Source organism: Haliotis cracherodii, unplaced genomic scaffold (assembly GCF_022045235.1).
Source record: "Haliotis cracherodii isolate W230 unplaced genomic scaffold, xgHalCrac1.p SCAF_2, whole genome shotgun sequence".
In the NCBI taxonomy this organism is placed as follows: Eukaryota; Metazoa; Mollusca; class Gastropoda; order Lepetellida; family Haliotidae; genus Haliotis; species Haliotis cracherodii.
This window is the reverse complement of record NW_027266275.1, coordinates 4,828,060-4,949,955: the sequence shown is the minus strand read 5'-3', so window position 1 is coordinate 4,949,955 and position 121,896 is coordinate 4,828,060. Positions and strand designations below refer to the sequence as shown.

At 40.3% G+C, this 121,896-nt stretch overlaps 3 protein-coding genes across 3 annotated transcripts; 1 reads left to right on the top strand and 2 right to left on the bottom strand.

Moving 5' to 3' along the window:
- Positions 1–328: 328 nt before the first annotated feature.
- Positions 329–14,488, bottom strand: LOC139469327 (AP-4 complex accessory subunit Tepsin-like). Its single transcript, XM_071251467.1, has 13 exons — positions 14,399–14,488; positions 12,885–12,957; positions 11,600–11,691; positions 11,066–11,159; positions 9,998–10,065; positions 9,177–9,267; positions 8,622–8,690; positions 8,222–8,251; positions 6,221–6,421; positions 4,902–5,022; positions 3,058–3,253; positions 1,838–1,972; positions 329–1,349 (listed from the first exon to the last, which is right to left on the bottom strand). Exons 1-13 carry the CDS (start codon positions 14,486–14,488, stop codon positions 1,116–1,118), a joined length of 1,494 nt encoding a protein of 497 aa, XP_071107568.1. The 3' UTR covers positions 329–1,115.
- A 1,554-nt stretch (positions 14,489–16,042) lies between these two features.
- On the top strand, positions 16,043–32,052 carry LOC139469569 (transmembrane protein 72-like). Its single transcript, XM_071251766.1, has 6 exons — positions 16,043–16,199; positions 20,510–20,570; positions 22,398–22,469; positions 24,239–24,375; positions 24,993–25,095; positions 26,762–32,052. Exons 1-6 carry the CDS (start codon positions 16,115–16,117, stop codon positions 26,877–26,879), a joined length of 576 nt encoding a protein of 191 aa, XP_071107867.1. The 5' UTR covers positions 16,043–16,114; the 3' UTR covers positions 26,880–32,052.
- A 4,178-nt stretch (positions 32,053–36,230) lies between these two features.
- On the bottom strand, positions 36,231–87,755 carry LOC139469566 (uncharacterized). The gene is made up of 8 exons (XM_071251763.1): positions 84,418–87,755; positions 69,240–69,308; positions 61,315–61,472; positions 51,650–51,804; positions 48,932–49,086; positions 42,827–43,066; positions 42,018–42,192; positions 36,231–40,539 (listed from the first exon to the last, which is right to left on the bottom strand). Exons 1-8 carry the CDS (start codon positions 85,895–85,897, stop codon positions 40,260–40,262), a joined length of 2,712 nt encoding a protein of 903 aa, XP_071107864.1. The 5' UTR covers positions 85,898–87,755; the 3' UTR covers positions 36,231–40,259.
- Between the last annotated feature and the right edge of the window lie 34,141 nt (positions 87,756–121,896).

Below are 121,896 nucleotides of genomic sequence, written 5' to 3'. Positions count from 1 at the left end.
CTTACATGAAAGAACCAGCATGGCCACTTCTACAACTGCGGCAATACCAGGATTGCATTGGATATCAGCCCAGGCAGTATGGAACCATTTATTTGTATTTGTGTTAGACGACCAGTTCGAGGCGTCATTGTGACGGACATGCATCAATGGCTGCGATGTCAATGGTGTCAAGGTCACAGAGCATGGCCACAACTGTGATAGAGACAAGAATAGTGACGAGTCACATTTCATGCTTTGCCCTGCAGATGGTAGAAGTTGTGTCTACAGGCGTCGCGGGGAACGTTATTCACAAAACTGCATCCAGAAAATGGACATATTTGGTGGTGCTAGTGTCATGATGTAGACAGCCATCTCCTACACGTATATTAAAGTCTTAAAGAAATTTAAATACATATAAATATCTTCCAGAAAGTAGCAACAACCATTTCTTTCCTAAATTGCCAAAATGACTTTCTGTTGTTGAAAAAATTACTTCCCTTTCAAAGATAGCAGCCACAAAAAAATGCTAAATTGTGAGGTCTTGAACGTGAGGTGAGGTGAAATGAGGTTTAATGTAGGGCTGGGACAGGTTACTCGGGTCCTCAAGTCAGGTGGGTACTAAGTAGGACCCAGGTACCCGTGAATACACTACTCCGTAAATACACTACAGGTCATGAATATTCACACAAAAATTCAGACCATTCACACATTGCTTCTGACTTTTGAATAAAGATAAAGCTTCAATCAAATTCAGTTATGCATGACCAGATCATTTTATAGCAAACCTAAATACTTTTTGCCAGGGCTCGGGTCAAACAATTCCCTATCGTACACTTTGTACCAATCTCTTGATACCTACAACAGGTATCCGGGTAGGGTGAGGTAATAGGGGGTTTGGTGGGGTACATTTGGACCCGTCCCAGCCCTAGTATAATGTGTGTTCACGATTACTGCACTCACATAGCAACATGCATGCACATGTGTATGACAGATTGTAGTAGTCTGAGATACCACAGACTCGTTACAATGAGTCCTTGACTTATCCCCTTAATGCCTAGTGCCAGGCAGGGTAACATCAGTTGTCTTAGCAAGGGAATTATCTCATCCTGATTCAAATATACAGACATAGATCTATGTCATGATAAGTCATCACTATTATCCAGGAGACCGTCTTGTGATATTTCAAGGTCATCAGTAACCAGCGGAGTTGATAGTAGCTCAAGGTTGTCAGAGTTACCTCCCTCTAATGCTGTTTCGTCTGATTGACATGGAGAGGTTTCACGTCTATCTGTGTCTGTGTTGACGATCAGCTCACCAGGGTCGAGCAGGATACTTGTGTGAGATGTCAGTTTCTCAAGGATACGGATTATCTAAGGAACAAATTGTTCATAGTTAACTGTTTGGTACTATTGTTCTTGTTGAGTGTTGTTAGTTGTTTAAAGCCACACTCACAGGTATTCCAGCGATATTATGACAGTCTGAAAACAATCGAGTCCAGACCAGACAATATAGTGATAAACATCATGAGCATCGATCTACGCAATTGGGAGATGATGACATGCATCAACCAAGTCATTGAGACTTACCACCCGATCCTGTTAGTCGCTTTTTACGGCAAGTATGGGTTGCTGAAGACCTATTCTAACCTGGGATCTTCACAGGTCTATAGTAAAACATCGATAAATACCTCATACATAAGCAACACAATGTAAAGTATTTACTTACTCATTCTCTGATTACTAATTACTTTTTCCTTCGTATGTCTCAAATAGAAGACACAAGGATTTAAGGTTTTGGACCTAAAAGACCCACAAAATTAACTGGACAGTCATTCGATCATGCAACAACCTTGACCTACCTTCCTGGCCTTGGAGTGAGGTGGGCCAGTCCAATGCCCATGGACTGCCAGTAGACTTTGTTCACTAGTCGAGACCAAGTATTCAAGGTTAACCAAGTCAGATCGCAAGTAGGTCTCAAGAAGAAGCATACTTTTCTGGAACGGTAAGAACAGAACTCGTAAAACTTTGTTATCTCAGACTCAATTATCTTGCTACATCACTAAGATGATGCAAGCACAGATACAACAAGGGAAAACAAGGTGATCATTTCGAGACCACAAGTTGTAATACAAACAGTTGAGATAGCAATTTGTTTGGTACCTGTAGTGTTATTTTTGTTGAAATGATCTAGATATGAAGTAATCCCTGTACACCTATACATATCCGATTACCTAAACATTCCATGTATACATGTTGTTACTGTGTCTCCTCCTGCAATAGCAATGTGATGTAACTTTCCTATCCTGGCACAATCCTTATGTCAATAACATTGAATATCAGCACTCAGCCTCCATGGAAACACAGGTAACTCGACTAATACTGCACTGTCCCAAAGAATGTAGGTCAAATTCTATCACTTGGCTGAAACAGGTTTGTCTGAGTCGGACAGAACATTCATCGTGTTCAGTAATCAGTGGAATGTGGATATTCTCCATTTACTCTCTCCTTAATACCTATCATTCTTTTCTGTCAGCTTATTCTTAATATAGTAATATTCACAAGCTGGCGAGTTGTAGTATCTGGTAAAAATAGCCACAATCTTGTAGCATATATCGGAATGTAGTTTACAATTCATACCTAAAAAGTATTTCCAATCAAACTACAGCATGACACCTTCAGACAGACAATATGAACATGAGCAATGAGTTGTCAATAGGTTACAAATTTCCCGAGCTACATACTGTTGACAAGAATCTTCCAGGGTATACAAGGTGTTACACAGAAATACCGAATTGCCTTGAGATACGGTCCAGAAACAAGACTCAATCTTCAAAAGCAAATGACACACCAAAACATTCCTACTGTTTGTACGTTTCATGAAGATATATTAAATTCTGTCATAGCTCTGTTACATAAACACTTGAGGGTAGGTTGAACTTTCACCCCTAGACTGCTTGTCACAACTGTTGACAAGCAGGAAGCAGGAAAATTACGTTCAAACATCGGCAGGGATGTGTCAACAATCACTGGATCTGAAGTTTGAACAAACAACATATTGTGAGTGACAGAGAGCCCCTACCATGATGACAGGTTCCTGGTCAGATGTGAGTCTCTGGATGATTAAGTCAAGCACCTTCTCGGAGTTGAGCCTGGAACATCGTCTTTGGAACACTGCCAACTGGGACTGGGTCAGGAGAAGACAGCTTGGATCATCCACGATGGACGTCACAAGGTTCTCCTCTGTGCTCCAGTCGGCTAAGGTCACGGACTCAAGTCTAAAACAGAGGACAGTGTTTAAGAGAATCTGTTTATAAATAACAATTAACCAACATTTGGAGATAGTTTGGAATAACGAAACATAGAACAGTATTCCAGTTATATCAGCGTGTCAGCTTAATGTGGGAGTGAGGTAGTAATTTTTGCTTAACGCCACATCAGCAATCTTGCAGCTAGTTCCTGGTGGTAATGTGGGAGTCAAGCCAAAAGTGATGCAGGTTTTAGAGTGAGTGAGTGAGTTGGGTTTAACACCGCTTTTAACATTATTCCAGTTATATCACGGTGTGTCAGCTTAATGTGGGAGGAAAGCCCGAAGTGAAGCAGGTCTCACACATTTACCACTTCGGTGAAACCCACGAGCACGGGTATGGTGCTGACAAACCTAGAAACATAATTGGGGTGAACCGGGATTCAAACCCACAATCATAGGTGTCTGGCGTGCCCAAGGGACGCAACTCTGCACAGCGAATCGACGACTGGGCCACCCTTGCCCCCTTGCAGGTTTTAGAAGTTTGCTTTGGTGAAACCTACAAGTACAGATATGTTGCTGACAAACTTAGATACATCATCAGGGCGAACAGGTTCATGATCATAGGTTTCTGGCGTACACAAGGGATGCAACTCTGCACAGCAAATTGCAGCGGCCAAGATGACAGGTCCATGAGCCCCACCCTCTTGCTGTTTGAAATTAGAATGAATGGATGAATGCATCTTGTAGTTATCTATGTAACAGCCACACCATGGGTCATAGGGCAGTGTCAATCAAGGAGCCATGGTGTGAACAATCATCCAAGCTATTGATTCAACATATCTAGTGGTAATTCATCGTAGCATCTTCAAAATTGGCAGCTATTGTGACCATGTAGTTTGGCCAAGCATGAGGTATTGAGGACGTATTGTGTTATGTAATTCCTACAGTGTAATACAGATTGAGTCATGTCACCTGGTGCCAAAAGTCCTCACATAACAAGCAGCGTCAGTGACATGGGGCTGCTTGTGTGAGACATGGCCGACATGACCCTGGCTGATCCACAGACGTCCAGTAGTTCATTACAACACTAATCTTGTTGATCTTCTGTCATCACCTGTGCAGCAACTGGGGATTATCTGTGTGTCACCTGTGCATTACCTGTGCATTACTTAAGTGTCACCTGTGCATCACCTGTGTGTTGCAGGTGTGTCACCTGTGCATAAACTGTGTATCACCTGTGTGTCTCCTGTGTGTCACCTGTGCATCACTTGTGGATTACATGTGCATCACCTGTGTTATAGGTGTGCCACCTTTGAATCATCTGTGAATCACTTGTGTCACCTGTGCATGATCTGATTTACCTGTGAACCACCTGTGCTACCTGTGCATCACTAGTGTGTCACCTGTGTGTTTTTGGTGTGTTACCTGTGTGCCACCTGTCCCTCACCTGTGCATCACTTGTGTGTCACCTGTGCATTGCCTGTGTGTCACCAGTGCATCACCTGTGTGTCGCCTGTGCATCACCAGTGCATCACCTGTGTGTTGATTGTGCATCACCTGTGCATCACCAGTGCATCACCTGTGCATCACCTGTGCATCGCCTGTGCATCACCTGTGCATCACCTGTGTGTCACCTGTGTACGTCTCACCTGAGGATGACAATGTGCACAACTGACCTGTCAGCTAGGTCCGAGCTGCCTCCACTGTCAGAGTGTTTCTTGTGAGAGCCCCGGGATGGTGTGGGTGGGTCGTCATCCCAACCCCCTCCAGCTTTCCCTGGGATATGCTTTGGGGGCGCTGGAGAGATATATTAGTAGTCTTATCTTTCTCTTTTGTTCACACATAATCATGATAGTAATCACATGAACTTAAATTTTGAGTTTGGTTTAATGTTGCCTTGAACAGTATTTCAGTTATGTCATATCATGTAAACTTGTAGGAGGAAAGTCCAAAGTCATACAGGTCTTACACCCTGAGTACCTTGATGAAATCCACGAGCACAGGTATGATCCTGACAAAGCTAGAAACATAATCAGGGGATTCTGGGATTCAAAGCAACAATAACACTGGTAGGTTTCAGGCATACTGGTAGGTTTAAGGGAAGCAACTCTACACAATCTCCATGGTCTCATGAAAGACCATCCTACCACCCTACTAACTACCAGCCACTGATGGATGGATCAGGGTATTGTGGTATTTCAATGAATCAGTCACCACTTTCTAATAAATACTGGGATTTCTGTAGAATTCCTTCAATCGGAGTACTACATTCGCCGTAATAGGCGCTCTGGACACTTAGAAAATTGACAAATTGGGGTGCTTAGTGATACTATAAACTGTGAATTAACTTTGTTGTCAGAGATCAAGTTATTGAGAGGAAAATAAGTACAAATTGTTACTAGGCAAATAGAATTAAGGCTACACTGCTGTTTCTTTTAAAAAAATCTGTAATATACAGTTACACAAGAAAATACAGATTGTCAGGGGTTTTTTTCACTTTAAGTACTGGTAATTATAAAAGGGTGGGGTGAAATGGGGTTTAACGTCGCGTCCAAGATTATTGCACTTATATCGCTACGTGCATGTACGTGTGTGTGTTTGTGTGGCTGCTTGTACTAGTCCGGACTGATGCCGATTTATAGTGCTAGCTCACTGAGATACCATGCCGCAGTTTAACATGAATACCCCACTCAGACACAGTATACTGACTCCGAGCCGACCAGTACTTGTTTTAGCCCCTTAATGCTGAGCGCCAGACAGGGTAACAACAAGTACCATCTTTTAACGTCTTTTGGTATGACGTGGCTGGGGATCGAACCCCGGACCTTCCGCTCTCCGGGCAGACGCTCTACCACTAGAACACGGAGGCGGTCGTATTATAAAGATTACTTTCAGATTGGTCTAGATTATGGTCAGGGAGTGCTGATAGAGTAGGGTGTTTAATACGGCAACCAATGTAACTACAGTACTTTAAGTAAAAAGACAATGAACTTACTTTTCTTAACAGGTGATATGATGGGTAGAGGTACTGTCACATCGGTTGTGATTGGATCCGGGCTGATGATGACTGGAGGCTGGTACTGCCCACTGCTTCCATCCAGGTTGGCAAGCACCACCCTCTGTCGGTCCGATTCCGTCTCCGCCATCTTCTCAGCTATCCTGCTGATGCCATCCATGATTGTGTCTCCCAGGGATTCTAGGCAGAGTTACCCATCATTCTTTGGGACACTGATATGGATGGTTTTGTGTATTGTGTAAAACTACAGTCTTTTTGTTTGTTTGTTGTTTAAGGCCGCACTCAGCTATATGACGGCAGTCTGTAATCCAGCGATTGACATTATGAGCATCAATCCACACAATTGGGATACGCTGACATGCTTCAACCAAGTCAGCAAGCCTGACCACCCGATCCTGTTAGTCACCTCTTACGACAAGCATAGTTGCCTTATATGGCCAGCATGGGTTGTTGAAGACCTACCGGGGTATTCTAAACCGGATATTCACGGGACGTACCTGACAGTAAAATTGTACATCCATGAATTGCATTACAAAAGTATTGTGAGTCAACCACAGCCTTTAATAACCTTGCCTCACATAAAACTAATGAGAAGTATACTCCCCAGGGAGCTGAGAATGCCAATTTGAAGAAAATACTTGGTTTTTGTTTAATGCTGCACTCAGCAATATACCAGCTATATGACAGCAGCCTGTAAAAAATCAGTCCAGAACAGACAAACTAGTGACCGATATTATGAGCAAAGATCCATGATGTCCATGTGTAATGACGAACTCTGAAGCAAGTCATCGAGCCTGACCACCCGATCCCGTTAGTCGTCTAATATAAGCTTAGCTTGCTGGGGACCTATACCTGGTATCCCTGTGAGGACAGTGACTACTTGCCTTTAATATCAAATATACAGATACATCGACCTTTGCCAATGTTTGTTATATCTCCGACAATACTTCTCTGAATCTATTGGATAGTACACTAGAAGATAGGTAAACAGCACATGCATTAATGAATTTAGTCCTTGATTTCTTTATCTTAAAGATGTTAAAAAGTGTTGCTTTATTTTGTTTTTCTCCACCTGTCTTCACCTATTTTTCAGAATTAAATCTTTAACTATTTCATCAAATTAGTCTGATAACCAAAACTGTCAAATCTTTCAATCAAAAACAAATATGTTAAGAAACGAATAACATGCATATGATTTTCAAGAAAGCACTAACTTTCCCAATCATTAACCACTAATTAATGTCTCCAGTGCCATAAAATACTTAAGTCATAATAGTTTGACAGGACCAAACAAATACTTCACCAAACAAAAGCTGACACACCCTGGCCATGCATGATATATGTATATAACATAGGTATGAGATAAACCACAGAGAACAATGAAGAATAAAGTGTGGTTTATTTCACGATAAAACATTGTTCTATCATGACGTCTTTACTGGAGATTCGAACATGGGCTCACAACTTGATGGCGTCGTATATTGTACGTTATTTTTGAGAGGGGAGTGTCTAGTGAGTTGTTCCCGATAGATGTAGCTATTGCAAGATGAATGTGATGGCTGAACAATCACATCAAAAAGCGAGAGAGATATGACCACTGTCATTGGGGGGAAAGGGTACAGGTAATCGTAATAAGGATTGTGAGAATATGCGGGAAATACTTACCTGTGCATAATATGAACTCGACATTGCCGAGGTCAGATTCCATTGTGGCAGTCATCATTATTAAAATATGGGTAAATATTTTTTCAAGCTTTTACATTTCATCATCATCCTTTAAGAGGCTGTACATAATGTTGATATCTCATATAAGAAATAAACGACTCGTGGTTGTTGTTTATCATGGTTTATTCTCCCTGCAGTGTTTTAGTGTACCATAAACAACTCCCACTCTTCGTTTATTTCTGAAATATGACGAAGACAAAAGTTGTAGAACCACAATGATAGAAGAAATGAAGAGGCCCATAGTCTAATCCATACCTGCTGCGTCCCTCAATTTCCATGAAGTAGCTTTGAAAATGATTACATAATACACATCACTTTAATCACTGGAAATAAATTATTTATTATCTACAATATTCAGTTTGTTACTTGTGAATAAACTCTATTTGTTAAAATCAACGTAGGTGAAGACATTTTAAAAATTAGATGCCGTGTAACTTTAACCTTCTCAGTCACTGAACACCCATTTCTCAGTCACTGAACACCCATTTCTCAGTCACTGAACACACATTTCTCAGTCACTGAACACACATTTCTCAGTCACTGAACACACATTTCTCAGCCATTGTTCATAAGTCATATGTATTCTAAGTATCCTGCAAAGTAAACCAGAATTTTGACTTCTTAGAATAAAAGAAAACAATTATCTTAATCTTACTTGGTTGATTCTGTGGGGAGTTCCCAAATCCTTCCATTTTGCCCGAATTTGAAGAAGGGCCAAGTCCCACTGCAACAGAAGAATGAGACATTATCAAGTTTGGTGAAACCTACGAGCACGGGGATGGTGCTGACAAACCTAGAAGCACAATCGGGGCAAACAGGATTCGTAGCCATGACCCTGTTTCTTGCATGCCCAAGGGGCGCAACTCTGCACAGCAGACTGCGGAGCCTTGGACAACTGGGCGACCCATGCCCCTCTTAATGAGAATATGCTTGAATAAAGACATCATAATTCCGAGAGTTTACGTCATATCGTCATCACACCAACCCCAGTGAATAATTTCCATCTATCATTATTTGAAATTAAAGTGACCAAAGAGGATGTACAGGCTCCAATTCTGTCCCTTTACTGATGCTCGTTATTGGTGAATTTTATCAAACTAAATGCATTATGCAACTAAATATTTTGAACATAAACATATCTAAAATTTTCATATTTACACTGACATAACATTTATAGCTTATACCTTAAGAAGCATAAAAAAAATCTTACTCATAGCCTTAGGGGATGGTCTTGCTGGAGTTGTCTCCCCTTTTCTTGAGTTGCTTGATTCCTCAACCTCAAACAAAACTTCACAAAGTTCCTATGGGGGGAAAATGTACAGACATGTAACCATGGTAACTGCTACGAGCTGAAAAAACATCTGGTTCAAAAATACAAAATCAAAAACTTCTATCATAATGATTTTTGTAGACCAATTATTTGACTGGACCAGCAGGTTTGTTTATATTTACAAGTCATATACGGGGATGTGAATGGCTTTTTTCGAAAAAACACTCAAAGTCATCTATGGTTCTGGGGTACTATATGAGTTATGCATATAAACTATGGTTACAATGAAGCCAAAGGGATCACTAATTTTAGTTTTTTATAACCGTAGTTCGTTATAAACATATATACAGCAAATGGGACGAAAAAAATATTAATTATATACGTCAATTCATTATAAGCGTGTTCGTTATAAAAGTAGTTTACTGTATTTTAATGGCAAGTATTCCAAAAGTAACCCTTGATATACGGGCAACAAAAGTCATGAAAAATTCCCATCCCTGTATATGAATCCAATATCATAATTCGGTTTGGATCACAGGGCAGAATATATCCCTAATGTTCAAGCCAACTAAATAGCAAAATGGGGATCAAGTGGCCACAATGGCTGCCACGTATGAACAGAGAGCAGCTGGATCATCAAACACCAGGCTTATTGTATCATTGTACCCAGTGGATTGCATGGATGCTGACCAGAAATACAGACCCCAAGCAAACCTGATTCACTCACTCACTCACTCACTGGGAAGAGGTGGAGTACCAACCTGAGCTACTTTCCTGACCATGATGTAGGGTATGTTGCCATGCAGTGGGTCGGGCGGTCCGCCATACTCTGAAACACGATCACACTAGCAAACTGACAACAGTTAGAGACGGGCCTAACCTTCATAATGAGTTTGGGGGATTGAAATTCTTTTCCATTATCCTTGGATTAAACATGGTAATATACCAATCTCACTATTGATTTATTATGTCACAAATATCCAACACTACAGCCCTAAGACTGAATTTTTCACTAGTTGGTACATTAAATGTTATACAGAAGGTCAAAAGAGTGAAAATATGCAAAGAAAATGTAATATATATAATGTATACTACAGGGCATACCACATATGTACTGAATGTTACATTCTACAATCACACATGGGTCACATTCTGTGAGCAATGCTTAGAGACACGATCTTTGAAAATCATTCATGCAAAGTGTCAGCTATATATGGCATCAAAAATGTATTTTTCTTAGCTCAAACTCACGTCAGTTTAGGTGAGCTAAAACAAGTCATTTTATCATCCTCATCAACAATTATCTGCTTGTTACTGGTGTAGTCAGGTACCCCCTGGTGTAGTCAGGTCCCCCCTGGTGTAGTCAGGTCCCCCCTGGTGTAGTCAGGTCCCCCCTGGTGTAGTCAGGTCCCCCCCTGGTGTAGTCAGGTCCCCCCTGGTGTAGTCAGGTAACCCCTGGTGTAGTCAGGTCCCCCCTGGTGTAGTCAGGTCCCCCCCTGGTGTAGTCAGGTCCCCCCTGGTGTAGTTAGGTACCCCCTGGTGTAGTCAGTTCCCCCCTGGTGTAGTCAGGTCCCCCCTGGTGTAGTCAGGTAACCCCTGGTGTAGTCAGGTCCCCCCCTGGTGTAGTCAGGTCCCCCCCTGGTGTAGTCAGGTCCCCCCTGGTGTAGTCAGGTAACCCCTGGTGTAGTCAGGTAACCCATGGTGTAGTCAGGTCCCCCCTGGTGTAGTCAGGTAACCCCTGGTGTAGTCAGGTAACCCCTGGTGTAGTCAGGTCCCCCCTGGTGTAGTCAGGTCCCCCCTGGTGTAGTCAGGTCCCCCCTGGTACTCACTTGTTGCTGCCCTCACCCCTCGGGCTGTCCTCATCAGACCCGCCTTAAAGTTGGGGTGGCCGTTGTCCACCGTGTACCGCATCACCCTCAGCACCTACAAGAGATTAGTAACCTTCAGCTTGTTTGTTTGTTTGTTTGTTTGTTGTTTTATGCCACACTCAGCAACAGTCCAGCTATATTCCTGGCGGTCTGTAAATAATCGAGTCTGGATCAGACAATCCAGTGACTGACATCATGAGCATTGATCTACACAATTGGGATACAATGACATGCATCAACCAAGTCAGCAGGCCTGTCCACCTGACCCCATTAGTCGCCTCTTACAACAAGCATAGCTGCCTTTTAAAACCAGAATGTGTTGGTGAAGACCTGTTTCATCCCGGATCTTCATTTCATTATTCAAAACTGTGACTAAACAAATTGACTAAGCTGTCACTTGTCAATTCAAATCTAATATTTTCAGACCAATGCAAAGAGGCAACCTTCTGCAGTTGTGGATTATTACTAAGCACAGCACAGTGTACTGAAGATTACCTTCAGTTTCACATGGTAGGAGTTCTTCTCCAGACGGTCCACCAGGTACTCCAGCAGACTCTCGCAGTAGCCGATAGACTCGTGGCTGATCCCTGACATAAACAACAAACATTGTACAACCCTAGTCCATCTCGAACATGTCTTTGCTTGGAGAATCATGTGAGACACTGACACGGACTGATTACTAATATCAAGAAAGATTCTCACATGAAACTGTGTATCATCTTCTTCAATGAATAGTGTGCTTGGCTTTCACTACAATCTCTGTTCTACAACTTAGTTTTTCTGTCTGCCCTGTTTTACAACATATTGTTTTTATGGAAAGTCATTTAACTTCTTCATACTGTCCATTTATGTTACCTGGTTAAATGTTCCAATATGCTAAGACATGAAATCACCAACATGATCACCACCTTTTTTCAAATGTTCAGAAATATAAACAATCAGGTTCTACTGTCTCATGATAATTCCACAAACTTTCAAAGCTCTTGGTGAAACTTCACAGGAGTATATAATCCTTTTCACCATGTGACAATACAAAACATAGAAAGCCATTTGAACTACAGTAAACTACGTTTATAACGCACACGCTTATAACAAACTGACGGATATAACGAACTTACTTTTTTGTCCCGATTATTTGCTGTAGTTATGCTGTATATATGCTTATAACGAACAACGGTTATAACGAACTAAAATTAGTGGTTCTGTTGAGTTTGTTATAACCGTAGTTTACTGTACATTAGATCTTTTACTGTTATACAATCCTCTCTGAGTGAAGATCTGAGACACTCCTAGTTCATGTCGGGTGAACTCCCTAATCAGCTAATCAGCGTCAAGGCTTCTATATTCTCGCTAAGATTGAGTATAACAACTAGACAAGCATGAAAATGAATATAATCAGGGAGCTCTGAGAGCAAAAAATAAAGGTGTGCTATTATACATTCTGTCATTTCTGAGCGCTGTGGCATCTACACCCAATAGGGAGGGGAAATTTGGGCTCTGTGGTGGTCTTCTGTTTCTAATATTAAAATGTCAAAATCGAGGTGGTTAAGAAATTATGCCAAATTATTTTAGAAATCTGACACCTGATAAGCAAAAGAACACTCACATCCTTCGTTTAGGCTTGACGTTTAAAGTCTGAACACGGTTCACCTGACGTGACCTTCTATGAAAGTGCCCTTCGATTTTCACATTGGATTTAAGGATCTGCTGTTATGGTATTGATTTTTTTCCATAATATTCTAACATTAACATTGACTACAAAAAGTTAAATCCTGCACACCACTGATCTCATTGTACAGGTATCCCGGTATCGGCTTGTCATCATCGGAGGTGGCCTTCAGCAGGGTGCTGATCTGAAATGCACAAAAAAGGTTTTATTCCAAATAGATGATATTTACAAGCTAGTGTTATCTACGTGAAAAAGCCCAAACTCTTATATGTCCCTTTCAACTCCGATTAAGATGCTATTTTAAACTGGTGTTTCACAACAGTACTGTGTCGGTGCGAATATTTAACTTCTATAGAATTTTACATCTGATAAATTATGTGTGCTGTGACAGCTGTAGACAGCTGCATGTCTATTTCTGTCAGCTGTCATTGAGACAAAAGTCATAGTGGAAACTGATTTACGAACAGTCTTACTCTCAAATAAATTGTTCTGTTGAATACAAAAATAATATACCAGAGCACTTGTATGTAAAACAACTTCATTTCCATTTATTCAAACCTTATTCACAAAAGATATTCGTTGAGAAACCATGTTCACTGATTCTGGGCTGTTCATTGCAGGTACTCTTCTTTTGCGTTTGGAGATAGTAAAGTGGGACAGGTGTAAAATCCGGACAAAACAATTTCGAAACCGGATAAAACCCAACAATATGTGGCGCGTATATCTCAATATTATCTAACGCTGCTACAACCACTTTATCAAATGTCGTTAGAAATAACAATAGAAAGGGAAAATAGAGAAGATGGTTTGCAGTTTTCACTATTTTCTTGGGTACGACAGAATTGTGTGAAATATTAGTATTATCTCTTGAGTGGTTGCGTTCGAGTTCATCTAGGACTTGTTCATAGCTTCCGCTTGTTCGAGTACCGTGGCTAGAGATTCAATGCAAGTCTGAGAATTCCCGCTGCGGCGTCAGAAATACAGCCGCCGTGTTTGTGTGATATGATCATTCATAATACCCAGAAACTAGGCTTATATACCTGTCTTGTCTTTTATACATGACATTAACTGTGAAGCGTTTGGTTATTCGGGTATTTTATCAGGGGTTTGTCTTTGATTAGGTATCCACACAAGTTTTAGAGGGTATTCAAAAAATATTCACCCACCGGTTTCTTCATATTTGCATGGGTATTAAACTTAAAACCTGTTTTGTAACAATCCCTGAATGTAAATAACCTAAAACTATGTGAATATTAGTATACCCGTCTGCGTTTGCTTGCGTCTCCCCCTCCACGAAGCCATTTTTTTTGTTAATTTGTTTATTTGTTTAATCACCAATCAGCGACAACCGACATGTACACTGACTAGATACGGTTTGCTTTTAATTGACAGTATGTTTGTCGCAGAAGCTGTTCCGAATGAAACTGTCGGTAAGTGAATTTGGCGACCGGCTGATACACAATCATTTTATCTAACAGTTGTAATATACTCAGTCGTTTTATCTAATAGTTGTAATATACGCATTAATTATATTTCAATAGCGTTTATATATATTTTTGTTGCGTATTTGATATGCTAGGATTTGATTTGTCTGCATATTTCAGTTTATTTTAGCCGTGTTTTACGCAAATACGCAGCTTATCTCGAGCTCTGTCAGTATAGTAGAGATTGTCCGAATTTCCCGCGGAGTTCTCAATGTTGTGATCAAGTGGCATGTACATCAAACAGTAAACTATATGCGCGTATGTGCAACCATCAGAAGAATTGGGGCGCGACAAGTTATAGGCGTTTGACCTGTGTTATTATCAGCCCGTTATTAGCCTGGTTTGTACGTCTGACGTTGTCCGAAATACCATAATGCGTTACCGTAACATGATCTCGCGGTGACGTGCACGAGCCCCTATGACGTCTTGGGTTAAAGTAGCGGGGTGTAAATATCAAACCCTGCTTATGGTACAGAATATACTTCAGTACTAAAGATAAGCTGAAATAATCACCCCAACCATGTTTCTTATCTTCTGGGTGTAATTATGCAGGGTAAAGGTTGTGTATAGCCACACCAAACTGTCATCCGCTCTGGGGACACGTGGCCCAGTGGACGGGGTGAGGTCAAATGTGATTTTAAGTCGCGTTCAAGGTTAATGCACTTATATAGCAAGGCCGTAGTTAACTCTTTTTTTGACAGGGGCAAATATTTGTACAAGTATCAAGTTCAAGTTATCTTTCACAAGGAAAAATGTTTTCTTTCTCTGCTGGCAGACGCCCTATCCAGTAGAACACGGAGGTACACTTCAAAGTAAGCGTTATTAGCCGACGTTTTCTCTCGCTTGCTCTTGATGCAAAATAAATTTGATTACAAATACGGAGGGGGACTTATTTCAAATGACACAATTATATTTGCTTTAAGACAACAGATTCTAAAAATCCTGGGTTATTCTTGAGCGGCTCGATAAAACACTATAACATGCAAACGAGAAAAAAAAACAGAAACAAATGGAAACTTAAGGGAAGAGAGTGTTTAGAAAAACTCAAACAACACACGTTGGTACAAGGTTGCCGTGGGTGAAGGGATGCACGATTATCGTCAGATCATACGTTTTCGAACATCATACGTTTGCGGGCGACCATGTTTAGCGCGATTATTTGATCTTACTTGCGCTATAACAAGGGGAGTGGCGTCACACAGACTTTGTAAATACTCAGCTGATGGCCTGTTTGTAAGATAAAGTCGTCTTTTATAAGTGACTAAAATGTTTTACAATAACTGTTGTCCTCAGAAAACCCTTAAGGGGTAACTAGGAACTTCAATTGCCTCGAATAGCCTACATATACAGCTTTTACACACACACCCCTCTATCTCTCTCTCTCTATATATATATACATACACACACTCACACACATATTGCGACCCACATAACGTGTAACATGTGCTTTATTTCTATCGTTTGATTAGTGACGTTCAACTTAACAGAACCCATGCAATTTGACCACATACTTTTCAACTCTGAGCCACTCCTTAATCCTTTCGAATGGATATGAGTATTGCTTGATACAAAAGACTCAATTAAAGATGAGAGAAAACGTTGATATATATACACACAAAAATTATACAAAAAACATACTTTCGTTTGGATATGTCGGCTAAGAAACAAATTAAAGGTAAATAGAAAAGAATGCACGTGTTTCGAATGCATTTATATTTCGCGCCATGTAGAACATTGTCCAATCAGAGAGGCTCCCGGTCAAGCACGATTTCCGGATCACATTGTTGCCCTTGGATGCTACGGTTTTAGGCATGTTCTCCGTGCTGGTTTAGAAATGTTTACAAGTTTACAAACAACATGGGCTTGACTGGCAGGAAGTGTGATTGTTGTTGTGAAGTGTTCCAGTGGTTCTGTCGATTAGTTGGTATCGTTACAGCGCTTGGTAAGTGAAAACACGCCATGCGTGGCAAGGGAGTCTGCTGTTTGTCAACATGATCACGCCACTCCAATGGCAGTGGAGAACGGGCAAAATGCCAAACGTGGTATTTACCCTCGTAAATTTTAGAGGAAAAGAATTACATATAAAGTTAATACCCATATATCGTAGTCGACATGTTATTCATATTGAGATTTACTGTGTTATGTTGATCTTATCGGCTTTAACAAAAGCAGTAAAGAAAAGAAATTTTATGAATGAAATTCCAAACTTGTCACGCCACTATTTAATGCACTCGTTTGACCTTTTCATTGTTATGTTTTGTAAAGTATCTTTGCCACAGTATAAATATATCTATATTATAAGTTCAACTGCTCAACAAATATTTGGTACTTAATTTTGTAAGCCTGTTGATTGAAATCAGCTAGATCTATATTGTCCCATAAGTGTGTTGATCGTTTGGCGTATCCTTCACTGTCCTTATTGAACAAGGAAGGATTAATAAAAGTATTGTGAAGTCAAGATTGTTTGCTTCAGAATTAATTCAGAGTGACAATCAAAATGTTTCTGAGTAAGTTATAGTACCTAGTGGACAAACATCAGTCATGAACTGACTGACGAAAGTGACCACTTTGATCAGATGATTAGATCTGTAAACATAATCATGATTAAACATGGCTTGTCTAGTCTAGTCTAGTCTGTTTGTCCTGAGAGTAGAAATCAGGAAGGAATAGGGTTTTAATTTTAAATATGAAATAATATTGATTTTTTTTCACCAAATGATATTTTACATATCACAGTCAATAAGCAGTTGACTGTGAGTACATAGTGTTTGACATTAAGCATGAAAGTCATGGGGTCTTTGTCATAGAAACCAAAGGTTAAAAGTAAAAGATCTAGGGTCCCTTGATTCAAATACCGTAGAAGTTCTGAAGAACCCAAGGACGCCCTTAATTTCGATCACTGGGTGCATTAACCTCATGATAAACAGTGAAGCTTGTCTGATTTATGAAAACAGATTAGCCAGTGACAAATGCGAACTAACACAAAGATTAGCTCCCTAACAACTATTCAGAAATGACCCAACTGCCTATTAACATTGATTTAAATAATGGTAAATTAGATTAACTTAATTAAAAAATAAATTATTTACGTACATGCTTCCCCCTCGTACCTCTCCAGGATAGCTGTTGTAAACAACATGGTCGGAAGTTAGTTCCTTGATTGACTGTTTGTTCATTTGCAATAAAAGTATGCAGAAATGGCAACCTTTATGACTTTGTGAGGGTTAGAACCATTAGTGTCGGTCAGAAGCAGTGTTGAATTAAAGCTTGAAAGTCATGGGTTATTGTCGTATTTTGAAGGCAATAAGTAATTCATTCTTAGATTTTCATACCCCGCCTGTCTGACTACCAAACACCAAAATTGATTGTTGCCTAAACATGCTATTGTTAATCATTTTAATTTAAAGGGAAACAACACTCCAACTTTCAGTCGTCTAGCCAGCACCATTTTAATTAGCCTGAGAAATCACCAGAAGCCAATTAGCGCCAGCGACCCAACAAACTGGGCTTCTGACTCCGCGAGGGGCCAACTGGAAAACCTTGTTGCCAGCGAGGGGGAATCCCCTTGAATCCTCGACTTTGATTGGATGATGGTTACTATAACCTTACACCTTGCAAATTCATCAGCGTGTGTACATATGTATGTACAATTATGTAATTTGGTATTTAGAAAATATGTGTACATCCTATTTTTTTAACAGTGAAATTCAGCTCATATGCTCAACAGCAACAACTCTCATTTTTCGTGCAAATTGCCTAAAATACAACAATTGCTACTCCTTTCTTATCATCATGTTTCATGGTATAACAGCTTGTTGCTATTTCTGGCTTACTTTACGAGAAATTACACACGGTAATGTTTATTTTTGCATAAATAACAATACCTAGCAGAACAGAAAATACAATTTAAATGGTGTCATCATGTTTAGTTGGTTAGTTGGTTTGTTGTTTTACCCCGCACTCAGCAATATTCCAGCTATATGACGGCGGTCTGTAACTAATCGAGTCTGGACCAGACAATCCAGTGGTTAATAGCATGGGCATCAATCCACGCAATTGGGATCGATGACATGATCAACCAAGTCAGCGAGCCTGACCACCTGATCCCGTTAGTCGCCTTTTACAACAAGCATAGTCGCCTTTTAGGGCAAGCATGGGTTGCTGAAGACCTATTCTACCCCGGATGTTCACGGGTCTAATGTTTAGTAATAGTTGGTATGAATTTCACATTTGTATAGATCAAGTTTGTTCTCTGAAGGGATACTATGAATTTTTTTATTGTATGATGTTGACCGATAGTTTCACCCTTTCAAGCCGTGTATGCAAATCAACAACAAAACCCATGTCAATTTGGCTGCCTTTGTTATGATGTACGGCTTCTCATTCTTCGATCCTCTGACAGGTGTCGAAGACTTTCAAACTTGGGAGTGTTGTTTCCCTTTAAAAGGACTGCCACCATCTAGTGCATAGATCGTCTGCCCGGGGAGCAGGAGGTCGGTGGTTAGGTCCCCGACTATGTCATACCAAAAGATATTAAAAGATGGTACTTGTTGTTACCATGCGTGGTGCTTGGCATTAAGGGGTTGGTCGGCTTGAAATTGGTAGATTGTGTCTGAGTGGGGTATTCATGTCAAACTGTGGCATGGTATCTCAGTAGGCTAGCACTATAAAACTGGCATTAGTCACATAAACATAGTGGGGTCACTATATCCAAATACTTCGTGAAAAACATGTCCTGTGCAGTATAATATATCTATTGTTTTGTATTAATACATGGTGCATGGTATTTTGGCAGGGACACAGGTGGCCCATTCGTTTAAGGAGCCGCCTTTCCTGTGTAGAGTTGCGCCCCTTGGGCAGCCAGAAACCTGTGGTCATGGGTCGAATCCTGGTTTGCCCTGAGTATATTTCTAGGTTTGTCACCACCATGCCCATGTTTGTGGGTTTCGACGAAGTGGTAAACGTCTGAAACCTGCATCACTTCAGGCTTGCCTCCCACATTAAGCTGACATGCAGTGCGCCCTTAAACACCAACTCACACACTCACTGTTATAGTGTGATGATTCACAAGATTGCAAGGCAATGAATCAGGCTAAAAGAACAATTTGTTGTTTCTCAGGCATCTGCATGTCACTTGGAAACCAGCTCATTGGGCTTCTTATTCATATTTCAATAGTATATTTCGTTTCTGGCATCATATATTCAGCGTTTCTGACATAAGTTTTCAAACTCTATACAATGCTATGCTTTGTCAACAATTATATTGGGGGCGGTCGGGTAGCCTAGTGGTTTAAGCGTTCGCTCGTCACGCCGAAGACCCGGGTTCGATTCCCGACATGGGTACAATGAGTGAAGCCCATTTCTGGTGTCCCCCGCCGTGATATTGCTGGAATATTGCTAAAAGCGGCGTAAAACCATACTCACTCACTCACTCAACAATTATTATTTATTCACTGCCAAAGTTAATGAGATCTAAATTTGTTGACTTCAGCTTAAAGGAAATAGAGACATGACCTTCCCCATACAGATGTTGTGATAAAATATTTAAAGCATCCCACCTCCCCTCACGAACAGAGGGGCGGTTGACTAGCCTAGTGGTTTAAGCATTCGCTCGTCACGCCGAAGACCCGGGATGGATTCCCAACATGGGTACAATGTGTGAAGCCCATTTCTGGTGTCCCCTGCCGTGATATGCTGAAATACTGCTAAAAGCGGTGTAAAACCATATTCATTCAGGAACTGAAATTAACACTAGCCCAGACAAGTTTTGTAAAACGTATCCTAAGGGCTAGTAGCATTTCAAACATTTTGGGGGGATATTGCTATATGTTACAGCAATAGAAACTCACAGGTTTAGTCCACTAGTCCTTATAATGATAACATATAGTAAAATCCTTAAAAATCCCAAATATCTACTTGTCCTTAGGATACCTTAACTACTGGAAGTTTGGCAAGGACTACAGGACTTGTGCCAATTTCTAACGCTGATGTTATCACTATTCTCTGGCTAGTTATTGGTTGAATTCCATCCATCACTCCCTCATCAGTTCAATAAAAAAAGAGATTATTTAACAGGGTTAGAACTTAATGCTAGCCCGGGGCTAGTCCAAATACTGTGAGCTAGTACATATTTTCCTATTTCCCCATTGTTTTAACCAGGGCTAGTAAAGCTTTTGAGTTAGGTTCTAACCCTGATGTAATTATTTTATATAGCCCTACAACCATAATCACTGCAGCCTCTTCTGTTTGCAGTTCTGTGGGGAGCCGGAGTGGAGGCTGCATTTTATCAACATGTTCTGGGCATTTACATGCTGTGAGTACAATAATATGCCTTACACTGTAATTCCAATTTCCTGTTTCCATGGTAACGGTATTTGCTATCTTTTGAAGGAGATTCATGTAATTCATATAATGTTGAAGTGACTGGAGTGAGGGATTATTGTCTATCATGCTCGTTAGAAATTAATGCTGTAGTCCATTTGTGTAATGTACAAAGGCTTATCTTCATAGAGACATAATATCACGTTAAAGCTTCATGTGATTTTTATGATTTTTATTGGGAAAATCTGAAATCAGCTTTATGAGTAAGAGAGTGAATAATTCATCTGCAAAGATATTTATAATTTAGAGTGATTTTGATGAAATGAACAAAGCACAAGCCAGTTTCAAACAATGCATAATTAATAGATTTTTTAATTCTAGCTGGTTAGAGGGAATCAACACTTTTCATGCTACTGATAAATAGAGAATCTCACCCTCGTGTCTTTTGATATCAAATATTTATCATCCAAAACTGGCTCCCACAGGAGATAGGGCTTGGGTGAGATCAAGTGATATCTGTTGTAGATATCGCTGCAATGAAATTTGCATCACAATGCTTTGCAGACCTTTGTGACATCATTGGTTACCATGATGTCACAATCAAATGATATCACTAATGGCTCTGCTACTGAAGCTGTTAGCAGTACTTTTTACAGTAGGACACTGCTTATAACTGTCTACAAAGTGAAAAAGTTGGAAGAATGATTTTGGATGATAAATAAAATCTCACCCTCATGTCTTTTGAGGGGCGGTCGGGTAGCCTAGTGGTTAAAGCGTTCGCTCGTCACGCCGAAGACCCGGGTTCGATTCCCGACATGGGTACAATGTGTGAAGCCCATTTCTGGTGTCCCCCGCCGTGATATTGCTGGAATATTGCTAAAAGCGGCGTAAAACCAAACTCACTCACTCACTCACTCATGTCTTTTGATTTCAAAGATATCAACACTCGTTCAGATGCATGTTATTTGTATGTTTACATAAGCATTTGGCAGAATGCCAACACTGATGTTTGTCTAAACATTTCAGAAAAAAATATATACATGTTACAGATATCCTTATTCATGTTATTTTTATACTGTATTTGTTGTTAAAATTAGAGCATGAAAAGGATCAGGATATATTTTTTGTTTGTTTGAAGCGTCAGGGCTGTAGTGGTACACAATGGAATATTAGCAGTTTGTTGCTTGTGTATATGTTCTTGCAGTAATTCTGATGTGACAATTAACTCCAGTAGAAAAATGTGTCACTTGATACAGGGACAGTTACAGTTTGTGCAGTCGTTCATGTTCACCACATGGTTGCAAGGTTTGATCCCCATTTTCTGGTGTCCCCCACCATGATATTACTGGAATAATACGAAGGGTGGCGAAAAACCGTACTCGCTTGCGAACGAACGACATGTCGACTCAATAGTTAGGCATGAAACAACCATCTCAACTTTTAAATACATCATATGATATTGTTGACAAGCCATCCGAACTCAACACACTGGGAAAACGAAGTCATGGATGTTTCAAGATTCCGGGTACTGACTACTTTGGAATCCTGGTTAGAATAAGTGCCCAGCAACCTATGCTAGACATGAGCAATCAAGTACATCCGATGGTCAGGCTCGGTGACTTGATTGCTTATCTTGCCCCAACAGCATGGATCATTGCTCACTATGTCGATAACTGGATTGTCTGGTCCACAATCAGTTATATACAGGCTGCTGTCATATAGCTGGAATATTGCTGAGTACTACTTTAAACAACGATAAACAAACCTTGTTGTGGTATGAGGAAGGAGAAGCTATCAGTGTCTACTTGTTGGGTTTCAGAGTGGCTGCGGTAGTTGTCACAGCGTTGGAATTTGTCTTTGTCGTCAACTACTTTGTGGAAATATGTACACGGTAAGAAATCCTGCTATGCATGCAGTGTTAGATATTGGCACTAGTCCTGTAGTCCTTGCCAAACTGCCCAATAGTTGTATCCTACGGACTAGTAGAAATTTTGCCGTTTGAAGGGTTTTGCTATATGTTATCATTATAAGGACTAGTGGACTAAAAATGTTAGTTTCTATCATTGACATGTACATGTTGAAAAAAAGAAGGAATTCTCTTAAAGAAGTAAAAAGTTGTACTTATCATGTAATTTATTTCAACTGTTATGGAAATGGCACCAGTATTCTAGTCATCCAATCATTAAGCATATTGCCTCCAATATAATATGCCTCAAAGCAAAAATGTATTCAGGTGCACAGCAGGGCATCCATTTAGATGTCATGCATGCCCTATGGCATTGGAGTGTGCCCACAAGAAGAACAGTTTTGATCCGTCTTCAAACTCTGTCATTTCACCTAGGCGAGAAATTTTCCTCTTTCCTTTTTTTTCCTTTTTTTTTAATGGATGACAGTAAATATTTGTGCAAAAGTACATATATCACTAGCTTCACATAATAAGCTCTGTGACGACAGATTTTTAAGTGTCCCTTCAGGCACCAGAAACTGATTTTGACCTTGACATCTGCACAAAAATACAAGGAATTTCTAACCCTGTAAAGGGTTTTGGAGGGCTTGAAGTTTTATTTTTTTTCATGTGTAATTAATATACATGCAGGGAAAGAAATACTGGTTAGCACTTTAGCACTTGTCTGAAGCAACCTGCCTTATATTCAAATTTCCCTGTTGTCAGTTGAAGTTTCCTGTCGCTAACAGTGTACCTAGATTATTTCATCTTCCCAAGGCAAGGGCGTTGACTGACACCAAAAGTCCAGTCTCCACCCATGCCGAATAAGGCAGGCTGGAATTCCGGATTTACTTTTGGCTGGGCTACTGAGTCTATGCAAATGACGACCCGTGAATATCCTGGGTAGAATAGGTCTTCAGCAACCCATGCTTGCTGTAAAAGGTGACTATATTTGTCGTAAGAGGCGACTAATGGGATCGGGTGGTCAGACTCACTGACTTGGTTGATGCATGTCATCGTATCCCAATTGTGTGGATCAATGCTCATGATGTCAGTTGCTGGATTGTTTGGTCGAGACTCGATTATTTGCAGACTGCTCAAGAGATTTGATGCATTTGGCAAGGTATGGCCTGTTTTATTGCAATGTAGATCTTGAATATCGATCAGATCATCTTGACCAGGCGCTGTCATTTTGGTTGAACTTTTATAGTCCGTTAACACCCTTGACTTGGAAGATGTTATTTTTGATACATATACCGGAACTGAGAAAAAGTATTCCTCCATCCACTCCAAAGCTGGGGCTGCCTTTGTGGTCTAGTGGAAGAGCATCTGCTACGAGAGCGGAAGGTCTGGGCTTCGATCACTGGCCTCATACGAAAAGACGTTAAATAGAAAGAGTTTACTTGTTTCTACTCTGCCTGGCGCTTGGCATTAAGGGGCTAAAACAAGGACTGGTCGGCTCGCAGTCTGTATACTGTGCCTCAGTATTCATGTTATCTCAGTGGGCTAGCACTATAAAACTGGCATTAGCCTGGGCTAATACAAGCAGTCACACACACATACACCATGTATGTCGCTTTATAAGTGCAATAATCTTGGACCCGACATTAAAACTCATATCACCTCACTTCAAAAGCTGGGCTAGTGAGCATAGGAAGATAATTGTATAGAAGCTTGACCTGTTTGTGCCTGATCACCTGTACGTGTGTGTCCAGCTCCACAGCGGCCAAGTGCTGGAGGTTCTGGGACTGTGTGATGTGGCTGGATGACTGGAAGAAGGGGATTCTCTACATCGCCATCTGTATCCCGTGCTTTATACAGCCACACGAGGTGATCCTAGGAGTCCTTGCAGGTACGAGCGTCAGAAAGGAGATATTAGTTGACATTCCGCTTTGTAAAGTTAACTCAACGCCTTGCAACTCTTTTTGTCTCAAACTTGTTTTTGCCTGTTCTAAATATTATTTGCAACAGTATTTACCAGTAGCCGTGGTAACCGACTTACTGTCACTTCAGAAAACAGACTTTGTTCATGTCATCTTCCCTTTGAAAGCTAAGGGTATGATACATGGTCCCTAAAGAATAGGGCTCTGTATTGGCAAACAAATGGTGTTGCAATATAGGTTTCTGTATTGTGATACATATTGCGGTATATTGGGAGCTAAAGTGTGTGACAGTGATTGTACATTCTATTTTCTACATGCTAAAGTAAATATAGCTCAGCATGGTCAGTCACCGCCATTTTGTAGTCATGGATAACAATGTGAGGGCAGAATCACTTCTGCGTTTTCAACGTTTTGTTATCAGTTTCGAAGGGAAACATATGTAAATGAATTTCTGTGTAGATTTTAGGTTTTTGCTATGTGCTATCATGACTGTACTGATGTTATATTGGTTCACTGTCAGAAAGCATTTAAAACTTAAAGATAATAATCTGAATAATTGCAGGATTTCATTATTTTTCTGTTGCAGGATGTATAATGTTTGTGTCAGCAGTGTTGTATATGCTGAAGACATTTAAGACGCGTCGGGAACGGCGTCTTGAAACTATCACTCAAAAACCATCATACGATAGGTAAGTAGGACATATTGAGATTGTAATGTTTAAGTACTGATTTCAGTGTTAGTTTTGTCTTTTGAGGTATGAACGTAAAAAACGGTATGTGCACTGTAAATCTATGTAGCTGATATATGTGAATAGTGCATTCTTAAATAAATAGGTCAATAATAGTAACTGCACAGACTTCCTATTTAATCATTAATACCAATAAACTATTGACAACATCACCAACCATATCATCCAATCAGGAAACAGTAGATTAGTAGAAGGCAGGCCTTAAGTATTTTTTCTCGGTTTTTGGGAAAAACGCAAAACAATATGCTTGGTTAGCCAATCAAATGCCATAGAGTCACTTGCAATTTATTGTAAGATGCACTAACATAAAGGCAATTTTGACCTTATTGTCAATAAACCCTTACCTGTCGTACTTATTTTCTAGCTAAAGATCTGTCCAGGCAACAGGACTTTGGCAGAACATTTTTGAAATAGGTCATGAGTGGTCAAGTGGTCCATGGTGCCACTTTTTGCAGTGCCGCCTCCATGGTGGAGTGGTGGAGTATCCGCCTGGATAGCGGAAGGTCCGGGGTTCGATCATACCAAAATATGTTAAAAGATGGTACTTGTTGTTACCCTGTCTGGCACTATAAATCGGCATCAGTCCGGGCTAGGACAAGCAGCCACACACACGCACGCATGTCGCTATATAAGTGCAATAATCTTGGACACAGCGATAAACCCCATTTCACCTCACCTCACCTGAGTTAAGTCACTGTCAAAGGTCTTGAAACAGGCCTGTCTCCATTCTTGGGCCTGGACTAGTGGAAGCTGGTAGGAATTCCGTGTTTTTAGATATCCAATCCCCACCTGACCAGTAGACAAGACACAAGTCTGGTAGAAAAAGGCTTCAAATCAGCCTGTTGTTGTTCTTATAGAGGTACAGTCACCCTTCTAGGAACTGTCCCATCTCCATGATCAGGCCTCACATGTTTGTTTGCCACAACCAGGAGCAGATAACTGTAATCACTCCCAGTTAAGATGTGGCCACGATAGCACCACACATTTTACTAGTGTTTCAGTCATTTGCCACCTCTGACAATTACTACCAGTAAAGTTACTATGCAGTTTCTAATGCCACTGATACTACTCACACATAGCAAATGCAGCTAAAAAAACTGAGATCCTTGGAAATTGTATGAATGTCCAGGTTATATTACTTGTAAGTTTGACGATGCCGGGACCCATGAAGATCTGGGTAAGAATAGGTCTTCATTCAGCAACCCATGCTTGCTGTAAAAGGCGACTATGCTTGTCGTAAGAGACGACTAATGGGATCGGGTGGTCAGGCTCACTGTTTTGGTTGATGTATGTCATCGCATCCCAATTGTGTGGATCAATGCTCATGATGTCAGTCGCTGGATTGTTTGGTCGAGACTCGATTATTTGCAGACTGCTCAAGAGATTTTAAGACATTGTATCCCAATTGTGTGGATCGATGTTCAGGATATCAATCACTGGATTGTCTGATCCAGATTTGATTATTTACAGACCGCCATCATATAGCTGGAATATTGCTGAATGCGGAGTTAAGCAACAAACAAACAAACAAAATGATGATGCCGGAGTCAGATTCAGCAAAGTTTCACCACATTTTACAGAATCACGCTATATTTTCTAATTTCAGATTTGAAGATATCCATGAGGACCTACATGATGATTTGGAAGACAGCATTGTAAATCCTAACAGTGACTTTAACCCCATTCCCAGTGTGGGGGACCAGTCTGAGATCCTGGAGATGTGAGGAGCTACCAGACCATCTGTCGGTGTCTTGTCTGGTCCCTCGGGATGACCCGATCCTGCACAGCTGGTCACGTAGCCGATATCTGTTTGGCCGTCTCTGCTTCACCTAGATGTACATTTCCAAGGAAACGTGAAATGGATGGCAGCTTGGAGCAAGTGTTTGACACTGTGATGCTTTTTTATTTTACCTAATGTCAAACTGCTTAATGCTTTCTTCAGAATTAATGAAGCTCTCAGGTCCATTAGACTTTATGATCAGTGAACCTGTTATAAGAAGTAAAGATTTAGAATATCATCAAGGGATATTCACGATATATATCCTGATATATATTTGATTTTTTAACCAAAAATACATTCCAGAAGAGAAAATACAAAAAATAATTTCAGATATGTCAGAAAACAGCTGTCAAGGGATATTTTAATATGTTGTTATTTCTCTGAAGGAATTCAGTATAAAGTTATGGGGAGGTAAAGTCTGCACTGAAAAGAATACACGATTGAATATGACTTCCGTTCTGAACATCTCTTACCCACTGAAATACTTTGTGGGTCAGCATGCCTTTCATGCTTCATCAGGATGGCTACCATGGTTACTGGACCACTTAAATGGACCGGTATCCATGTAGACGGCAAGTCCATCTGGCCACTACTGTTTGGATAGCTATAGGGAGCCTCATGCTGTCTTGTGCCTTACGTTTCACTGTCTATCCTACGCCAGTGAGTGATTTTACTGGAAACACTGGACTGGACTGAGTTCTCATCAGTTGACTGATGGAAAAGGGCAAGTTAGTGAATATTTGCAAAATGTTTTATCCCACATCGAGTCATTGTTTATTCACATATATTCACGTTATTTTCACTGCCACTTTTCCAAATTTATCAAATATTCACACAGTCCACGATTCAATATATTCTATGTACTTGACGGTATGCAACTAGAATCTGTTTATGCATGTTTTGTTTACTGTTTATAGAAACTATACATATCACATGCTGAAAGAACCCTCCATTGGTCCATTACACCGGCATTGTCACCTTATGGTGTTTATTTATGGATGATGCATGTCTGGTTTTATTTTTCTTTAGATATTTTTTTTCTATTTTGCCATTTGATTTACATGTATTCTTCAGCACTTGTTTTCAGCACTTGTTTTGCTTGTGTTATTTCCCTATTTTCACATGGTTACATAGTTTATTGGCTTCAGACATGGTTGGGTAGCCTAAAGGGTAAAGTGTTTGCTAATATTGCTGAGGACAAGGGTTTGATTCCCACATGGGGGTCTGTTTGCAGGATGAGCGGTATTACCGGTATACCGGTAAATTGAGGTTCATTGTTTCCACAATATATATCACACAATATCATATTTTCATGCTCAGTATATCAGGTGATTTCAAATAGCGATTTTCATCATGGTTTTCATATTATACACTTGCGAAATACCATCGCTGCCTCGGAGCATGCATCAGAGACTAAGATGGCTGCGTATTTATTGAAAGAGTAAACATTATGTTATACCAGCATCTTGTTTGCTCTATTTATGACCTTCAATTCATACATTCATGCTTCAGATTGATTCTGAATTCAAAATTTAAGAAATACAATGTATTGTGATACGTATCGCAATGTGGCCTTGTGGTTCGTAAAATATTGTGATACACGTTAACCATCAATACCCATTCCTATGTGCAGCCCGTTCTTGTGTTGATTATATGGCACTATTATGACCTTAGCTTGTCCATCATCGAGTCTAATGTAACATGTTATTAATTCACGTGTCTTTGACATGCTAGTGTATGCCGAAATAGGGATTTTTTACACATATACTGCTCAAAAGAAGTTAAGGAACATAAAATTCGTTCATTTCACTATAGATAAGCTGCCATGGCTTGGTTAACTAACTATAATATTTGAAAGAATTGGGTGTTCTTCAGCTTATTTTGAGTTGTATATTTTAGGGTTGAGAGACAGTTGAATATGAGCTTTAACTGCCAGAGATTATCAATATACACTGTCACCCATTGTGCTTTATATCTACTTTGTGCCTTGAGGCCGGGAGCGGTATACATGAACGACAGATAGTTGTTCGTGTCAGATCATTTTAGTAACATATTACATGTACATTGTGCTGTATGGTGTCTGTGATCCAGTGATCATGTGAGACAATGTTGTACTGTGGCAACTGAATGAGAATAGAATGATGCAATGTTTTTTTCTAGAAATATTGCTTCAAAAGTCTATCTTCATCTGCACAGTTGGTGAGAAAAGTGGAAAAATTTGAAAATAACAGAGCTGTTCACTCCCACTGAAGAAGCTAAAGTATTCCTGATGGTAAGTCCTATAAAGTAGGTATTTCATTGTAAGAAACCACAGTATTTTCATACAGAGAAATGTTCTAAGGTACCCCAGATTTTGGATGTTGAAATAGTGGGAGGGTGTAAAGGGGAGACCACCCTACTAGTCCATGCTGACCCTGCACACTCAAGTCAGACTGATGTGCTTTGCACTTAGTTGGCCAGGTTTCAAAGTCGGATTGACCACGAGGCCAAGGTGTCTAGGCTAAACATACCTATGTTACACACCAGGGTTAAACACGACCATACAAAATGTCATACAAAATCAGAATTGGTTTGTTTTTTTCTTTTTGTTACTATTTCTATGAGGTTATGATAGGAATGTTTGTATCGGTGACTCTCCGCAGTGTGCAAGTAGAGTTATCTCCCTTTGACCAATTAACATTTACCAAGCTCCTTCCCAGCGCATGACACCTGCGCTACACTCTCAGTAACATCGCTGCCACCAGTGTAGGCACAGCCATTACAAGAATCTTCAGATTTGTCCTCTAACTCTAAATGTAGTAATGTTTTTACCTTTGTTTATGTCTTTGGGAATGACGTCATAGCAAATTTGGAAAAGGTTTACGACTGACCATATGGTGACAGCAATAGTATAGAAAGCTCCGAGAACGGGCTATCACTATGAGGAGCTTGAACATTTACATTACCGTTTGTAAGATGTTAAGAATATTTTAAAATGAATGTGGGAGTTATCCTTTTGTGGCTTCAACAGTGGAAAGATAGTTGAAAACATGCTTGTAAACCTGTATGAACAGATGAGCTCAACAAAACCTATGTCTAAATGCAATGTTTTCTTTTGGGATTTGTCCAAAGATCAGTTGTAAAGTATGCCATGTGAAAAGATCATCAGTACACCATGGTTATATTTGTTGGAACAGATATAGTACACAGCCTTAGTGTGCAACCAACATAAGCCTATATCAAGGTATTGGAGTTATGATCACCGTAGCGAAACCCTTTGTACAACGACACATTGGTTACGAAACAACCTTAGCGTTCCGACCATCGTTAACCTTTGTTTAAGTTTGGGGGTTACAATCACCGTAGCAAAACCCTTTGTAGAACACACTGGTCAAACACCTACATTATCCATCACCTGCTGTGTTTGGAGCAGTAAACTGGATAAGATGCTAAGATATGTATGCTTCTAAAAAAGATTAAAAACACCAATTTCTTTCATAATGCCGTAGATAATCTATAGATTATCTAGTACATGTAGTAGTGTGAAGAATTGGGTGTTCTTTTACTATTTTTGGAGTAGTATGTTTTCATAGTTAGTGTATAAACATTTGTCGTGAGTGAAGTGTATCTGTATATTTCGATTGCATATTCGTAGCATCTGTGGTGTACATTTTTATGTAGGAAACGAGTCTATTTATGATTGTTTCAGTTCTCGTTCCTTCTTTGTGGAGAGTTGTTTTAAGCCAGCAGTGTCACCATGATACCTGTATATTTGTATTGTATTTGCAGCATTAAGCTTCTAGGCATTGTAATTAATATATCTACAATTCAACGTCTCTGCATGTAGTTTCTCCACCAGTGTATATTAACCCTAACACCTGTGTCTTGCCGCTTCAGCTGTCCTCCATATGCATTAGAGTTAACTTGTTTAATGATGAAGAGGAGACAAAACACATTATTACAATACTTGAGGCCCTTACTTCCCCATGGCCCCCCATTGCTGAATGTCATCACACCAGCTTTACTTCCAATGCTCGATGCTTGTCAGACTGATGAGGCCACACATCTTTTATTGTTCGTTTCATGGGCCCGCCGCACCTACTGAAAAGCAGTTGGAAAAGAAATGAATAAAACATCAAATATTTTACTTTTATTATGTCTCCCGCCAGTAGTATAGACCAGAGATCTGGGAATATTTTTTGGCCAATCAGACATTTGCGTTTTGGTCACGCTGGAAGTTCATGCATGAATAAGAAGAATAAACTCAAGTATCACTTTCATAACATATATAGTGGTACCTTGCTATTGTGCTCTTAGTGCTTCAATAAAATTTACTTACATTTTTAATCAAGTCAAGTTTTAAACTGACACACTGTCACCAATATCAGCTGATCACCGCTATCACGTAACATCGGAAATACCAGTCAACAAATCCAAACTGAAGAACGCAATATAATCACATTATCATAAAAACATGTTCCATGTATATCTGGACTTGTGTTTGTAATATATTTTATTAATTTTATTCAAAATTTCTTTCAATATTGTTTACATTAATTTTGGAGAAATCATAGTATAGACCCCCTTACAAAATATAAAATGTAATATATAAATTTGATGTCTACATCCCTATCAGTTGTTCAAGGAGCCTGCTGCTGTTTTAACCCCACGGCAGATAGACGTTCAGATAAATATATAAATAAATGATTGACAGCTATTTATTTTTACTTTTATTTCGACCAACCTTGTGTGGAAAACCTGGAATAAATCTGGGAAACATAAAATGAAAAAAGTGTGGCCTTACTATTTATTTAATAACTTGTCCAGGATAGAGAGATAGTCCTGTAATGAAAGTTAAACGAGCTTTACAAATCATAGGTCTGGAATGAACTTTACAGAGGTAGCAATAAGGATGTAGTGGTTTTTGCTTGTTTGGGATACTAATGTGCACCCCTGTGGATTCTGACTCGCTATTCTGGAATGTTGATCCTTGTAATTTGTTTCTTTCTTTTCAATGCAGGAAACTATTATTTGAATATTTTGACTCCGCTAATCAGCCATGTGATGCAAGGCTATTAGTTAGTAGTTCAACGAGAACAATATCGCCAATAACTAGCAATAATTTACTCTCTCCTCCTTCCCCCCCCCCCCCCCAATGTATGTGGTATATGTTATTATTGCTTGCTTCATGTTCATGGGATGCCTTTGAGAATTACACTCACAGTTAGGTAAAATGTGTGAAGCTCATTTCTGGTCCCCCATTCTTTAATATCCCCAGAATTTCGGGGTAGGATAGGTTTTCAGCAACCCATGCTTGCCGTAAAAGGCGACTATGCTTGTCGTAAAAGGCGTGTAATGGGATCGGGTGGTCAGGCTCGCTGACTTGATTGATGCATGTCATCGATCCCAATTGCATGGATTGATGCTCATGATGTCAATCACTGGATTGTCTGGTCCAGACTCGATTATTTACAGACCGCCGTCATATAGCTGGAATATTGCTGAGTGAGGCATTAAACAACAAACCAACCAACCAATATGCCCAGACTAAAAATTAGTCCCAGAAATATACTTATCATTCTTATAAATATATATCTACAAAAAAAACCAAAAAAATCCAAATGGAGCCCAGAGCAATGCTTTGTTTCAGTTTATTTAAGCTGAGGCATTCTAGACTTGAGTTTCTTAATTTTTCTTCTTGAGTCTGGGAGACAAGAATATCCTCAAAGGGCAGCGTAAGTGCTGACTCCTTCACGGTAGCCCTGTGGCCCAGCATGTCTGATACATACTGTCGTGTGTATAGAATAGTCTGGAAGAAAGCATGTGAGACTTCATGTTCTCAGCACAGCGACGTCCGTGACACTCCATCTCGGCGTTATATTTCTGACTTTTCTGTACCGGTTATGTTTTTCAAATTAATTTCGAAACCTTTTCTGTAGGACACTCCACCTTGCTTGTTTTTGATGCCTTAGGGAATCCAGGAGGGCCCAGTAGACCATGCAGAGTGGTAATCTCAACCTGCCAGAACCTGCTGGTCGTGGGTTTGAATCCCACATTCCAGACCCTTGGTCTGACCGCACCAACTGATTATTTACAGGCAGTCATCATAGAGCTTAAATATTGCTGGGCACACTATTAAACAACAAACACAGATTTTGCAGATATATAACATTAATACTCTTTGAAGTTGCACCCACTCACTGACTGACTTAATACCTCCAACTTCACACTACTGTTAGGTTCAATCTCATAATCTCATCCCACAGTTTGTTACTTTCATGATTAAGTAAATAAGGACTATGTTCGACCGACAAATTCCGATTCTCTCCTCTTCTACCCCCAACCCAAAGAGAGTGTTTGATTTTGACGGAGTGCTTCCAACTACATGATGAGCCCCAGGAGATCCAGTAGCATTGACTCAAGTATTTAACCTTTATAACATAGATGGGAATAATATATAACCTTTATAGCATAGACAGATAGGGAATAACAACTTAATATCTTGTGTCACCTTACAGAATATTTTATGGTCTTAGGAATTTCTTTCACCATCATTGGTCTCCGTGGAATAAAGGCTGATCTTTCTTGCGTGTGGGAAGTGGTCATCATAGCAGGCAATGGTCCCAGTGTCAAACTGTAATTGTGTGGGATTTGTCATGAAAACGTGATTTTGTAAGGGGAAGAAAAGACATACCAGAGCTAAAACATGTAATATCTTGGGAGTAATAATTTTTGTCAGCTTTGGCCTTCCATTTCCCCATAATACATGACTAGTTCCTCAGTGAGTTGTTCTGTCTCCAGGTGTGTGTTGTAGTTCTCAGACGGTGTTTAGAATAGTCATCACACAAGTAGAATCTCGCCCACAGCTTATAGGCTGCAGTTGGTTGCTTGCTGTTTGTTATGATTAACGATTCTTCAAGGATCAGAATAGTATGTTATTTTAGTGGAGTGAATGGATTTCATGCTTGTTTATATGTAGACTGAGAAATATTTTATTATGCTCTTTGAATCTCGTTTGGTAAGTTTTGCTTTCTACACTTTCACCCACCCAGCGTGAGATTTGTCCTGTTTTCCTTTTGGAAATGTGCACACTTGATTACACAATTAGCATGATCATGATAATGTTGATCATGAAGACTTTTATGGATAACAGTTTCTTTCTTTGTCACTCTTCATATGAAATATGTGCTTTTGTTACAGTGATGGTTTAGTGCCTTGTTAACCGTAAAAGCTTGATTAATTACCCAGGTGATTATCAGAGGACATTTATTACTGGAGAAGGAATGGGTAACAAATGGGGTTGTATTAATTCACAAGCTGACTGAACAGAAAGGGGGATGGCCATGTTAACAAGCCAAGCAAGCTATCTCAGTACATGTACTGGTCCAGTGACAAGCCAGACCAAAATCCATTTTGCCCCTGATCAATCTACTCAATAGCGTCTGTGATTAACAATTGATGGACAATGATGGCTTGAGCCATTGTTAAGATTTGTATTTCCGCGCTAAGTCCTGGTTTTGTTAGGTCTTTAGTAGGGGAGGATGTTCATTTTGGAATTAATCAAGCATTTACAGTATCGATACTCTAACTGGATGGCCTTATTGTTGAAACATCTTTGTACTGCCTCATCTTACTTATCTCGTCTCTCAAACACAAAATGAACACATTTATCTTTTGGTTCTGATTTCACTTTTGAGCCTCATCGATCTACTCGAAATATATTTTTCTCAACGTGAAATATAAGTATTTTTCTTCCAGCAGTACAAAGAGATCATGTTAGCCAATACCATTATTTGTAATGCTTAATGTAATTTTTCCTGTACTCAATATTATTTTAGGTGTATGTGCTATGAAATTAGGTGGAAATGTGCCTTGATGCCAAGGATTTTAGTCTATTCAAGTGCTTGAAGTTGGGTTTTATATGTTGATGTGAATAAACTACTTTCTGTACATCAAATGACTTTCAGAGTTCTGCTTTCAAAATCCTGCATGGGATGCCAGAATCAATTCTGGGTGAACATCAGTGAACTGGTATTCAGTATGCCAATGGTCTGATTTCACCCTGCAACCCCCCTCTCCCCCAACCACTGTTGGAATACTCATGACGGGTGTGTTCAGTTGCATTTGTTTTTTAAATGTCCGTGTTGTGAAGTGTCATAGTGGTCCTATGCAGGTCTGCCTGTTTTGCTGTGCAGAGTAGCCTCCCTTGGGCATGCCAGAAACCTATGATTGTGGGTTCGAATCCTGGTTAGCCCCAGATATGTTTCTAGGTTTGTCAGCACCATACCCGTGCTCGTGGGTTTCACCGAAGTGTTAAATGTCTGACTCTGGCTTTCCTCCAACATAAAGATGATACGCTGTGATATAAATGGAATACTGTTACAAGCGGCATAAAACCCAAATCACTCACTGCCTGCTTGGGCGTATCCGACACTTTCAGAAACATGAATACCATACAATACAGGAAGACTTACTCATATCGAAGAGATATTAGATTGGTTTGATGCACATACTGGCATGTTGTGTGAACCGACGCTCATGAATGCGCGTCATAGATCCTTGACTCGAGATGCACCCTTTGTCTTGTGCAGGTTTAGCGTGTGAAGTTTAGAAATCACATGCAGCATATCCTGATAACACTTAACTGATTGTTAGTTTTGATATTAATGGAAACATCTCTTCTTAACGTACATACTTCTGTGTTTCTATGGTTCGCGTTTCTTTGGCTAGCCTTGCCTCCAAATGTCAGACTACATAATGACATTGGTACTTTTTATGTCAGGTTTAGGAAATGGAGACCCAACTTCATGTATGTGCGATCGCTTTTAACTCTATTCTGTGGTGTTTGTAGATGTCTGATTGTTTGTCAACATCAATATTCTCATGGTCGATTCTGCACCTGTGTTAATACCTACAGTAGCCATTCCACAAGGCGACATCCACAGGCCAACGGACACACAGGTACAAGGTGTTATGGCAGCTGTGCTCGAGATGCACATGCAGAGACGTTTCCATTAATGTTTGATGAATCCCACTTTCACTTTTTAAGCCTTGTACAAGTCACAGAATGAATCTATTGAGAACCAAAGATGCGTTTATAAGAATCATAAATAGCTCTTCTACATATTTCCAGTGTGATGTTTCTTTTTTCAAAGAGTGTATATATTGGTGTGTCAAGAGTATGTTTCTTTTGAGTTACAATAAAAGAAAATTCTTGTGTATTACCATGATTACACCCATCCATATTTTCCAGGATCTGTTCCATCAAAGCTAAGTGTCACCTTTGGCTGAAGAAAATTGAAAACTCAACTCGGGATTTAGTTTCACTGCTCCATAATTTATTGGAATTTTTAAGAAATGGACACAAAATATACAAATACATCTAAATGCAAGGAGTATTGGTAGGCTAAAGACTCAGATTAGAGGGAGTGTGAAGCTGAGTTCACGTTTCAATGAGACATAGCTATCTATCCAGATGTTGTTCAGTACTAAAATACAGATATTGCTCTGGTTCTTAAATCACTAATAAAATGTATCAAGTCTAAACATTGTTCTAAAATTGTCCTTCACTCAAGATTGTGTGTCAAAATCCTACATGATAACTCATGATAACATTTCAAATCACAAGTTCCTGAGCTTAAAAAATCATACATTGATCACCACAAAATGCTGCCCCAAACAGGAATTCCCCTGGGAACACATTCCCCCTGTACAGCACCTGCACAGCACCTGCACAGCCATCCTACATCAGCTGCCTGCATTTCATTACCAACTTTGTTTGGTCGCCAATATACAATATAAGACTTAGAAATATTGTCATGTATAAAAACATTCATCCTAATTTATTTGCATTAAAAGTCACAAAATTTGAAAAATACGAGTCACTATTTTTTGTAGTTGCAAATCTAGCACATGATGTGGGTTTGGTCCAGCTGTCGACATGACACGGAAATCCACGCTGGCCCTTGTTCTAGCACTTTTGATTTTTCAACTATGCCCTATGTGACAATGTCTAAACCAGCCCTACCTACCTACCTGCCTACATAGTTCAGCAGCATGTACTATTGCCATCTAGATGTCAGTATATTAAACTATACAAATTCATGCATTTTTGTTGTCAAGCAAATAAGGATAGACAAGCCACAAATGTCTTGGTTCAGCCACAACAAAACCATGAGAACAGCTCTTGCACATGCAGGAAACAAGGACATAACTGTGCAGAGGGGATAGGAATTCGCATAAAATATACCAAAATATGCTCTCTGTAAATCTCTTTAGCCTCTCAATAGTTTCCAAAACACTATCTATAAACCTCTGTAGAAATTAATCAGTTAAAAAGCAGTCATAATTCGGCACATTGAGCGCCAAAAAATAAAAGGGATCAAGACTGCTCTGAAAGATTTCATTGAATGGGACTGTCACACTGCAGACTAACAGCAACACAAGGTAGCAGACACGGACACATGACACTGGTGTAGTTTCCCTTGCCATTTCTACACAGAATGTACAGCTGGGCTCCTATGACTGTCCTGGAGAACTGAGATTCATAGTGGTTCAAGGCAACAACTGAAAGATGCATCACCAGGAATTGGATACCCTTGATGATAAATTGCAAAACCACCATCTTTAACAAGACGTATGCCATCTTACACTGCAGATCACGGTCAAGCTGTCTCAAAATATGGCAGGTAAAATGAAAATAGTCCCAGCTTTTACTAAATAGGGAATTAAGACATTTAGAAACAAATGAATATCAAAATATATATTGAACGTGTTATCAATAGAATATAATTTGAAATGAAGCATTGAGTCCCTCTGAGGTGCAAGGAATAGAATTCTACAGACTAGCGCCACAAAGGAAACAGTACATGACCTTGACCTGTTACTTTAAGCTTGATCCGATCTGTCCCACATACCATTAATTGAAATAAATAACACGAGTAGTCAGTTTAACATTTCATTAGTCAAGAATACCAGTCTGAATGTGCCGTCAAATAACCAAACTACCATTCACATTCATTCTCTAACAGCAAACACAACACCACTCATTCCACTCGAGTAAAAATTGGCAGTGATCGAATCATCTTTACTTCATAATATCTATCATGACTTGTAGAAATGAATGTCTAAAATGTATGCAATGTTAATACACTACTCAAATAATGTTAAGGACCATCTGATTCATTCATATTGCTAAAATTAATCTGTCATGGCACGAATAAACTATAGTAATATGAAAGAATCAGGTGGTCCTATACCTTTTTGAGTAGTATATCTTCAAGAAAATCATTGACTGACTATTCACGATTTGTTTGAAATACATCGAATGTTAACCAATTTAGTCTTGACGGCATATTCGACCAGCAGCAAGTACGGCAGCCAGCTAACTGTGGAGTGACCTGTCCAGGAAACCCAAAACAGATCTGTCACGTAGCTACAAGAACAGTAGTCAGAAGCAAACAAGAGCTAAGAATGCACACAAGATAACCACTAGAAGCTACGGCACCCATTAGACTCAGACTCTATACAAATTGTGAACACAGGAGACACATCCTTATATCTGTACACTGCTGGCAATCAATCACATTGTGACCAGAGTCTACTGGCAACCATGTTTTTGTTGTTTTGTCCCTGTGCTTCAGTATGAAGATTCTTCAACCACTACTTATTCACCCTGAACATGGGAGTAAGAACACGTTACTAAAATATATACTCTTTTTTGAATATCTTACGAAATATAAATATTACAGGATTAAAAACAAGAATTGTTTAAAATTTTACATGTTTTTACAGCTGTCAACTCTGGTTGGTATTCAATGTACAAATGGTATAATTTTCTTTATTTCATAGGCAATATACACACCACAGTCACAACACATTTCTAAAATCCTGACCAATATCATGTCAAGCAAAGAAGCTACAGTAGAGGTTAGTCAATCGACTCATGAGTCGAACAATCAGTTCCTGACTTATTTTCTTCCATTTATTGCATTCCTTAAACCAGCTCTGCAGACCACCATCTTGCTCATTTCCTTTCCTCCACAAAGGTTTGGTCCACAGGTCCACGGGAGTTATCTCCCTTCCATCAACCGGCACAACAACATCTCTCTACTCACGCTACTGTACATTTATGGGAAATCACCAGCAATTTGTTGGTGAGCCATTTCCAAAACATAGATAAAAATGCAAGATCTAAACGTCCCACAGTGTCTATCAAAGACAGAAGAATTTCATGTTGGGCTTCACGGCCTTAAGTTGGAGTATTGCAGATTGTAGTCCCTCCTGTACGAAGCAGAACGAGCTCACAGCAAAGAGAACCCAGGAGGATAGCAAGTCACAAATGGAGCTAAAACAACCAGAGACCAAGCATGTGTATTCAGGCAGGGTTTACATGCTTGGTCCTTATTGGGAATTAAAATACTGATAAAAAACGTGAACATTGCACTCTAAATGGACTGACTAAAAAGCATGATGTTTTATATACATGTTATGATGGTTGAGATCAATCTTTGGTAATGTTAAGTACCTATACTTCCACCCAAAGAATGCATATATATATATATATTATATATTTGGTGATTTGTCCCTGATATTAAGTAATAATTTCTCCGAATTGGATTTTGATGCGTGTAAATCAAATGAGTTTCTGTCAGGCATGTCTCGATTATTGATATGCAGAGGAAATGAAAAATGGCAAGACCATGTAAATAATTGTGAACAATGAAAATAAACATGGGTGCTATTTTGACCGATAAGCTATGAAATGATCTCAGTATGTTATGGCGATGGGTTCTCTTGCCGTAGCTACGTCTCGTCTGCTGGCCGACTCAGACTCTTTCTTGGTCCCAAACCACTCGTTAAGTTCAGCGTGCACCAACCTCCTTAGCATCATCCCCATCAACTAGCACAGCATTCCAGCACTGGGATACATCCTACAGTCAGACGCTAGTCTAGTCCTACTCACAAAACAAGGCTGGCTCAGGATGCACAGAGAAATTGCTCACTTGCTTCTAAACTTAAATGGTTAATCAGCACCTTTAGAACGCTGAAAAATAAATTATCTAGAGCAAAATGCTGCTTAATTTTCAACCAACAGACTCACACAGTGTCTGTCGCTGATGTTGTCTGTCTTTGCGGCAGTGCTTTTGGAATACAACGTTGAAGCCCCAGATCCCACCCTAAATACACAATGACATCGGAGATGAGGGAGGTATGTCTATGTACAAATGAGCACATCCCCTGTAACTTTGTGATGAATTTCTCTGTACATGTGACAAGAATTGACGAGAATTGATATGTTCTAGATCTATACAATGACTTGATGAGACGCCTGCAGGTATGTCCCCTATCTCTGCTTTCCAGTAGAGGGCGCACTGCTGCTGCTACTGCTGTTGTTGTTTGCGTTGTTGCTGTTTGTGTTGTTGCTGCGACCGTTTTGTGTAGTGCCAACTGGCATCTCGTACTCCACGAACAGTGAAAAGTGATCTGATGGGATGTGAGGATGAGGACATCCAATAACTTTGTTCTGACGAAACCATTCTTCATCGAGTGGCCCTAGCATGCCGAGCATGTTCATGTGATCTTTTGAATAGAAGATGTAGTCGATGATGCCTTTGAAGTCATACCTGAAACAAACATGAATACATGAATCTTTACCTGAGTTTATAATAATTTCAGTAATAATTTCTCTATTACACATTGTTTCTTAATCCTTTCGAGGTTCCTTAAAGGAAGATGCACTGATTATGACCGCCGTCTTAGAAAACTGCAGTTGTCAAATGACATCAATCAGCTATGATGTTGTTTTTAGTGTGACATCATTCCGACCTTACATTATATAAGATTTGAATGACATCAACAATGCAAACAAGACACTGGTATGCGGGAAGGGATATTTGCACTAGTGCACATACAGAGTTTATGTATTTGGTCATTCCTAACCCTATGGGTAATAAAGTCATCTATTCCTTCTTCCTTAATACTTAAGTTCACGTTAATGTCATTTTACTACTTTACGCTTTTCATTTAAAACTAAAGACTTATCTCTTTAGATGTGTCTATGACCCTGTGTGAGGCGCTATGAGCGACTACGTAGACGGAAATGGCGCTGAAGAAATGGACTTTATTATTATTATTATTTGATGAAAAAGTCAGGTTTCAAGCAATGCTGTTCATATATGGAACACAAAGCATGCCTTCACACCCTTCTGCAGGGTGAGGACCAAACCAGTGGTCTTTCAACACCATTTGTGACAAGGTTATAGATCATGACATTTCCAGGAGCTGTCATTCAGTAAATTAAAAAAATCAGGACATATTTCACAAGACTCCTTAACCCAAACACATAAGTTCCGATCTTGTATGGAATCTGCTTGTTCCAACAGTAATTTCCTGTCACCTGACTACCGACACACACAAGAAACAGGTCTGGGTGTTTGTTGGAGAAGCCCTACTACAGTGTTTCAGTACACACGTAGCGGTATCAACATCTACAAGTGCTACAGCCCTGCATGCTTCCAGGGTATCCAGCAGTGTGAGGGATGGTGATACAGCAGATATATCTCACCTAGTTCTCTGCCTTACCTACGACCAACACAACAAACACAGCACAACCAAAGGACTGAGCATGAGATTGAGATTTCTTGCAAATTCTATCAGAACTATAATTTTCATGACACTGGTTGTATAAAAAAAATCTCAACTTTATTCTTGTTGTAAATTCACTAATTTAGTAAATAATTCATTAGTTAATTAACATCAAGAGTTTTCAACAGTGAATTTTACAGTTATTGTTATTATACAGCAATACCACAAAAAGAGCCTAAAACATGTTATGGAAATATTTAACCAATAAATATGCAAGCCATGATGGGGACTGAAAACAGGTCTTGTAAAACAAGCAGGGGTCCACATAACCTGCCATAATAACTAACCTGTATAGTGACAGTATAAGGACACCCTAAAATTGTACAAGTCCTCAGGACATCTTTATCATTAGAGAAACTGACTCGGGCTTGTGCCAAGTTGCATCTCTGCATGTGACCAGGCCACCCAATGTTTGCCGGCAACAACAGTTTATTTAGAAGTGGATAAGAAGTCTTACGTGTAATTTGTGTAGGGCATGACATCCATGTAGGCACGAGAGAGTCGGAAGTTGTGACTGAAGGACTCTTTCTCAATGGTTGTGTTGATTTTCTGAAGGCAGGAATCGTAACCTATTTCCTTGAAGTCTTCGTGGTTAGCTGCCACCTTCCCGGAGGTCAAGTACTCCACAACACCTGCAACAAACATCACACACATGCATCCGGGTTCCACAAACATGCAAGACAATGGCGTCCTTTTGCTTCCTTAGTTCAATTACCATAGGACCATAGGACCAAACCTCATTTGAAGGGCCGCCTCCGTGGTCTAGTGGTAGAGCGTCCGCCCGGAGAGCGGAAGGTCCGGGGATTGATCCCCGGCCGCGTCATACCAAAAGATGTTAAAAGATGGTACTTGTTGTTACCCTGTCTGGCGCTCGGCATTAAGGGGCTAAAACAAGGACTAGTCAGTATACTGTGTCTGAGTGGGGTATTCATGTTAAACTGTGGCATGGTATCTCAGTGAGCTTGCACTATAAATTGGTATCAGTTCGGACTAGTACAAGCAGCCACGCAAACACGTGCATGCACGTTGCTATATAAGTGCAATAATCTTGGACGCGACGTTAAACCCAACTTCACCTTTACGACGAATGGTAGTCCATGGATCTGAAGATCTGAAAATGAAAGGTTCTCCGAACCTGGACAATCTGACATTTGTACCAGTGAGTGAGTGCGACACGTAGCCACATTCCAGCCCTATCAGGGATGAGAACACTCGAAAAGTGACAGCCAACATTACAAGATATCCGCAGCAGGGTGTGGTGCTTACCTGAGTCTGGTAGTGAGTTGAGATCACCACAGAGAATAAGAGGGATGTTGTTGCAGTCGATGGATGAGGACGATGAACCCGGGCGGAATTGATGTTGGGCCTCCTCGATAACCTGACGGAGCTCCGACATAAGCATCATGGTCTGGATGAGCTTGACGTCGCTGAACTCGGGGTCCCAGTGGATGTGGGCCGTGGCCACCAAGATCGGCTGCTTCACCTGGTGCTCTGGTGGGTAGGGACCTGGGGAGAGACAACATGGGAATTAGTTACAGACCAAACACTGATCATTTTGCAACTTACAATGTGTGTGTCTGTTGTGAAATGCTGCACTCAGCAATATTCAAGCTACATGACAGCTACCTGTAATTAAACTAGTCTTGTCCAGATAATCAAGTGTCAGCAACGATCCCAGCTGTCATAGACTTAAGATACGCAATCAATCACTGAGCCTGACTATTGTCTGGTGGCCTCATCATAAGTTGCTAGAGACCTTTTCTAACCAAGAATGGATTTTACACATTGCAGCAGGGTAGGAACTGAACATGGGGAGGTGTGGAGGTTGCTATTGTCACCGCAAAATCCTGCACTCATAACAGGTAACAAGTTCATACGTTCATTCATTTCATACATGTGAACTTGGTAGACCTCAAACACTGACTAATCAGAATTTCCAATGATTCTTCTTCTTTGACTATACAGGTTCTAAAAGAGACACCGTTTCATCTGATTCTTGTTGACAAATCGGCAAAAAGACAATCATTCATCATTAGTCGTCGTCGTCATCATCATCATCATCATCATCATCATCATCATCGCCACCATCTTCATCGTCTGCCTCAGTGATGATTGATGATGATGTTTTAATCGATGCCCAACACCCAGCAACAGTGAAGCAGCCCCACAGATGGGGTTGATTAGATGTGACAGGTTTGTGTTGTGTTCACAGCAGGACTTTGTGTGATGAAGAACATGAACCAACCCACAAGGGTTGATCTGGTAATGGACAAAACTAGTTCTCTGTTGGGATATTACATATTGTACAATGTGATCAAGTCCTGGCTTGGTGCACTAGGCCACATGTGGAATACTGCGTAGATGTGGGCATCGTTGGAAAGTCCAGACACATGGAAGTATATGGTTTGACAAATAATAATGTTTGTTGCTTAATGCCACACTCAGCAATATTACAGATATATGACGGCGGCCTGTAAATGATCAAGTCTGGACCAGACGATACAGTGATTGACATCATGAGCCTCGATCCACACAACTGGGATACAATGACATGCATCAACCAAGACAGCGAGCCTGACCACCCGATCCCATTAGTCTCCCTTTACAACAAGCAATGTTGCCTTTTACCGCAAGCATGGGTTGTTGAAATCCTATTCTACAATTGATCCTGTGTTTAAAGAAGTGAGTGGGTTGATCTGGCAGTGAGTGGGACTTTAATGAAGATACTGAAAACCCCAACAACATCGATGACATCACTGATGCCAAGGAAATAACAGTGGGAAAAAGAACTTCAAAAGTTCTTTAATAGGCTTTTCGACCTTTTGGCTTTTTTGCATGTATCATAAAAACACCATACAGAGATAATTAATGAAACAATTCACCCCAAACAAATGATACATCCATTACAAGGTCTTTGTAAGATGTTTAAATCTCATTCTAATTCAGATTTCTAAGCCAGCCAAAGAACAAATGTAGGCATGTAAGTGACCGGAAGAAACGGTTCGTCTACTCATACATGCACACGTAAATACCAGAATACACCTATTAGTACAAGCCCAGGGGCTGGTTTAGAGAAAGGCATAAAGGGCTATATAGAATGTGCCTAGAAATAGGCCTCAGGAACAAGAAATTAGAACAAAGTATATGATAAGAGTAATAAGAGTAACAGTGAAAAGCTGGCGGCACGTCTGGATGACCAGGCAGGGAATACATAACTTCTCAGTCCAGTTTGCTTGAGGCAAGTGTAGTCAATTCTTCCCTGTGTAAAAATCAAGGAAACATGGTTCCAAAATATTTAATGACCGTGTCTGAAGTGTGTGAAGAGGAGCCCGAGCTGGGAACAGTGCTGACGTATCTGGGAACACATGTGTCTGTGTTAGAAGTCCCTGCAGGGAAGCTGCGCCAACACCTTCTCACTCCTCATTGCTGCTACACACAAACAACCTCATCCTAATCAACCCATCACAGACAGAAACTGATCACAAACCTCTCATGCACAGAAATATGATAACATTCTCTGATTAGCAAGATCTTAGAACTTTGTACAAAAACCAGTATTTTGAAAACACGATCTTCTGTAATGTACTTAGAGACCCAAGGACATCAATAACCATGTTTGTGACATGGCATGACGTCACCATCAGTGCCTGTTGTGGGAAGGACGGAGTGAAGGAGCATGACGTCATGTTGTTGCTAGTGTATAATCATGTCACTGTCAGCAGAGGATGTATGTGGGTCAGCTGCGAGAACAGTACGGGTGGACGTAGGAAGGCTGTACTTCCATTGGAAGGCAGATCATCCAATGGGAAAAGGAGGATGGCAAACAACCCTCTAGATTTAAAACATTATGGTGTTTTGTAGAGCAGAAAATGGAATAATACAAAACACATATTTGTTTTTTCCCCTTTGATAGATGACTAAGAAAGCCCTGATCCTCCTGAAGCCGACACTCAGTAGCCAATATCAGGATATTGTGTTACTTAACATCAGGAACAATATTAAAAGACATTAACAGCACATTCAAGCAAATTATAAATTTGATACGTGAGGTTTTCTGATAATGGAAGTGGTTTATTTAATGCATATAATGATAGGCTGTCATGGTCACTTGACGTGATGGAGAATTTCGAAGCCTGTATTATTTAGTATTATGGAGAATAAGAAATGGTTTAACCATTATATATTAATAAGTCAAATTTGCATCCTTAACAGTCCAGGGCAATGATATATTCTTAAAGATCAATCATCTTGATGAAAACCATGAGAAGTGTTTGATATACTACAATTATTACCTATCTGAATTGTCACTAAACAGAAGGAGAACAGCATACACAATAAACAGACATTCTAAAGCTCTGCCTGGCCTAGAGAAGTTATTTAATTGCCCAAGAAAAGCTGTTATTTTATTGGACAAGTACAACCTTGGAAGACATTTACAGTGAAATTGCCACTGATGGAAGTAGTTGTACATGCATGAACACAGTGGTGTGAGAAGCGAGGTGGGCAGCCTCCCAACTTGGCCGGCCGTGTCCAGATCAATACCTCACACATGCTGTACATCAGGGTCTGGCCTGCTTCCATTCCGGTCAATGTCCATACTCAACAGATTGACCATAGAAGGGGCAGACCCACAATTAATCCATAGTGGAAGAAAATCAAGACAATCCTATCACCAGCCAGGTCAGCTGTTATAACAGAAAGCTCTGTTCTTTATGCAAATGGCTGTAAATGGTCCTATGAGGGTCATGGTAGAAGCAGCCAAGTCAGTGTGGATCCTGTGACATGAACCTGTGGAACCTGTCGATTCAATACAGACACAGCGATGACTCACGTCTAGAGAAATCATGGGTTCTACAGCCAGACAACACATTACTGCCAAATGTATAAATCACTGTAATCATGCCTGGGCAATTGAAAAACAGCTCGTAGTATCGTCATTGTTGAAAGTGTATTCAGATGGTCACATTGTGTTTTCTTGATACTGAAGAGACTATAATATGTGATCTTCTCTTGATACTGAAGAGATTATAATACATGATCTTCTCTTGATACTGAAGAGACTATAATATATGATCTTCTCCAGAGTGTGATTTTACACCTCTTTTAGCATGGCACGGGACACAAGCAATGGGCTTCACACATTGAACCCATGTGGGGAATCAAACCCGGGCCTTCAAGTGTGATGAGCGAAACACTTTAACCACTCGGCTACCCCACCGCCCCGATCTTCTTTTGATAAGGAAGAGGTAATGTATTCATTGTCTTTACATCAGGTCTGAGGCTCTATCAGTCTTAATGTATTATGACATGAAAATTATACAAACTATACATGATCCATTTACCAAAACAAGAAAATCATGCTTCTGTTAAGACGATGACATCAAGCTGACCTGGTTACACCAGGAAATGCCTGATCAAGCAAGTTGAAGCTGGTCACAGAGATCAGACATGACCATACACCTGAAGTCCTCATTCCATCGTCTTGGGTGACAGCTGTCAAACTACAACCAATCTATCTCAGTAGGTAGTGTAGCTTCCGGATGTAAGCGAGTCCAGACTCGTTCGACACCCACCCATGTCGACATGGACAGACATACAGACATGACTACTAGAGCAACTGTCATGTTAGTGCTTGTGTCATGGCAGGTCTGTTGAACATGTGTCATGCTATCTGCCTTGACCCATTCATGGATATCTGAGCTGTCCGAACAAAGGTTACTAGATGAATATCTTTATCTTAGAACACCCATATCCTGAAAGAGGCCTGTGAAGATCTGGGGTAGAAAAGGCCTTCAGCAACCCATGCTTGCCGTAAAAGGTGACTATGCTTGTCTTAAGAAGCGACTGATGGGATCAGGTGGATCGTTGCTCATGATGTAAATCACTGGATTGTTTGGTCCAGACTCGATTATTTACAGACCGCCATCATATAGCTTGAATATTGCTGAGTGCGGCATTAAACAACAAACAAACGAAAACATCCTGTCAGAAATGTTCTTTGCAAGGCCATACCAATTGTCCTTGTATACAGTATACGCAGTGTTCGAAATTAAAGAGGGTGCTGGCATCGTCTTCGGTAGCCTCTGAATCTATAAATAATAGGGCTATGACAGGGACACCTTGACACACCTAGTTTCGAACACTGATACACATACCCTAATGACAAAAAATGAAGTTCCCCAAGTTGTTCTTGTGCTGCAGCATGTCAGGAGAGCAGTATGCGCCGGTGTAAGCACTCGAATACTGCATCACAGTGCCCTTGTACCAAGTCCTACCACATGGCCCAAGTCATTTCTCAAAGGATGTATACATGACTTTGTTTTCACAAGTTAAGTGGATTGCACATATGAATGGCAGACAGTGTGTTGAGTTTGAATGGCATGTAAACAATCCCATGCCTCACTATTGAGTCGACATGTCAGGTTGGTTGGTTGGTTGGTTTGTTGTTTAGGCTGCACTCAGTAATATGCCAGCTATATGACGGCGGTCTGTAAATAATCGAGTCTGGACCAGACAATCCAGTGATTAATATCATGAGCATCGATCCACGCAATTGGGATTGATGACATGAATGGATCTACAACAATCCTAGCTGAGTGAGTGAGTGAGTGAGTGAGTGAGTGAGTGAGTGGAGAATCAAACCCAGGGCCTCTTCCACGAAGCGAGCAGACATCTATGACTATAGAAAGCCAATCTTAAAGTACAGGAGTTATGATCACCTTGATACACATTGCTCAACTAAACACCATCAGTTAGAATCAGGACCATGTCAAAAGTCATCAGAGCATTTTGACAGTCAAAAGTTCAATAAATACAACCGTTGAAGCACTATGGACATCACTTCTCACATTCATGAACACCATACATGCACCTAGCTAAAGCTGCTGAAACTCCCCAATAACACAGCTTAGATACAGTGTAAAGATTCATGGTGTAATACAATACAGTCAGTATTAGTAAAGAGAGCTCTGGTTTAGAACAGAAAGTGTGTGGATGTAAGTGTGAATGAGTATGTCAATGTCAAATTTAATAATAAATAAATCTAAGTTCATAATATCCATACGTCTAACATCAATCTTACTATTAGCATCAATGAACATAAAAATAGCTTCTGAAATTCATTTAATAACCTGGCCTACGTTTTCTAAAATTGTATATCTATTCCAACTTGGTCCAGACACTACCCTGAGTGTCTGGCCTCATCTGCAACAGGGACTCAGAAACATATATCAATTACATAAAAACAAAACTTCCAAGAGAAAAAGAAAACATAAAAAGAAAGAATGAAAAGAGAGCTCTAGATCAAACATTGATACCTGCCAGTGGAAAGCCCTCAAGTTCAATCACTACCAGTGATTGTTCACTACTCACCACTATGATCAAAGACATCCTTCTTGGTTTCCAAAAGTGCCGCCAAACCAATATTGTCCTTGGTCATCACTCTGTTGAGCATGTCGTCATGGCCCTCTGCATTGGCCATCGCCAGCTGGTTGAACTCAATCAGCTGCTCCTTCACCAGAGAAAATCTGAGCAGGGCGAAAGGAAACATTTGAAATTGAATCAAACTTACTGGAACAAACAATCTAGCGGCAAATTCACACCCAGTGCCTTTAGCTTCAAGGATGAAATGACACATTCACAAACAATCTAAATTTACCTGCATATTAACTGCATCCTACATGTCTTCATAGGCATTTAGAAGTTGGATGTGAACAGGGCAAGGAACATTTTTATGGATAACAATTTCTATATGACTATATTAGACATATCCCCTGGCTGGTATCATTATCATGATAACACTCCTTGTCCTGCATCATACTACATGTAGTTATATCTAACTGGTTCTCATTGCAACTGGTATCACAGTTCTTCCAAAGACCCAGTACAGACCTGAACCTAACTATGTCATTTGTATTTCACCCTCCAAAATTGTGTACAAGTAGTTAATATCCTAGTCATTGCTGCATGCAACAGAAAATATTTGCAAATTATGACTATGAAGACATGACACTCAATTTCAAAAGAAGTTATCCATAAAAGTCGCATGTCTTCATGTTCCTCCACGTCTACAAGCCTATCAAAGACTGAAGTTATTCCCAGTATATATGAAGTCTAATGACGCATGCATGTTTACAATGAAGCAAGCAATTTTCTGGGACATAAACATGACAGCCAGCAATTTCAGCAAGCTGGAAACAGTCAGTCGTAAAATACATACAAAAATTACATTTGATTGCTGCCATTTCCAGACAGCTTAACCCAGGGCAAGGTGGCAGCATGGTGACCTACATAGGATTGGAAACTCCATTGAATTCTCAAACTGTTGATGCCTATTTATGAAGCATGTGACAAATCGAGCACCAGCAGGGTAATCAGGGCGGTAATCAGTGCCGTGACAGAGGTCATCTCCGAGCCAATCAGGACTCCGGTGGGACCTATCATCAACTATGGTATTCAACTATAGTAGGTATTCAATAGGGCAGTGGAGCGACTCTGCTGGCTGGCCCAGATCACACAGTTGGACACCAATACCTAATTAGGACAATTGGGTCTCATGATTGGGGCATCTCTAGAACATGTGACTGTGAAATAGGCATTTAATCTACTGGCACCATTGGAATCGGGTCAGGTGAGGCACTACGCTACGAGACACTACGAGACAGCTTTAGGGACCACAGGGTAACAGGTGACATTATCAAGACAATTGAAAGATACTGTTCAACAACATTTGATATATTTAATATATTTAATATATTTGTATAAATGTCAGAAATGAACACATGCGGCAGGATGAGTCAACACCACGAGACCAAATGGCACAAATGGTAACAGCTACAGTGTGAAGAATCCCAATTAACACCACTTCCGATTGATCAATGTAGACAAGACTTATTTATTCGTGTATAATATGCACTCGTGTGTTATATGCACCCTTAATTATGGGCAATTAAATTCTGGAAAAACATATGTCATATATACACAGATCAGGCCGTCAGCATAAACCACAAAATTTATCTTTCAACTGTTTTTTTCCACCAAAATAATAAGAGCCCCCTATTTCTAATTTTGAGAGCGCCCTGGGCGCTTATTACGTCAAATACAGTATGATGTTGGGCAATATTTGAATTAAGTTCATGAAAGTTCCAGAAATGAACACAAAATGCAAGAATGCTTTGAAAGCTGACAAAGTCACAAAGTGAAGTAAGAGTACTATGACCCGAGAAGACTAGCAGTGCCCTCAGGGCTATTAATAACTCAATACCTGACCTTGCCTCATTGAAAAGTACATAAGTAAACATCCTCTGGTCATCATAGAGTAGGACAGTGTTTGGCAGAGCCGTACGTTACACCAATCTGACTAATGCACATGCGACATAATACAGTCTGTTAATGGACAGGGTTGAATCGATGATTGTAGTAATTCAATTAGTTGAGTAAATGTATGTAGTGGAGTGAGTGGTTGCATGGAGTTGTATGGGCTCCGTGGAAGTCAGGTACACCCTGCCAGTGTGTGCTACACCGAGTCAAGCAGAGAGGGAATGTTTTCTGCTGCAGTCAGCAATATTACACCTACATTGCAGCGGCGTCTAAATAAAAAAATTCTCAGAGGTTTAATGTTATTCATTTCTATTTCACTGATTAATCATATATTTATCAAGATTTAAAGTTGGTTCAATACTATTGCAATACTGTTGCAATAGCTGACAACTATCACAATACTGTTGCAAAAAGATGGGGTCTGTAAATAATTGAGTCTGGACCAGATAATTGACATTATGAGCATTATGAGTGAGTGAGTGAGTGAGTGAGTGAGTGAGTGAGTGAGTGAGTGAGTGAGTGAGGTTTTACGCCGCATTTAGCAATATTCCAGCACTATCACGGCGGGGAACACCAGAAATGGGCTTCACCCATTGTACCCATGTCAGGAATCGAACCTGTGCCTTTGGCGTGATGAGCGAACACTTTAACCACTCGGCTACCTGACCACCCCTTCAAGTAGGAAAACAGCATAGGAAAGTATCAATTTAGCAGCATTTATTTCAGTTTTGTTGAATCGTCATATAAATTTCCAAGAACATTGCTACTTACTTTGATGTTCTGAAGAAGATGGCACAGCCATCCACATGTTTCCTCTCTTGTTCTGTCATTGTTCTTGCTCGAGATTTGGGGGAGAAAATACCGTCATACCCATCTTGTTTCAGCTCCGGGAGGAACATGCTGTAGAACTGGTCAGTCTCAACCTCCTGCAACACAAGGAACACCATCATTACACATGTTACACATGTTACACAATGTTACACAATGTTACACAATGTTTGTTTGTTAGTTTGTTGTTTAATGCTGCACTCAGCAATATTCCAGCTATATAACGGCGGTCTGTAAATAATTGAGTCTGGACCAGACAATCCAATAATCGACATCATGAGCATCGATCCACGCAATTGGGATACAATGACATGCATCAACCAAGTCACCGAACCTGACCACCCGATCCTGACAAGCATAGTTACTTGTTCCGCAAGCATGGGTTGCTGAAGACCTATTCTACCCCGGATCTTCACGGGACTGTTACACAATGAGAACACAAGCAAAAGAATCGGAATAGAAGAACAAGGCACAGAATCCAATACTGAAGCAGTGAGGTAAAATGGGGTTTGACGTCATGTGCAAGATTCAAGAATATTGCACTTATATAGAGACATCAGAATACACAAGTAGTAAGTCAAAATGGGGTTTAATGTCGCATTACAGATTATCCCACCTCTATAGCAATGTCAGAATACTGAAACACGGATCATCAGCAAGGAGAATGTTGTACTTGGTTCATAAATGTTCATAAATGTAAGTTTCTATCTATTTTTAAATACAGATAAGTGAGTAATAAACAAAAAGAATGCAACAAATACTAACGCTGGATGAATATTCGAGGAAGAAAAATCTGTCTGAAGATACAATTTTGTGGCATTTAGCACTTAACTTCCCAATAACTTCTTCATCAAAACAACATAGTCCATGTAGGGAGTGAGTGTGTATGGTTTTACGCCGCTTTTAGCAATATTCCAGCTATACCACGGCGGGGGACACCAGAAATGGGTCACACATTGTACCCATGTCGGGAATCGTACCCAGGTCTTCGGCGTGATGAGCGAACGCTTTAACCGTCCGGTCCATGTAGGATGCATGTAACCATGTATGTCAACATACAAAGTCCCTGATAAATGTTCGTCTCCCCAAAGTATGAGGACAGATTGTACTTTACACCTCCTTTCCCTTCGGTGAAATCCTCAGTTACTCAACTCTTGTCAGCATATTTGTCAAGTAGGATCAGTATGACATACCAAATGACCATTACAACACACAGCAGCAGGACCTTCACATCCAGTAGCCCCTAGTACACAACATTCTAATGGCTTGGTCTTAAGGTGATTCCACATCAGAACATTAATCAAGATTTCAGAAACAAAAGAATTTCCATGTTGAGTGTTCTTTTTTCTTAAAAACATTTTTTGTTTCTTCTGTAATTGGAGACAGCAAGACGAGAAAACATGAAGACATTGTGAAACTAGAGCTCCAAGGTAAAAGACAACTGAACAGGGCATTGCAACACCCGGCTCCACTGATGAGGAAACACCTGTCACACGTAGGGAGTGAGTGAGTTGGGTTTAACGCCGCTTTTAACAGTATTCCAGTTATATGACGGCGTGTCAGCTTGATGTGGGAGGAAAGCCCGAAGTTATGCAGGTCTCAGACGTTAACCACTTTGGTGAAATCCACGAGCACGGGTATGGTGCTGACAAACCTAGAAACATAATTGGGGCGAACCGGGATTCGAACCCACAATCATAGGTTTCTGGCGTGCCCAAGGGACACAACTCTGCACAGCTAATCGCGGTGCCTTTGACGACTTGTCCACCCGTGCCCCCTGTCACACGTAACACTAAGACATCACTGTTCATGTAATGATTAAGACTGATTATACTTGACCAAGATACCACAGACTCGTTGATGGTTGAACACTTGACCATGATACCATTGGTGGTTGATACATGTCTAGCAGTTCTACAAGATACCACTGATCAGTTAACGCTTGAACACCTGACCCCAAGATTTCCACAGACTGGTTGATGGTTAACAGTTAACATCGGGACTACAAGACATCACTGATCTGTTTATGCTTGAACACTTTACCCCACACACATTGACTGGTTGATGGACTACAAGACACTAGATCAAGTGATTAACAACATCCAACACAGGTAACATACCTGTCATACAGACCACGACCCTTGGAATAGTCATAAAGGAAGAGATGCTGATTGCTAACGTTACAGGATACGCAAACATATGAATCAGGCAAAGTGAATCAAATTCAGTCACAGAAACCTTATAATTACAGGCTTGCCTGCTAGTGTCAAAGTACTTGTCATGTTCTACGCAGAAGAAGTTAAAGAATTACCGATTATTTTTCACATGGCATAGATAATCTGACATGGCCATGGATTAAGTAGTCATATGAAAAAAATCAGGTGTTCCTTAAGTTCTTTTGAGTAGTATATATCAGTCCACAAGGGATGTGATACAGGTCTTGATCGACACCGAATCTTGAGAACAGAACCTTCGTGAGACGTATGCTAAAGCACATTAAACTCACCAGGCTGCCACGTGGCATGCGCTGTTTCTTCAAAACATGAAATGTATGGAAACATTCTAAATGTCCTATCCTTGTGCCTACCACTGTTTCCCTGACAGCCAGAACTCTCATGTGAGGGGTAATCACTTAAATAGTTTGAAAGCAAATAAGGAATTGGCCCAAAGTAGTGAAATACTAGCTGGGTGACGATTGATGGTCTAATTCAACTGATACACCCATCTTTCAATTAATCCTGTTTTCATGGCTGCCAACCCTGAGGGGAACTAGAAACTGTTTCATGAATGAATCCAGGTTTCCTACCCAGACAGATCACACAGCAGCGAGGGATTGACCCAGATGTCCAACTGGTTTTATTCACAAATGATCCTCACTTTCCATGTCCTCATCATCCAAGATGGCGGCTACATGACAAGCATGGTATCTCTCAACATGTTCTGTGGGTGTGCCTCCTCCATATTGATTTTCTAGCTTCCTTCTCTATATATGCTTCAACAAGTCCAAAACAAGAATTATGCATGCTTTTGAAGTGTTATATGTGTTTTAGAGTTGTTTGTCTCTGTAAGTACTATTAACTACTTACTGTTGGTCTGAAACAAACACACCAATTGATTTCCCTGTCTGGAGAACGTCACACCCACCCCTTGGCAGCATCTATTCCCAGCCCTGATCTTCATTTCCATTAATCAACACCACCCAAGCATAAACCAACAAAACAAATATTTAATGTCGCCTGCCAGGTTTGTTAAGAACATCGACTTGTCCTAGGGCCCTACTCCCTTGCAAAGTACCAACAACCTTAGTATCAATTACACAATTTATTTTCACTCCACTTGATAAAGATATCAATGATTTTGCTGGAGGGGGGTGTAGGGCTGTATTTACCCAGGACTGGCTCACTAAACACTCTGAACTGAGCAACATCGCCCTACACCCTGGAATGTGACCGCCAGAATGTCACAACATCGCCCTACACCCTGGAATGTGACCGCCAGAATGTCACAACATCGCCCTACACCCTGGAATGTGACCGCCAGAATGTCACAACATCACCCTACACCCTGGAATGTGACCGCCAGAATGTCACAACATCGCCCTACACCCTGGAATGTGACCGCCAGAATGTCACAACATCGCCCTACACCCTGGAATGTGACCGCCAGAATGTCACAACATCGCCCTACACCCTGGAATGTGACCGCCAGAAAAATTGTGTCTACTTTGTCATCCATCAACTTCTAAGAAATGCCTATCAAATAATTTAATACTTTATTTCGTTCCTGTGTTAACGTTAGGACCAGTGACCGAATGTCCAGAAGGAGGTTGACTGATGGAGGGAATATTCCCAATCAGATCAGGATTAATTACACGCTAACAATTTCAGGTATTGCAGGTATGTAGGTGTTAGCTCTCTGACAGATACAGAACGGTACACCTATTTACTGTTATATCCAGCATATACACTCATCTCTCTGTTGCTATGGGGATGTCAAATTCACTTCCTGACCCTGCCACATAGTAGCTTCTGTTGAGGATAATCACTAACATAGGTATACTACTAATCTTCATTACTAATTAGTGTTTGGTGTGACAGTTATTAAAGCAAACATTTAAGGTAAGAATCAATATATTTCACTTAGTATGCAACTGTGATCGATACTTGTATCAAGAAGATAAAAATCATGATGCAGCGGAGTATCGTCCCACTACTAAAGACAAGACACATACACATTTGACAAAAACCTTTGGGTCTCCTGGTCCAAACTTGTCTTTTGGAATCTTTAATATTAAAACAAAGTTTTGTAAATTTAAGTAACTATTTGTGATAATTAGGGAAAGCCTTGATTAATCTTCAGGAATCCAAGGTAACTCAGTGAATTCATTTTAAGCAGGAGAATGCCTCAGGCTAACGGCCTTGAAAAAACCCAAGAGCAAGAGATTTCAGACTTTCTCCTTCCCACAGATTTAAGTCTTAGAAGTAGATACTATTTACTAGCTGATCTTACTGGCCTGACAGACATTTCACTCGATGATGGCTTCTGAGTAGTGGTTGGGAAAGCAGATTTATCATTTGTTTGTTGTTTATGCTGCACTCAACCAGCATAGGTTGCTGGCGACCTCGTCTTAACCGGAATCTCTGCTGGTGTGCAGACTTATCAGGGTTTGCTTGTATTGAATTCAAACGAAAAGGTTTTTAGTTGAATACTTGCTTTCAGAAAAGTGTTGAAAATCATGCATGTGTAAAGGGGGAAAAAATTCAATATTTTGAGTAAAGAAAGTCAATTCTGTCCTCAAAGGGAATCAGGGAATAGTGTTTAACAAATAAGAGTCTACAGCCTTCAAACAAAGGGAAAAGCAATTATATTGGTCATAAACAATTATAACCTGCAAAATACTGTGTTGATGCCTACATAACTACTCCCATGGAAATCAGCTCATTGAGGCTGATTAATGCTAATCCATATCATCTCAAAATAACTGCCCATTACTGAACAGTGGACGAGATCCGTGTTATCACACCCATAACATGGCAATTAGTGGGGGGCTCAGCTGTTGTCATGGGACAAAATGTGCCAGCTATGTTTCCGAGCAGGTTAATTAAGGAGGCAGCCAAAGGACGGTGTTGGGTGTTTCCTCAACAATAATACTGACAGATTTCACTTTTGTTTGTGTCACGACATTGTAATTAAACCTGACAACCCTACAGGCTTGACTTGCAAACATTACAGGTACTTCCGCTGCATGTTATCACTGCACGTTATTCAGTGACCCTATTTCCACTGCACGTTACGCAGTGACCCTATTTCCACTGCACGTTACGCAGTGACCCTATTTCCACTGCACGTAGACGCAGTGACCCTATTTCCACTGCACATTACGCAGTGACACACTTTCCACTGCACACTACAGCAGTGACCCTATTTCCACTGCACACTACAGCAGTGACCCTATTTCCACTGCACACTACAGCAGTGACCCTATTTCCACTGCACACTACAGCAGTGACCCTATTTCCACTGCACGTTACGCAGTGACCCTATTTCCACTGCGAGTTACGCAGTGACCCTATTTCCACTGCACATTACAGCAGTGACCCTATTTCCACTGCGAGTTACGCAGTGACCCTATTTCCACTGCGAGTTACGCAGTGACCCTATTTCCACTGCGAGTTACGCAGTGACCCTATTTCCACTGCGAGTTACGCAGTGACCCTATTTCCACTGCGAGTTACGCAGTGACCCTATTTCCACTGCGAGTTACGCAGTGACCCTATTTCCACTGCGAGTTACGCAGTGACCCTATTTCCACTGCACATTACGCAGTGACCCTATTTCCACTGCACATTACAGCAGTGACCCTATTTCCACTGCACATTACGCAGTGACCCTATTTCCACTGCACATTACAGCAGTGACCCTATTTCCACTGCACATTACGCAGTGACCCTATTTCCACTGCGAGTTACGCAGTGACCCTATTTCCACTGCGAGTTACGCAGTGACCCTATTTCCACTGCGAGTTACGCAGTGACCCTATTTCCACTGCGAGTTACGCAGTGACCCTATTTCCACTGCACATTACAGCAGTGACCCTATTTCCACTGCACATTACGCAGTGACCCTATTTCCACTGCACATTACAGCAGTGACCCTATTTCCACTGCACATTACCGCAGTGACCCTATTTCCACTGCACATTACGCAGTGACCCTATTTCCACTGCACATTACAGCAGTGACCCTATTTCCACTGCGAGTTACGCAGTGACCCTATTTCCACTGCGAGTTACGCAGTGACCCTATTTCCACTGCGAGTTACGCAGTGACCCTATTTCCACTGCGAGTTACGCAGTGACCCTATTTCCACTGCGAGTTACGCAGTGACCCTATTTCCACTGCGAGTTACGCAGTGACCCTATTTCCACTGCGAGTTACGCAGTGACCCTATTTCCACTGCACATTACAGCAGTGACCCTATTTCCACTGCACATTACGCAGTGACCCTATTTCCACTGCACATTACAGCAGTGACCCTATTTCCACTGCGAGTTACGCAGTGACCCTATTTCCACTGCGAGTTACGCAGTGACCCTATTTCCACTGCGAGTTACGCAGTGACCCTATTTCCACTGCGAGTTACGCAGTGACCCTATTTCCACTGCACATTACAGCAGTGACCCTATTTCCACTGCATGACTTTGTTTCCACTGCATAGTGGCTCTAAGATTCCGGGGTAGAATAGGTCTTCAGCAACCCATGCTTGCCACAAAAGGTGACTATGCTTGTCGTAAAAGGCGACCAACAGGATCGGGTGGTCAGGCCCACTGACTTGGTTGATGCATATCATCGATCCCAATTGCGTAGATCGATGCTCATGATATTAATCACTGGATTGTCTGGTCCAGACTCGATTATTTACAGACCGCCGTCATATAGCTGGAATATTGCTGAGTGCGGCGTTAAACAACAAACCAAACCAAAACTATTGATACTGTTATTAAGTATAACAAGGAACACCATAAATGCATATCACAAATTGAACCATGTTGGGAATTAAACCCTCCTAATGTTAACTTGAGGTTGGACCTGTGAAGATCCGAGGTAGAATAGGTCTTCAGCAACCCATGCTTGCCGTAAAAGGCAACTATAATTGTCGTAAGGGTGTTCAGGCTTGCTGACTTGGTTGAAGCATGTCATTGATCCCAATTGCGTGGATCGATGCTCATGATATCAATCATTGGATTGTCTGGTCCAGACTTGATTATATTTACAGACCGCCGTCATATAGCTGATATATTGCTGAGTACTGTGTTAAACAACAAACAAAATAACTTGAGGCCATGACCCTGCCCTTCACCTCTCCTATGTCCTATGTGAGTCCATCTAGCTTGGAGCAGTACAGGGTCCTATCAATGAATGGTCAGCTCCCGATCAATCAGCCCCCCTCACCATGATGTACCCCATCTCTTAGAAGCACCAGGGGCAAGCTGTCTTATCACAGCTCACCCTCAAGCTAGTTGTGAAGGTCACTTTTAGGTGAGACAATGTATTGCCCTGGGTGTGGATTGGAACTAACGAATACAAGCACTTATTGATTACTTTGTAAAACTTCCGGTCTCAGACATAGTAAAAAACAAAATTCAACTTCCAAATTTCAAAAGTGTGAAAAAACATTCTCTGTTGATTTCACTTGGGAGAAGAGTGAGAATTGTGACTTTGACAGGTGACGGAAAATTATCCTAAGATTGGTTAAGATTGTGAAAAAGAGTTATAGTTTATTTAATGGCTAGCACATGTAATATGAGAACACATTGGACACGTTGATATAGATAGAGAAAAAGCAAGGAGATGCTGACAGGGCATCTTCACATGAAGTCAAGGGACATATGAGGAGGAAAGAACTGGTAATGCAGTAGAGTAAGATCACTACCACTGAATGTATTCCTAAACTGTCACTTTGAACAGATCTCCATTAGTTCAGGGCATAGCAGCGTCTCCTTTAATTCAGGGCATAGCAGCGTCTCCATTAATTCAGGGAATAGAAGCATCTCCATTAATTCAGGGCTTAGCAGCGTCTCCATTAATTCAGGGCATAGCAGCATCTCCATTCAGACACAGATCACACCCACTATGGTGAAACAGGGCTCACTTATACCCCCAACTTCGACTCCAAAAATGTTTCTATGTTAAAACATGAAAAAGAAAAAAAATATCCCTTATTGAATTCAAACTGTGCACTGCACCTCTCCTATTGGTATATAAACTGTACCCCCAATTGGAAAATAATCCATGAAGTAGTTTTTTAGCTATAGGTGGCACAAATGTCTCAGTAAAAGAATTCTAAATAAAAAATTTTCTAAATAGCTGTATTTTTCCAGAAAATCCACATATTGAAATCTCTCCAATAGGAATAAAAAGTGTTCATAGAGTTTGAAAAAAACTCTATGCAGTAGCTTACAAGTTATTGGTCGCACACAAAAATGTACTCGGAAGGACAGACAGACAGAATTCCTTGGTATAACTATAAACCATGATGCTAACAGGCCAAGAATCTGATATTTGAACCTACGCTCAGTGGATGCTTGGATGGCTAAGGGATGCAACTCTACACAGTTACTTGTGGCATCTAAGACTACTTGGCCACCTATTCTTCCACGAAGATATGGTAGAATCAGAAATATGGGCCGAGAATGTATGGGGACCCTTTTTTTCCTTGCAGGATTTTGGATAGCATCAATATGTGTCTGCACTAAGAAAGCAAGACCATGCTCAGCCCTTTCCGAGATACCACACAGAATGTTGGCATGGTATCTAGGGGCCAAAGGTTGTCTTGTGTAATGCTGAAACTCTGTAACTGGCAAACAACCAACGCTCATCCAAAAACAGCTCACAACACAATGGATTTTTTTCACACCAGAAAGTGACACCATGTCTAGTTGAATCACTCAACATGTTCTCATATAAAAGTCATTAAGGCAGAAAGAACAAAAACTTTCCGTCAGCCTGAGAGTGCCACAGATGCATCAAGTCACTTGTTCATGTCACTCAAGGTACGCAGGACATTTCATAACAACCAAGTACACATGTGACAACTGTCATAGATAAACAAAAAAGAAGAAGATTGTTTTAACACCGCACTCGGCAATATCCCATCTATATGATGGCGGTCTGTAAAAAAATCGAGTCTGTATCAGACTATCCAGTGATTGACATCATGAGCATCAATCCACGCAATTGGGATATGATGACATGCATCAACCAAGTCAGAGAGCCTGACCACCCGATCCCGTTAGTCGCCTCCTACGACAAGCATAGTCGCCTTTTGCGGCAAGCATGAGTTGCTGAAGACCTATTCTACCTGGATCTTCACGAGTAAAAAACAATCTTCACATCTAATGGTTGATAACATTTTTCACCAAAGGTATAAACAGTCGCTTCCTTATCTACTAAAGAATTCCGGTTAAGTAGTATCTGTCGTAAGCAAGTCAATAACATTATACGTAGGACCAGGACGTTGGGGCAGATTCGGTCATTGGAAGAATAGCCACCATTAATCCGAGATAATGAGCTTGTAGTTGGGCACAAAGTCTGACATAACCAGATTACCTGTAAGCTGATGATGTCTGCATTACAGCCACGGATCTCCTCCATGATCCCCTTCTTTCGGTACTCCCAGTTGAGGGCCCAGGACGGGCAGTAGCCGTACTGCTGGCGGGTGCAGTACTTGTCACACAACACATTATAACACATCACAGTGAAGATAGCTGAAACACAATGGAGGACATGACGTAAACAGGAGCACAATGCAACACTAGTCCAAAACACTGAGTGAGTGAGTGAGTGAGTGAGTGAGTGAGTGAGTGAGTGAGTCCGAGCGAGTCCGAGTTGTTGGTGAAATCCCCTAACACAGGCAAGGTGCTGATGAACTAGAAACAATTATGGTGAACCGAGATTCAAACCAGTCATGTTTCTGGAAGAGACTTGAGCAAGTCCCTATACCAATAGTCTGACTAGCGGTTAATGCCACTGACTTGCATTTGCCTTGTACATTCCTCAACCTTCAACTTGAAGTTTGGATATATCATTGTGCATTCACAGAATATTGGGGTAACATGTATCTACTACAGAAACATGTAGCAGAATATTCTTAAAACCCTTGATAAAATTTATGAACACAGTATCTAAGCTCTTCACGATTTTAAACATTAATGTAACTGTGTAAAGTGATCTGACAATTATGACATGACTCTTGACATATTGATCTGGGAAGGACAGCACTGCAATCGTCAATTCTGCAGTAATAGTACAACCTGAATAATATTTGTGTATCTTCTTGTAACCTGAATTCCATCTTTCAATTGAATTATATAAGCTTCTCTTTAGATGCTTACAGAACACAAGAGTCCTCTCTAAAGTCTACATGTGTCAAGTTTCAATTGTAATCTTAAAAGTTTTAACTTTTAATTTTTTTAATGCATTTTAAATGCAGGATCCTGCCATTTCATTCTGTCAAACAAATTAAACTGGATTTCACCTGGGGGTAGGAATTGCAGGTGTGCATGTCGTAAAGTGCAGTCTTTCAACATTAGCCGGGGGGGGGGGGGGGGGGGGGGGGGGGGTAAACAATGCAAAACAACATTACATGTGATAGCTCATAATGTAGTAAAGAGACAAGCTTCCTTTGTTCCCCGCTCTCCAAATTGTGAGAAGTACAATACGATGCAAAGCTATCATAACAAGGTTTTTTCAGGGCAACCTTGTAACCAGTGAACCAGCTACATTGGTGATAGTTGCCCTTGGGCAAGTAGGTGTGTAAAATACCTGTCTACAAAGATACTGGTAGATAGATCAGATCAGACATGACTGATATAGTGTGTAGTTATCCCTGCGTTACTACCCAGCACACCATTATAAACATGTGAGTGAGTGAGTGAGTGAGTGAGTGAGTGAGTGAGTGAGTCTTTATTGAAACTCCTGAGCATGAATTTGGTCCTGACAAACCTAGAAACATAACCAGGTCGACAGGTATTGAACCCATGATCATAGGTTTCAGGCATGTCAAGTTTAGCACATATAACTACACCAACCAAGCCCTCTCAGCATGTAAGTATGTCTTTAACACCACACTCAGCAATATTCCAGCGACATAATGGCAGCATGAAAATGATCCAGTCTGGGACAGATAATACAGTGATCGATAATGTCAGCAACAATCCATACTGTCGGGCAATGCAACACAATCAACAAAGTCAAGGCATGAATACACAACTTTAAACATGTACAAGTATAGAGTGTGTGAGTGAGTGAGAGAGGGAGCATGGTTTTACACTGTTCTTAGGAATTTTCCAACAATATCATGTGGGGAAGCGAACCCAGGCCTTCAGCGTAATTAGAAAACGCTTTAACCGCTGTGCTACCCTACGCCATGGGCAGCCATACACAGCACGGTAATGCATCCTAAGTGCCACCTTGTCCAGGTGTTGATTAGCAAGGCCCCAGGTGGTTGTACTGCAACCGCTGTTGATAGTAAAACAGCCTCAACCGACATGGGCTGAAATGGGGGAAGACTCTGGCTATGTGAGGTATTTGTCATTCCAGACAGCGGAGTGTGTCCATGCATTAACAGTAGACATGTCACTGTATGCCTTAACCCACTAACAACAACCCCAGCACAAGACAATAGCATGTGCATACAAGCTGATAGTTTTTCACATTGAGTACACATTGACCAAGCCAGTTCTATTTTAACAGTTACAGTTAAACCCAAAGATGAACAAGTAGAAAAGATCGTCAAATTGATGGAAGTTCTTAGTTGTGAGAAGTTGTCCTTCAATTCGCAGTTATAACACTTGAGAGGTTACAAGGCTCAGTGAGGATCAGGTCCCTTCCTTTGAAAGGCTAGGCTATAGAGAGGGTGTTGTTTACATATTGAATATAGGGAATCAAGTTAACAAAACTATTAGCAATGACAAGGGGAACGTATATCTCTTATCCAATTGGTGTCGACTGGCAGAAAACATACAATAACACCTATCATGACTCGCGACCTGTAGAGAAGGTAGTGATTGTGTTTGCGCATTTTCCATCTCTGTTCTATCAGTATGCACCGTGAATTTGGCTGTAGTCAGCAATATTACACAAACATACTACAGCTAGGGGTTAATGGGAAAAGAATGGACAAGGCAAACAATGGCCAACAAGTGTGACAGTCAATAATACTTTTCTTTCCTATGATATTTTCAAAGTATGTAAATTTCACCATGTTTTCAAACCATAAAAAAGACCTATCACCATTAACTCTATCCTCAAGTATGAATTGTGGGCAATGTGATTATTGTTTTTTTATCAGTCTTCCAAAGATGACCCAGCATGATCCCCCTTCAGTGGATCGTTGCTCATGATGTCAATCATTGGATTGTCTTGTCCAGACTCGATTATTTAGAGACTGCCGTCATATAGCTGGAATATTGCTGAGTGTGTTGTTAAACACCACCACCAGTACCTATCTCATGCCACACATCACATTCCAGAACAGGTGCCCCTCAATCTCCACAGATGACTGAGTGTCGGGGCTGGGAGTGAGTGGGTGGGTGAAAGCCACCCTGTCTGAACACTATCTACATTGTACACGCTCAACTTGATCTACATTGTATAACAAAGGTCCTGCATGGACTTAGGAAAGCAGATATCTGGTATCAGTACTGGACTTGACAGTGCATAAAGGTAAGGGGTGTGCCAGCCACTCAAGTAGTCAAGTGTGTAGAATGATTATATAACATCCTTTTACAGCAGTCCTGTAGTGACAGCAAAAGGGAAAATAAAGCATTTTATTCATATTATCAAACCAGTTTTCATTGTTCAGTATGAATAGACTGGTCCTTAGATGTGCAGGTCTTTCAGTGTGTCAACTACACCGTTGGCCACTAGTTTAGTTATTCAGACCTTTAGGCAAATGTTTCCAATACAGCCTATACAAGTCTATGCTAGTGGGCAAGTCTAGATTACTTCAGAATTGAAGCGAGTATTTGGGCTCCTTTTTATTACATTTTATTACGAAAATCGAACAACTGTTTTCCTCTGTAGCATACTTTCATTTCAGAAACAAGATATTAGTCCACCTCAAGTAGGAATCTCAAGTGAAGTAACGTTTCTTTCAGCACAGGCAGCTCAGCTGATATGTGTCCATATATTAACCCTTAAATTTACTGAAAATAGGTAAAAAAAACCAACTGGGGCCAATAGGCAACTTTTGACATGGACTGCAGTGATCTGAAATAAGCCTAACACACTGCAAAACACTTCTAAAGACTTACGACTAGGGCATGATTGTACATGATTAAACAGGCAGAACCAGCATGACCCCCGTCATACACGCACAATGATCCTACACTGTGCCCACAGATCAGTGAGCAAGAACGTGAATTCAGTTTTCCACAGCTAAGCACTCGCCCTGCCATATCACATCAGGGTACACAACAGCTTCACACATTGTACCCATGTGAAGAATCAAACCAAGGGCTTCGGCGTGACAAGTCAACGCTGAAACCACAGGGCTACCCTACCAGCCTCCGAGTCCAGGAGGCATTTCCTACAGCTGTGAGCTTCATCCCTGTGGCCATCTTACTTAGTTTCTAATTAATAACTGTAAGATGCTAAGACAATATCAAAGTGATGCATACATCTTAAATGTCACGTTTTGTCCACCAATTCCTTCCGTGTTAAGTCACTATTCGTTGTTTCCTCATATTTAGACCCCCTGACTTCCTTATTGTCATGGTGTTGTAAATGTAGCCTATCACCAGAGCTGGCCCACATCAATGTCACAGGTCCCATCCGACTGTCCGAAATAGTAACACAGGCCACCTGTCAGGAGGCCATGTGTGTAGGGTTGAACCATGACTATCAACGTTTGGTACGCCCTTACTACTGATGGATGCCCTCTGTGAGCTATATAGTTGTACCACTACAATGATGAATAGTCTCCTCTGTGGTCAGGTGTACAACAGGCGATGTTTGGACAATGAATGCACTGTAGCTCACCAAGTTACATAAAATTACCTTCCCATTCCCATTCCCCTTGTTTCCCAATTCAGTACTTGTATACCATATATCCAGGGTGAAAAAGAAAAAAATATTTCACATTAAACCAAACAAGAATTTTCAGATTTAGTTCTATAATTTCATAATTAGAAAGACAGTAACAAATGGGTTTATGCCATATTTAACTATCGATGGTTCTTAAAGTTTCAAGGACGCGACAAGTTACAACAACTACATGCTCCATGTTGATGGCTCGAACAAACAACAAGCACAAGAGCCCCACAGTATCACATCAACACAGGTTGAACTTGAGATCCCTTGTGGTACAAAACAACGACATCAAGTTTCAGCTCTATCAATCCATTGTAGAGACAAAGTTCAAAATGCAAAACATTTCACTACAGCTTTGCCAGGACAAATATACTGTTCTTAAAGCCAGATGGAGCCATAATGAGGACATATTGAACCTATGTGTTATGCTAGTTTCTGATTTAGCCACCGATTTGGGATAACCTTTGTCTGAATGAACATTTAATTCCAAAAGCGAATTACCCTGTAGCCATGACATGAATCACTTGATTGCCATTACTTAGATGATATAACCAGTTGTTAATCCCCATTGCATTGTACGTTCAATTTGACTGTCAGCCATCCTGAATGATCTGTGGAACAAAGTCGCTTCTCATTATTACCTGTTGTTCATATTTATGAAAAATTGATTAGGCAAGGTGCCCCGGGACACCAACACACCAACTGTCCACACTACATGCTGACCTGGCATACAGTGCTTCTTGTACATATCTACTTGCATAACTAGTGTATACTGCCAGTTATCTCCCCCTGGTCACTTCCCACCAAGAACCGTACTCCGACCCCTTGTATACAGCAATAATCAAATAATCATATTCAATGTAACGTGTTCATGTCTGTTGTTATATCTATGACAAAGTAAGTTGGATTTATTGCATTGTAACTATCAGCCTCATCATCAGACACTGACTACACACAATGTGTTCCGACACCCTCAAACTCATCATCAGCCACTGACTACACAGAGTGTGTTCCGTCACCCTCAAACTCATCATCAGCCACTGACTACACAGAGTGTGTTCCGTCACCCTCAAACTCATCATCAGCCACTGACTACACAGAGTGTGTTCCGTCACCCTCAAACTCATCATCAGCCACTGACTACACAGAGTGTGTTCCGTCACCCTCAAACTCATCATCAGCCACTGACTACACAGAGTGTGTTCCGTCACCCTCAAACTCATCATCAGCCACTGACTACACACAAAGTGTTCCGTCACCCTCAAACTCATCATCAGACACTGACTACACACAAAGTGTTCCGTCACCCTCAAACTCATCATCAGCGGGTGATGACTGCATTGACATGTTCAACAGTACAATTTGTGATATCAATATTTATATCAAGTTGATATTTGGATTATTCGAAAGCTTGCAGCTGTTATAAATGTTTTTCTATGGTTGTCCTGGGTAATATTATACATATTTGTGCATGCATGTTGTGTGCAAATAAAAAGATGGGTGCAAGGACAACACATTGTCTGACTCATCCTTTAATGATTTACTTTCATGAAATCCAAAACAACGCAAATTGTCAAATATAATATTCCTATTAAAGAACCAGTTAATATTGATACCATTGGTTAAGTACCTTAATACCCTTTCAAGTTTATGTTTACAATCCACAGCATTGATCTGTTTCAGTTGTCAATACCATCATGAACCAACATTAAACTTTATTGAGCAGTTCCCTCATAGGAAACACTAACCTTGGCTAATTCTAACTAGAACATGCAAGACAACCTCCAGCCGGGGCTATTTGTGAAGTGAACATCCACCATTTCCTGATGCCAATATTAGTGTGATGCTTGTGTGTACAGTCACAGTTTGCTCATCACAGTCACATTGTCACCCTAAAGTGTGAGCAGCCTCCAGACCCTAATGTAAAGGTGTAGGTGGATCACAGGGAATGACAGGCGGTGAGGGTGTTTTAAGTCTACACACTACGCAGCAGGAAATCCTTCGTCTAATATTTGAGCCAAACCACAGCCTACCCTTCTCTCACCTTTGTTTAGCTAAGCAACATGAGCCACTGCAAAGACCACCCTTCTCTCACCTCGACGACTTAAGCCACTTAGGACATCTCTCCATTTGGATTTATTTAAATGATAAGCTTACAGGGTTCAGTGGAACACATGTTGCATGGCCCAAAGCTAGGACACACTTACAACAATAGAAACCCGCTAGTATGTATATTAATAGTAACACAATTCTAATAATTGATGCCTTCCCATTCACACACCCACCACTGAAGGAGTGCAACAGTCAATTATAGCAAGTGATATTTGCACTGTTTCCCTCACTGCACTTCCGACTGGTTGAGCATGCAGGGTCAGTTTGACTCCAACTAAACTGACTTTGTGTAACAATGATCGACTTTGGGCAATGCAGATAAATCTGTGCACCACTGCACACATATTATGTTCAGCTTGATTAATCCATCAGCCATGCCAGCTGTTACAGTATTAATTGTACTGCCTGATAATAATTGGAAATATAGGAAGGGCTATGAACACATTTAGCATCAGAAACAGCTTATGTTCACAGGAACTACCAAATAGGCAACACGCCTTGAATGAAACCAACCACCGCCACATGGAAGGTATTTATTATACTCACTGGCACACATTTCACAATACAAATCATACATCTGATTCTGCTCCTGACACTGGATATACTTTAAATAATGATTGTTATGAACTTGAAGCATATCAATTTGGAGCTACATGTTCACGCCTCAAATTTGAAAGTTGAAATGAATTGTCTCGATTCAGAGTCACGCGCAACATGTTGTCAACTGAATGGTTTATAACTCAATAGAATCATCCAATCGAAACATATATTGACATGGTTCATGTTAATGATATCATACAAATGACTGGATATGTTAGAAATTGCCTGCTTGAAGATGTCACTAGAAATAGCCTGCTAAAACATTATGATGAACATAAGTATTCTTCAGTAATTTTGTGGATGACAAGTTTTATTGATTGGTTGGTTTGTTGTTTAATGACGCACTCTGCAATATTCCAGCTATATGACAGCAGTCTGTAAATAATCGAACCTGGACCAGACAATCCAGTAACTGACATCATGAGCATCGGCCCTGTTAGTCACCTCTTACGACAAGTTTTATTGACCAACATTGAAGTTATGTGGTGTTGGTGTATGACAAGTGTTATTGACCAACATTGTAGAGATGTGGTGCTGGTGTATGACAAGTGTTATTGACCAACATTGTAGAGATGTGGTGCTGGTGTATGACAAGTGTTATTGACCAACATTGTAGAGATGTGGTGCTGGTGTATGACAAATGTTATTGACCAACATTGTAGAGATGTGGTGCTGGTGAATAACAGGTGATATTGACCAACTTTGATGGGATGTGCTGGTGGACATACCTGCAGGCTTGTTCTTGTCAGGGTGGCCAATGGGTATCCATTGTCGTGGAGGGGGAGCACTGGCATGAACTGAAACACAAACAACGCTGGTTACGACTGGAACCTACCGACATTGGCACATTAAGGTTGCAAGAGAAACAGTGACTGGGACTCACAAGTAGTACATAACGAAACAGCCACTAAACCTGTTTCTCTGTATGACAAGAAGAGCAGTTACCCCTCTGTTGCGTCACCTTCATAAAACTGGGAACAGCTACATTTTCACATGTGGGTGAGGTGGGGTTTAACAAGCATTCAAGATTATTGCATTTATATACTGATGTGCAAATATGTGTGTGGATGCTTGTACCAGACTGGACAAATGCCAGTTTTGTAGTGTCAGCCCTCTGAGATACAAAGTCCCATGTTTTAACATGGATATCCCACTCCTGTACAGACTCAGTTGACCAGTCCTATTTAATGCCGAGCACCAGGCAGGATAAAAACAAGTACCATCTTTTAACACCTTTTGGTATGATGCGCACGGGATCGGAACCACCGACCATCCACTCCGTGAAGTTGCTCTATCCACTACACCATGGACGTGGTCACCTTTTCTCAGCACTCACCCAACTAATGTTAACCCCAAAAAACAATGCAGTAATCAAAGGGTTCCTCTAACATGGGGATAATAGGGTGGAAAATATTTTTACATATTAAATTCAAACATTCGAAATCATCAGTAAATCTGGAAACTGCATGTCTCACTTATTTTAAACCTGCATCAAATGAAAGCAAGTTGTGTATGAATACAAAGTACATGCATCTTGACTGAAGTGCTGTACAACAGTTTTCTCTGAACTGGCATCTCCATAACCAAGCAGTCTACCAACTAATGCTTGGTCAAGGCAGGACACAGTACTTTATCTCTGAATAATTCATCTTTCTCTGAACTTTCCTGACCTGTTGAACTGATGGGCCAGACATACCAGCGTACATTATTCTTGTATAATAGCAGTACTGTAAACAATAACTACACACAAGTATATCAATCAATTACTTAACTAACAAAATGATCACTGAGCAAAGCATGTTTTCAGACATGCAATTGCGTGACCTCCTTCAGAACCGATCCTTATAGTTCCATGTCTATACTGTCTACACGAACAAAGGTCAACTGTTTCTAACCCTCATTAATTAGTTCAGGAAAAAACATGAAAACGATGTCTTGCCTAGGATATTCAAATCTGTTTTCATTCCAGGGAACACCTGCCATGGATTAGCACCATAGATCAAAACAGTTCTTACATTGCCATCAAAACAAAACAGCCCCGCTTCATATTATCCCATTTCATTGATGACATTTGTTATGGTGAATGGAATCTCGGCCAGGCGAGCACGTCAGTGAGGTGATCACTGCCCACTCACCTCCCCACCACCGCCCACCCACTCTCAAGTGTCCAGGATGACTCAACACGCTGCAGCCAGCGAGAGTCCCCAAACGATGATATTACACTGTCATGCCGACTCCACTGGCTTCCACACACTGGGGATACAAGAAATAGCCAATATCACCATAGACGCTGACAAATAGTCAGTACCTGAATATTTCACTGATCACGGAATTCTTGTGAGCACCAGTGTTCAAAGGAATATCAACAGTCAAAATGTTACACTGCATCAGCTAAAAAGGATGTATTTGATAATAATGCATCTATCTTAATGCCTACCGATTAAAAAATCAAGAGAGTGAAAGTAGCTTTCATGGTATTTTTAGCATTGATTCAGCCCTTGTGGGCAACATTAAGAACAGGCTTGAGATACTGTACCAATGAGGGGCCTGGACCTGACCTGGATGTCTGGCATAACAAGCACCTGCTCCAGCCACTAGGCTACACCAATGCTACAGGGCAGTAAAAATGCAGTCATGATTCTTATAAAGAATAGAAGAACAATACGAACAACTTCTTCGCCACTTTCACATGTAAAATGACCTATGTAAGAATGTTAAATATTGACTCCCACAAAATAAAACCAAGTTCAAAGGAAATCCTGGCAGAAGGTTTACCCAGATTCTGAAGGTCTAAGCAGAGGAAGCATAAGCACAACAGACAAGTTGTTGGTTGTGTGTCACAGTAAGCGGCAGGCAGTGTTTGTATGGAGGCAACAGGCATGGAGATTCACATACTATGCCCGATTTGAGGACACTGTATCTTGAATTTAGTGATGGTGTGTTTGTATAACCTATCCCCGCAGACTGACAGATTGTAAGGAATTGTTGCCAAGGAATAATATCTCCGGCTGCTGTAGGTCACACTAACAGAAGCAATGCATAACAGCATATCTTACAATGTCAATAAATGTTAATGTACATATAGGTTACACCTTCACAATGTGGTATCTGGTTCATGCATGTTAAGCTACTTTTTCACAAGAAATACAATGGGCACAAATGATTGATTGAAAACCACCTGATAGTGACAACTTTTCAGGCTTAAAAAAATCTCCATGTATCTCTCAAATGCAAAATGAATCTCACAGAAACAAAAAGGACATTTAATTTCAACACAACTAGCATTACTGTTATAAAACATGTTGGACTCTCTTGCTAATCTTGCAAAAACAGTTAGCATGTACCAAAGCCAGTGTTTATCAGGATAAGATTACAAAATAATTTGTTACTTGAGTCATCACTTTGCTCTGTGTCTTATCATGACCTTATCACTGAGTTATCAGACGGCATGGTCAACTGACATGTCTTGTTGTTTCTACACCTTCACCCCAACTAGTGTAACTGCAAACCTTATGAAAGTACTGTTCAAAACAAGGTCTTACAAAGCTTGAAACCACTGTAACTGGGGCATGTCTAATGACTAGTCTCAACTTCTACAGCAGATGCCAACGACAAAAAGCACAATCGATGAACTCCTACAAGCCGAGGAAGTCAAGTGGACACAGGTGAATGTTCCTGATGAGGAGCACAAACATACTTTACTATATATGTAGCTTGTTGTGAACTGAAAGCAGTACCTAGTGACATGCAGCACACACTTATTGTCTAGCTAGGAAGTGTGTTTTTTGAGCTTGAACATGTCCTATTTCTAAAGTAAAGATTGGTCAAATACACTTGGCCTTGTTCAAATCACAGTGCCTCCAAGGGGTCACAATTGTGCTGTGATGGTCGATAAGGGACAGGGTGCCCCTTACTGGTCAGAAAGCATGTTGACACACATGTACTGTAAGGGTCGATAAGGGACAGGATGAAAGGAAAAGGAATAATTTGTCCTTTTTAGTATATTTCCAAAGCAGACAAATCCTGTACTGTTAATATGGGGACAACAGAAAAAGCCTTCACATGTCCCAATGTAGGGAATGCAGCCCAGGTCTTCAGCACGAACAAATGTTTCACCCACTTGTGAGAGAATAAATGCTTTAACCATGAGACCTAAAGCATGGTTAGATAAAAGTGATATCCAAACTGAAGACCTGATACAACTATCTGTTTACCACTTTAAGACATACACATGAATAGAGAAAAGACAATGTTATCTAAATTCAACACATCTGTTGCAAGGAATGTGAATGCAGAGGACCCAGTTGTTCTGTTGCTGCTCACTACTAGCTCTTTTCAGATGCCGGGCAAATATGTACACCACACTAAATGGAATGCAAGATATCGATATGATGAGAAAGAGATGGACAACTAGACCACTTAGATTTCTGTCAGTTCAACCATTGAGAGTGAGTGAGTGAGTAAGTGAGTGAGTGAGTGAGTGAGTGAGTGAGTGAGTGAGTGAGTGAGTGAGTGAGTGAGTGAGTGAGTGAGTTTTGGTTTTACGTCACTTTTAGCAATATACCAGCAATATCACGGCGGGGGACACCAGGAATGGGCTTCACAAATAGTACCCATGTCGGGAATCGAACCCGGGTCATAGGCGTGATGAGCGTCCACCATTGAAAAAGATAAACAGGTATTTACAGGAAAACAATATACACGATGAAGCAAATGCAAATTGCCATTTCCTGGTAACCGACCCAGTGGCATGTATTGATGGAGCTTCCTGGTACCGTGATGTCAAGTGACTGAGTATTGAGTTGGGCACCACATGTTCACCCAAGCTACCCTCACACAGGGCAAGCTGTGGCTTCCCTATTGATTTAACTGGGTGTTCATTAATCACTGGGAGCTTGCTCTGTCTGGGACATACCTGACTTACTACAGGAGAGAGATCGATATGTGTAGTAAACTTGTGTGGATATTTGTCAGCTCAGTTGGAGGACTTGGCAACTTCTGCCTCATCCCTCTGTTCTTCAGTTTCCTTTGGCCTCATACCGTATTCGCAGTATTAAGCGCCCTGCTCCTAAAGCACCCCCTGTCCAACTTCTGGACGTGATCTTCTAGTAGTAAGTAAACATTCTTAGTGCCCCCGTATCAGAGCAAAACTGAACATGAAAGTCCATGACAAATGTTTACAGAAGCTGCCGCATAGAAGGGGAATATAACTGTCTTGTAACTATTATGGAAAATGTTTTAGTTTCGACATTTGAACTAAGCTTGTTCACTACCGATCGATCATTAACAACAAATTTAACTTGTGTATGGCTTCAAAAAGCTCCCACTTTGTCAATTTTCTAGCGCCCAGAGCACTACTATGTATTAATATCCCCAGTGGATAAGGGAAATGTATTGTATCTTCTGTAAATGTTCTCCTGATAGGCATCATCAATATGGTAAGTGGATAATGGCCTGTTTGACACAGCTCCACCACGGTCGGTGATGTAAAGTCTTCATGTGGCAGTGCACCAGTCCACAGACAGTGTGAGATGGTCATCTGCCAACAGCTCTCTGGGCTCATCCTACTTTCAATATTTATTCCCTCTATCAACTGCATCCTTGTCAGGTGACTGTGCAATCATCTTCAAGGTCTTAGTTATTGAATACATACAAATATACAACCCAATATACCATGTGAAACCCTCAAATACTAGCATAATATTTATGCTAGAAACATATTTCATGGAAGGATTTTTGATTCAAATAAAATGCATTGTCAGAAAAAACTCCAACATGCACAAGCCCAATGAGACCGCTGACAGATGTGGGCAGGGGAACAGATGTTGGCAGGTTAATTCACAAAAGTACAAGTCTACCATGCTTGGCTTCACATATAACAACCTTCATTGCGCTGTAATGTAACCCAGAATGGGCCCTACAGTTACAAAGATGCCTTGGTTGAGGGAGAACACCCTATTGAGCATCACTCAAGTGGAACTCCAGACTGAACACTGAGAATGTTGCTGAGTCTGAGGTTGTTTAACTGGAGTGAGCCCCTAACAACTTAACATCTATTTATAGAGCAGAAACTATTTATCTAAAAAGGCCACAACTAGGAAGACAAGTATCACCATAAATTACAAGTTATCTCCCATGGAAAACCCTATAAAACAATGTCCGATGAATATCCATTACCTTACAGGACTAAATAGAACATGCGCCAAAGCAACCTATTATTGAACCTAATATTCATGTCTATATGCACCAAGTGCAAGTAAAAATAATTCTAATTTGTCTGTGACTAACCCTTACTCTACCACACAACAATAAAAAGTTTTAACACAGTCGATACCTTCAGGCTTTATGTACCATACTACGTCACTAATCCTTGTGTTGTGTGTAATTTGTCATGCTTTCTTGGGCTTGACATCATCGATCTGAGATATTATATATTTAGACAAGTTTATGCATCTATCATGTCTATGTTTCAACTTTGATACATTTATGGGACATGGCGCAACCTGGTTTTGTCTGGTGCACTTGACTTTCATGTCAACATGCAACTGGTTCAAGTAAAATCAAGTTCTTTAAATCGAGCCCTGCCTTATTTTTCAGTTACTGGCAAGCCAACCCACGAACCCTTATCAAGATGAGTGCAGCTAACCCACTAACCACTCGGCTAACCAACGAACCCTTATCAAGATGAGTGCAGCTAACCCACTAACCACTCGGCTAACCAACGAACCCTTATCAAGATGAGTGCAGCTAACCCACTAACCACTCGGCTAACCAACGAACCCTTATCAAGATGAGTGCAGCTAACCCACTAACCACTTGGACAACCCACTAACCACTTTGACAACCCACCAACCCTTATGGAGATGATCTCTGTGTAGCATCTGCAGCAAGCTAACCCACTAACCTCTCGACAATCCCACCAACCCTTATGGAGATGATCTCTGTGTAGCATCTGCAGCAAGCTAACCCACTAACCACTCGACCATCCCACCGACCCTTATGGAGATGATCTCTGTGTAGCATCTGCAGCAAGCTAACCCACTAACCTCTTGACCATCCCACCAACCCTTATGGAGATGATCTCTGTGTAGCATCTGCAGCAAGCTAACCCATTAACCTCTCGGCCAACCCTGATGAAGATGACATGAGTGCAGTCCTGCCAGTCAATAACATGCCGGTTGTTACCCAAGTGGTATAATGTGGCCCACAAATGTTACACTTACAGTGATGACAGTAGGCATCAGGATGACCTTTCCTAAACACTGCATTGCCCACAGCCGTGTGTGTAGAACTATTACTGGAACCTGGCAACAATTCGAGAAACTTTTATCTAGGCAGACTTCTGCTCAACAACTCCATCTTGCATGACAATCAGGTAAAAAATGTAGAAAGCACCCCCTGATATATAAACACCCCATGCAAGTTGGTCAAGCAGTGTGTGTCAGTAAATAGGAGGCCCTGCTTAGTGCCATCACAACTGTTTGGGCAAGTCATGGAACAGGTGAAACACGAGGAAGCGGATGCTCCAAACATTATTGCTACAGATGAGCTCATATAATGCATGGGGAATGATGCAAAATGTTTAAATTTGATGTCCTTTATCAGATACAGATTGAATTTGTTGACGAGGTGTTTCATCTTACATCATTGAGCTTGATAAATGTCAGGAGCTAAAATATCAATTCCGAGCCGACAGTTGCAAGATAGCCAGCTAACAAAGTGGCAAGATACCTGGCTATTAAACAGAGAAGCCTGATAGCTGGCTATTATAGAGCAGCAAGTAGTAGATAACTGGTTACTAAACTGAGTAAAATCATAAAGCTGTTATTACACAGAGAGGCAACATAGCCAGCCCAAGGAATGACAAGTTACCTAGTTATCACACAGAGAGGTAAGATAGCCAGCCCAAGGAATGACAAGTTACCTAGTTATCACACAGAGAGGTAAGATAGCCAGCCCAAGGAATGACAAGTTACCTAGTTATCACACAGAAGAAAGATAGCCAGGCCAAGGAATGACAAGTTACCTAGTTATCACACAGAGAGGTAAGATAGCCAGCCCAAGGAATGACAAGTTACGTAGTTATCACACAGAGAGGTAAGATAGCCAGCCCAAGGAATGACAAGTTACCTAGTTATCACACAGAAGATACCTGGCTATTAAACAGAGAAGCCTGATAGCTGGCTATTATAGAGCAGCAAGTAGTAGATAACTGGTTACTAAACTGAGTAAAATCATAAAGCTGTTATTACACAGAGAGGCAACATAGCCAGCCCAAGGAATGACAAGTTACCTAGTTATCACAGAGAGGTAAGATAGCCAGCCCAAGGAATGACAAGTTACCTAGTTATCACACAGAGAGGTAAGATAGCCAGCCCAAGGAATGACAAGTTACCTAGTTATCACACAGAAGAAAGATAGCCAGGCCAAGGAATGACAAGTTACCTAGTTATCACACAGAGAGGTAAGATAGCCAGCCCAAGGAATGACAAGTTACGTAGTTATCACACAGAGAGGTAAGATAGCCAGCCCAAGGAATGACAAGTTACCTAGTTATTACACAGAGAGGTAAGATAGCCAGCCCAAGGAATGACAAGTTACCTAGTTATTACATAGAGAGGTAAGATAGCCAGCCCAAGGAATGACAAGTTACCTAGTTATCACACAGAGGCAAGATAGCCAGCCCAAAGAGTGACAACAGAGGTGGTTATTAAACAGAGGCAAGATAACTGGTTATCACACAGAGCAGCATGATCGATGCCGCTGGGCCAGGCAGCTGACAGAAGCAGGTACAGCCAGCACGCCAGGGCCGGGTCACTGAGACTCTGCCCTGCTGCCCTGAAGAATGTGTATCCCTACGGAGGGGGCCTGTTTGTGACAACGGGGCGAACACTTGGTGCATATCAACATGTTAGCAGGAAGGTGCCACGTCTCAAGTCTGTTTACAAACATCCTTTATCAAACAGCCAGACAAACTCATTAAATATCCTCTCTACTTGTGCAGAATGCTCTGAATATCTGCAACTGTGGGGCATCCATTAGGCCTCCTAACCTTGCGGAAAAACACCATTACTCAAGTCTTAACATCTCCGTCATCGTCACTGTCAATATTCCTATGCTGCCACTCTGCTATTTGCTCTACCTGTCCCTTTTCACATTCACAACCGTAATTTCAGACATGGAAACATTTATTTTTTCTAATGCAATGAATCTTTTCCTAAAATGTGTTGCATGATAGCATGGATGGCTCTGCTCACGTAACAGTGAGTGACTTTCTGTGTCACCAACGCCATGGTATCCACGTCATGTCATACCCACTGGAAGGGCAGTGTTAGCAAGTTCTGGGCGTCCCCTGCCATTAGAAGCTGGTACTTCTGGCAGTGTGTGCCTTTACCCACTAGTACGGGCTCATTGTCCCGAAAGTTATCGGCATAGATTGTGATGGCATAAAATCCGTCGCATAACGTTGATCGTGCTGACATTCCATGAAAAGAGCTTGCTTTCTTATTAGATCATACAAAATCTTTCACCAAATGTTTTAAATAGAACTCAATGAGACATGATATTAATCCAAAATAGAAGGTGAGGTGAGGTAAAATTGGGTTTAACTTCGTGTCCAAGATTACTGCACTTATATAGCGACGTACGTGCATGCACCTGTGTCTGTGTGTGGCTGCTTGTACTACTCCGGACTGATGATTTATAGTGCTAGCTCATTGAGATACCATGCCGCAGTTTAACATGAATACCCCACTCAGACACAGTATACTGACTCCGAGCTGACCAGTCCTTGTTTTAGCTCCTTAATGCCGAACGCCAGACAGGGTAACAACAAGTACTATCTTTTAACGTCTATTGGTATGACGCAGACGGATCAAAAATAGAAACAACTGTCCTGTCACCATGTTTACAGTACATTAGTGAATAGTCCGAAGAAACTAATCTGTTCATGTTTCAAGTATTCTTGTCACTACCGTAGTGTTCACGAGGAAGATACAGAAAACAAGAGATTATATTCGCATTTTGATGAGCCTCCAGGCGAGATGAACATGTTATCATTAGCCGTGAGTAGTTTACAGGCTTACAAAACAGACACCACACTGAGAGGAACACATCCAGAAGCAGAACAGGGAGCTTTAACATTATTGTTCCACGAAACCATAAAGAGATGGTAACCCATGGCATATCTCAAATAGATTTAATCCTTCGGAAAACTCATTTGTTTTAGTTAGGCTGAAGAATGTTGACAGAACAAAGGTGGTCTCACTGAGGAGTACACTTTGAAATGGAAATTATGCTTTATCAAGCTTCTTTTGTTCGCAGTAGGATAGGATGAAAAAAACAACAACGGAGTTAGTTAATCTGTTCGAGAAGTAACTTCAGAGAAGACTTGTTGTTTAGTAGAGAGTTACAGCATTAGGGACACAATGGGAACTCACAAAATAGCCCATCAATGGAAACACGATTCACAAGAACTAATGTGTAGATAGTTAGCCATGTCCATGAACTGCCCAGAAAGTTGTCAGTATGAGGTCTATATTGACAAGTCATTATGAGATCCATGCTCCTTTCAGATACAGTAATTACACCCCCATAGAGTAATTAGTGTGGAAAGGCAATATACAAGCACATGCTGTGTCGCAGAGTATGTGGGCTCATATTGCAAACAATAAGACAGACTGCATCTTCAGGCAACACCACGGGGGAAAACAACCTGAGTTGGGGGAGAAATTAATCAAAAAGTATACAAACCTAAATAGGAAATATGCGGAAACACCTTCAGAACCATGAAATTCAACAAAACCCTCAAGGCAGCTTTAGCATTTAGCTAAACTAGAGCCAAAGTCTACCCTTTCGAGAACATAACTGTTTGAAATATGAAAACTTCAACGCTATCAAACCAAGATTACAAAACACAAAGAAACTGTTAGATTTATCATCACCACTGAAGCATGTCCATCTAGATCCTGCCCTTCCTGCATCAACACTCATAGCATAGTAAATGATGTGATACATCAATAGATACATCGATCATCATAGATCTGTTTACAGTCACTTTTAATCCTAATGAGGACACCTCCATCTATTAATCATAAGACCATTTCATCAACAATTCAAATTGCCATACAACCAATACCAGATGACATTGAACAAACTAGACATTGAAATCTAGAAGACTTTCCCTGTGAGCATTCGTTGTCCTGCCTGAGGACTGGATCCCGCCACTGTGAGTTCTAGCACCTATGATACACTACCTGTTGTTAAGTACCTCATAAAACTAGCAAGTATTAAGACAATCGGTTAACATCTTGCTTGGACTACTGCGTGTACTTAACCAGATCACATACCGTGAACAATTTGCCAATAAACTGAGCAATATCTCGGGAATATGACCTACTAACAATGAGTTATCCCTTGTACATCTCTGTCGAACTGTGTTTTATGATGGACGTAGCATAGGACGAAGCAGGTTCATTATAATATCTCCATAATGATTGATCTTTTTCTACCATGTTGCAATTTCACTAGACACTTTAAAAAAATCAGGCCTAACTGAAACTTTAAAATAATCAGGCCTAATTAACACTTTAAATAATAAGACCTAATAAAACTTTAAATAATCAGGCCTAATTAAAGCTTTTAAAAAATCAGGCCTAATTAAAGAAAAAATAATGTTCCCATATCAATCATGATCCAACAGCTTTTATTTACGGTGTTCATGCAGGTTAATTACACAAATATTCAGTGCTAATCTGTAAAGGTGTCTGCAGACTTTCTAGTTTGGCAAACTGGTAACTAACAGAAAAGTCAGACAAGTTTTTTCTCCCTCAAACGGTTGGCCGGACAACTAGTTGGTGTTAATCTTCTTTGGTAAGACAAAGTAGGTAATCTTACATTGTGTTTCCAAACTTAGCCATGTGCTTAGCGTAACACTAATCCAGGACTCCCTCAGTGTTTGAGCAGCTTATATGCAGGAGCTAATTCACTTAGTACTCTTGCTAAGTACCTGTCTGTCAAGCATGCCCACTGTGTAACAAGGTACATCAGTGTGTTATTCTCATGTGTATACTCTTACAGTCAGTGCGATTGTCTTAGTTACCATTTCATAGTGAGTGAGTTGAGTTTAAGCCACTTTGAACACTATTCCGGTATATCACAGTGAATCAGCTTAAAGTGGGAGGAAAGCCCAAAGTGATGGAGGTGTCGGACATTTACCACTTTGGTGAAACCCACAAGCACGGGTATGGTGCCCACAAACATTTGAAACATAATTTTGGTGAAACGGGTTCCATTTCATACTACATAACAGTACTGGGTGAATCCTAGCAGTTATTCCAGCTATGTAACAGAGGTCTGTCAATAACCCAAGCTGGGAAAACTGGTGGTTGATAGCATGAGCAAAGTACTGTAAGAAGAATCTAAATACAGTGTCACCTGTCCAAACACAAACTGACACAACCACCAAACTAAATCCAAAATAAGGTCATAAATGCCTCCTTCAATGTCCAACTTGCTACACAAGTCATCATTTCACATGAAAATCACTGGGTAATGTTTGATAACTGAACACTGATATAAATTAGTCACGCAAGATAATAATTACCCGTTTGAGACAGACAATGACAATCTACAGGATGAATCATTTCTCACTCAAACAACAGTAATCTAGCCTACCTAGTCAGTGAAGAATGGCCTAATCCCTGAACCTATCCCTCATGTACCCCTCCCTGCTCCCCTTCCCACAAACCAGAAGGTCACAACCACACCGGAAATTGTTAGCCACTGATTATTTCTGCTTTCATATCATTACAATCCAGGCAGGCATTCTTTCCCCTAGGATTCCCTGCCAGCATGTAAAACAGGCAACATAGAACACAAGCTTTTATATTCCATTCATGGGATATACAAGTCATATCATAGCACAACGCCTCAAACAGTCATATATGCAGCAAGCAAGCACATGCTCTCCAACTAGTTCCTCTTGTAATGCTATTTACACCAATACTCCTATGGTATATTAGTGAAAACCTGCTATTTACACAAATGCTCTTATGGTATATTAGTGAAATCCTGTTTTTACACAAATACTCCTACGGTATATTAGTGAAAACCTGTTTTAACACAAATGCTCCTATGGTATATTAGTGAAAACCTGTTTTTACACAAATATTCCTATGGTATATTAGTGAAAACCTGTTTTTACACAAATATTCCTATGGTATATTAGTGAAAACCTGTTTTTACACAAATATTCCTATGGTATATCAGTGAAAACCTGTTTTTACACAAATATTCCTATGGTATATTTGTGAAAACCTGTTTTTACACAAATATTCCTATGGTATATTAGTGAAAACCTGTTTTTACACAAATATTCCTATGGTATATTAGTGAAAACCTGTTTTTACACAAATATTCCTATGGTATATTAGTGAAAACCTGTTTTTACACAAATATTCCTATGGTATATTAGTGAAAACCTGTTTTTACACAAATATTCCTATGGTATATCAGTGAAAACCTGCAAACTTATTTATGGTCACTGTCTGCTGGTCTGAAAATAGTGAAAAATCTAAATGGACACATAGTTTCTCCCGAAATAATGTCACCAAGATAACCGATATGAATTGTAGATTTACTGGATGTATATCAAGTAATTTATACCCTGAAATGAATATACCAGTGTCATAACCTCTCAAGTACAGAATGTTGCTGATCACTCAATGACAAAGTCCAATATTAACCTGCTCCTCCCTATATCACTTCCCATCACCAGACGAACCGATCACCTTAATCAGTTGCGTGTGTAACCTTTGACCAAGTGATCCACCCACATGTTCATTAATGAAGTAACTAGGTCAAGATGTTCACCCTAGGATGATCTGATGGCCTTTTAACCCCTTACAGACCCTAGTATGTGGGTTACCTCACCAGCTGGACCTGTCTACAGGTGGTAGGGTTAAGATGCCCCGGGAGCAGTGGGTGATGTAAGCCAGGTTAGGAAGGACAACTTAGAAATTAAGGACTTAGTACAATTTTTCAAATAACTGCAGCATGGACAAGACAATTCTGTGTTTGAAATTATTATTATCCTCAAAATTCTATTAAAATTGAGGTCATAACAAGGAACCCATCACCTTCATTAATTTTCAACTGAACCAATCTCAAGGATGAAACCAGGCCTACTGCATGACAAGCTAACACACTTACAACTAGGCCAGGTCATCGCAAGCAACAATCTCATTGGATTTAATCAAATGAAATAGACAGACATACTTCCTTATCACACAATCCACTTTCTTACATCTCATCAATTTTGACTTATCAATAATTCTCAACAAGGAAAAAAAAACACCCAATGGCACATGCTTTGAAAAGTAAAACAGTGACGTTTGAAACAGTATGAATTCTGACTGTCAAATTGTTGAGGGTTTGAGTGCTTTATTGTTGACTTTAAGCACGTCACGTCTGTCATCTGTTGACTGTTCGTCACATACGTATCTCGGACACATCCTGCTTTCTAGCATTCATTCCAATAAATAAGTGTCGTGCTGATTAACCTGTGTAATAGGGAGTAACAGCATGAGACCATGACTCAACATATATGGGCAACTCACAGTACCGACACTACATTACAAACTAATTATACTGGCAGAGAAAATAGGATATTTCTCAACCGTTATGACTTCAAAGTGAAACAGATATACCACCACAAGATGAGCCAAACAGTATCATTGAGTGTGTATTAGTAGATTACAGACATAATCAAGTTAGAACATGACTCCTTCACCAGCCACCAACACTAGGCTAGGAGTCCACCACAATGTCATACAGAAACTCATTTGCTCACAATATATAAATAAACCCATTAGAATGCCATAAGCCGTGTAAACTAAAACCATTTCAAAATGCTTGTTACTTTGTCTTTAAAAACATTTCTGCTTAAACACATGCTATTATTTCTACACAAGTGGTTTTTAAAAGTAGTCCTGACACCTGACCTATGAAAGTACAGATTGTGTGTTGGAAGCATTACAAGTTGAATGGGGGTCTTGTTTAGAGGGGTAGGAGATATTTTGTACAAGGGTTATGGAAGTGTGGCAAGTGCACTGTAGACACCTTGAGTGAGGCACAAGGCTAGGGTTACTCAAACAGGAACCAATGAATGATCTAGCACTCCCTACCCAGTTTCTTTACTCGGGGGAGTGAATCCCCACGATGACGAGGCTCATGTGGTGTAGATGATGTTAATAGTACGACAGAGCCTGGAAGGGGGATAGAGTACAGTGGGAACCCAGTTTCCAGTTCAGAGGGTGCCATACCCACCTGACAAAGCTTACATTAATTACTTAACAAGACCTAGACATTCAATTCATGGTTTAGTGAGTGAGTTGGATTTAACACTGCTTTTAACAGAATGACCATGGTTTCATGAATCACTGATATCCTTTCAGAGCACATGTAATGGAAAATAAAACAACAGAGTTTGTTTCAAAACACCTTCACCCCTACAAACAGCTCTATTGTCATCTTCATGACATAAGCTCTTTGAGCAAGTCTAATTCATGTATTTCTTACGGTCCTGACACCATTCTTATTGTACAACCTTATTGTATTGAAAATTATACCAAATATTCTCCATTATACTCAATAAACCCACTTCCAACCAAAAACACTTTTTGAGTGAGTTGGTAGGGGTTATTCCGCTATTTGCAATCGTCCAGCAATATCAACACAAGAAATGGGCTTCACACAACGTACGCATGTGCGGAACCAAACCCAGGCCTACGGTGTGATAACATTTCAACAATAAGGCTACCCTACCACCCTTCCCACAACTGAGGTGCCAGTAAAAGAACTGAACACGCAGACCCTGGATGGTTTGATGGTAAAAGTTGTACTTACACTTTTTAAGTTCTCTTGGTGGCACCATGGCAGTTTTGGGAAGTGAGTTGTTGGAATGTAAGTACGGTGATGATAGGTGATGATGACTGTACAGGGGCATCTGGTAGCAGGACGACGACCAGTAGTAGCCAGGCATGTGTTGTGGCGGTGGGTACCACGTGGTGCCGTTACTGCTGCTACCGTGGCTATTTGCATAGTTTGCATCTTGAGAAGACTGATTGTGATGATAATAGACCGAGAGGGACACATCAGTGCCTGTCAAGTCAATGTACACACTGTCCGGGAAGGAGTGGTCAGGCTTGTGTCTTCGTTGTGATGAAATGTCTATGTCCCAAAGTTGACGATGTGCTTTTTGATATTGAGATGTGGTCACATGTTCCGCTTCAATTTCTATTTCTTCGTCAGTACCTAAGTCACAGTCGATTTCAGTGAGTGTTTTGTCCGAGTCCACTGCAGCTGTGGCCCCTGCTGCCTCCACATCCACGGTCACAACCTCGGCCTCCGCGCCCCCCTCACGTGGACCTCTTTCTGGAACACTACTGGATTTCTTCTCAGGCAAAATGCTGTAATCTTGAATAGTGTAATACTGATAACTGTACCAGGCTGACAGACACTCCGGACATTCGGACGGAGGGCAGTCGTATCGAATCAAGGGAAATCCGGTGGTGTAGTTGGCTAGTTTCTCTAACTCCTCAGGAGTGAACTCAAAGGGAACAGTGTCATCTACCTGAATACTATCTGAGTCCGACACAGAATAGTTCTCAGAACTTGAAGCCACTGAGGATTTATCACTCTCTGTGTCTTCAAGACTCTCCAAGTGTTTCTCAGTGTTATACAAGTCATTACATATAAGTTCCACATTCTCACATTCAACAATACTGCGACGTTTAGCACCATCCATCTCATTTGAGCGAGTTGCATTGTTGAGCATATCAGAAAGTTTGGAATTAAGCAAAGGATTGTCTTTGGCGAAATTGCATTCTAAATTCCGGGAGTCTTTGTGATGAGCTTTTTCAATGACAGAAATGAGAGCATTTAGATTTTTGTTATCCTTCTTCTTTGATTTGTTGTGGTGATGATGTTTCTTGTAGTTGTGAGGTCTATCTCTATGCAATTCCCTCAATGAGTATTTAGGTACACAGGTAACAATATCATCCTGGTCGTGGGGCAGGTCGCTGTCCCCTGATCTTACCGAGGCCTCAGAGTCCTCCTCCAGACTCCTCTGCCTCTGCTGTAGAGCTGCCTTGAGCGTGTCTTTCAGGTGGATGACGATAGGGGTGTTAGTCTTCACCTGTTTACGTTTCCCCTTCTGGGGGTGACGACGCTGACCCTTAGTGCGCTCTTTCTGACAATTGATACATGATGAACTTAAACCTTCAAGTCTTTTAGCAAATTTTTCTTCACTCACCACTTCAAGGTTGGCACTGGCACTAACAGTTTCCCTCTTGACGGGAGACTTCCCTTCCGTGAGTTTACCCATGGCTGCAGGTGTTCCAGTCCAGGGATGTTCACAGATCCTTAAGCAGTTGACTGATGTCAACTGTTGTAACCCAAGTGTTGATAGTAGACACAGTGTATAAAGAGAGGCTAACACAGTGGCATGCAACTCCTCCTTCTGCTTGCAGGCTGAGAGTCGAGAGTCCTCCGCTTGATGTAGGCTGTATAGGCTGTGCCAGCATACTCTTCCTGACCTCAATGCTTCATTACCTTTCCAGGTAACCAATTGAGATGTGGTCAAACGTACACTAAAGGGAGAGGTGATGTAATGATGAAGCTGTCATAGCACATGCATCATGTTAGCTGAGACTGACCACAGTCACAGAAAGGTCAGCTAGTGTTACAGAGTCCTGGATAAGCCACTCTCCACTGATCTAAGTCTTCACTTACACTGGTCCACTGTCACTATCTCCACACAACACAGCTGAGTCTTACCTCTGACAGGTAGTGAACACAGTCACTCGAGCGTCCCAAGCTTGAAGTGCAGGGGTTAGTTGTCTGTGAAGGCAGATCCCAGCCCAACTAGTGATACATGTATCACCGAGTAGATACTGTCAACTGGCCGGTGAAGGTGAGGTAGGTCCTTATACCACAGGTCAATGTTAATTTCACAAAGAGTTGTCCACTACCCAGTGTCCAGTTCATGCAAATTGCAGAAATGTATGTAGGCTAGCTGTGAGGTGCATGCCTTTCTTGTGTTGCTCTCTCAGCCATGTCAGGGCTTGTATGTAACAATAGACATCACACACAAAGGACAGTCAACACAAAGGAAGCATGATCTACCAATGAAAACACCACATCCAGAATCAATCAAGCCTTCTCTCATTAGATTAGTGAAAGCTGGTTGATGACATTAGCTACCTTTGTTTGTGGTCCCACTTTGCCATTCTCCTCAGAGCTCTGAACTCAGTTGATCAGCTCACTGTAGTGAGAAGGCTGCTACATGTGTTGTGACTGGATTGCTACAGCTACTATTGTAGCGTATACAGACTACTCACTGGCTGCACATGTGGCCTCAACCACGTGTTCGTCTCTCAGTGGTAGGTTAAACCCAGTCACTCTTCACTACACAGGCTGAAACGAGTCGACTCTCACACACGCGGTATACCTGGCCGGCAACTTCAAGTGCAGATAGTATACCTCTCAAGAGGTAGATTATTTCCCAAGGTTGACACTTGATTGTGAGAGCTGTGTGTGTCACAGGACATACTGTTTTAGACGTGGATCGCTCTCTGTGTGAGCAGTGAGAGTTGGAGACAGGTCTAATGTGATTGTCCCTCACTGTCTCTGTCCTGGCTGTGATTGTTGTCTGCCTCGGGGCAGGTAGACGAATACTCAAAAACACACCATGCCAGTTCTGGCTGTTGTTGATAAAAATTGAGCTGGCCTTTGTTTGTCGTCCAATCAAGCTCACACACACACAAACAAGAATCGTGAGAACAAAGAGCGGTCACTAGTTGCGTCCGTGATACAAATAAACACTGACCAAGCGTTCGTAGAATTGGGTTGAATTGTCACAGTAGCGACACCGCAGAACTCGCTTACCTATTGATTAGAGGAGGAACAGACCATCTAGAGCATGTCCTCTTTCCTAGGGGAACAAACACAGCTTTCCTCCGACTGACTGACAGTGTTGTACACTCCCTGAATTTACTTCCTCCTCACACCGTGACGTGGGTTGTAGTAGTGTGTCCTAATGGCCCTCCCAACTCAGCCCTGCCCTCCCGATCCCCATTCTGTCCTCCGCATTACTCACAGGAAACTCCTCACATATACAGCTAGCAATTCACCTGGCCCTCGCCATTACCTAGAGGCAGCCAGTGCAGCAGCAAGTCAGTCACTCAGTCATAGCGAGGGAGGGAGGGTGGGTCGTAGCTGGCAGCATATAGGCAGGCAGGCAGCAGCGGGCGGGCAGGCAGGCGATGATAGAGGCAAGACAGACCCGCTATGTTAATCACCTACAGTCATGTGATCTTACCAAAGGAATAAGGGAGACAACATTCTCTGCTGTGCATAAATTATCATTATTAGCAACTTGCTCAGCTATCGCATCTTCAACCATTAATACCGTATTCCTCGACGACTATCAACAGTAAGTGAGGTGTGTGTGTGTCAACAATGGTCTACTAGCTTGTGCTAGTCAGCATGGAGCAGATGGGGCTATTCACAAAGCATTAAATGGAGGATGCTGGCTACACCTGCCCTGCCCTCATTCTTCAAACATCAACACACGAAAGTCATTTCACAAATTTCTTGAAATATCATATCCTGTTAACTATATATGTTGTGTCAATATGTCAAGATGTCAATAGTCATTTCAACTTTCACACACACAACGAAAGCTTTCCCTTCCATATCAAAAAATATTCTTCCTCCTGAATATGCCTTTCCTCAGTTGCCGAGAGATTTAACAGGGACATTGTGTGGGGAAAAGTGTCCAGGAAAGTATTTTCAGAGAACCCAAATATATTCTCCAAAATATAAAGCTTCTTCTACTTCCGTCTGCTATCAGTGAAACATACATGCATGGCACTATCAACACCGAATGAGGTATATTTAACCTCAGCTCTGAACTGAGCAAACATTCAGTATTAGTTCGTAATGAAGGTGACAGAACACCAACAACAATATGAAAACCTGAAAGTTAAACACTGTGTCATGTTGCCTGGAGGATAACCATCTCCCAGCCAATCACTGATAGTAAGTGTCACACAAAGTAGCTGTTCACAACACAGGGGTATTTTTGTAATACACATAAGTGATGATATCTGCCATTAACTAAAAACAGCCAGATGGCCAAGTGTTAATAACAGGCACATTTTCCTAGGAGAGGTAACAGTGATCACTAAATGCTAGTGTTTCATCTACAAATTCGTATCTCACGGATTCTGTTCAAGAGGAGTGAATTACAAACATTATCACAAGTTAGATGTAGTGCACACAGATTAATGATTGGACGAGTGAGGCACAATAACATATCAAGAAATCATAGATTGTTTACGCAACGTGACCAAAGTCCAGTGGAGGTTGAATATGAATTTTATACCAAATATAACTTAAGAAAAACATACCTAAAACTGTACTATTTTGTTCATCCAAACATAGATAAATTTGTTTCTTTTGTGAAATCAGTCAATACAAATACTGTACATAACTTATCAATGTACATTTATCATGTCATGTCAATTAGAAAGTAATCTGTATGTACAACCTCGCCATATGTATAAACTGAAACACTGGTACTATATATGCTCTTGGGGCCTTTCAGTACTGAGAGTAAAAGACTGTCATTTATTATTTACACCAACTATTCAAGCCATACCGCATAGGCATGTGAATGTCAAGAGTCAGGTAGTGGTTGACAGCAAGTGAAATCAATACATTACTACCCAGTGGTCAATGGTCAACTTTGTTGTGGGATATCATGAATGATCTAAGATAACCTAAACTTAACAGTGATGAACAAATAAACAAGGAAACAATGTTTCCCATTTCCTGTGAGATTTCAAGTGTTTCAAAATACAGGAATGACAGATTGCTCTCTCTGTATAAGAATCTCATATTTCTTAAAAAAGCCAAGTACTGTAAGTGTATAAAAGTGTATATATCTCTCAGCAGTAATATTCCAGGAATGATAGTCATATGTAGCAAAGGTTATGCTATTTAATGTCAACTTAATATAAATTAATAGAAATTGTCACTTCAGTGCTATAGTCCTTGCAAAATTGCCCAATAGTAATGGCATCATAAGGACTTATAAGCAGAAATTTTCTCCTTTTTAAGGGTTTTGCTATATGTTATCATTTTAAGGACGAGTGGACTAAAACTGTTAGTTTCTAAGATAAAAAATACAAAATAAAAGCACTTCCACGCGTTTAACTCATGTTTCCTTTGAGATAAGCAAGTCACTATCTGAACAGTGAGTTATGTATGCCTGATCAGTGATCACATAGTAAGTTGGTCACTACCAAGAACTTGGAACACTTTGAGATTTCAACATAACTGGGTCCGAGGTAGCAAAAGTAGACTACAGTAGACTGTATGTTTATAAGTATCATGAATGGAAATAATCACTCTTCCTACTTCCATAACGTTGGGGGGACCATTGCACGTTATTTAAATGTTGCAAGCAGCTAGAGCCAGGCAGTAGCAGTTACCCAATGTATTTGGTCATGGTCTATAGTCACTTCCTGGAATACATCCCTCTGCCTAAATACACACACTTGACAAAGGTACAGGAAAAGTAAGCATAACAGCTCAGAACGCACACACTATGTTCCTTGTCCTCAGACAGATCAAGATTATTCTTGTCTTAAGTTGGATTCATCAAAAGAAGAGATAACAAAAAGAAAAATATTTTCTATTTTCAAAAATATAACAATTTGTGGTATGGAGGATACACGTAACAGAACAGGACACACAATCCCATTACTACATCCTGAATAATGAGAAGCATGAATTGCTCAATCACAACGTGACGACAGAATTTATCCTGGTGTCACTGAATCAGTGTACGAAATAAATCCCTGAGTCCCTGTCATATCCCTAACATTAGAAGTTAAAGATCAAGGGGGCATGAGGTTCAGATACCACTGGAGGGGACATGAACGACACCGGGACCACCCTAAGTTGGAGCGCTGTAGAATAAACCTGTTACTTTTTACCAATGACAAGAGACATATTGATGACATAAACACAAAGACTGTCATATAGAAAAGCATAACAATTTAGTAAGTCATATATCTGAACTGGGCGTGATGTAATCTCTACATGACATATTTACATTTGACATTACAACTGTCATGCCGATATTTGAAAGCCAGTGGCAATTTCAGCATTTTATAAAGTATGTTGATGGCAAGGACGATGGGCCTCCTTGTCCTCTATCATATAGAGCTCACATATCACGCTGAAGAGTACATAGCTATATCCTGTTTGTTTCTCGAACACATCAAGTATGTTCCAGACATACTGCACTAATTGTGCATGTTACTGATGACCATGCTTCCTGTTCCCCGAGTTGACAAGAGCCCCGTATACAAGATACACTAAGTGGAGATGTTATTTGTTTGTCATATGGGCTGATACACCCACTTCTGTCTGGGGACTATTGACTTAATTGCCAGAATGAAAATCTCCCTGTTCCTTGTTCATGTTTCCATGAAGGACAACAGACCAATTACAATGAAGCCACTACAAAATACACATATATTTACACATATATTTACACTTTGAAACCTAGTCTTTGTGTGTGTCCAGTAAGAAGCAATATAACTAAAACAGTATGTATACAATATGTATGCCATGACGGAGAGAGAGAGAGAGAGAGAGAGAGAGAGAGAGAGAGAGAGAGAGAGAGAATAATTATATATGGCTTTATGCCACTTTTAGCAGTCACAACAGGAAATACCTGAAATAAGCTTTAAGCACAGTACCCAAGGTGGGGAAACAAACCCTGTGCTGAGGCCTTTGATGCCACAATCAAACACTTTATCCACTAGACCACCTAACTGCCCAGTAATGGGCCAGGAGCCTTGTCAATAGCATATGACACCAATACACCTTATCTATCAATCATATACTCGTTACAAATGTGACTTTTTATTTATATTTTTCAGCTGGTATTTTCTCAGTGATCCTAAGATAAGACACATAAGCAAACTGGATATTCCTGATGGTTTCAAAGAACATCTTGTCACCACCTTTGCCAGTACACTGACCACATACTCCTGGACAAGAGTCACCACTGACTCATAAACACATACGTTACTGTATAACTGTCATGCAATCGGCCACGCAATTGTTTTATTGGTTCACCGTCCACCTCTCCCTGACCCTGGTCCAGCTTGGGGCTAGTCAGCCTGAACCTGTCTCTCAGGCCGCATGTACCAAGTCATGCTGGTAATGAGCAGGTTTACTGACAGTTCTTGTTTAGATATTGAATAAGCCTGAAAGGTCTGTGTAAATAGATTTTTCTTTGTCCAGTGACCTTGGCGATGTAAGATGTGCTTATTGATGCTGTTGCTACTGTGTAAGTACTGACGCCCAGCACTGAGATGAGTTGTAGCTGCAGTCTTCAAGGGTCACACCTCGTACGCTTAAGCTCTTCTTTAAGACTCACAACATTACTTTAGTGCTCCTTCCTTAATCCTTATCATTACTACAAACAGAGAAGATAGTTTCCTCTTTAAGAACCGAAATACAATTGTTCAAGACATATCTGACAGAAAAGCTTCCCAGGAAATGTTTGTCAACAATTGGCGATTGTTAAAAACCCGAAGAGACACATTTGGCTGAACATAAATCTGATACTTACAGTTACAATGCTAACATGAAATAACTAATAACAGGGAGCTGGTACCAAGTTTGCTAACTTACAGTAAACTACGTTTATAACGAAAACGCTTATAACGAACTGACGGATATAACAAACTTACTTTTTTGGTCCCGACTATTTACTGTAGTTATGCTGTATATATGTTTATAACGAACTTCAGTTATAACAAACTAAAATTAGTCGTCCCTTTCAGCTCATTTTAACCGTAGTTTACTGTATTTCAACAAGAGATATCAAGAAGAGGCTTCTATCATGTACGGTCTGAACCCAAGCAGTCTATGTGATACCAGAACTTGTAATACAGCCACTGAGCTATCACACCCTTTTGTACCAGCTGAAATACCAGCAATTCATTACAAACATCTCCAAATAATAAACAGTAAATAATAAACATAGCATAACAATGAATGTAAGTCGCTCTTTCCAAAGCAATCATCAAAAGAAGGCTTATTCAATACCAAAATTCAGTTAAAATGAGCAATTAAAGCTGTATGAAAATGAACATGTATTGTCAGGAATATTATCAGCTGTTTTTGAAAAATCCTGAATGTACTTTTTTTCTATATCATTAACAACATGACATTACCATGTGTAAAAATGATCAGGATGACCATTTTCAAGATGACCAACTATGATTAAGTGCTGCCAATGTAGATAACAAAATATTCTTTTTGTATATGATCTAAAACACACAAAAAACAACCTATGTGCACACTTTGCTATGCAGATTTACACAGTGTACACTTCATATTTCATTAGTTAATGGCTGCATTATTATGGGTTGTTCAAAGACGTTAATGGAGCTTTAATGACACATTAATGGACCATTACAATTTGATACCACAGATCTTTAGGGGAGAGTAAACTCTATAACCACAAGGCGACCCCACCCATGCCTATGTTGTGAGGGAACAGCCAGGGTTATTCTCTTGTTCCTTTTCTATCTACACAAACTCAAGTTGTTAACTCCTATAACGACGGTTCCATGTCCTGTTCCTATTTTCTGTGGGAGTCCCTAGAGACTGGTCTGTCTTACAGACCCTGATAAAATATATATCAAATACAGCCCATGCAAGTCTATAATGTTTGGCAAGTTTAGATTACTGCAGTTTCAGGATGAAATGAAGAGTCACTGGGCTCCCTCTTATTATGTTTTTATTAAGATTACTGAACAACTGTTTTTTTTGTACTATATGTTCATTTCAGAGACTAGATGTTAGTCTACCTAGAGACTAGAGAGCATCCTATTATCAAGGTTCAAATAGTTCCCCAGAAGACATACTGAAGTTATGCACTACTCAAAAGAAGATAAAGAACATCAGACTCTTTCAAATGACTGTAATTTATCTGATAGCAATATAAAAGAATTAAGTGTTCTTTGACTTCTTTTGAGTAGTACAAAGTTATTTTTGGAAGTGAGACAATTCTCTTATAACAATACATATAGACATATACAGAAAAGAAACAAAAGTTCTAAGACAGACTTTAATGGAGCAGTAAACATAAATATGCCCCTGCTAGTTATAGAATAAGATTTATAAACTGTAAACATGCATTCAACTGTACCGAAAACATCATCCATCGGATACTCTAAAGAGGGCCTAATCAGGATGTACAAGTTCTCCATTGCTCATGTTTACATACAGAAACATTATTCGATATAAAATCATTTGATAATGTAAAAATATTTGCATTTTCCTTGAAAAGTTGTTTTATATGATAGCAAATGGAAACACAACAATGCCTGTTGTTACACCTTCAGTAGATATTATAGCCACATAACCAAACATCGTGAAAATAATTAAAGTAAATAATCAATATATACACAAATCAATTTTCTAATTTCTCTAGTAATAACAGCAGTTACCAGGGGTAGTGAATAGGAAGTCATTCCAAAAAAGTATTGACATAAGCCTCCCATGGCTTTTTTAGGATGCCTGATTCAATCTCAGCCAATATGGTTTCTGCCATAAACACATACTCTGTGTATTGAACAAGAGGGGATTGTTTCAATATTGTAGCCATTGAGCATCTGACGAATTGTTGATACAATGTTGATAATGAACATAGGAATAAAGGCAAGTTATATGGAATTGCATAGCAGCTGCCTGTAATATCATCTAATATACTGCTCATAATCAGTAGCTAACAATTTGGGTGTGTCCCTAACACCATCTCAGCCGTATTGATCACTTGGGGCTTTGTTGTATAAAAGCATGTCTAATCAATATCATGCAATATAGATGTAATGGCACCACTGATTATTGCTAACATATGAACTTACGTGCACAAAAGCCAATTAAATATTTCAAACTTTTTCTTTATCAGACTTCAGCTTCTTATTGAAAGTTTGTGTGGACTGGTTGCAGGGAAAAGCTTAAATTATTGCCGAAGGCTAATGGTTAAAACATTGGGTATCACGCCATACACCTGGGTTTGATTCCACATCAGTGTACAATGCACGAAGCTCATGTCTGGTGTTTCTCAGCATCTTATTACTGAAATATTGCTAACAGCATGAAAACACTCACTCACTTAACCGACATGTTATCATTTTCGCAATTGCTAAAATAACTCCTATCATGTGAAGGTCATAGAGAAGCGCCCCTGTGGGGAATATGGGATGACCAGTATCAAGTTACCCATGCTTGTCATAAGAGGTAACTTGATGTGTCAGCTGGTCAGGCTCTGTGACTGTCATTGTACCCCAGAGGCATGGGGCTCATAATATCAATACTGGTTCACTGATTTTGCTGGAGACAAAGAGGCATAAGGAATTTTTTATGACTTTTCAACTTTTGATAGAAGTTCTTCTTTGTCATTACCAAATGTTAAAACAATCTCAGGACATTTTGGACGACAGTCAATATTCTCGAAATTAACTGATCTTAATCCCTGCTGGTTTGTCTGATCTGTGACAATATTAAACACAAACTTTTTTATATTATCAAAAATATTGAGTGAAGCAGCATGGGTTCAGTTCAGTGTCTTGAGAGGGTTGTCGATCTGAAGTTAGAAAAGACTGATAATGTTATTGACAGCCTTTGAAGTTAGTATGGTGCTTTGTGTGATCAAGGATTGTTTTTGTTTTTTACATCAATATACTTTACTTTGCATTTATTACAGGCATGTAGGATACTTTCAATAATTCTTTCTTTATGTTGATTGGCTAATTCATGCCAATTGTTCCATTGTTTTCATCGTTTGGGAAGTTGCCCATAGCAACAAGTTGTCACATCAATGTATTGTTTCAATAACTCAACATGTCATGTCATTTTAGGACAGTTGGTTTCATGTGGAAATACAAAAATTTAAAATTGACTGAGGTGATGTCTCTATTGGACATCAGGAAACCCACATTTTCCTACATTTTTTCAGTAAATATGACTCAGGGTAATCTGTAGATTATGTACAAGCTGCAGATTATTGGTCCCTAATGACACAAGGTTGGAAGTCCCTAGCCTAGGCTCGTGACTTACAAAATTAATTCCCTCTGGACAGACAATCATTTAATCCTTGAGCTTGTAGGTTATTCGTGATTGGACAAGCTTGGTGTGACACAATATGAGTCTAATGGCCTGATCCTGGGTAGCCCCATGCAGAGACTGGTGTACAGGTGCTAATGGCTAGCTCCTCACACAGCGTGTACCACTCACCCACCAAACAGTCATTCTCATGTAGACAACATATGTGCCCAGGTTATCACTGCAGGCCATAACTGCACCATCTGTTCTTGCATATCTAACTTGTAGTCACGAGGTAAATACATGCAATAATGTTTGTATACTACCTGAAAGTAGTTATACCGCTCGATTTTTTCATATTACTCCAGTTAATCTTGCACAGCATCACACATTAAGTCATAGGAAAGAATCGTGTGGTCCTTAACTTCTTTTGAGAAGTATATAACATACTTAAGCAAACTGGAGTGTAACAACTTTTCTTGTAATTTTAACAAATCAGGGCAGGTTGAGCCATAAAACAAGAAAAAACACAATTGGTCTGGTTATGTTAAGATTTAAAGACCTATTTTAATGTTGTTGTGAATCAGTCGATCATTAAACAAAACCAACATTTTGTCTTGCATTTTTTAAATCTGGGGCATGTTCGGACACAAAACTAGAAAAAAAACTGGTCTTTTCTTCTTTAGGATGATCTGTACCTCGGCACCTATTCACGTCATATATAATAACAAATCTTGACTTGAATCCTTTGTTAGACTATGACTGAAAAGGCTGTATTGTTTGCATGACCACCGCCATGCATCTGTTTGACCCAATTGATGATATGGATCATATTGGTCAGTGTGAGGTCACCAGGGGTTCAACTTTCCGTCAACATAAAGGATGGCCTCTTTCTCAGGTAGACTTTTACAGAAAAGTTCAGAAAATGTTACAGATATGAAAACCTTTATCTAAGCATGCAAGCACCTGCTGTATCTGATCATCATAACACACTTTTCAGGAGTTTTAATTTACTGTATAAAAAATCATACGTTCCATCATTAAAGATTTGATTTGATTCAACTTTCGCTATAAATCCATTTATTGGTCTCATATCAAATTTCAAAACCTCTATATTGAACAACGGTCATTCTACCAATACCTTAGCATTGTGATGTGGTCAACACGATGCGACAGTACCTGACAGTGCCAAATCGACGGTTATATGAATCTGACATTTCACACTCCCAGTCATTGTTTGTTGTGACAGATTCCCAACACAACATTTCCTCAACAAAAACAATCAAATGTATTCATTGATCAACATCGTATTGTATTGTATTGAATTTGGATTAATCATATCATTTCAAAAATATTTATACCACTAAGCCTTAACTATGAACCATCTCATTGTCTCACGTTTGATTAAATAAATACTCAAATTATTTGCAAACATTGCCAGGTAATGGGGTTGAATGGAGAATGAAGGCATGAGAGGATGTTTCCCCGAGCATACTCCGTCTTCATACAGAAGGCAAGTTCATTTTTTGTGATAAACTTCTGGTGCAACAAGGAAAGCACTTAACACTTCAAGTGGCAACCAGAAAACATTCATTTTTCTGATGCCAGCCTACATGTCAGCAGCAGAATGGTCAATGATTTACCCTCAAGTGTTTTATACACTGCCAGCTCACATCCAATAATTAACACATACAAGAAAACATTGTGTAACAAACGGGTTGTAACTAAAAACTGGTCTCCAGTAGTTTTTCAGCATGTGTTGAAATATGCTCATACTGAGGACATTACTTCAATTTTTTAACGTCTCTGAACGTCCATTTGCAAACCAATCTGTCTTGGCAAAGAAGGATAACGCCTCCATGTGGAAAACCAGAGAGACTTAAATGGATTTGCTCTCAATTTCAATACAAAATTTCCAAGAAGAAAAAGTCATCTCCACCCCCATCCATTCTTGTGTGTATGCAGCTGTACAGAGAGATCTAGTCTGTCAAGACACATAGCCGAATAAGGTCTGTCAACTCATTTCAGTTCAATCTAGCCAAACAAATAAATAAATCAAAATATTGTCTTGAGAATGATTCATCAATTAATCTGTCTACATAAGAATTTCTATGTAAGAATAGACTGAAACAGTTTAATGACTGGTAGTATTCAGGTGAACAATGTGATTAATAGCCGACTGAAACTGGTTGACGTCATTCAGACAAAGTCAGCATTTCCAAGTTTAATTCAATGACTACATATGAAGCTCTGATGTTGCAGCTTCTTGTTCTGCACTACAAGGAATACGAAGGGATCGTGAGAGTAGGTGGTGGAACTGGCTGATGACTCATCCCTGGCCTAGTGACGGAGCGTGCGCAGAAATGGCACCTTCGTCACCCAGTGTGCCACTGCTGTCCACGACCATATCAGATCTCAGTCAGTTCAATCAAGACTTGAATGTCCTCTGTCAAGGAAATGAGGCCACTGATGGCAGAACACCGATCAGCGGTCACTGACCAACAGAAAATGAAAATGGAGGAATGAGAACGAGGACAGATGCTAAAGCAAGGAAGTTGAGAAGAGGAAGGAAGGCATCGAGCAGCTCAATCAATAACTAAAGCATGGGCACAGTACATCCACATAGATTCTCGGTCAACGGCATTGTATTCCAGTGCCAGTTGGACACTCAGGGCTTGGTCAGTATCCTACAGCCTATCATTAGAGGCCAATTCAGAAAGCTATCTAGGATCCTCCTGAATGAAGTGGGTCAAATCAGGACAGTCGACTATGCGACAATTAGTCCAGTTTGGGCATACAGGCTTTGAGGTGGGCTAATGAGACTGTATCATCCGATTAACTTACAGAAATGTCCCATGCTACAATGAGATCCAGACATTCATTTATCACAGACGAATGAGTGTCAACTATAAAGCTTGTTGTGGAGAGGATTTCCCACTGCAAATGCTTTGATGAAGGACTTTGGAGAATACTTTCTATTTATGAAATCATATTGTGTGTCATTGAAGTAGGTTTACAACGGAGCTTAGAGGATGAGTGAGTGAGTGAGTAGTGTATTATGTCAATCCAGCAATGTCTGCAAAACAAGAATGACTTAAAAAGCAATAATTCATATAAGTCACTGTCGTATTTATGAAAAAGACAAAAACATTTCATGGCACAGTGGGAGATGGGAATAGAAAGCTTTCTTCACAGCTCACTTTCAAGCTTCATGGGCTCTTGTCAGACATGCTAGGAGATTTTCTACCCACTGCAAAGTGAGTAAGCTGGATTTGATACCGCTTTGAACAGTATTTGAGTTATTTCCCTTGTCATCTTGGTGGTGGAAGGACAAGTTATAGATGATAAAGAATTTGGGGATACCTACGAAGGTTCACATTTCTAGAGTGAGTGAGTGAGTGAGTGAGTGAGTGAGTGAGTGAGTGAGTGAGTGAGATGCTGATGATTGTTTCTTACTTCCAAAGTTTCGGCACCACTATATTTGTTTGTTGTTGAACACTGCATGACAGGTATGTAAGTCTAGATCAGACAATACAGTGATTGACATCATGAGCATTAATCTACGCAATTTGGACATAATGACATGCGTCAACCATGTCTGCAAGCCTGACCACCAGATCCTTAGCCTCTTACGAAATGCATGGATTGCTGAAGACAATTCTAACCCAGATCTTCAGTGGGCACTACATTCAGTGAGAAACCAATAACACTTTATCTTTGAACGGACGAGTGGATTGGAGGCTTTGTCAAATCCTGTCAACACAAGAGTAAAATAAGTTGAAAATCATTCCAGGACACTAGTTGTGGCTTTGACGAAAGATTTTTGCCAGCAAGTTATTCCCAGTTGTGAGAAGTGGGGTCATGATTCATGGACCATAAATTCCAACTTGTTGATACAAAAAACAATTCAGCTACCTAGGTATCCTTTCAGGTTTTCATTCTGTATTGATTTTCGAAAGTAATATTGACTACTGTCTGCAATAACTCGGGCAAAGAAAACTGAAGGGTAAGGCCATCCTGTCAAACTACAAATCAGAACCTAATTATCCATGCATGTTAAACACAAAATGGTTGATTGTCAACCGCTCTCTTTAACTGGGCCACATAGGACGTGGACAATTTTAAGAAAAAACAACACAAATAAATAATCAGAATACCAACAAAAAAACTTTGATGCGTGGCGTCAAAACAGCGCAACTATTTGTTTGACAAAATAAATTAAAACATAATATTTTTCCAAAATGTTTAATCAACACAGGCATATTTGAAAAAATAAGAGCAATATTAGTCTCAAATCACTCCCTCTTTTTTATCTTACACCAAACTTTTTACTACTATGTGATTACCTCCCTTGCGTACTGAACATGATAAACAATGTCCTTCCATAGTAAATGAACACAGTAGCCTATTTAGGCCTGAACTACGTCAAGCCGATTTCAGCTTGTGATGAGAGAGTGAGTATGGTTTTATGCCGCTTTTAGAAATATTCCAGCAATATCACTGCGGGGGACACCAGAAATGGGCTTCACACATTGTACCCATGTCGGGAATTGAACCGGGTCTTAGGCGTGACGAGCGAACGCTTTAACCACCAGGCTACCCGACTGCCCCTAGCTTGTGATGAAAAGACAGGTAGGCACTGTCTCCATCTCATTATTGCAGTATATTTTATACAAATGCTATGCATATCAAGGCGTATCACTTTTTCATGTGGCTGTTTTTGCCATGATTAGTGGCCATTCTGATGAGGGTGTCTGTCACAATTTTGATGCATGGCTGTTTTGATCTGTTCCCGTCGTATAGACTTTTCAGAAAACTGTCTGCTCTCATCACTGTGGTAAACATGCTAACAAATGTCATGGATTTCAGGGTTTAAATTCAAATAGAAATACAAAATTCAAATGAACAACTAACAACCTGTCAGGATTTTAAGAACTACTAGACTAAATATGACATGTTGTAAACAGTTGCTTAAAAATAATGAAATGACATGCCTATGTCTCTTCCCCAAAAGTTCTCACTTCCTTCAACTGACACTGTGTCTGTTTTAAAGTTATGATAATGACAGAGAGGTATCTGAACCTAAAACATGTATCAGCCGTTATGGTTATAGTAAATAAGGACAACCCAACAAAGCCTGAAATTCTACTAGCCAGTAGTATACCTTTTGCATACAAACTCAGGCAAAGAGCAAAGTTGCATCCCCGAAAAACAATTCTGCCACTCAGCATGACTGGTTTATTTGCTATTATAAACAATACAGAAAACGGGATGGTTGACATGGTTGGGTTTCAATCTCACCATAGGGGTATTGGGAACAGGGATTATCCTGGAAATTTTCACTTATGAGAGAAATCTCCCTTGGTAAAAAAGCAATACGATTTTTTGGCGTGTGATGAGATTTTGCTAATTTTCAGATACATTTCATTAGAGGGGAAATGGTATTTGATTTTGGGTACATGTGACTCAGATAATGTTGCAAGTAATATTACTAGATTATATAGTAGGGCTGTTACAATTCACTCGTGTATTCGGTGAATCGAACCGTATCCATTCTAGAATTGAATTTGTTATTCAGGACCAATAGAATCGAATATTTATTTATATACAGTCATATACGCCTGTATCTAAAAATATCCATAAGAACATATAACATGCATAGATTTCTTCAAAGACAACACTCTTATGATATTTAATTTGACAGTAATGTGGTCATTGGTCATTATCATTTGAGCAGATACTAGTACCAGGATAAGGGAAGTATATAAATGTATAATATATTAATAATTAACAAACCATGTCAAATAATTTGTGTTGCTTTTGTTTCATTGAATATAACAAATAATCCATCAAATACTGACTAATTATTGTATTTTTGAATAAATATTCGTATTCGTTACACTATATTTGAGATACAAATCGTATTCGCCTCATAGTGTATTCATTGCAGCCCTATCATATACTTGGATATCCTATCCTTTTCGAACATTAAATATTCCACAGCGAATATATGCATTTAAAAATATTAGCATAAATTTTAACCAAAAATTACATTCGACTTATATTTCTGTTGATTGTCTACTTTAGGAGTAATTACACAAATATTTATGTATTTCTGTTCATTGTTGACTTGATGGGAATTATTTGCAAGTACAATTATGGATCGTTTAGGAGGCATGTTTACCACCATCAGCTGTTCATGTCATTGGTATGCAGGAGACAAGAATCTGCAGTTATCAAATTTTGACAATGTGTGTTTAGATCGTAAATCAATATATTTAGAGTAATGACATGAAATAGTGACTGTTGTAAATGGTATTACAGTTTGGTGGCAAAAAATATATTAATTACATTCCAGTGCTTTTGTCTATTTTTTGCCGACTTATTTCCATCTGAGGTGTGTACCATATCAGAGGCCGGGTCTCTGACCGTATCAAATGAAAGCTTATCAATATGGAATTTCAAATATTTAGAAGTGACAGTTCAGTATACAATGACTATTGCTCCAGGTTCACCCTCTTGTTTAATTAGCAACAATTAAGTCATTTATTTCACACAGAAGGCGTCATGTTTGCCATGTGCAGCAGCCATAAAATGTTTACGAATAACCGGAAGTTGAAAAGACTGTTGACATTCACGATGTTTGAATGATTAAGTCAGTTCTCAGTTTTTATGGACAAATTTGGAAGCAAACATATCATAGCATATTCTAAACAATCTAAATCCAACATGCTGTTTGGCTACTAGAAATAGTTCAAAATTCATAATTCATGAACGGTGGCCATTCTTGCATGAGGGTACATTCATGAAAACTCTTCCACCAGTGCTGCCTTAGGCAAGGTTAATCTCATCTAAAATATGATCATTTCTGATCTGTAGACTATCATGGAGAAAGAGTTGTATGTATATTCATTTAGTTTTTCTTCTGCTGTCATTCCAAAATCAACATTTGCTCGTTTTTTTTAAACTTTACCCGTGATTGCCTTTTTTCTCTTGATTTCTGGACGGATGCACATACAAGTAGATCAACGTCTTTGATTTCTTCTAGGATTTAAGTCTTAAAAAAAATGCTTAATGACTTGGAGTTGTAGATCACCGAATAAGATTTTCATGCGCTACCAAAGTGTTTAGTTTGAAAGTACAAACACTTGTTTTGCTAATCGAGGATAAAAAATATGTTGCGCACTCCACCATTGTCAGCTGATGCAAAGCTCCATGAAGTGATATAGGATTTGGTTATGCACAGTAAGATAAACATCGTTAGAAACTAACAGTTTTCGTCCACTAGTCCTTATAATGATAACATATAGCAAAACCCTTAAAAAGGACAATTTTCTACTAGTCCTTGTGATACCTTTACCATTGGGCAGTTTGGTAAGGACTATAGGACTACAGAGCTCCAGATAAGCTTTTGGTGTTGTGGGTATTTTACCCATGCATTTTAAAATCATTGGGTATCAGTAATTCAATCTGCGTATTCAAATTTCTGTTACCCACTAGTTTTTACAGATGTGGGTATTTAAGTTAAATATTTAAAAACACTATTCATCTAGTCCCTGCAAACTGGTGTAGTGTGGGTTCGAGAGCTTTATAGGACTCAAAAATACCACGATACTTCCACAAGAAAGTATGATGGCAAATGATCATGATGTAACTGTCATCGTGGAGTTTGGCAAGGTTGACGGAATGCCCGTTTATAATGCAAAATAAGTTGCTGATTTGCTAATCGAATACGCAGGGTTACTTCACAATATTTTGATGATACGCGCAAGTTTTATTTTTGTAGCGTATCTGTAATGTTCGTTGCGTATTTGATACGCTTGGATTTTATTTTACTGCGTATTTCTGCATTTCTGATGCGTATTTCACGCAGATACGCAGCTTATCTGGAGCTCTGGGACTAGTGCCAATTTCTAACCCTGATAAAGCATGCAATGTTGTGAGTATGCAGATCACTTCTATTGACAACTTTTGACGATTGAATAACTTGGCGTATAAGTTTTTTATTGACATTTTTAGGTACGGTAGATAAATTTATTCTAGCTATTCAACATTTTTGAATTTTGTAGGTGAAAATGAGAGTGTCAAAGCAGATAAAATTATTGAAAGGTCTACGCGATTTTCAATCACGCTGACTGAATGTTGATGCGATATCTACGACAACTATGCGAGAATATCCCTTTGGGGACATCCTGGTTGTGTATGAATGAACCGTGTCAAAATGGGGCCACGCACATGCACTGCTTATGAAAGATACAGCCTGTATCCCTTCCTGTGCAATACAAGTTACAACTTCCTGCTCTGTGAAAAAGAAAATTCATTACAAACACTATTTCTCTATTTAATAACCACTTAGCTTATATTTTAAAATTTATTAATTTGAAAAAAGTCAATTGACGTTTCATAAATTTCAGCTATGAGGTGAAGATGAAACTTGGTTTAACATCACGTCGCGTACGCGTGTGTTGTGTGTGTGTGTTGTATGCGTGCGTGTTGTGTGCCTGCGTGTTTTGTGTGTGTGTGTGTGTGTGTGTGTGTGTGTGTGTGTGTGTGTGTGTGTGTGTGTGTGTGTGTGTGTGTGTGTGTGTGTGTGTGTGTGTGTGTGTTGTTTGTCTCTCTCTGCTTGGACTAGTCCGGGCAGATGCCAATTCATAGTGCCAGCACACTGAGGTGAGGTGAGGTGAGGTGAAATGGGGTTTAATGTTGCGTCCAAGATTATTGCACTTATATAGCGACGTGCATGCACGTGTATGTATGTGTGAGGCTGCTTGTACTAATGCCGATTTATAGTGCTAGCTCACTGAGATACCATGCCGCAGTTTAACATGAATACCCCACTCAGACACAGTATACTGACTTCGAGCAGACCAGTCCTTGTTTTAGCCCCTACATGCCAACCGCCAGGCAGGGTAACAACAAGTACCATTTTTAAAAGTCTATTGGTTTGTCGCACCAGGGATCAAACCCGGCATTTTCCGCTCTCTGGGCAACATTCTACCACCAGACAACTGAGGCAGATACAAAACAAAAAGTTTACAACTATGATAATACAAAATACGAATATAAACCATTTTATCCAAAGGAAACATTTTGACAGAAAGCATGTTGTTTGTCCTGCGAGAGTATCTGGTATCCGTCTGATGTTGAACATAGCCAGAAAACATGATACAGAAGAGCCAAGGGACACCCCTACTTGGGGCTGACTTTCCACCCACTGATAAAACACCAGTACAGAGGTACTACCGCTGCTGACTAGACCCAATCAATAAAACTCATCTCATTTACAACATCAGAATATATTCATAAAGAGCGTGACATCGTACATGCAAAAGAAATGAAATTATCGCCATGCCCTGAATGTTAAGCTGTGGGACTGAGACCCCTTGAAGTCAAAATAGATTTAAGAAAACATGTCTATATTTGGTATAGATCAATGATGAGAAAGGCACTGCGAAGACAATCAGAGAGAATTTTACTCTGGCAAGAACAGCAGTCTGTGTGCCAGGAGTGGAGAGGATCATGGGATTAGCTGTTGTTCAACAGAGGCACATCGGTGCCATAGCTCCTGCTAGTGTCGTCTCACTCCAACCCCGACATATTTCACACTTTTCAAAAACATGTTTGCCTCAATCAGAAACATCGCAGTGACAGCTGGCTGAGAAGAACAATAGGATTACACTGTTAAGAGTCTATTAAATGCTGATTTCTAAAGACATGACTTGTTCCAGTGTCGTGATCCCGTTATCCGGTCTTCTTCTTGAAATGGCTCTGTCACTTTGATCATGGGGGTACTTACGTGGAAATCACAAGAGACCAACTTCCTTGAAGTTGCTTACAAATCGACCATGTTCCATTTTACATGACAAGATGCCAAAAAGATACACTGACATTTAAAAAACCTATGTAACTTGTATTCATAATTTTCACTGCTGAAAATTCTCCCAGTTATTAATCATCATAAATCCCAATGTTCTAGGGCAAGTAAAGACTCAATCATCCAATGCTGGTCACCATGATTGAGTTGGGTGCATATGATGCTACAGTGTCTGAGTCAATAACAGCAGTTGGGTGCGGAAGGAAACCCAAAGTGATGCACCATTGCTAGCTGGAGTGAGTGAGTGAGTGAGTGAGTGAGTGAGTAAGTGAGTGAGTGAGTATGGTTTTACCCCGTTTTTGGCAATATTCTAGCAATATCACGGCAGTGAATACCAGATATGGGCTTCACACATTGTAACGAGGTGGGGATTTGAAATCGGATCTTTAGCATGACAAGCGAACGCTTTAACCACTAGACTGCCCCTCCGCCCCTGCTAACTGTAAGTGTAGACTACAATGAAGATCGGATGGACACAATGACTGGACGAGACTGTGCCTGGTTTGCCTTGGCTGGAATTGATTATTATCAGGTTGCTGTGACATAGTCGGCCACTGCTGACTACGCACTACAACATCCACTCACTTGATCATGAATAAAACAAACTTCCCCAAATCGAATCCCAAACCTTCTGCTCTCTGGGCAGGAGGTCTAAGTTTAGTGGAAGATGGCTAGTGGTAGAAGGCTAGTAGAACATAGTTTTTTGGCAGCGGCTTTTTCTGTATTATTCACCAAGTAAAAAAGAAAACAACCTTATCACTACTCCCCACCATGGGACACGTTAGAGTTTTGTTTGTTCATATAGTAGTGCATATAAACTATAAACAAAGAGTCCTATAAAGCCTTAAGATGAGATAGGCACTAGGGTTGTTTTTGTCAGAAAATATGATTAAACGTGAAAATATACACAAAAGGTACAAATACTACATGGCACCAATTCACAAACTCATCTTGACAAGTATCTCTCATGTAAGCGTGCAAGCTTTCATTCAAGTAATTTCAGTAGTATCTGGGAAAACTTGTGCCCATTTCACACAGTATGAATTAAATTGAAAAGCACAGAGCAAGGGCCATAACTCCATCAAAATTGAATATAAGACACCAAGTTTGCAAACTCATGACAAGTTATATCAGTGTGCACAATATCATTTCTCTAACTTCAAAAGTTTTTGAGAAAAGGTATCCCTTTGATAAGTGGAAGGACAGGTGGAAAGACAGTCGGACAGACAGACAGATGGACGTACGTTCCTACATTCCCGGCCCCACATCGTGGCGTTGAATAATAATATATGAACCCTCTCCAGGATGTGTGTTGCCTGACAAGGATCTGCATGGAGTGTGGAATGTTGATTACACAACATGATTGTAACCACAGACTTGAACCTGATAAACCAGGTCTCACAAGCTGGAGATACCATAACCAACAGTACAAGGAGGCAGTACGGTGTTCCCTGTAACAGGACCATCAACCACAACATATGTAAGACTTGTCAGTTACTAAACAGGGGGAGACATTAAGCAGGTCCGGTGGTCCCATAATGTTCTGCCTTAGTACTTGAGCCTCATAAGGAACCCCTACATAATCTCAAACATTAGGTATATGGTAAGGACGCCCTGACTTTTGTTCTTAATTTTCAAACACAGGATTCAACACGTGACCTTCTGTTATGTCAGGAGGAGTGAGTGAGTTGTGTTTAACATGCCAGCTTAATGTCGGAAGAAAGCCTGAAGTGATGCAGGTTTCAGACGTGTGGTGAAACCCACAAGCACGGGTATGGTGCTGACAAACCTAGAAACATAATCAGGACGAACCAGGATTCGAACCCATTCGAATCATAGGTTTCTGGCGTGCCAAAGGGACAAAACTCTGCACAGCGAATTGTGGCGTCTTAGACGACTGGGCCACCTGTGCCCTCAGGTCAGGAAGAAAACACAAGAAAAAAACTACTCAGGACAAAGAGGAACATTTCATGTGGACATTGTTTATGTTGCACTATCATGATACATTTACAGTTACCACACTTGCAGTATGCTAAATCCAAAGGAACAACACTGATTCGACAGAAACAAAAACCAAATTATATTTAATTTATTCATTAAACTTAACAAGAGAAATACAGGTAAACCCTACTCTGTTAACCATGTTCAATGCAGTAGTCACACGTAAATCACTTCCTGATTCTGAAACATATTGTTTGTAAAGAAAAATATTAACCTACACAATTGTGAGAGATTCAGGGCGCCGTGGAGGCCTTGAGGTTTTCTGATTTAGTACACTAAACTAAGGTTACAACGAACTGAAAGGGACCACCAATTTAAGTTTGTTCTAACTGTCGTTTGTTAGAGGCATGGTATACAGCAAGTGTCCCGGGACCCCAAACAGTTTGTCATATTCATCAGTTCTTTATAAGTTTGACAGCACACAGAAGCCCTGCAACAGGTGTTCCTTTTAATGAAGAACATTATGTTGCTACACATAAAACCAGGGCAGCCTGGCCTCTTTGTTGACACATTTATCAGATAACCAAATGTCACATTGTCATATAATAGGTCTACTGACACTAGCCATGTCTTTGATGCCCTTGTGAAGCAACTTCCACAACATACATCCTTAATAGAACTTTTTTCACCACATTTAATGGGCATGTAAAAGACATCCGTTCAAAAATGTTCAAAAGGAATGTCATGGCAATTAACCACAGATACTTAATACAAAACTAGGTCAGCTTGACCTAATTACTTGTCTCGACCCTTTCGGAGATTCTATTTGTACAAGAAATCTCCACACATTCGAACAAGTACAATTCATTGTTGAAATTCTCACTGCCTATGTTTTGCAATATAAATTTCATTGCAGACATTATCACCTTCAGATGATTGCTGATGGCACAACACCTACAAGAGAGGCACAAATCCATTAAAGCCCTAATAAATAAATGTGTCGACATGTCCTTTGAGACAGACAGGATAATGCCTTACAAATCCTCTACAAGGTCGCTGGCATAGACGACATAACACATTCCAATGCTTATAAATTTGTTGGACTGGCAATTTAAGTGAAAATGTTGATGTTTAACGAAACATTGAGCAACAGTTAAATACATCCCAGCATGTCAGTTTCATGCTGCTAAAAATGTTTGAAAGGAAAGTCATGGCCATTAACCAAAGATTCTACTCAGTACAAAAATAGATCAGCTTGACCCAATTACTTACTTTTCCGATCAGTACAAAACTAGATCAGTTTGACCCAATTACTTACTTTTCCGATAAACTATCTGAGTCTATTTGTACAAGAAATCTCCACACATCGAACAAATGAGCAACAGTTAAAAATATCACAGTATGTCAAGTTCATGCTGGACAAGACATTTACCACTTGGTCCGCTTTTTCCTAGCTAAGTCCCTAACTGGGAAACCAGTGATTGATAATGTGAGTAGCTCCATGCCATCCCTGAAGCCTCATCACAACAACATCCTCAGGCTCACTGGCAGAGCCGCCTGGAAGAAGAGCAGATTTAAATGTTTGTTTGTTTGGTTGCTTTTTAACACCACACTCAGCATCATTCCAGCTATATGACTGTAAATAATCGAGTCTGGACCAGACAATCCTGTTATTGACATCATGAGCATCAATCCATGCAATTGGGATACAATGACATGCATCAACCAAGTCAGCGGGTCTGACCACCCGATCCAATTAGTTGCCTCTTACAACAAGCATGGGTCGGTGAAGACCTATTCTAACCCAGATCTTCAAGGGTCAGGTGAATACGGGCTGGTTTCACTATGAGAACTGATCAACAGTGGGTCATGGCTTGCTGCATCATGCACTATTTCTTGTCTTCTCACAAGGAAGGCAAGGCCAGAACAGCTCCCCAGCAACCTATAACTGTTGTAGAAGGTGACTGACTGGATCAGGTGTGGCAACTTGGCTGACTGTGTCTCACCTTACCTTGATGGTGTGGGACGGTGCTCATGATATCAATCACAGGTTAGTCTGGTCCAGGCTTGATTATTCATGGCTGCCGTTATTCACGCAAGTCCACTAGCCCGAGGACAAGCACACATTCAATTACAGTAGTCCTTGCTGTAGTAGCACTTGAAGGCTATGTTTCAATATTGCAACAATTTGGCAAAACTGACAGAAACTGTAAACACAGTAAACATGTTGTCTTGTTCCAGAAGGACTACGCTACAAACTCTGTGGACTAGTTTGCACTATTCCTCTGAATTAGTCTCTTAAAAAATAAATTCTAAGGCTGATAGCTAGAACATTGAGGTGTGTGGCATTTACAACAAACAGCAAAACAAAAACACAGCACAGGACCGTGCCCTGAATTTCACTCAGGAGTGAAAAGACCCAGATGTCAATTATTTTCAAGACACTGGAGTAATCAGTACATCAGAATATAATTTGAGCTCATAGCCTTCATAAAGAAACCAGAACAACTTTTTTCCAAACTGGATCAAATGATGAGCCTTATCAAATGTGTCTCCGGATTTCAAATATCATGACCTGTGGTGAAGACATACAGATCGCTCACTTTGCTATCACACATGAACATATAGGTCTGTCAGAAGCAGTGCCAGGTCTTCTTTCTCCCTTGTACTTGGGCACATTGACAGATGACATTTTTCACGATTTCATGAATGTTTTCCAAGTAGATTAATGGGACCCTGCAGCTCATCTGAATTTTTGTGATCCCAAATATTGATTGAGCATTCTTTGAAATAATACGTAACAAAAACTCGAAAAGATTCCATTAATCAATCATGTCAACAACAGTCACTGGAACCATCATCAAAACAAAATCTATAATCTGACAACAACAGTCTGCTGATAGGTACAGCATCAGTAGCATGTTTCTGTTGGTTTATCAAAGGTGAGGTGCTTGGATCATTATTGTAGATGATGTAGAGATGTTTAAAATGTTCGACAGCATCAAATCACATGGACTCAACATCAACTGGAGTACAGTACAGTGACAAAGTTCATTACCATGAATTCATACCTAATGGGCAACCCAGCATGAAGTCCTGTCAACAGCCGTGGTAGCTGCCCTGAACTGACCAGGGTTACAGTTATAATTAATATTACCGTGTTCGACGTAATAAGCCCACCCACCCCAACCCCCCTTTCTAATAAGCGCCCACAGCGATATTTGCTAATATATTAGCTAGTGAACAATCCCAATTAGCACCCATTCCGATTGATCAATGTACACAAGACTTATTTATTCGTGTATAATGCGCACTCGCTTGTTACATGCACCCGTAATTATGGGCAATTAAATTCTGGAAAATGTATCTGTCATGTATAATACGCAGACTTTACTATTGTTTCATTTCAGGCTGTCAGGCTATCAACTCTGTTTTTTTTCTCACCAAAATTGAATTCTAATAAGAGCCCCATATTTTTAATTTTGAGAGTGCCCTGGGCGCTTATTACGTTGAATACGGTATTCATAAACTTTCTGAAGTCATGTATACCATCATTACCAGTAAAATAAATTCAAAGGGAAAAACCAATTCACTATCATGTCATTAATTATTCATGTGTTTCACAAATAAAATCCATTCAGCTACAGATTAACAACCGTAACAAACTAGAAATAGAAGTACATATAAATATTCATAGTAAGGATTAGGCATAAAGAACATCTGCATTCTCTGATGTCAACGTCAGCAGATAGTTCATGCAGCTCTAATCATATGTGTCCAATATCCAAAACTAGTCCTCCGAGAAGTCTCAAACTAGCATGAATTTTGAAGACTCTACATACAACTCCCAGGCTGTCGCAGACCAGCATCTTTAAACTTAATGTTACTGATAGAAACATGATCTCATATTTTTTTCTATTTTAGGAATGTGTTTTAATGCAAACACAACACTATTACATGGGGGGTGTCAGACTAAGTGGTTTAGTTGACTGCATGTTATTCCATCCAATGCGTGGATCAATGTTCATGATGTCAATCACTGGCTTGTCCGGCCCAGGCTCGATTATTTCTAAACTGCCTTCATAAAGCTGGAATACTGCGGAGTTAGGCGTTAAAAAAGAAACATGTAAAGAAAATAAGGATAGTGTGGGCCAGGCACACATGTGGTTGATAGATAGAAGGAGCAACGATCCATGCCATCAGGATACACTGGCCTGCTCTCCCCCAGACACTGAATCCAAGCACACCTTCTTTTAGTCAGCTCTACAAACACAGGGCAGAGAAGACAGCTGCAATCGGATCCCCATGAGGGTCATCTTGTACAATTAAAACAAATCATCCCTTAGGATTGAAATAGGACCATTCTCTTCAAATGATATTCCTTCTGGAATTGGATTAATTAATTAATTCATTCATTCATTCATTAATAGTTAAACTAGGCAGCTTGTAATGGCAACTTGTCCTTACATGAACGTTTAACTCTGTTAAGAAACCTCTGATGACTTCACACTACAGTTTAAGAAGGTTCTTCTAGAACAGGGCACTGTATTGTTTCACTATAAGTGTGTTGATGTTTTCTTATTTTTTCTGGTATTTCTTGCATTTCGACAGTTCATAAGTTGGATAAAACACATCTCGGTTTCAATTGAAACTGTAAAACCTTGAGCCTGGGAAAAGTACTCGAGCCTTCAGCCCTCGCTCGCAGTTTTACATTTTCCACCAAAACCTCGGAGGCGTGCTTTATCCTATACGTAAGTAATAACATGCAGATACATTAAATAGAATACACATATTGTTGAACATATTTGTTGAACATATTGTCACTAGCTTGTTTTTCTCCCAAATGTCAATTGGCCAGCCTACACAAAAGACTTGAGAGGTTAGCTAGAAATACCTGGACATGTGTGAATCATAATCAGCACCTAATCTGACATAACCATATATATTTAATGCACTGCTCTTCTGATGCCCCCGGGTTTTATAGCAAGTGTCATGTTGTATGCCACATTAGCAGTCATCCGTACACAGAGCCACACAAGCTGTCGGAGCTACACCCCGAGACCAGACATCATTACATGTTGGGAGATGGCACATGGAACACAGATGACAAGTCATGGTGCAACTGTCATATCCAAAACTTTGTGAGCACTATTTAATATTCCCCAACAACTCAATTCTTGATGTATCATGCCAAATAGGACAGTAAAAATTCTAAACTAGGATTTAAGTCAAGAAATCTTTGAAACCATCTTCCCAAATGATTTTTTAAATATCCATGTATAATGTCCAGTGAAGACCCCGCTCGAGCCACACTGAAGTATACAACTCGAAAAAGGTTAAGGACCACCAGATTCTTTTTAATATTACTGTAGTTAATGGCATGACATGACATGACAGATCAACTAAAGTGATAGGAAAGAATCCAAGGTCCTTAACCCTTTTTTGAGCAATGGGATCAGTGAACCCTTGACTTCAGATGCTGCTCAACATGATCAACTGGTATAAGTGATGAATGTGTTCTTAAATGATGAATAGAAGATATTAATTATCATTATAAACATAACAAATAGTTTTACCTTTTAGGTACACATTATTAAGTATCAACCTTTTCTTCACAAAAGTTTATGGGCAATCACAATCTATCAAGTGTATGATTGCTTTTGTACCCAGGAATCAATCCATCAAACGTAATTAATCACCACAACATCACAAGTATCATGACTCACACTGTACATAGAATGAACTTGTGTAATAAAAATATGCTAGACTTTGGATCTAACTGCAGTTCCCATGTTTCATATTATCAGGACCCATGTTTCATATTGCCACCAACATGTTTCATATTGCCACCCCCATCCATTGTTCATATTGCCACCTCCATGTTTCATATTGCCACCCCCATCCATTGTTCATATTGCCACCGCCATGTTTCATATTGCCCTCACCATGTTTCATATTGCCACCCCCATCCATTGTTCATATTGCCACTGTGATGTTTCACATTGCCACCACCATGTTTCATATTGCCACCACCATGTTTCATATTGCCACCACCATGTTTCACATTGCCACCGCCATGTTTCATATTGCCACCACCATGTTTCATATTGCCACCCCCGTCCATTGTTCATATTGCCACCACCATGTTTCATATTGCCACCACCATGTTTCATATTGCCACCCCCATCCATTGTTCACATTGCCATCACCATGTTCATATTGCCACCGCCAAGTTTCATATTGCCACCACCATCCATTGTTCACATTGCCATCACCATGTTCATATTGCCACCGCCAAGTTTCATATTGCCACCCCCATCCATGTTTAAAATTGCCATCCCCATGTTTCATATTGCCTCCGCCATCCATGTTTCATATTGCCACCCCCATCCATGTTTCAAATTGCCACCCCAATCCATTGTTCATATTGCCACCCCCATCCATGTTTCAAATTGCCACCCCAATCCATTGTTCATATTGCCACCCCCATCCATGTTTCATATTGCCACCCCTATCCATGTTTCATATTGTCACCCCCATCCATGTTTCATACTGCCATCCCCATCCATGTTTCATATTGTCACCCCCATCCATGTTTCATATTGCAACCCCCATCCATTGTTCACATTGCCATCACCATGTTCATATTGCCACCGCCAAGTTTCATATTGCCACCCCCATCCATGTTTAAAATTGCCATCCCCATGTTTCATATTGCCTCCGCCATCCATGTTTCATATTGCCACCCCCATCCATGTTTCAAATTGCCACCCCAATCCATTGTTCATATTGCCACCCCCATCCATGTTTCAAATTGCCACCCCAATCCATTGTTCATATTGCCACCCCCATCCATGTTTCATATTGCCACCCCCATCCATGTTTCATATTGTCACCCCCATCCATGTTTCATATTGCCATTCCCATCCATGTTTCATATTGCCACCACCATGTTTCATATTGCCACCACCATGTTTCATATTGCCATCCATGTTTCATATTGCCACCCCCATCCATGTTTCATATTGCCACCCCCATCCATGTTTCATATTGCCATCCCCATCCATGTTTCATATTGTCACCCCCATCCATGTTTCATATTGCCATTCCCATCCATGTTTCATATTGCCACCACCATGTTTCATATTGCCACCACCATGTTTCATATTGCCATCCATGTTTCATATTGCCATCCATGTTTCATATTGCCACCACCATGTTTCATATTGCCACCAATATTGCCCACACCATGCATTATATCACCATGAGAATAGGTCAGATATGTTTCACAAGTACTAAGACCAGTGTGACGGGCAGCTTTCAGATGAGTTGACATATACTAGGACTTTTAAAAGTACATTAAAAAGCTGCACAGGAAACACGACAGACATGGTGTTAACAACAAACAACATACAGTGCAGAGAGTAATAATCCTGTCCTGAAGAATCATCCCCAGACAGACATACAACACTGTAATTAACAGCATCTGTGAACCCCCCAGAGGAATAACTGGATGGACATATATATTGTTATGACATGGTTAAGACATTTTTCATTAGTTTATTTGATTTAATTTACTAGAACCAGAGTGAATGTGTGTGTACTGTTTGACATTAAGCAATAAATACAGCCATGTCTTGCACTAATGTTGGGGAAAGTGAAGCTATGACTTCTGGATGAGACACCAGAGCACCAACAATTGTACTAACCCATTAATGAGATGGGGTTTTATGCTTCACAATCTATCATGTTTCCTTGAGTAGTAGTGTACCTCCCAACAGGACAGTTCTTCATCTGTCCTCTCAGGGCTGCTATCTGTTTGAGGCTGAAAACATTGGAAACTTCAACCATCCTGGGCAAAAACCTTTGGAGTCTCAAATGAGATTAGCAACTGAACTGTAGCTGCCTTCACAAAACATAATTGGAAAACTGCCATTAACTTGTAAATGGTAGGAGTCTTGAGACCTTTCATTTTGAAAGCTCACAGGGATGTTGACCATTCTGAGTTTTTGTGCAGCCTTATTTAAGTGGAGTTGTGCAGCTGCTTGGGGAGTAGTTGGGCTGGGATTAACATTGCACTGAGCAGTATTTCCATAATATAACATCATGTCTGCTCAGTGTGGGTAATCCCAAGATGGTGTTTATACAGGTTTACCACTTTGGTTGAAACTAGGAGCAAGGATCACAATCGCGTGACCGACTAACGGGATAGGGTGGTCAGCCACGCTGACTTGGTTGATGCATTTCATCTTATCCCAATTGAGTAGATTGGTGATCATGATGTTAATAACTGGATTGTCTGGTCTAGACTCGATTATTTACAAACCGAAGTCATATAGGTGGAATATTGCTGAGTGTGGTGTTAAATAACAAACAAACTCAGAATAATACAAACACATGAAGTAATATTATCAACTATAGAAGTAATATCATCAACTATAGAAGTAATATCATCAACTACAGAAGTTAATGAAGTAACACTATACAGCTGAGCATGCCAAGTCCCGGGTTACACAAGATCACACAATCAATCTGTCATTACATGTAAGTACTTTACATGGTGAGAACATTAGGAATGGGGTAACTGGAGTCATATTAACATCATTCACAGCAACACAGCGGCAATCTCCCAGCAGGAGACATCCAGAAGTCAGTGCCACTGACTGGGGAGGAGAGAGATCCAGTCTGGGTCATCTGGAGGATGACCACACAGGCTGGTGATGACCTACTATCTTACAGAAATTATGAAATACCAAATTAGTATCCATGTGATTCAAGATAGTGATTTGATAAACATACACAACGAGTAGACTTGATACCAGGGTTTCACTTGCCCTGAAGCATTGTAGACGTAATACAGATGATGTTCATGCCATCTGCGATGCCGTCACAGTCCCAGTCAGTACATCTAGGGTCTGGTGTTTAATGCAATGTTACTATACAATAGCATAGCAATAAGTCCTTATGGAAACCCGTGAAGATCCAGGTTAGAATAAGTCTTCTTCAACCCGTGCTTGCCTTATACGGCAACCATGCTTGTCATAAGAGGCGACTTACGGGATCAGGTGGTCAGGCTCGCTGACTTGGTTGATGCACATCATTGTATCCTAATTGCATGGATTGATGATCATGTCAATCACTGGATTGTCTGGTCCAGACTTGATTATTTACAGACTGCTGCCATAAAGCTGAAATATTGCTGAGTGTGGTGTTAAACAATAAAAGCAAAGTCCTTATAGGTTCCCCACACCTGATGAATGGGCAAGAAGTAACCCTGAAACGTTGTTTGTATAATAAAGTAATTGTTATCCATAATAATATTTGTTGTCAAGTATTGAAATCTGCAATCTATATATCTTCATGTAGATGTGGTGTATCTTCACAATACTACTGGTTTAAGGGAACTCTCAGGTGCAGATATTTCATGGCTTTCTCAAAGACTTCTTTGTGATCTACATCTTGGCATCAGGAGGCCTTAATTCAGTTTGCTAACATCGAGAGAATTCACAAACACAATTAAAACCAAACCAAGCCAGGAAAAGATTACAGATGTCTCCCTCGCGACTCTTATTTCAGTGTCACACAAACCCACATTCAATGCCAGCACAGTTTTCATCCACAAACACACTCGACTAAATGGAAAGAATGGGTTGTCACTACAACATTTGAAAGTTTTTCTTATTCAAGTACCACAAGAAACATGTTAGAACCTGAAGAATAGGTGTGCTCTTGCACATTCAAGCCATGTTTATTTAACATCATAAAGCCAACTACCGAGACAAAGCAGCCATAAAGACATCACATTAAACATACAAACAAAGTCTTCTTTTCTTAAAGTCGACCTATAAAAATACAAACAACAATGCTTTTCAGAAAAAATTCTCAGCAGCCAATGGGTACGACCATGGAGCTATCTATGGCCATTGTCAAGGCAGCAGTGTAGAGAAAGGGAAGAATGCCATCACATCATGATCTCTCCCTGGTGGAGCTGCTGTGGTGAACCTTCTCCACAAGCTGGTCACAACACATGACTGGGACTTCCTGCTGTGGACATGACATGGCTCACTGACTTTCTGCACACAATAGCCCCTTGACCTTTTAGGGGACTCCAGGTCCAGTAAAACTAGATGTCGTGTGTATACATTACTGATAGGGTATGAGATGTTTACTCTAGGTTCGGTGAAATTAAGTTAACACTATTGACAGGCTACAAAACCCATACTCTAGGTTCCTTTAATGAGATACGCAGCATTCATTTTTGATGGGGTACAAGATATGTCCCTATTGCATCAGCCACTGTTGGCAACCAAGGCAGTACAAGTGTCTGGTAATATCTGTAAGTGGAATGTGAGTAATTTCAACAAACTGCCCCCCAAAATAGTAACAGGAGTCGATCATCAAGAATTTGGACCGTAGAAAACATAATTCTAACCAAAATGAATGTCGATAAAACATGGTTAGATTCAGGTCCTGTTTTGCATTTTGGACATTGGGAGAAGAAATTAAGCCATAGTTCATTTAACAAGTGACAGTGTATACTCTAACATCCAATTCTTCTCAATGTTCTGGTGTACAGCAGAAACTGGTATACTACAAGAAACTTCATAACCTACATAAACTTACAAATATAACCAGTACCTCACTGTGATGGAATGCTAAATGTTTCGGTTCACGGCAGGTCTTATTCAGAATTAAACCATAATGATCTTGCATGTTTTTGTTATTGCAATTGATTCTGAGCCAGGAAGTCACTGGCCATTCTGAAGTAAAACTGATGCAACAGTAGGTCATTGTCCAGAATTACAGAGAAATTATATATCAACCATAACATGGTTTAAGACGGAGAAATCACTTGAATCTGTTCATTACCAATTGCCTATTGCTATGGCGTCCAACAAGCAAGACAAGGTCAATAATCTATGTCATTGTTAACAACAAGGTTGACTTCACTCCAACTACAATCAACATCCTGCAAAGGACTGAAAGCCATGGTTCCTTATTCTCTGTCATGTCTCCTGATGTCTCCCAGGACAAGCACCGTATACACTATCACTGCTGATCTCCTTCATGTGTATGTCCCAGGAAGATCACTCCGCTCAGAGAAGATGAATATGCTCATTGTACCAAACGACCGGACATCACACTATGGCAAACGTTCCTTTGCATACTCAGCAGCCATTGCCTAGAATAGTCTTGCACAACACCTCTGTGACTGCAGTGAACTGTCTACTTTCCACTCACAACTCAAATCCTATCTCTTTTAGACTTACCGTCTCCAAATGACTTCTTATTGTTATGCGCTTTGAGCATTCATAATGCATGGATATGTGCAGTCTTATGATATTACAATACATGATCACATTCGATATTTCTTTCTGTCAAGACTAAATCTGAGGTAGGGTTATTCTCCAGTATCCCCATGCTAATTAGTGGTGGATCTCGATACAAGTATCAATCACATTTGCACACTAAGTATAAAAGTATTGATTCTTACCTTAAATGTTTTCTTGAATAAGAGTTACACCAAACACTAATTACTAGTGAAAATGAGTCATGACAAGTATTTGTCACAAAGTGACGAAATGTCCCCCGCCGCCTTATGCGATATGTGGTTTTTTTCCAAATATTTTATTCCTTTTGAATAATATTATTTTCTGTGTTAGATACCTCCAAACATGAAGGAATCCAGAAATTAGTTCTTGACATATCGCAGCAACACTGTTTTCCATCTCAAATAACAGATTTCCCTGCTGTTACCTTGAAAAATAAGTTAAGGTCACCAAAATCAACTGGTGTCTGCGGAGTCTGTATATACACTAAGTACCAAATATGAAGACAATCCAGCGATTAGTTCTTGAGATATTGCGGCAACACCGTTTTCCAACTCCAAAAGCAGATTTGCCTGCTGTGACCTTGAAAATGGGGTGAAGGTCACCAAAACAAACTGGTGTCTGCGGAGTCAGTATATACACCATAGTTCCAAATATGAAGACAATCCAGCGATTAGTTCTTGAGATATCGCAGCAACACCGTTTTCCAATTCCAAAAGCAGATTTGCCTGCTGTGACCTTGAAAATGGGGTCAAGGTCACCAAAACCAACTGGTGTCTGCGGAGTCTGTATATACACCATAGTATCAAATATGAAGACAATCCAGTGTTTAGTTCTTGAGATATCTCGGCAACAAACAGGTGGGACGTACGGACGGACGTACGGACAGACGTATGGACGAACGGTCGTGAATACTATGTCCCCCCGCTCCTCGCTTTCTCGCAGCAGGGGACAAAAAACATAATATTTTCATCCATTGCACCATACCAGACCATACCAGACACTGTTAATCATTAGTGTGCCAGGTATTTGTCAATCATGTCTATGATAAAGATGGCTTACGCACCACAGATAAGTGCACATGCAATATAATCGTGATACATATCGGATCTCACATGAGCAAGGTATCGTGATACATTGACCGTGTTTAAACAGCTGCAACTACCTAGTTAGGTACAGGTAGACAGGTAGACTAGGGTAGGTGAGGTTGGTTGAGGTAGATCAGGTGCAACTATACACCTGTATTCTACCAGGTAAACTAAGGTAGGTGCAGGTCAGATGAGGAAGGTCAGGTGCAACTATACACCTGTATTCTACCAGGTAGACTAAGTTAGGTGCAGGTCAGGTGAGGTCAGAAGAGGTAGATCAGGTGCAACTATACACCTGTATTCTACCAGGTAGACTAAGTTAGGTGCAGGTCAGGTGAGGTCGGGTGAGGGAGATCAGGTGCAACTATATACCTGCATTCTACCAGGTAGACTAAGTTAGGTGCAGGTCAGGTGAGGTCGGGTGAGGGAGATCAGGTGCAACTATATACCTGTATTCTACCAGGTAGACTAAGTTAGGTGCAGGTCAGGTGAGGTCGGGTGAGGGAGATCAGGTGCAACTATATACCTGTATTCTACCAGGTAGACTAAGTTAGGTGCAGGTCAGGTGAGGTCGGGTGAGGGAGATCAGGTGCAACTATATACCTGTATTCTACCAGGTAGACTAAGTTAGGTGCAGGTCAGGTGAGGTCGGGTGAGGGAGATCAGGTGCAACTATATACCTGCATTCTACCAGGTAAACTAAGGTGGGTGCGTGTTAGGTGAGGTCTGTGCAGGTCGGTCGAGGTAGGTGCAGGTCGGTCAAGGTAGATCAGGTGAAACTATACACCTGTAATTCTACCAGGTGGACTAAGGTAGGTGCAGGCCAGAGGCGAAGTGTCAGCCAGGAACTGGCATCTACTCCATATTCGTGTGATGCAGGACAAACAAGGCCTGGAAGGGACACTGCTGACAACAATGATTTGATGAGTGATATGCTTTACTTTATCTCTTGTCTATATCTTCTACAAATCTACAGGCAGTCAGGCATAAAGGTCAAGTATACTCCATGTGCGGCAAGGCAAGTGATAGATTACTACAATGTGGCAATCCTGAAACGTGTAACTAGATTCTATTCTTTCATTTGCTCGTGTGACTTTTGTTAACAATAATAACTGACTGACGAAATACATGCAGTTTATAAATATTTTAAAATGATATTTTTGTTACACATAGACAGACAATTAAAGGAACATTCACATTCAAATATCACCTCTGGGCAAAATTTAGCACTTTAATGCATCTTTATGATATCATATCTTTCTCTTCAGAACAGAAACTATTGTGTTTGAAAACAATGTCAATAGAAAGCTGGACAAAGGAATACTGTAAATACATGACTGAACTCACAAAACTTAAGTGTTGACAGACAAAAGTATATTAATGGCAAGACACAGTAAATGTTCATAATTCTGCAATAACTGTGAAATAAGGTCAAATTTTATCATTATTCTCCCTGTGTAAGCCCTTTTCAGTGATAAGAAATCAGTCATCTGGCCATCTGACCTGGTTTACGCTTCTAAATCTATTTACCTGGCAAAGATTACATTCCTCTGAAACTGACCAATGGCCTTGAAAGAGGACAAACACAACTGAGGCAATATATGCAATAAATATGTATAATTTCACGAGGAGAGTTGAGGAATAACTGAGGATTTAGATATAAACCCATCTTGCCTTACAAAAGGAAATCAGATCAATAAATTCAGAATGAACTGGTTCCTGGACAATATAATAAAAGGCTAACCTAGGTTTCCTGTGAAATCAAACCTAAACCAATTTCAATTTTCGGACAGATAACAACAAACAGTTCATGAATATTCTCAATTGTCCATTAGTACCAGTTTAAACAAGGACAATTACAGAATGTGAATTACTTTCCTGGAAATTGCAACAGGATTTATTAACTCTTTTTAGGTTACAATGATAGATCACATTTATGAAACCTGAT

What these genes read in the sequence shown, in the direction of transcription:
- LOC139469569 (XM_071251766.1), top strand. Translation starts at nt 16,115, where the DNA reads ATGGGCTTGACTGGCAGGAAGTGTGATTGTTGTTGTGAAGTGTTCCAG. An exon ending in TGGTATCGTTACAGCGCTTG is followed by an intron (nt 16,200 to 20,509) that starts GTAAGTGAAAAC and finishes TTCTGTTTGCAG; the next exon opens with TTCTGTGGGGAGCCGGAGTG. An exon ending in CAAAAACCATCATACGATAG is followed by an intron (nt 25,096 to 26,761) that starts GTAAGTAGGACA and finishes TTCTAATTTCAG; the next exon opens with ATTTGAAGATATCCATGAGG.
- LOC139469566 (XM_071251763.1), bottom strand. Translation starts at nt 85,897, where the DNA reads ATGGGTAAACTCACGGAAGGGAAGTCTCCCGTCAAGAGGGAAACTGTT. An exon ending in TGACAAGAACAAGCCTGCAG is followed by an intron (nt 61,473 to 69,239) that starts GTATGTCCACCA and finishes ATTGTGTTTCAG; the next exon opens with CTATCTTCACTGTGATGTGT. An exon ending in ATGCCCTACACAAATTACAC is followed by an intron (nt 40,540 to 42,017) that starts GTAAGACTTCTT and finishes TGTTTGTTTCAG; the next exon opens with GTATGACTTCAAAGGCATCA.
- LOC139469327 (XM_071251467.1), bottom strand. Translation starts at nt 14,488, where the DNA reads ATGCCACTTGATCACAACATTGAGAACTCCGCGGGAAATTCGGACAAT. An exon ending in CCTACCATGTGAAACTGAAG is followed by an intron (nt 11,160 to 11,599) that starts GTAATCTTCAGT and finishes AATCTCTTGTAG; the next exon opens with GTGCTGAGGGTGATGCGGTA. An exon ending in ACCATCCCCTAAGGCTATGA is followed by an intron (nt 8,691 to 9,176) that starts GTAAGATTTTTT and finishes CTTCTGTTGCAG; the next exon opens with TGGGACTTGGCCCTTCTTCA.